This window comes from Carcharodon carcharias, chromosome 6, assembly GCF_017639515.1.
Source record: "Carcharodon carcharias isolate sCarCar2 chromosome 6, sCarCar2.pri, whole genome shotgun sequence".
NCBI lineage: Eukaryota > Metazoa > Chordata > Chondrichthyes > Lamniformes > Lamnidae > Carcharodon > Carcharodon carcharias.
The window spans coordinates 14,308,047-14,452,225 of NC_054472.1; the positions used below are offsets into that span (position 1 = coordinate 14,308,047).

The 144,179-nt window shown below is 43.1% G+C and overlaps 3 protein-coding genes across 7 annotated transcripts; 1 reads left to right on the plus strand and 2 right to left on the minus strand.

Moving 5' to 3' along the window:
• Positions 1–406: 406 nt before the first annotated feature.
• On the plus strand, positions 407–22,461 carry kcng2 (potassium voltage-gated channel, subfamily G, member 2). Its single transcript, XM_041190260.1, has 2 exons — positions 407–1,217; positions 21,655–22,461. The coding sequence occupies exons 1-2, from the start codon at positions 480–482 to the stop codon at positions 22,459–22,461; spliced, it is 1,545 nt and encodes a 514-aa protein (XP_041046194.1). The 5' UTR covers positions 407–479.
• A 16,366-nt stretch (positions 22,462–38,827) lies between these two features.
• LOC121278778 (solute carrier family 66 member 2) lies at positions 38,828–102,483 on the minus strand. Of its 5 annotated transcripts, none has more exons than XM_041189223.1 (6): positions 102,443–102,483; positions 81,335–81,800; positions 68,378–68,511; positions 65,496–65,540; positions 52,772–52,988; positions 38,828–42,366 (listed from the first exon to the last, which is right to left on the minus strand). In XM_041189223.1, exons 2-6 carry the CDS (start codon positions 81,541–81,543, stop codon positions 42,159–42,161), a joined length of 813 nt encoding a protein of 270 aa, XP_041045157.1. In that variant the 5' UTR covers positions 81,544–81,800; positions 102,443–102,483; the 3' UTR covers positions 38,828–42,158. The 5 variants fall into 5 exon arrangements, with proteins under 5 accessions (XP_041045157.1, XP_041045156.1, XP_041045155.1 ...); XM_041189222.1 differs by having other exon boundaries at positions 81,335–81,823; positions 102,443–102,482; XM_041189221.1 differs by lacking the exon at positions 102,443–102,483 and adding an exon at positions 85,429–85,534 and having other exon boundaries at positions 81,335–81,823.
• A 6,372-nt stretch (positions 102,484–108,855) lies between these two features.
• Positions 108,856–118,863, minus strand: txnl4a (thioredoxin-like 4A). Its single transcript, XM_041189227.1, has 4 exons — positions 118,688–118,863; positions 114,636–114,827; positions 113,398–113,501; positions 108,856–110,084 (listed from the first exon to the last, which is right to left on the minus strand). The coding sequence occupies exons 2-4, from the start codon at positions 114,786–114,788 to the stop codon at positions 109,913–109,915; spliced, it is 429 nt and encodes a 142-aa protein (XP_041045161.1). The 5' UTR covers positions 114,789–114,827; positions 118,688–118,863; the 3' UTR covers positions 108,856–109,912.
• Between the last annotated feature and the right edge of the window lie 25,316 nt (positions 118,864–144,179).

Here is a 144,179-nt window from a genome sequence, read left to right on the forward strand (position 1 = left end):
TGTCTATATTTTCTCCCTAAGTAAGTCCTGTGGAAGCCGTGGGTCGAGTCCCTGCCTCTGACCAGGACATTGGGTTCGAGTCCCATCCCAGGATGGTCAAGGAAGGTGTGTTCATAATGCAGCTGAACAGGTTGAATATCAACCTGCAAATCCTTCCAACTACACCAATGGTAGGTGGTAAGAAAGTGGGAGAGATTCCTGGTCTGCTCTGTGATGGGAAAGAATGTTGGAGCCTCTCCCATCACTATCCAAATCTCCAAACTACAACATGCATGTTGCCACAGCAACTCGGACTTCCTGAGCGAACTGCGACACAGTACCGCCATAATTGTTTCTGACTAATTAGATATGATATGATTAGATATTTAGCTTTAAGATCAATCTTTTCTCATTACAGATGCAACAACTTTATTTCAGTGGATCGTTTTCCGTGAGGCAGAATGACTGAGTAGCTCTGCAAAGCATTAGATGAAGTTACGATGGCTCTGCTGGCTGAAGGCAGATCTGAGCGGGAGCTCAAGTCCTTCACTTGCAATGTGGGGAGTGCGGAGACCTGCGCCAAGAAGGGAATTTATTACCATAAAGTCAAGCTGCTTCAACCAGATGAGGATGTCTGCTGCGTCACTCAACTCAACGAGAGAATTCGGTATGCAATCATTAATGTTGGAGGCATTAAGTATAGGATTCCATGGATTACACTTGATCAGATCCCATTAACACGTCTAGGCAAACTGAAAACATGCAGCGGCTATGATGAAATCATGGACGTCTGTGATGATTACGATGTAACTCGCAATGAATTTTTCTTTGACCGCAACCCGTGTGCCTTCAGGACCATTATGACTTTCCTAACGGCTGGGAAGCTAAGGCTCCTCAGAGAAATGTGTGCTCTCTCCTTTCAGGAGGAGCTGATTTACTGGGGCATTGAGGATGAAAACCTGGAATGGTGTTGTCGCCGTAAACTGTATCGGAAAGTGGAGGATCTGGAAGAACTCAAGAGGGATTATGAAGTGCTACTTACTGAAGAATCACAGGGTGCCTTCGATGACACAACTCGCCTGGGTCGCTGCATGAAGAACCTCAGGGACATGGTGGAAAATCCCGATTCAGGCATCCCAGGAAAGCTCTTTGCTTGCCTTTCTGTTATATTTGTGACGATCACTACAGTAAGTCTCTGTATCAGCACCATGCCTGATCTGAGGGAAGAAGAGGAGCGGGTGAGTCTCTTAAGCTTCAAACAGCCTTATCAGTGCAGCAAACTGAGTATTTTAGGTTACTTGGTATTTTATAAATATTGCAAATGTCTCTATAGGTAAAAGTTCAGTTCTTTCATTTTTGTTTTGTAACAAAAGTTAAGCCACATTGCCTGTTCTGAACAATTTATTGACCTTCACCGCGCCACCGTTGGCAGAAGAATGTTCAGCTGCCTGGGATCTAAGCTTTCAACAACAATCTGTATTTGTATGGCATCTTTAATGTAATAATATGCCACAGGGGATTTATAAAACACAAATGTGACACCGCGCCGCGTAAGGGGTTATTATGTCAGGTGGCCAAAAGTTTGGTCAAAGGGGTAGGTTTTAAGGAGTCTATTAAAGGAAGAAAGCAGTGCAGAGAGGCGGAGAGGTGTAGGGAAGGTATTCTTGATCTTAGGGCCCAGGCAACTGAAGGCACAGTCACCAATGGTGGAGTGATTAAAAGTTGGGATGCTCCAGTGGTTAGAGTTGGAGGAATACAGGAGGAGATTATAATGATAGGAAGGGGTGAGGCCATTGAGGGGTTTGCCTACATTACAATGGTGAATACACTTCATAAAGCAATTAATTGACTGAAAAACTCTTTTGGACATTCTAAAGTTGTGAAAGGTGCTCCCTCCGCCTTTAAAAGATTCCTTAATCAACCTTTGGTCACCTGTCCTAATATCTCTTTACATAGTGCAATTTTGTCTGATAACACTTCAGTGTAACAGGTTAGGATGGTTTACTACACTGAAAGTGCTATATAAATACAATTATTGTTGTTGTTTCTTTCTTACTGGTCCCAGAACCTGGAGGGTTAATAATTGATTATTGATAATGGTTTTTCAGGGTTAGTGAACATACATGCCAGACTAATATACCTGGAGACAAGGCTCTAACATGCATAGTAAAGCATAAAAGAACAATCAAAGACCTTGCAGCATTTGCGGAGAGGAGCACAGTTAACGTTTCGAGTCCGTATGACTCTTCAACTTCTGCCGAAGAGTCATACGGACTCGAAATGTTAACTGTGCTCCTCTCCACAGATGCTGCCAGACCTGCTGAGTTTTTCCAGGTATTTTTGTTTTTGTTTTGGATTTCCAGCATCCGCAGTTTTTTGCTTTTATCAAAGACCTTGCCCTTTGTTTTCCCCCACCCACTCCCTTCTCTGCCTTTGTAGTTGCATAAAACCTATGACACGTCTAATTGTTCTCCAGTTCTGAGGTAGCTCATCGACCTGAAACATGAACTCTGGGGGTTCGGGATTTTTCTGGTCCCAGCAGCGTGAGCATCCTGTGACAGGTGGGAAGGGAAAATTTGGAGAGTGCCCAAATTGACTTTTGGCCGCTCTCCAAATTTTCCTGCCCTGCCCGCAGTGATACACACGCTGCTAGGACCGGAAAACCCTGCCCTCTGTTTCTCTCTTCACATATGCTGCCAGACCTGCTGAGTATTTCCAGCATTTTCTGTTTTTGTTTCAGAGTTTCAGCATTTGCAGTACTTTACTTCTGCCTTAACCTGTAGGTTGGTTGCTGCCGTTGTCCTTGGATGGGAAACTATCTTATGAGTGTTTACAAACTGATCAAACGATTCAAAACATCCCATTAAATCCATGCCCTTGGGTGGTTGACATCCTGGAAGTCTTTTTAAAGTCATAGGCAGCTGTATCTCTGTTGAAGACTTGCATCAGTTCTGGGGAGGAATTGGGCTATGATTCTTAACAGACCTGGGCCAGGATTTTGCCGCCTCTCCCACTTGGCAGGATACTACTGTCCTGCCGAACTGAATGGAGATTTAAATGGCTCGCTGCATCCGCGGGGGGGAGACATGCCACGGTGGGATCATAAAATCCTGGCCCTGGATCGATAGCCAAGTGACATAAGTTGCAAGTTTCTACTTAGCTGCCGGTGCCCTAGAACACTAACCATTCTGAAGCAATGAGGAGTCTAGAACTAATCAAAAAGCTCCTTGGTAACATACAGCCATGTAACAAAATGTTTCCACAGCCAATTTTATGTCAATGATTAACGCAGGTGAAGTGTTTTGACGTTTTGAGAATAGTAATGATTTTAATTACAGTAAAAGCTCTATTTATGTTAAACATTTTGAATTTATCCGCTTAACGTTCGATAGATTTGTCTGTTGGTTTAAAGTCTGTGCTGTAGTTTGGTAGAGTCTATGGCTGGGATTTTCCGGCCTCGCTGTGGTGGGACGCCCCGTTGGGGGATGCAAAGGCCCAGCCTAAAAGTTCATTGACTTTCGGTGAGGCTGGACGATCCCAGCGACAAGTGGGGCCAGAAAGTCTCGCCCTATATTCATCAACTTACCAAAGACAGGGAGAACACAATGCGGTAATATATTCCAGTCAATCAGGGTGCAATGATAACAACAACTTGCATTTAGATAGCACCACTAACACCATAAAATGTTCCAAAGAGCTTAGCAAGACAAAATTCAGGCAACAATTGACAATGAGTCACAAAATGGGACATTTGAGCAGGTCAGGTAGGTTTTAGGGAGAGTCCAGGTAGAGCTTTAAGAAGGGAATTCCAGAGCTCAAGGCCTTGGCAGCTAAAGACACAGCAATAAAAATTAGGAATGCACAAGAGGCCAGAGTCGGAGGAGTGCAGAGACCTTGGAGGGTTGTGGGTCTATCCTGGTCAGGGAGGGGTTAGACCACGGAAGGATTTGAACATAATGATTAGGGTTCTCAGTTTGCCCTCCCAGACTTCCTACATTTATCTAGATATTGGCCAGTTAAGGGTACACACTTGTTTGTAAGGTGAGGCACATCTATGGGAATGGTGAGTATTCTACTGAACCAATAAAAATATCCACCCCCAACCCCCATAGCCCCTTCCCCACCCCCGCCAAAGAATCATAGATAAACTCAGGAAATGCATGTTGCTGCTGTCCTGGCTTTTTAATCTTGGGTTGCTTAACATGATTATTAAAGATCCCATTTTCCAGCCAAGGAATCATGTCTTGGCTCTGTGAATTAAGGAAGCCCAAGTTATTTTTGAAAAAAAAAAAATTTAATAGGATAACTGATTTAGAATATTCTATTGAATTATTCTGCACAACTTTCTCACCAAACTTGCTTCAGGAAAGTTCATAATGAGGCTATTCACTAGTTTCGGTTCCTTTCTCAGATTAGTTTTGTTGATTTAAATTGACTGCAGCTGTAGAATCAATTGTAACACATTTAAATCTTAGAATTACTAAGTGTCTTCTGACTTAATGAAAGTTCCCATCAGTACTACATGACTTCTAAAGGCAATCAAGCAAAACTCCAGGGGGTAGCCAACACTCCATATGTAAATGTAAAGAAAAATTATTGTGCTGATTTGTTATTTAAAACTCCAAAGTTTAACAAAATATTTTTCTTAACTATATACTTAGACTAAAACACATCTCCAGAGTGTTTCGTATCTCTATTCAGCTTTGACAGGCTAGTCTCCATAAAAGCTAGTGGACACATCTCCTCTGGATCTAAAACAAGTTGAGTCAATTGCTTCATCTCTGGATAAAATTAACAGACGAGGAAGTTATTCTCTGTGGAGAAAAAGAAAACAGGCAAGCAAGTGTTGAACTGCTGGCTATGCAACAACTACAGCTTTTTAAAAATTCATTCATGGGATGTGGGTATTGCTGGGAAGGTCAGTGATTATTTTCGATCCCTAATTTCTCTCAAGAAGCTAGTGGTGAGCTGCCTTCTGGAGCTGTTGCAGTCCACGTGATGAACACAGCCACAGTGTTGTCAGGTAGGTGTGTACCCTTACCTGGCCAATAGCTAGATAAATGTAGGGAGACTGGGAGGGCACACTGAGGACCCTAATCATTATATGCAAATCCCTCCATGGTCTAACCCCTCCTTAACCAGGATAGCCCACAACCCTCCAAGATCTCTGCACTCTTCCAGAATTTTGACCCAGTGATGCTGAAGGAACATCAAGACATTTCCAAGTCAGATGGTTTGTGACTTTGAGGTCTTGGGCTTACTGCCTGTGTTTGTAGCACTGGTAGTGATCGCAGGCATGGGAGATGCTGTCAAAGAAGCCTTGATGAGTTGCTGCAGTGCATCTTGCAGTTGGTACATACTGCAGCTCTAAGCACCAGTGTGGAGAGAATAAATGTTTAAGGTAGTGGATGGGGTGCCAATCAAGCTGGCTACTTTGTCCTAGATGGTATCAAACTTGGGTGTTGTTGGAACAGCACTCATCCAGCCAACTGGAGGGTATCCCACTATACTCCTGACATGTCCCTAGTAGATAGTGGAAAGTGTTTGGAGAGTCAGGAGGTGAGTTACTCACAGCTGAATTCCCAGCATCTCTCTTGTTCTTGCTGACATGGTGATTATGTGGCTGGAGGTCAATGGTAACTGCTAGAATGTTGATAGTGGGGATCTTAGCAAATGGAAATGCCATTGAAAATCATGAGGTGGTGGATAGACTTTCTCTTGTTGGAGATGGACATTGCCTGGTCGTTAGGTAGCTTGAATATTACTTTCCCACTTTGCAATCCAAGCCTAAATGCTCTCTGGATCTTGTTTAATATGGACTTGAATTGCTTCATTATCTGAGGAGTTGTGAATGGAACTACTATGCTATCATCAGCAAACATCCCAACTTCTGACTTTATGATGGAGGGAAGGTCATTGATGAAGCAACTGAGGATAGTTGGACCTAGGACACTGAGGAACTCCTGCAGTGATGTCCTGGAGTAGCAATTATTTATTTATTTTTTTCATGCCAGCACAACACAGCTCGATCACACTGTTTATTGGAATTTCTATTGAAGGGAAAGTAAATATCTGGGTTCAGGGCATGGCATCAACTAATCAAATTCCATCTCAATGTTTCTTCATTCGCTTCAGCGTCGGTCCGATTTTGTCGCACGGATGGGCAGGAATGTCGGGCATATTCCCATCATCCTGGATGGGAACTGGATAATTAAATGGAACTGCCTGGTTCAGCCTGGCTTGTGTGTCAGCCATTGGGCTGTCTGCAGAGGTGATTAAAGCAATCGAACCAATGCTAATGGATGTGACTATGACAGGCTCCTTGGCTTAGGTATTCTTCACATAAGACTCGATTTTCCACCAACAGTTACAACCATCATCCTTTGTGTTCAGTATGGCTTTAGCCTGTGGAGATTTTACTCCCTGATTTTCTTCTTTATTCGTTCATGGGACTTGGGCGTCGCTGGCTGGGCCAGCATTTGTTGCCCATCCCTAAATTTCCCTTGAGAAGTTGGTGGTGAGCTGCCTTCTTGAACCGCTGCTGGTGTAGGTACAGCCACAGTGCTGTTAGGAAGGGAGTTCCAGGATTTTGACCCAGCAACAGTGAAGAAACGACGATATATTTCCAAGTCAGGATGGTGTGTGGCTTTGGTGAACAGGTATCTGTTGAGTAAGTGCTGCTTGATACCACTTTGGATGGTGCCTTCCATCACTTTTGCTTATGATTGAGAATAGGTTGATGGGGTGATAATTAGCCTGCTTTGTGAAGACGAGGCATACCTCAGTAATTTTCCACTTTGTCAGGTAGTTGCCAATCTTAGAATAGTGTTGGAGCAGCTTGACTCCAGGCATGTCTCATTCTGGAGCACAAGTCTCCAGTGCTACAGCTGGAATGTTATCGGGGCCTGAAGTCTTTGCTGTATCCAGTGTGCTCATCCATCTTTTGATGTCACATGGAATGAATCAAAATGGCTGAAGACTGGCTTCTGTGATGGTAGGGACCTCAAGGAGGCTGGGACAGGACATGCATGTGGCACTTCTGTCTTAAGATTGTCGTAAAAACCCATCTAGTTCACTGATGTCCTTTAGGGAAGGAAATCTGCTGTCCTTAACTGGTCTGGCCTACATGTGACTCCAGAACCACGGATTAACTGTTAAATGCCCTCTAAACAAGGGCAATTAGGGATGGGCAATAAATACTGGCCTAGCCAGTGATGCCCATATCCCATGAATGAATAAAAAAAATGATTACATTTGTCTTCTGCACTAATGTGTTGGGCCCTAAGGATGCAGCCACCTCTTCCCATTAATTGTTTAATCATTTACCACTATTCATGATTGGATGTGGCAGGACTGCAGACCTTTTAATCTGCTCCTTTGGTTATGGGAGTATTTAGCTTTGTCTATCGAATGGCGCTTCCACGTTTAGTATATATGTAGTTCTGCATTGTAGCTTCATCAGGTTGACACTTCATTTTTAGATATGCATAATGCTGCTCCTGACATGCTCTTTTATACCCTCATTGAACCAGAGTTGATCCCCAGCTTGATGGTAATGGTAGAATCAGGGATATGCTAGGCCATAAGGTTACTGCTTGTGATTGAATACAACTCTGCTGCAGTTCATGGATGTTCAGTTTTGAGCTACTAATACTGTCATAAACCAATGCATCTACAACAAGTAGACTGGCGGGGACAAAGTCAAGTAGGTTCTTTCCTCTTGTTGGTTTCCTCACCACCTTCTGCAGGTTCATTAGCAGATATGCCCTTCAGGACTCATCCAGTTCAGTTGGTAGAGGTGCTACCATGCCATTCTTGATGATGGACATTGAGGTCCCCTACCCAGAGTATGTTCTTTGCCCTTGCTACACTCAGTATTTCTGTTCTAGTTCTTTATCCCTGGAATCATTCTTGTGAATCTCCTGTGTACTCTGTTGAATGCCTTCACATCCTTCCTCAAGTCTGGCATCCAGAACTGGATACGGTACTCCAGATGAGGCTTAACTAGTGTCTTATGCAAGTTCAACATGACCTCCTCACTCTTGCACTCAATGCCCCATTAATGAAGCCTAAGATATTATATGTTTTATTAAGTGTTCTCTCAACATGCCCTGCCATTTTCAATGACTAATGTGCATACACACTGAGGTAGCTCTGTTCTTGCATCTCCTTTATAGTTTCTTCTTTTATTTTATACTGTATCTCCATATTTTTCCTGCCAAAATGAATCACCTCACACTTCCCTGCATTGAACTTCATCTGCCACTTGTCTGTCTAATCCACCAACACATCTATGTCCTTTTGAAGTTCAAGATTATCCTCACCATAGTTAACAATGTTTCTAATCTTTGTATCACCTGCAAATTTTGAAATCATGCCCTGAACACCAGGAAGAGCAAGGGTCCCAAACTGACCCCTGAGGAACTCCACTACAAACCTTCCTCCAATCGAAAAACAACCATTTATCACTGCTCTCTGTTTCTGGACACTCAGCCATTTTTAATCCAAGTGCCTATGTTCCCTTTTATTTCATGTGCTAGAATTTTGCTCACAATTCTGTTGAGTGGCACTGTATCAAATGCCTTTTGAAAATCCATACACTCCACATCAACAAAGTTTCCTTTATTAGCCTTCTCTGTTACCTCCTCAAAAAACTGCTGCAAGTTTGTTAGACATAATTTTCCCTTAATGAATCCATGCTGGCTTTCTTTAATTATTCTGCATTTGTCTAAGTGACGTTTAATGTTTGTCCCGAACTATAATTTCCAGAAGTTTCCCTACCACTGAAGTCAAACTAACTGGCCTGTACAGTTGCCAGCTTTATCCTTGCACCCCTTTTTGAACAAGGGTAGAAAATTTGCAATTCTTCAGTCCTCTGGCACCTCTCTTGTGTCTAAGGAAGACTGGAAGATTATCACTCATGCCTCTGCAATTTCCACTCTCACTTCCCTCAGTACCCTATGGATGCATCTCATCTGGTCCTGGTACCTTATCTATTTTAAGTACAGATAGCCATTCTAACACCTCCTCCTTCTCAATTGTAAATTCTTCATGTGTACCAGTTACCTCCTCTCCCACCTGAGCCTGGGTAGCATCTTTATTTTTGTTTTTTATTTTTGTTCAGGTACTTCTGTTTTTGTTTTGGATTTCCAGCACCTGCAGTTTTTTTGTTTTTATCTGGGTAGCGTCTTCTTCTTTTGTAAAGACAGATGCAAAGTACTTGTTTAATACCTTTGCTATTTCTCCTACCTACACATGCAAGTTTCCATTTTTATCCCTAATTGGTCCTACTCTTTCTTTCATCACTCTTTTACTATTTATATGCTTATAGAAGACGTTGGGATTCGCTTTTATGTTCGCTGCCAGTCTCTTTTCATGCTCTCTCCTTGATTTTCTTATTAGTTTTTTCACTTCTGCTCTGGTCCTTCTATAGTCAGTCTGATTCTCCATTGTATTTTCTATCTGACATCTGTCGCATGCGCAATTCTTCCTTTTCAGCTTCACCTCTATCTCTCTTGTCAGCCAGGGCACTCTGGATTTTTTTGACCTACCTTTCCCCTTCAAGGGACTATACCTTGACATCGCCTGCAATACTTTTCCTTTGAAGGTGATCTATTGTTCAGCCACTGTCTTTTCTGGCAACATTTGATTCCAACTCACTCGACTCAGATGTATTCTCGTCCCGTCAAAAATGGCCTTCCCCCGATTAATTATCCCTGTCCTTGTTTGTTCCTTGTCCCTTTCCATGGCCAGCCTAAACCCAGTGATACAAAGATCAAGGTCCTCTAAATGCTCTCCCATTGATATTTGATCCACTTGGGCCAACTCATTCCCCAGAACCAGGTCCAACAGTGCCTACCCTCTCATTGGTCGGAAACATACTGCTGCAGAAAATTATCTTGAATAAATTCCAGGGACTCAAGCCCCCTTGACCCTTTGCACCATTTGGATAATTGAAGTCCCCCATTTTAATTTCTCTGTAATTCTTGCACCTCTTTGTAATTTCTTTGCAAATTTGTATCTCTACATCCCTTCCACTAGTTGGTGGTCTATGTACTATACCAATCAATGTTATTGCACCTTTTTCATTTCTTACCTTTAGCCAGAGAGATTCCGTCCTTGACCCCTCTGGAATATCCTCTCTCTCCAGTACTGTAATGCCATCTTTAATCAATACTGCCATTCTGTACCCCCCCCCCCCCACCCCCACCCCCCCCCCCCCCCGCGCCCCCCCCCCCCCCCCCCCCCCCGCCCCGCAAAGCCTCATTTTCTTCCTTTCCTGTCTCTCCTAGGAATATTTAATGCCCAGTTCAGCCCTTCTTTGAGCCAGGTCTCTGTTATAGCAATATTATTATAATTCCATTTGTCAACCTGTACCTGTAGTTCATCAATCTTACTAACCACACTCCGTGCATTCACATACATGCACATTAGCCCTAATTTAGGCTTTTCTTTACTTTCCCCTTTACTCTGACCCCATCTAATGAATTACCATTGCCTACTCCAATTTTGTCAAACTCTCCAAGTATTCTATTTACTTTGATACTACTCTCTGATATATCCTCCTTATCAGTTACTACTTCTCTACTTCCCACTGCTAGTTTTTCTCCTCTCTGCTCTGAATTTCCCTTCAGGTTCCCATCCCCCTGCTAATCTAGTTTAAACCCTCCCCAACAGCCCTAGCAAACCTCCCCGTGAGGACATTCGTCCCAGTCCTGTTAAGGCGTAACCTGTCCTTCTTGTATAGGTCCCACCTGCCCCAGAACTGATCCCAAGACCTCAGAAATCTAATGCCCTCTCTCCTATTCCATTTCTCCAGTCATGTGTTGAACTGCTCAATCTTCCTATTCTTATGCTCACTAGCATGTGGCAAAGGGAGTAATCCTGAGATTACTGCTCCTAGGTGTTCTGCTTTTTAATTCCCTTCCTAACTCCCTAAAATCTGCTTTCCGGACCTCATCGCTTTTCCTACCGATGTCATTGGTCCCAATGTAGACCACGCCTCCTGGCTATTTACCCTCCCCTAAAAGAATGTCCTGCAGCCACTCTGTGACATCCTTGGTCCTGGCACGAGTGAGGCAACATACCATCCTGGAGTCAGCGCTATGGTCATAGAAACGCCTGTCTGCTCCCCTAACTATGGAATCCCCTACCACTATAGCACTTACACTCTCCATCCTCCCTTACTGTGCAGATGAGCCGCCTGCGGTACCACAAACTTGGCTCTTGCTACAGTCCTCTGAGGAACCATCTCCCTTACCAGTGTCCAAAATGGAAAAACGGTTAGAGAACAAGATAGCCTCGGGATTCCTGCACTACCTGCCAATTTCTCTTAGATAGTCTGGTGGTCACCCATTCCCTCTCTGCCTGTGTACTTCTTAGCTGCAGTGTGACCACCTCTCTAAACCTGCTATCCACGTAGTCCTCAGCCTTGCAGATGCACCACAGTGACTCTAGCCACTGTTCAAGTTCCGCAACCTGGAGCTCAAGTTTCTGCAGCTGGTGTCACTTCCTGCAGATGAAGTCATCGGGGGCATTTTGTGCCTGCATGACTTCCCACATCCCCAGGGTGCACATTTCACATGGCTGAGCTATGCTGACATACCTTAAACTTTATATAAAGTATGGTATAATATAATAACTTACCTGTCACTCACCAATTGTCTCCTCTGTGCTGAGCCTAGCGGTCCAGAGACAATATTGAGGACTTCCAGGGCCGTATCCTCATGATTGTATACCATTGTGTTGCTACCACTGGTGAGTTGGTCCTGCTGATGGGCCGGGATATAACCAGTGATGGTGATGGAGGTGTCTGGGACATTTTCTGTAAGGTATGGTTTGGTGAGCATGACAACATCAGGCTGCTGCTTGACGAGTCTGTGGGGGCTGCTCTCTCCACTTTAGCACAAGGCCGAGTGAGTAAGGATGACTTATCTTAGTGTTAGTGAGGAGGACCTTTCAGGATCGACTGGACTGATTGTGTCTTTGTCAAGTCTGAATCAGTGCCCAGGCTTTGCCGGGTGGTCCAACCGGTTTTATTTTTATTGCAGTTTTAACTTAAGTTTATATAGTGTCTTCAAGATACTGAAATATAAGGTGCTTCACAGGACTATTATTAAACAAAATTTAATATTGAACCACATAAGGAGATATTAGGATAGGTCAAAAACTTATCAAAGAGCTCAGTTTTAAGAAGCATCTTAAATGAGGTGAGAGAAGTAGAGAGGTGAAATGATTTCATAAGGGATTTTCAGAGCTGAGGGCTCAGGCAGCTGAAGGTACAGCCATCAGTGCTAAATCAGTGATAATCAAGAACGTGCAAGAGGCCAGAATTGGAGAAGTGCAGAGATCACAGAGGGTTGTAGGGCTTAAGAAGACTGAAGAGATAGGATGGGACAAGGCAATAGAGGGATTTGAGAGCACGGATGAGAATTTTGTTTTGACACAGCAGTTGGTAAAGGCTGAGTTGTTTAAATTCCAGAGGGAAACTTGAATAACTATAACCTATATTTTCAATTGGTGCATTTGAGATGTAGCTCTGAATTCAGAAGACCACTGAGCCTCAAGAGGTTTTTTTAAAATAAAACTAAGTTAAACATTTATTAATTTAACAATAAATTAAACACATACACATGTTTACAAATTACTACCATAATAACTTTTAAACAAATCCCCAAATTAATCACTCCCAGGTAAATCTTCACCATAGACTTTAAACAGACATCAGGCAAAGCACATTTGAACTTATGAATTCAAAATTAGGTCTCTTGCAATTTGGTTCCTTTGCAGACACAGCTGTTGGCTTACAGGCTGGTTAGGTCTTAAAAACCTCTGCCTTACGCACACAAATTCCTTTCTGTTTATACCTAGCTTTTCCTTTGAATGTAAATTTTCCACTGTATTACCAGATTTTTAATTTTACCTCTTCAAACAATAACATCCTTTGATTCCACCAATTTTATTAGTAATATAAACACATTGATTGGCATCTCGCAGCTAGGTGGAAGATTTTACCCATTCTTGTGAATGATTTATTCAACAAGTGCAAATTATACTTTATCTTTTAACTTCCTTATATTTATCTAATTGACATCTCAAAACTACTATCCATCAAAGCACCCAAACACTAGCTGGCTTTAATCCAATTAACACACACACAGTCAAATGCATAGACACGGACCCCATTACAATTCCACTGAAAAAATAATTTCCAGTAACATTATAGACACTAATATCTCTTCACGACAATTTGTAAATGAGGCATTGCTGGACTGGGAGCTAATGTAGGTCAGCAAGCTCTGCGATTTTGGGGAATATGTTAGGATATGGGCAGCAAAGTTCTGGATGAGCTGAAGTTTGCAGAGAGTGGAAGATGGGAGGCTGACCGGGAGGGCATTCATCAACTCTTGAAGTAACAAAGGCATAGATGCAAGTTTCGGCAGCAGGTGCACTGAGGCAATGATGGGTGACTAGCAATATTACATGGGGCTAAATTATACAAGGCACCAGATTCCACACCCATGCCCATATCGGCTAAAGAGTCGGGGGAAGCCCGCTGAATGGAACATGGTCTGCTTCACAGTCATTTAAATGGCTGGAGATGGATTTTCCGCCCCTCAGGGAACAGGAAGTCCTGCATCAGAGATCTGCAGGCCAATCAGATGTTGGCAGCTCTCCAGCACTTTGGGATAGAGGCATGTGGCATTGGACCTGGATTTGGGTAACAGTATGGGTGCCAAGTTAGCAGACCTCAGCAAGGGGAGTAAGGGGGGTGGGGTCTGCGGTTTGAGAAGCCATGGGGGGGGCGGAGGGCAACCTCGGGGAGGCATAAAAGCTGGTGAGGGGATGGGGTCCTCGATGGGTCCGGTGGGGCCTGTTAAGGATGGATTCATTCCCCCCACCCACCATTAGCGTGCACAGGGAAGCCTGCCTGGCTGGACACTTGGCATGGGCCTCTCCCATCCTGCTTAAACCCCAGCAGCAGAGGGATGAGACCTTTCAGTGGACATTAAATGCACGTTTAAGGACTTCAGTGGTGGGCGAGCTGCCTGATGCTACCCCTGCCACTGGTATAATTGTGGTGGGGGCAGAGCTGGGTGGTAGGCAGCAGACTGGCCGCCTGCTGGATTTAACAAGCCCCTCACCTTGAAAACTGCCGGCAGGGGAGCATACAATTCAGCCCAAGGAATACTGAAGGGAAGTAGGCAGTCTTGGCAATGGAGAAGCTATTTTGTCTAAATACCGCTAGTGTAGTGTGTGTGATATATTCCATAGGAAAGGCAACAATTCCATGTGGCTGTTCCTTTGCTGATTCTGAAGCATAGAAGACCTTCATCATTTTAAACTTAGGTATGATACACAAATAATTCAGACGAAACTAGCATTGTGAGGACTGTGAAATACTTACATTTTGGAGATAATTGTTATCCATTACTAAATACTCATGGATCCTGGGGCTGTGATCATCACTAACTATATATAATGATAACGTCTTGGGATCCATCTCTCCAGGATCAAACTGTTAGGTAGTGAAATCCAGGTGGATAATCTACAAAAGGAAACCAGCTTTCTTCTTGTCTGAAATTGTTCCTTCATCACAGATCCTTGAAATTTAAATAATTGACTGGTCTTGTTAGCAGAAGAAAGTGGTTTAATCCTGCTGATGTCACAGCTTGCCCTAACAAAACAAATTTTGATTAGGACGACCCCCATGGTAAAGAATGTGATAAACAAGCTTGCTAATTATCTGAACCTCTTTTGCAGTTACATGCTGGAAAATCATCCTCAGTCAATGAGCTCTAACAAGGATCTTGTTAGAATACTGATTGGTGAATATTATTTTTAAATCTGACAAGGACAACGCATGAAGGCAAATATAACGCAGCGTAATTTCTTAGTTTATAGATTGCCTGAAATGGTAAAGAAAGCAGATTCAATGGGCTGGATTTAGTTGGTATCCCCATAGGTTCCATGATGGGGGGAGGCCTGATGGTATTAAGTTCCCTTCAGGCACTTTGGTGGCCACTTCCCCCGGGGACCTCAGCAGCAGAAATCCTGCCTCCCATCAGAGGCCGGCAGCTCATCTCATTGCTTGTCAGAGCAACCAGGAGTGGTGGGGGCTGCCAGCAATGCAACCACTAAAGGCCCAGAATCACCAAGGGTCTCCAGGTCAAAGGTGACTGAAGGTGGGATGGGGATCATGGGGTAGGGGGTCACGGGCGAGGAGGGACGGGGGGTGGGTCAGAGGCTTTCAGCGCCTGCCCCCGTACCCTACTTTCCTTGATCGGGCACTGAGTATCATGATAACGACATACCCCACCCCGGGGGCAAACTCGACAGCCACTGCTGAATTGCAAAGCCTCAGGGATAATGGTGTGAATTGGCTTATTAATGAGTCTAAATTGAGATCTCGCCGCAGGCAGCTGGGACTCCCGCATCAGCCCCTTCTGACCTCTGACTGAATTGGGGGAGGTTTGGCCGCCATTGGGAGACTGATGGCCATGTCTCTCCCGCAATGACGGAGGTCCAGCTGCCATGGTTGCTCCTGCGATGGCCTGCATTAAATCCAGCTCAATAATAAAGGGAATTGGATAATTACTTGAAAAGGAAAGGATTGCAGGGCTGTGGGGAAAGAGCAGGGAATTGGGACTAATTGGATAGGCCTTTCAAAGAGCTGGTAAAGGCATGATAGACCAAATGGCCTCCTTTTATGTTGTAAGGTTCAAACAGTCTATGAAACAATGATTCTGAAAAGGGATTGATTCAGTAAACAACAACAAATTACCCTTAAAAGGTATCTGTGCACTCGAGGGCCTGTATATAGTACTATTTTTCTGACGTATCCTCTGACCGCTATCTATCATAACTCAGTAGAATTATTCTACCACCGGTTTGAGGCAGTGTGGAACACTTAGCTAATCCTTTGCTCTGTTAGTTTTACCCTTTTTGTTGTAATCCCAGATAACATGCAGCCAGCAGTTAAGACTTGCACAGGTCTCTTCCAGCATAGCTGTATTTCCTACTCGTAGTGCATAATTAATGGCTGTTAACTGGAATTCTGTGATGAAAGTTAAATCATTCCAATTGTCAGGTCATCTCCTGATGGGATAATCGTTTATTTCTATTCCCAAATCTGATTTTTTTTTTCCGCTGTCAGACCATGCTTCCTTTATTTATGATTGCCGATGCTTAATCTTGTGTGACTATAAAAGTAAAACCTTGCTCAGTATAAAAATAACTACATTGTTCTGATGATTTGCAAACTGTTTAGTGACATGAATTATATGAATATTTAATTGCATTCATTAATAGTGTTGTGCAGTGAATGTACAAGTCCCAGAAAAGGGACTGCATTGAAAATTGGTACATGTTGACTAGATGTGTCACTATCAACACTGCACAAATCCTATGTGATTTGCATAAGGAAATCACATTTTTAAAAATGTTGCAGCTAGTTAATATGCTATTAAATAGACAATCTCTCATATTTCTGTAGATGGCTGGTCTTGCTTATTTTTCCGCTATTTATGGCATGAATAATTTCTATTCCTGTTAAAAAAAACAAATAGAACTTGACTGATTTTGGTACCAAGGAGCCCTAGTGAAATTGAAGGCAAGGCAGATCGAGGGGAAAAATTCTCCAGTGGATGGAGTCATACTTGGCTCAAAGGAAGATGGCTGTGATTGTTGGCAGCCCAACATCTCAGCATATCAATGCAAGTCGTTCTTCTGGGCTGTGTCCCAGACCCAACCACCTATAGCCATTTCACCAATGACCTTCCCTCTATCATAAAGTCAGAAATGAGGATGCTCGCTGATGATCACACAGTGTTCTGTTTTATTTGCAATTTCTCAAGAAACTGCAAATAAAACAGAACACTGCTTCTCATGCTCAGATGTAGAAAGACCTGGAAAACATCAAGGCTTGGGCTAATAAGTAGCAAATAATATTTGGGCCACACAATTGCCAGGCAATTACCATCTCCAATAAGAGAGAGAGTAGGCACGTCTCCTTGACATTCAACGGTATTGTAGTATTGCTGAAAAAAGAGACACATCTAAGCTTTTCATCTTGGACTCAACAGGGCACTCGTAAGAATACCAATACTTGGAAGTTAACTGTCAGTCACCATCAGTGGTGCATTCTCCATGGCAATGCTACTTGCCAACCAATCACATCTCTCTCTTCACATACAGTATAAATTATTGTCTTCCCTTTATGTTGGTATTCTTAAGAGTGTCCTGATGAGTGCAAGATGAAAAGCTTAGACATGTCTCTTTGATCAGCAATACACATGTTCCGTACTACCAAATGACTATTAGTATTGTCGTAGTGATCTGCCTAAGGAGTGGTCCTCTGCTCATTTCTCCACACCTCGCAGTCTTGCATTCTTCTCTCCATTTGCTCGCAGGAGCCTCCCATTTTTAATTTCAAGTTGTCTAACATCAGTGTCCATTCTAACATCATCAACATCATTATCATTGGTGAATCCTCCACCAGCAGGCTTACCATTGACTAAAATTTTAACTGGACCAGCCACATTTTTACTGCGGTTTGTTTTTGTCTCATTATCACACCCTACCTCCACCTCGCCACACAAAAAAACTTTAAAAAACTTGCCAAGCCGAATTTGGAAATGGAATTTTTCAATGTTAAGGTAAACACCTGTATCATTAATTATGCTGTAAAATTGGAATGATATTAAGAGCTTTTACAGTAGATCTTGCAGAATCTTCTTCAATGAAGCTACATGATGAGCCACACTCAATTATTAGGAATCTTTGCAATCATGTTAGCAGCTTGCTGCACTCGTGATTTATAACTGAGTAGGTTAAGCATTAACAACAAATGCTGAAATTTGTGTAGCGCCTTAAATGTAGTAAGATGCCCCAAGGTGCTTCACAGGAGTACCATCAGCCAAAGTTTGACACCGAGCGCATAAGATATTAGAACAGTTGACCATAAGCATGGTTGAAGAGGTAGGTTTTAAGGCACATCTTAAAGGAGGAAAGTGTTCAAGAACCTGAGAAATTTAAGGAAGAAATTCCCCAATATAGGGCCTAGACAGCTGTCGGCATGGCCACCAATGATGGAGAGGAAATCAGACATGTAAAAGTCTTGTCCCCTCATCTGGATCTAAATTTAATCCACATAAATTAGTTGCTAAGCCTGTTTCAGATTCCTCCACTTGTTAATGAAAGAGGACTACATCCATCAAACTTTGATGGTTCACTACACTGGGTAGTAGCTGATGCCATAAAATGGACAACTCCAGGTGCCGAGTTTATTCTTCACAACCTTTACAACTTTATAACCTTTCCTTCTTAAAAAAAAAAATAAACTTCCTCATTTGGATGTAATTCCACGGATAGCTTTCCTAACTATTGTCATTTAACACTGACAGGATCTGTACAAGTAGCACACCCAAATATTTTAATAATTATTCAGTCAGGTTTGCTTCCTTAGTACTGATTTACATAATTGTTCCTTTTTCAGGATTATTAATATTTTCTATCCACTTTCATAGTTGCTACATGTGGGTAGATTTCTAACTGATTTACCTGGTTGTCTCACAGCAGCCTTGTTATAACAATGGACATGTATGGAATGAGAAAATGGAGTGCCAGGGATTGAAAATTGATGGATGGACAGGAAACAAAGGGTAGTGATTAATGGATGTTTTTCAGATTGGAAGCGGTGTACGCCAGGGCTCAGTCTTGGATCCACTTTTGTTCTTGGTATCTACAGATGTTTTGAACTTGCGAACACAATCTTAAAATTTGCTGAAAGGAGAAATGTAGGGGGCTGCAAACCTCAGAGGACATAAACAAATTTAGACCCAAATGAGGGGACAACGCTTTTGCACCCCTAATTTCCTCTCCATCATTGGTGGCCATGCCGACAGCTGTCTAGGCCCTAAATTGGGGAATTTCTTCCTTAAACCCCTCAGACTCTCGAACTCACTCCTCCTTTAAGACGTGCCTTAAAACCTACCTCTTTGACCATGTTTTTGGTCACCTGTTCCAATATCTTAGGTGTTTGGTGTCAAATTTTGGCTGATGGTACTCCTGTGAAGCACCTTGGGATGTCTTACTACAATAAAAGGGGTCACACAAAAGATGTCAGGAAGACATAAGCAAATTAAGGGAACGGGCAGACAGATGGCAAATACAATTTAATATGGAGACTGTGCATAATAGACCTTGGATGGAAAACAAAGGAATTGGAGTCTGCACTCAAAGAAAAGATGCCAAAGGCTATTGGTAATATAGAAAATAAATAGAAAAATAGAAAAACTACAGTTGCTAATTCCCTGTAAGTGCAAGTGCAGGTAGATAAAGCCACAAGAAAGGTTAACAGCTTCTAGACTTTCATTACTAGTGGAATAAAACCTATGTGTCTGACCAGGTTTTAGATGCCCTATCCTAAAATCCCCTGATGTGGTTCAGCATCAAAGTTTGTTTGCTCCTGTGAAACACTTTGGGACGTTTTAATACATTAAAAGTTCTATGTAACAATAGATTGCATTTATATAGAGTGCAAAGGAAGTATTAATAAAGTTATATAAGGCATTGGTTTGGCCACTGTTGAAGTTCTGGGCAGTTTCTTATCAAAGTGGTAATCGAATCATTGGGAGAATACAATGTAGATTCAACAGGATGATGCCAGACATATGAGCCTGCAGTAACAAGGGGAGATTTTGAAATACTGGACTATTTCCACTGGAAAAGAGAAGGGTGAGTGAAAGTTTAACACAAGCTTTTAGAATTATTCAGAGTTTTGATAGGCTAATTGTGATAAGCTATTTCCCCAGGTTTGGGAGGCAGTGATGAGGAATCATCAACTAAATACTGTCACTGAGAGGTGGCAGAGAAGCTAAGGATAAAAATTAAGGGCAAATTGAATAAACATTTGAATCAGGGCAGTGTGGTTGGTCTTGAATTGCTCTAGTGCACAGAAGCACAAACTCAATGGGCCAAATGCCCTTTTTTCTATGCTGTAAACCTATGTGACTCCTCTCCTTAGAGGAGAAAGCTTTCCTTCTGGGTTGGAAAATGTGCTGTCTAGTGTGGAACAGAGCCAGAAATGTCTTAGGTTTGTGTTGGGTTAACTGGCACCAGCCGGTGTTATAACTGGCCTAGGTACTAATGAAAGAAAGAGGAGAAAATTCATTTTGTGTTCCTGCTTCTGACCTTTGCTGCCAAGAGATTGACTGGGAATTTCCTCCATGCTTGCTGCTCCCGCTCCACTATTGCAACTTTGCTGAATATGTAGCATGGGCAAGAGTTTTGTTTCATGTCCTGCCAAGGTAAGAACATTGGGAGCAGGAGCAGCCCTGGGGATGGCTCTGGCCATTGTTGGGTTTGGGTCGGGGTCTGATGCTCCCTCTGATTGGGGAGCCTGCTTGACTCTTTCACTTGACTCATCAAAAGAAGGATCATACCTTGGGATGAGGGAATCAGTGGATGCGAAAGAAACCTCATCTTGAGACAACGTGCTGGAGAAAATGGATTGTAAGACTCCCTGAAGCAAGGATTCCAATAAGTTTGTTTGATATGAGTTTACTTTTCATAAACTATTGTTGGTTTGGATTTACTGCCTAGATTTTTATTATGTGCTTTTGATAGTTAGTTCCAACAGTAAATGTCAGCCTCACGGATGTATAATTACCAGGTACATGCTTGTAACTTGACCTTTTAAAGTATGGAATCACACTAGCTGTTTTCTAGTCCTCTGGTATAAGCCCAGCACAGATTTCTAACGCTCGTGTGTATATTTCCACCCTAATTTCTCTCAGTTCTCCCAGTTGTATTTCATACTGACTTGTTGATTTATGAACCTTCGAGCTCTTCCAATATCAGAACCATCAGGTCATAGCTAATTATTTTCTTCATAACTTATGTTGCCTGATCCACTACTGTAATGCCTGCAAGGGGATCTGACCAGCATCCTCTGTAATCAAAAATGCTGTGCAAAAAATCACAACTTCCTTCAATAGCAGTCCTTTACCAGCTCTGAAAGGATATTAATAACTGCTTATAATGCTGCATCTCTAAATGAGCAGCAACCTGAGAGCACAGTTCTCAGTTTACGACCAATAAGGAAAAGAATTGTTAATGAAAAAGTCTCCTGTAATAGGTCCCACACTCTCCTCATTGTTTTATTTATCTCTTCTTTTCCCTGACTTTTCTCAAGTGACTGAGCCTTTCTGGAAGCGGTTCCACGAATTGTAGCTACCCTTGGATATGAGGGCATTCATTACATGCATGTTGGACAGGGAGTGCTGGAAGGCTGCTCCACCATCACAAAGGACATCACAGTCAAGCATGATTCAATACTCATCAGACATCCCTGCAAATGTTGTAGATATTCTCCAACACTGATTACTGGATTGGCCAATTTCTCCCCCCCTCATCCCCACCACCCCAATTATAGTGCCCTATCTAACTACTGACTCAGCTGAGTTCAGCAAGCTTCAATACTGAACAAGAATCAAACTTAGGACCTTCCTTGTTATGTAAGGGTTCAGTACAATACATGAGGCACTTTCACCCATCAAGTCATAGCGGGAATATAGTAATCAGCTTATCAATCTAAAATCATTAAGTAATAGAAAGTTTAATATCTTCACCACGTACATAACTATTTTGATTTTCTTTTTTCTCTTTCTCTAGGGTGAATGCTCCCAGAAGTGCTACAACATCTTTGTCCTAGAAACAATCTGTGTGGCCTGGTTTTCATTGGAGTTCCTGCTGCGATTTATCCAAGCACAGAGCAAATGTGCGTTTCTGAGGACTCCCTTGAACGTCATCGACATAATGGCCCTTTTGCCTTATTACATCAGCCTGATCATAGATGCCCTTTCAGTTGATGGGAAACCAAGTGGTCCTGGAAACCTGGATTTGGAAAAAATAGGACTAGTCCTCCGGGTTCTGCGTGCTTTGAGAATTTTGTATGTGATGAGGCTTGTTCGTCATTCTCTCGGGCTTCAGACTCTGGGGCTCACAGTCCAACGATGCACAAGAGAATTTGGCCTCCTCCTCCTCTTTCTGTGTGTGGCCATGGCACTCTTCTCACCTCTGGTATTTTTAGCAGAGAGTGAATTGGGTGCCAAACATGATTTCACCAGCATCCCAAGCAGCTACTGGTGGGCAGTGATCTCGATGACGACTGTGGGTTACGGAGACATGGTCCCCCGCAGTATCCCTGGGCAGGTGGTAGCTTTGAGCAGCATCCTGAGTGGCATTCTCCTCATGGCCTTCCCGGTTACCTCGATCTTTCACACCTTCTCGCGCTCCTACATGGAACTGAAAGATCAGCAGCAACGCATTTCAAGCAACAAAGCCCAGCTTAAAGGAAACTCTAAATCCCAAAACAGTGACAGCTCTCAGGAAACAGACATCTCATTTCCTACAGACTTTGGAGACTCTTCGCTTCAGAAGAAGAGAAGAATAATTACACAGAGGGTTGAAGAGCATTAATCAAGGACCTCCAGCTCTTTTCAAATAAGGGAGCGAACACCAGCTCCAAACAAAATAGTTGCTGAAACAGATGTTTATCTGACCATATTATTATTTGTGATTGATGTGCTAATATGGCTGGGCTAATGTTAATTTAAAACACAAGGAAAAGAGAATAGGGTTAACCATTTGTAATGCTGAATGTTGCATATAGAGTAACCCTACTGAGAAACTCATTTTTATATGTTAGTTTTGTAGAGTTTCAAGTGGAAAATCAAATTATGCTCAAGTGCTTGGCAATTAACGATTCCGATAGACTGTGATATTGCTGGCACAGTGCATGTTCTGATATTCTACCTTTGTTTAATTATAGTTGGTGCATTCTGTAACTCATTTAATTAACCGGGACCTACACTTCCCAACATATTGACGTTATATTTGAAGGGAGAGATGACTTTGAATTCATGGTATATTAAAATTCCCATTTTAAAAAAAAAAACTATGGATTGAAGCAGCCTGCTTACTTCTTGATGAAAGTTCCATCACGTGGAAGAATTGACCCAAATATTGAGAATTAACAATGATCAAATCAGCGGTTAAATTGTTTATTTCAGGAAGGTACATTAAAATTGGAAATTCAAAGCTTGGATAAACACATTCATCTAAGTTAGCGCTAAGCTTCATTGAAACCAATTAGAAGTAAGCACTCTGCTTGTGAGAGGATATTTGGCAACCTCAAATAAATGCTAGCAGCTGGCCTCTGGGTGATGGAATAAATTAGCACTTTCGAGTAAATTTTCAAAGGATTCACTCTCAATGCAATTGGGAGAATCAGATGCACAAGTAATATGCTGACTTCGTGGCATTCCAAATTTTTTAATCATTAAAGTAACAGCCTGGAAAATCAGGAACATTGAACTTCTGGCCCAGTTCTCCAATCTGTAACCAGATGACAATGCTATTAAGCCTTTTGAGTCTGCTCCACTGTTCAGTTAGATCATGGCTGATCTATAGCTCAACTCTGCTTATCCCCCTTTCTTCCAGGGTCCCCCAATTACCAACCACAGGGCATGGCTATCTGTCAATCACAGTCATCAAAACTTTAAATGAACCAGCATCCACAGCCTTTTTAAAAATATTCGTTCACTGGGTGTGGAAGTTGCTGGCTAGGCCAACATCTATTGCCCATCCCTAATTGCCCTGGTTCAGAGGGCACTTAAGAGTCAACCACACTGCTGTGGGTCTGGAGCCACATGTAGGTAAGGACAGCAGATTTCCTTCTCTCAAGGGCATTAGTGAACCAGATGGGTTTTTACGACAATCGGCAATGGCTTCGTGGTCATCATCAGACATCTAATTCCACCATCTGCCGTGGTGGGATATAATCTGGGTCTCTGGAATACTAGCCTAGTGACAATAACACCATGCCACTGCCTACCCCATTTCTCCATCGCTCGTGGCACGAGAATGCTTCCTGAGTTCACTCCTAAAGGGCTAGCCTCTAAATTTAAGAGATTATTCCTTCTTATCCTGGATTCCTCCACCAGAGAGAAAAAATATCCCTTTACCATTTCAAACATCTTGATTAGATTAGCCCTCAACCTTATAAACGCAAGGGAATAAAGGTTTTGTATTACACCCTCATAATTTAACCATTTATCCCTGGTAGTATCCTGGTGAATCTGTGCTGTGCAACCTCTCAGGTCCAAATATATTTTCTGAGGGTTGGTGTCTAAAACTGAATGTAGTACTCATGAAGGAGTCAGATCAAGGTTCTGTACAACTGAAGCATTACTTCCTCACTGATGTGTTCCAATCGTCTTGAGATAATTTTTGATTACTTGTATCTGGCTCCTCGTTTTTAGTGGCCTGTGTACACAGGCCCCTAACTCTCTTTGCTCCCCCACAGCTCCTAATCTCTTGCAACTAAGAAAATATTCTGGCCTCTCAGCCCCCTACAACAAACTCATTTGCCACCTGAGTTCTGATGAAATGTCACAACCTGAAATGTTGGGCTGTGGTCCCTGACCCTGCTGTGGCTAAAAGGTCGGTGGGGAACCCCCTACCAAGGCAAGAATAGCTGCCCCGCTGTCGTTTAATGGTCAGTTGGCCATTAATAGGCTGGAGGATCTCCGTCCCTCAAAGACAGCAAGTCCCACCTCAGAGAGCTACCAACCAATCAGGATGGCTGGTAGCTCTGTAGTGCCAGCAGCACTGGGCAGGAGCAGTGGCAACCGCTGGAACAACAGGAAGTCCCCAGTGGAGATTGTTGCTGGATCTAGACACCAAGGTAAGTGGGGGGGAATTTCACTGGTGACAGGGGCTGAGGATGGTGGGGGGGGGGGGGGGGGGGGGGGGGGGGGGGGGGTGGGTTTAAGAGACCAGGGCTTGGTAAAGGGAAAGTGTGATCTTTGTGGGAGCAGGGGGGTAGGTGGGTGCCTTCAATGGGCACAGGGGGGGCCGACAAAGGAGGTAGCCAAACCCCCTCGCCCGACACCAGCCCAGACAGCTAAAGCTACTGGGCTACTTGCTTGGTGTGTGCCTCCCCCTGCTGTGGGTAAAATAAGGTTAATTGGCCACTTAATGGCCTCAATAGGCCCAAAGGCAGGTAGGCGGGCAGGCCATCTGACTCCTACAGCACTCCCTGTTAAATTTCACACAGATGAGGGGAGGACAGCTAGGCAGCAGCAAGGCCACACGCTGGATTCTACGCGCCTCCCTGCCTTCAAACACGCCGACAGGGGGTGCATAAAATCCAGCCCATTTAAACTGTTTTTCTCTCCATCGAGATACTGTCAGGCCTGTTGAGTGTTTCCAGCTTGTTCCGCTTTTATTCCATCTGTCCACACAGGTCCTAGGCCTCTGTGCTTTTGTAAAATTTTCCTCCCACTCACAAAATTTACTGTGCCTCCTAACTTAGTGGCAGCTGCAAACCTGGATATAAAACGACTTTTTCATGCAAGTCATTGTTATATATGGTGAAAGTTAAAGGGGCCAGCATGATGAGTGTCCGAGCCATCTCTGTAAACTTACTCTCTTGTCCTTTTTACCCCTGAGACTTCAATTAGAATATCCAGCCCAAGCTGATGGGTGAAAGTCTCCTTTCTCTCTCATCTAAACAGATTGAGTCTGTGTCAATTCTAATCCAATTTTCTAAGCCCAAAAACTGCCCTTTACGTGACACAAAGTAACAATTTTGGCCAGATATTTATTGTAAGTGTTATTAAATGTAAGGAAATTTAGTCCAAATAAACTTTTTGTTGCAGATACTTATGCTTATCTAAGTTTTATTCTTCATTGAAATATATTTTTTAAAAAGCTGCTAAAGTCCTGACCTGCAAAGCAATTTCTGCAGTTGCAAACACCTGTCATCAACTGCGTTTAGGAATTGTTTTAAGTAGCTCCTGAAGATTGCCACGTCTGCCAAGGTCATATTGTCACGTGAAAGGAAAATCCAAAAGATGACGGAGAACTGAATTCCTTTGTACCCTGGTCCCAGCTTTGATCTTCAGTTATTTTCAAAATTTTGTTCTTGAGGTGTGGACAATGCAGGGAAGTCTACATTTATTACCCACCTTTAGTTCCCCTGTAATGGTGATGGGCCTTCTTGAAATTTCATTTCTGATGGCCCACCAGAAGCCATCAATCCCCAATTTTAAGTTGCTATCTTTGTCCTAGCATGGTGGTAATGCCACACTGCATTAGCTTTGGGATGAAGACATGACTTTGTCTTCTGAGAGAAGTGTTGTTGATGGTCAGGTAGAATGAGTTGGGGCCTTTCCTTGTTGAAGGTGGCCATTGATTGACAGGCATGTTAACATGGCATTTGGCCATGTTTTGGATGTTCTCCAGTTCCTGATGAAGGCTGGGAAGGGCTGCCTTGTTATTGAAGAAATTGTGAATCAATCAAAACTTTGTAGAATTGCCAGTAAATAGTTCCACTGCTGGCTTTCAGCTTGGCTCAGTGAAAGCATTCTCACTTCTGAATCACAGTGTCATGGATTCCACAGGACTTGGGCCTCAGCACAGCCAAAATCAGAACTTTTGTCATGTGAGAAACATCCCTGCAGTGCCAATTATAGAAATGCTTCTTAGTACAGAGAAATCATACCGATTATCCTTTAAAATTGAATCCATGCATGGGCACATGTTTCCTGAAGAACAGCTTCTTCTTTTGGCCTCTCCCATTTTACTTGGGACCACCACAATGCTGGTGGATCACCCTCCTCCATCTCCTCCTGTCAGTCACCCCATCCTCTTCTGATCCTGCTGCATTTAAGTCTCTCGCCGTTGCATCTTCCCATCTGGTCGGAGTCCTTCCTCTTCTCCTCCTTCGTGGCAGCCCATCTCCATCACTCATCCAACCACATGTCGTTGTCGTCATTGTCTCTCTCTCTCTCTCTCTCCACAACAGATGACTACACCATTTCAAACCCTTTTCAGCTAATTTCTCCGATGCTCCCACAATCTTCGCTGACCCCCTCACAGGATCACAGAATCTTAATGGCACAGAAGGAGGCCACTCAGCCCTTCATGCCTGCACCAGCTTCCCAAATGAGCATTAAGACCTAGTGCCATTGCCCTGCCTTTTCCTTGTACCCTTGCACATTATTTCTATTCAAATCGTCATCTAATGTCCTCTTGAATGCCTCATGAACCCCCTAATGTGCTGGTTTCTGATTCCGTCCTTTCTGATCAATGCACACATCATCTCACCATCTGTATCTCATTAGTATCCAGTCACTGGTTCTTCTCTTCTTGATCTTGCCCAGGTTTCTGCACCATATAGCATACAATTCCTCAAGAACATTCCTATTAAAATGTTTCCATTTCAGTAAGGGAGAGAAATTTTATTCCAGATTGCACATAATGGAAAATTAGTAATATGAAACTGTGATGAGCAGTCGGCCTGCTAAAATATAACTCTTAAGGTAAAGAGTAATCAAAGTAGCCGAATGTGTAATTCTACACCATGAATAGTTGAAAGAACTTGAAGCAATTAATCTTAGTCAGTCTGAGATATCACTGCCACTTATGGTTGGCCTGACCCTTAATTAAATTAAATCACTTTTCTTAATTAAAATTCATACTAAAAAACAACTTGAATTTATATAGCATGTTTAACATAATAAAACATCCCAAGGTGCTTCACAGGACTGATTATAAAACAAATCTTGATATCAAGCCTACAATGAGATCATTGGGCAGGTGACCAACAGCTTGGTCGATGAGATAGGTTTTAATGAGTGTCTTAAAGGAGGAAAGAGAGTCAGAGAGGGATAAGGAGGGAATTTCAGAGCTTAGGGCTGAGGTAACTGAAGGCACAACCAACAATGTAGAGCGAAGAAAATATGCAAGATGCCAGAACTAGAGGAGCACAGAGATCTGAGGGTTGTAGGGCTTGGGGATGTTCTATGGATAGAGACGGTTGAGGCATGGAGAGGCTGGGGGGGTGGGGGGGGGTAAAAAAGGATGAATATTTTAAAATTGAGGTATTGCCGGGCTGGAAGTCAACATAAGTCACCGAGCTCTGACAGGGATGAAGGGAATTTGAGGCAAGTTGGGATATGGGCAGCTGAGCTCAAATTTATGGAGGGTGGCAGATGGAAGCCAGCCAAGAGAGCATTGGAATCATTGAGTATAGACGTAACAAAGGCATGAATGATACCAGAGTAAGCGTTTGCTTTTTAAGTTTCCTTTCTTTGAATTGTGACCTGTAACTTCAGGCCAGTGAAAAATTATTTTAAAATGTGGTAGGGCAAAAGTCTTAGTTGGATGAGATGAGCATCCTACATGTGAGTTTAAAAAGAACTGATTGATGTTCCTTTTGGTAAAATTATGTAGGATTCAAAGCTACTAACCTTTAACATTCAAAATGCCATTGTTCTAGGTTAATGGATTTTCTTCTTCACAAGTTTTTCAAATACAAGACTTGGTAAGTACCAACTCTCGAGGAATATTATTGCATAACTGGCTTTTATCAAAGTTAGTGGATAGAGTAGTGCAATTAGGCCATTTGATTTGCTGCTGAACTGATCTTTATTGTTTTAAATGCCTACATTCTTTTGAAGGTTGATTTAATTTTAATTATGGCAACATGTTTGTGACATCTTTGGGAGCTGGTCGTTATCTAGGTACTGATGGATACAATGCAGAAACATGTGGGTCTACTGAAATAGAGGACTTGCAGTGAATTAAATCTCTCTTTAATCATCTAGCATTCCTTCATGAAATCTGCACGTTCTGTCACAAATGATGGCTTGTTTCATTACAAGAGCTGTCTGTTAACCAAAGGAGTGTTATGCAACAGATACAAGACTTTAGCCTAAAATGTGAGCCTGCAGTTTACACAGAGCCAGTACTAACTTAGACTCCCATGCACCAGCCTTATAATAAAGCTTCTCCACTGTGTATGGTACTAGAGATTGTGAGATAATGTTTCAGTAATCTAATACATACTAGATGACTCAAGTAATATAAAAAGTGACCAAACATTGAATAAATAAAGGAGATTAGATTAGATAAAAACAAAAACAAAAAACTGCGGATGCTGGAAATCCAAAACAAAAACAGAATTACGTGGAAAAACTCAGCAGGTCTGGCAGTATCGGCAGAGAAGAAAAGAGTTGATGTTTCGAGTCCTCATTTGTTGAAGGGTCATGAGGACTTGAAATGTCAACTCTTTTCTTCTCCGCCGATGCTGCCAGACCTGCTGAGATTAGATTAGAGTTGTGGCATAAAGAAGTAACTTGGTAACAAGTCCATTTAACATAATAAGCAGAGAGAGAAAAGCTGCATCAACATTATAGAATTATACAGCGAAGGACAAGGCTTGGCTCGTCGTGCCTGTGCTGACTCTTTAAAGATGGTTCTTTGTCCCACATCCTACTTTATGATTGGAACCCTGAGAGTCAAGTACCATCCAACTTTCAACTTATTTATGGAATCAGCTTCCACCACCTTTTCAGGTAAAGAGATCCAGATCTTAACTACTCTCTGAAAGAATTTCTCCTAATCTCCCCTTTAGACCCTTCCCAATGACTTTAAATCTGCAACCTCTGGTTATTGCCCCACTTGCCAAGAGGAACTACTCCATCATAGCTTCTCATCATCTTGAAAACCTCTATTCGGTCACTTCTTAACCTTTTCCGTTCCAAGGAGAACTGTCCTAACTTTTCCCAACCTTTCCCCATTACTGAAGCCCCTCGTCCTTGGCAACATCCTGGTAAACCTCGGCTGCACCCTTCCTAAGGACTTTACATTTTTCCTGGATGGTGGTACCCAGAATTGGGCCCAAAACCCCAGCTGAGGCCTAGCCAGTGACTCACGTTAGAATTTTATATTAGGTACAAAAGCAAGGAAAGCAATGAGAAGTTTTTTTTATAAAACACTGGTTAAGCCTCAGCTGGAATATTCTGTTCATTTCTGGGCTCTGCACTTTATGAAGGATGTTATGGCCTTAGAAAGGGTGCAGAGGAGATTTACTAGAACGGTGTCAGGGATTTGTCCAACTCCCTCCCCCTCTTTCCTCATAGCCCTGTTTTCCCCCTTTAAGTATATACATCCAATTTCATTTTGAAAGTTATTATTGAATCTGCTTCCACCAACCTTTCAGACAGTGCATTTCACATCACAACAATTTGTTGTGGAAAGAAATGCTTCCTCATGTCACCTCCAGCTCTTTTGCCAATCACCTTAAATCTGTCTCATTTGGTTATTGACCTTCCTGGCACTGAAAACAGCCTCTCCTTATTTACTCATGATTTTGAACAACTCTAGTAAATCTCGTCCTAACCTTCCCTGCTCTATTGAGAAGAACCCCAGCTTCTCGAATCTCTCTACATCACCCTTAGTGTATCTATTAAATGGCTTCTGCACTCTAAGAACTTGACATCCTTCCTACAGTGCAGTGCCCTGTATGGAACAAAATATTGCAGCTCAGGCCTAACCAGTGACTTATTAAGGTTTAGCATAACTTCCTTACTTTGTACTCTATGCCTGTCTTAATAAAGCCAAGTGTGCCAAAATACTTCTTCTAAATAGATTAGAAGGGCTGATTTATGGACCAAAAAGGGGATTTATGCATGGAGGCAGGGGGTATAGCTGAGGTATTAAGTGACTACCTTACATCTGTCTTTACCAAGGAAGAAGCTGCTGCCCAGGTCATGATGGAAGAGGAAGTAATTCAGACACTTGAAGGGATAAGGAGGTGGTATTGGATAGGATGTCTGCACTTTAAGTTAAGTCACCAGGACCAGATGAGATACATCCAAGGATACTGAGGGAAGTGAGAGTGAAAATTGCAGAGGCACTGGCCACAACTTTCCAAACTTCCTTAGACTAAGAGGTGGTGCCAGAGGACTGGAGAATTGCAAGTGTTCCACCCTTGTTCAAAACAGGGGGTAAAGATAAGTCCAGCCACTACAAGCCAGTCAGTTTAACCTCAGTGATGGGGAAACTTCTAGAAATGAAAATTCAGGACACGATCAACAGTCAACATTGGGCAAATGTGGAGTTAATTATGGGCAAATTGTGTTTAACTAACTCGCTGGAGTTTTTTGATGAGGTAACAGAGAGGGTTGATGAGGGTAATGCTACTGATGTGATGTACATGGACTTCCAAAAGGCATCTGATAAACTGCCGCACGACAGACCTGTGGGCAAATGGAATAAAAAAGATGGTAGCGACATGAATATGTAATTGGCTGAGCAGCAGGAAACAGAGAGTAGTGGTTAATGGATGCTTTTCTGACTGGAAGAAAATTTATATTGAAGTTCCTCAGGGGTTGGTGTGAGGAGTCCTACTCTTTCTGATATGTATCAATAATCTGGACCCTAGTATCCAAGGCAAAATTTCAAAATTTGTGGACGATACAAAACTTGGAAGTACCAGGATAATGATGAGGATAGTGTAGAACTTCAAAAGGGTATGGACAGGTTGGTGGAATACGCAGAAAAATGGCAGATGAAATTTAATGCAGAGAAGTGTGAAGTGATTCACTTTGGTAGGAAGATCACATAATATAAAATAAAGGATACAATTCTAAAGGGGCTGAGGGACCTGGGTGTATGTGTGCATAAATCATTTAAGGTGGTAAGACAGGTTGAAAGAGTATTTTTATTTATTCACTCCTAGGTTTGGAGTCACTGGCTAGGTCAGTATTTGTTGCCCATCCCTTCCTGCCCTTGAGAAGGTAGTGGAGAGTTGCTCCTTGAATCACTGCAGTCCATGTGGTGTAGGTACACCCTCAGTGCTGTTAGGGAGGGAGTTCCAGGATTTTGACCCAACGACAGTAAAGGAACGGCGATATATTTTGAAGTCAGGATGGTGAATGACTTGGAGGGGAACTTGAATGTGGCGGTGTTCTCATGGGTCTGTTGCCCTAGTCTTTCTAGATGGTGGAAGTTGCAGGTTTCGAAGGTGCTGTTGAAGGAACCTTGGAGTTCATCTTGTGGATGGTACACACTACTGCCACTGTGCATCAATGGTGGAGGGAGTGAATGTTGAAGGTAGTGGATGGGATGCCGATCAAGCATGCCAGTAAATAAAGTATACAGCGGCCTAGGCTTTATTAATAAGGGCATAGAGTACAATAACAAGGAAGTAATGTTAAACTTTTATACAACACTATTTCAGCCTCAGCTGGAGTATTGCATTTAGTTCTGGGTACCACACTTTAGGAAGGATGTGAAGGCACTGCCTGATAGTATGGTTCAAGAGGGAATTGGATGGTTATCTGAAAAGAAAGAATGTGCAAGAAGGCGGGGAATGGCACTAGGTAAATTGCTCCGTTCGAAAGGCAGCACAGACACAATGGGCCAAATGGCCTCCGGTTGTGCTGTAACCATTCTGTGATTCATTCTGAGATTCAAATAGCCTTCTCAACTTGGCCTGCCGCCTAAAAAGATTTGTTTGTATACACCCCCAAGTCTCTCTGTTCTGCACCCCTTTAAAGTCATACCATTTCCTTATATTGCCTGTCCTCCTTCTTCCTACAAAAATGTATCATTTCACACATCTCTGGGTTTAATTTCACATGCCATGTGATTTGTCCATTTCACTAGTCTGTCTATGTCTCCCTGTTACAATCCTCCTCATTGTTTACTACATTTCTGAGCTTTGTGTCATCTGTAAATTTTGAAATTAACCCTTGTATACCCAAGTCCAGGTTATTAAATATATATATCAAAAAGAGCAAAGGTCTCAACATTGACCCCTAGGAAACATCACTGTATACCCTCCAGTCTGAAACACCACTGCTTTCTGCTTCCTGTCCCTGGACAGCCACTGTCCCTTTAATCCCATGGGCTTCAATTTTTCTAACAAGTCAATAAAGTGGTATTTGGTCAAACATCTTTTGAAAGTCCCTATACACATCAACAATGCTATCTTTATCAAACCTTTCCATTACTTCATCGAAGAACTCAATCAAGTTAGCTAAACACAATTTGCCTTTAACAAATCCTTATCTTATTAAATGTATTTGAATGATTGCTATTATGCCCCATGTGTTTATACAAACCCATGAGCATAATTCACTATTTAGTTCTACTTCAGTCTGAGCCAGTGCATTCATTCTCACACACTAATCGATAATATATGAACAATTCCACCTGAAGCCTTTAAAATAAAAATAAACGGCACATCTCCCAATTTCCAAAAATAGCAATACTTCTAGGTACAACATTTCTTTTTGTGGGGGAGGGGGTACTTATTGACCTGGTTAATAACTGCGAGGCATGAAGCAAGCAGGAAAGAGAGGTAGAGGCTGGGAACCTCAGAATTATGAATTTCCAATTATAATTCAGCAAATAATTTCTGGCAAACTCAAGGATGTGCGTATCAAACTAAGGAGCAAATTGTATCTGGCTGAGATGTTCCTTTCAAAGAGCCCACTGACATTTGGTGATTTGCTTTGCACATGAAGAACGACCACATTAGGAAGGTACCGTGGGGCTGCCCAGTTGCATGGAAACCATACCACACATGGCACATGGCTCATTAAGTTAGAGAGGGGGAAATACAGCAGCCTGCATGATGCTAAGCAGAATTAATATCATTAATCATAGCAGTAAAAGTACATGGCAGCAGCGCAATTAAATAAAATCTAGCCAAGAGTAGGAACATTATTTCCTTCCATGCTGTTTCCTGTTTTTGTGTTTTCCCCCAAAGCTCAAGGTCACATCCATTTGTAGGATTTTCAGGTTTTCCTGGCCCGAACATCATTCATAGAATTTTACAGCACAGAAGGAGGCCATTCGGCCTGTTGTGCCTGTCCTACACCATTGAAAGAGCTGTCCAATTTATTTCTATACCCCAACTTTTCCCGCGTTATTCAGAAAACCAATCCTCTTCAAATACATGCCCAATTTCCTTTTGGAAGTTCCTAGAGTGTCTGCTTTCACCAACCTTCCTTTCCAAATCTTGACAACCCTCTGTGTGAAAAGAAATCTCCTGATTCCACCTCTCGTCCTTTTGCCAATCATTTTAAATATACAACTCACTAGCTAGAGGAAATCATCTCTCCCTTCCTGCTCTGTCAAAACACCTCAATTTTGAATTCCTCTATTAGGTCCCTGCTTTACCTTCTCTGGTCTAATTTGAATAATTCCAGCTTCTCCAATCTTTCCACAAAACTGGAGTCCCTCATCCTTGGTGTCACCCAAACCCTTTTCATCCTCTCCAAGACTTTGACAACTCCTCTAAATTGAGGTGCCGAGACTCCTGCTGAGACCTGACCAATGATTTGATCCCGCATGAGAAGACAGGCTGTTGGCCTGCTCCTGGGCATCTGCCATTTTATAACAGTCTAATAGAAAACCAGCCCAGAGTAACTCAGTCAACTGAACTTCTCCCAATTTAGAGACTTGACTTCTGCTCGCTATCGGTTTCCGATGGCATGGCTGAGATCACATTTTGCACATCCATGACTTTCAATAAAAATAAAATGACACTTAAAGCCTATCTCTGAATTTTATTTCATCTCATATCCGATAATGACTTTGCTAAGTTTTAATTTCCTCAGTCTTATTTTTACGTAAATTACTTACATCTATTTCCAAATATATTACATTAAAATGGCAACAATGTGATAATTTCAATGGATCAATAAGCAAAGTTTAAAACACAATCCATAACCAAAATCTCTTACAAGGCATGTTACAGTATGTAAGGCATATTTCACATCCAACCAAATTGTGAAAAATCAGTGAAGACAACTTGAAATTGCAGCTGAACTGCGACATCAATTTTTTGTAAGTGCCACTTATGCCAACTTTATTGCGTGAGTACTTACAGGAACTGAATTTACCTACAAATTTCTCTAAATAATGACACTAATTCTCAAAAAGCACGTATTATCTCTGTTAAGTATGGTGGGAGATGCATCAGGATTATTTGCACAAAAATGAAAAATCTAAACTTCTCGTTACCTGTCGGTGTTCAGTGGTGTCACAAAAGGTAAGGCAAAGATTATGGTCATTCTCTTATCCACCTCTGTAGTTTTCATTTTATTGATTCCCTCTCTTCTGTTTGTTGTTTTCTTTTCTCTTTAATTTCTCCCAGCTTGGAGATGGTGGGTGAAATGGCAAGGTAAGACAGGGAAAGGAGTACCAACAGATGTATGTTGTAGTTGGAGTGGAGGGGGGTGGTGGGGGGAGGGTTATTGGGAAAATATGGCCCTCACAGTGGTGCCTTCAATTTCCCTCAGCTCCCATTATGTCCCTTTAACCATCCCATTATTTACCACTTCCACTCCAATCACTGTCTCTACCTCTTTGAATGACCCACTCGACCCCTCTCCAACTTGCTCCACTGTCACTCATCTCAAACTCTGTAACTACTACTCTCCTGTCTCCCACTTGCCCTCCCTCACCAATGGGTGGCAAGAGATAACCCTTTCGCCATCAGTTTGCAGCCTACTCTTCCTTTGTATCAACTTCCCTCAAAGAGACTTAATTCAACCTGTTTTCTTTGAAAAATAAATCAGACTACAGTGGGAAAAATGACCTCGCTTCCTTCCTTTGTACTTTTGCATTGCTATCTCTCACAGGTGTACACGATTAGCATTGATCGTTTGTCATGGGCAGATAATCTGTTGCCTTCAAAATTCAATTTTCATTTTAAATTGACCATTTTACTTAAAGCACTTTCATTTTTTCAACTTTTTTCTCAATAACAATTTCTTTTCCCCACTTTTAAAAATGAATGCGTTCCAACAGATGGGTAATCAGAACATAAATTTTTTTAAATCACTTTCATGACTTTTTTGTTAGAAAAATCTATAACTTTTGCCTCAGTACAGCTTTTAGAGCTTGTCCAAAATTATTTGAAGAAAAGTTTTTGCTGGAAGCGTTTGGAACTAAGGAAACATATCCCATCAGTAGAAATGACCACACGCAGCACTGGTGTACTCTGAGAAATTAGGTTGATGTTCAATGTGAACAGAGTCATTGGTCTGGGCAAAATTATCAAATCTAAGCCAAAACCTTTTCAGCCTTCAAGTAAAAACTTAATTTAAGTCGTCTATTTTTTAATGCTTTAATTAAACAACCATAGTCATGTTATTATAAAGTGTATATTTTTTTCTGTTTAAAGTATCATTTCATTTCATTTTAATTGTTGAGAAAAATATTGACTGAAAATAGTTCTCATGAAGCATTTTGAGCAACATGAGAATCTGGTCAGTTTAAACAATGGCACAGTGATAAAGTTATGAATAGCAACTACTGCATGTTACAGTGTGCAACCTTGAAAATACCTACCATAGCACAGTCTGCAGGAGAAGTGGATAATTATAAGTTTTCAATCAAATCATGCTCCAACTTGCCAAATTTAATATACACCGGTTGACCTCCTTAGTCTAGATTCTGTATGCAATACCTAAGTGCAATCTTCTGCAAGGTTAGAGTGTTTGACATAATTCAGGCCAAGCCATGCAGGAAATGTGGGAGAATTGGAGATGTGGTTGTAGTGTTGGGAGGTAGAAATAGTTAGGGAGATGAAGGCAGGAGAGGAAAGGGATCAGAGGAAGAAGAGGCAAAGGGAGCGGCTAAATATATGCATTTCCCAGACCCAGGAACTTCTAACTGTAGTAGGTAGAGGATGTCCTCCGTCACAAAATTCTATTCATTGGAGGTGGGGGGGGGGGGGGTGGGCGGGTGTGGAGGGGCAAATCCAAGTTTGCAGTTGCCATTCAAATGTCGATCCGCAATTAGCGGGAAACAAGTTGTGAAACTAGAAGATATTTCATGGATAAACTTATCGTTGACGAGTTCCCAGATAGCCAGTTGAGGTCATTCATCGAATGCAGAAATATCACATTCCAAGGCTATGAAGAAGAAAAACTTGCATTTATATAGCACCTTTCAAGATCTCAGGTTGACCCAAAGCAGCAGGGGATTTTCTTGCATTTGAATAAATGATTCCAGTAATTATGATAGGCTTTAATCATCAGTCTTTGTTTAATCCATTTAAGATGTATTGATACAATAAAGTTGGCCCTGTAACTGGCCAGTGAGATAATTTTGACTCAAAAAACTCCCATTGCACTGCCACCTGGAGGCATAACTGGTATTACAGGATACACAATGGTTTGGGCCAAAGTAACCTTGAAATTTTTCAATGAAATACACTTTGCTTGTAGGGAATTTGCTACAGAATAGATTATCTTACTATTCCACAGTGTTTCTTCATGTTCAGCATTACTTTGGCCAGTCATATCCTATAGAACCTAGCCAAATTTAATACTTGATCAAATTGTTTCACCTGACGCTCATCTTCACTGGACCAAATTTAAATTTACTGCTATGATTCGCTTTCCACCCTCCTTCCTTCCAGACTCAATGTTAGATGTTGCAGTCCCAGTGAGGGATTTGAACTTGGGCTTCCTCAGAGAGTAATATTGCTTGATCCTGCTTCAGCTCATTTGTGCCTTTATTGCCTCCAAACTTGACCAATTCCAATGATCTCCTGCCTGGCCTCCCATCTTCTATGTTCCATGAACTTGAGTTCATCCAAAACTCTGCTTGCCTATATCCTAACTTGCACTCAAGTCTCATTCATCCAATCACTGACTTATATAGGCTCCCAAACCAGGAACAACCCAGTTTTAAAATTTGCATCCTTGTTTTCAAATCCTTCCATGGTCTTGCCCTTCCCTGGCTTTATAATGTCCTCTAGCCTTACAACCCTCTGAGATCTCAGTCTTCCTCCAATTCGAACTATTGCTCATCCCTATTTTAATTACTCCATCATTGGCAGTGGTGCTTTCAGCTATATAGGTCTTAAACTCTGGTATTTCCTTCCTAAATCTCCCCACCTATCTATTTCCCTCTCCGCAAATAAGATGCTCCTTAAATCCTACCTCTGACCAAGCTTTTGGTTATCTGCTTCCCCACGTGATTCGGTGTCAAAATTTCATTTGATAATGCTATGAAGTGCCTTAGACGTTGCTCTATGTTAAAGGTGTTGCATAAATCCAAGAGGTTATTGTTGAATGTCCCACAGCAAATACTGTGGCTGGCAAAAGTGCTGTGACAGTGAAGTATGATTCCCTTTGCTAGAACAAAGTCATAAAGAACAAATGTACAATTCCATTAAATCCAGTACATAGAAACACCTTTCCCGATGTGGCTATTAATACCAAATACAATGATTTTGTGCTGATGACAGCAAAACAGCCAGTGTTCTCCATCATTACTCCATTGAACTGACAACATGTGTAGAATAACATGGAAATCCATAAGTTGCTGTTGGTGATTGTACACTTTTCCAAAGGGTGCGCTGTTGAGACTGCAATCAATGGAAATCAATTAAATTGACAAACACTTCCACTCTTACACACTTAGTCTTGCTGTAACAACCCTTGAAATGTTGTGCGTCATGGAATGTGTAACTACAGTTTTAATGGTGTACTCATTATTACTGTTAAACACTCTCATTGGACTTGAAGACTAATTTCATATTTGTGGGAGGTCAAATTTCTCCATAATGAGAAAACAAAATCCACATTTAAAAAAAATATTTATTTTAGTTTCCATTTTAATACAATCATATTCATTTATTCTGCCATTTGAAAATTTCAGTTAAAAGTAAAGGATGTTAAGTGCTTTTACGTTCCTGTATATGAATTTCAGTGTGATTGGCTGCTTACCTGCTTGCTGAGATCACTGCTGTTGCATGCCAAGACACTGCCATTGACTTAGCACTGAATTTAAACTTCCATCAGAAAAGGGAAACATCACAGCAAAGATCACCAGATCTTTGTGGACAACTTTGCCGTAGACCGCAAAATCTGGACCTTCACTAGAAACATATTATTCCAGTTTATGATTTATAAAGGGAAGAAGATATAAACATTAAAGAAATTTACAAGAGTCCAAATTGCACAGTTCCAACTGTTTATTATTCTTTAGATTTTAGTTTAATACATCGATACACATGACAGACCGAGTATGTATTTACATTTTTAACATTTCCTCTTATGCAAACTTCTTTTGACTCTCTTTTATTTCGCATCCAGATATGATGTTGAATGGCAGCACATACTTAAAAGATTTAGGGAAGGCTGATTATAGTATTGTGCAACATTGCTTTGCTGGTTAGGCATGTTCACCTGCCTTCTTTTGGCAACGAAGAGTCTTTTTTTTTGGTACAGTTGACAGAAGAATACAAACAGTAGTAATCTTCAACACTTATAAATAAATGTTCACAAATGTAAATCCTAATCAAAATAGTGTAAACAAGTATTTCCTACACATCCCAAGTAATCCTTAAAATAAAACACCTCCAACAGTTCCAAGGCAAGCTGTGAAGTGTGAAATTCCAATATACCCTTTTGACTATATTCCCATGGTAAACGTTTCTGAAACCAATTAACTGAACACCAAGTGGGCACGAGAGAATTGTGCAAACATTATGGAATCAAAGATCATTATACCTGTGGACTGATAAGACAACACACAGTGACTAATTTTTATCTGCTCTTTGAAAGCAGCAAGCAACATAACATACTGCTGCCTACTAGTACCACAAACACATGGTCCACAGCCTGTGGAAAACAGATCAGAAAAGGCCAATTTTTAGTTTTAAAGTGTGTTCAACAAATGCTGACTGCAGAGCTCGGGCCAGCAAGATACAGAAGGCTTATCCAGATCACAAAAAAGTGACGGACTTGCTCAGCAGAAAGAAATTGATAGCTATTTTATTACTAGAGCTCTCTATTGCAGTCAACTAATGTATAATCATTCTTATGTCTTGATTTTGAAAAGTATATCCTTAGAAAATATTTAAGAAAATTGAGATTGTTTGATAACCAACAAAGTAGAAAGGTCAGTATTTAGCAGCCCCCTGGTTTTGAATACATACATTTTGCTGTCTGAACACAAAAACAGAGACAGACAGATAACTTGGCTTAAAATGTTCACGCTTAAATGGCATACACTAAAATTGTAAGGTCACTTAGGCCCAAAGCAAAATATGGCAACCAGCTATGGGTCAGAAAGACCAAACCTGTTGTAGAACAAATGTCACTCAGTGACAAAATTTTTAGTAACAATCCAGTGAATAGTTCCTGAGTGAATAAGGAGAATGAAAGTTGAAAATTAGGAAGACCTATTCACTTCACCAGGTATGGTTCTCATTAATAGATGTACAGAGGCCAAGGCTTGTCACCTAAACTAATAGTTGGCTTAATATTCCATTTCAGCTATACTAAACTTATTATTTACAGGTTTCAGTCGAATTCTTCCTAGCCATTGTAAATTAGCGTGATGTTGCCCCATTAACTTCAGTGAGATAAAGACAATTTCACAGATTGCTGGCAACCTGCGAATGCAAAATAAATAACCAATTCAACAAAAATGCATAAAAGCAAAACAAAAGGTTCAGTTAAATATAATTGTACAATGATCAGGACTATTTCTACATAAATACAGTAAATTAGATGGGCTTGGTTAAATGATTATTAAAAACACAGGACCATAATTGATCAACATCGCATATTTATACTTGGATTCGGCAGCATAAGCAGGTTTAGTGGTGGATTCATGATTCACAGATAACAAGCCCTCCTTCATCGGCAACAAGAAAGAATATCAACCAAATTCAGTGATCTGGATTGATCACGCTGGATTTTCCGACAACAAATAGATCAGATTATTAAACTAAATTCAGGTTGTAAAACCCAGCTGCGGCTCTACGTGCTGTACCACAGAATGCTGGGCAACAAGTCTACACTTCCAATTCCCGTGTAACCTGGCTGAGAACAAGAACTCACAGGGTGTGGAGGAAATACCCAATAGTAACAAGATGCTTTCCAAATGGAAGAGCAACAGGAGGGAAGTGAGAAAGGGAGGAAACAAAACACTGTCTGTGGTCACAAAGAGCTGGTGGGTGATGTACGGCAGAGTAAGTATCAAAGCAGACTTTTCCTTTTAGCTTCCTCCCTAATATATAAATATATAATAAATAAACAGTGCTGTTTATTTAACCATGACAACTGTTCTTTAAATGTAGGCACATTTGAACTGTGCTGATTCAAACCAGCAGATGTCGGGCAAGTGAGAGGTGCACTGGGTCACCTGTGATTAAGAACAATTTCTACTCCAAAATTACTGAGTGATCAGCATACTTGGAGAAAATAAATGTTGCAAAGGAAGGAGGCAGTGTCAATATCATTATGAACATTTTCATTAGGCACTATTTCACTAAAAGTCGATTCTCACTTTACTTAAGTCAAAAGTGATTATAATTAACTTTTTTCATTCAATCTGTACCTTTTCAAATGCTATTCCCTTCTTGGCATCTCCTCTTAAAAACTGAGCAGACAGCTAAGCTACCCTCAAACTTGTACCAGTGTTACTCTGAAGCTGCTTGTTCTGTGGGTATTGTGGCATTTCTCCCCGCTTCCAATTCCCCCTCCTTGTGGGGAAGTACCTGGTTTCAGTACAGTTGCGATCAGGAGCTTTGCATGCGGAGGATTCCCAGCACAAATTTATGTCCCACCACTCTAGACCGTCGCACACTACACCCAATTCCAATGTAAGTTATCACCACATAGACTAACTGTAATTAAACTAAACAGCCTTGTGCTGCCTCCCAGTCCTTCTCCACTCTGTTGCTGTGGGTTAACAAATAACTTCTGTGGATTTAATTTTAAATGCATGCTGATGTGGTTAACAATTTGGCTTACTTGGACGCTCAAGTGTGTGAATGTTATATCATCTCCTTCCCAGTATAAATTACAGCTTCTTCAAAGTTCATCACATTAAAACAGAAATGTTGTTAACGGTAACATGGTCCTTGAAGGCAAAACACTCTTTCTTTGGATAGACCCAAGGATTTACATTTCAAACTCACAATACTGCCATGAAACAAAGCTGTATTAGTGAGGATGATACAGCAAGTGATAAAAAAACAAATTAAACAATGTTAGGAAGAAAAAGGAAAAGTTCTAGAAACAGTAACATGTAAGGCATTTATGTAAACTGGTCCAAAAACATTGGTTTGAGTTATGCAAAATAGAAAAATATATAAATAATCATGAACATTCAACTAATAGTTCAAATGCTTAAACTCTTATACTAGAAAATGACTTTGAAATCCTTCCAACGTGCTGAGAACCGATATAAAAGTTATTGGCTTGGGTTCAACAACATGGGTTTCGAAGTTCTTTCCAGCAGTTGACCATTTGGTGCACTTGTTGAATAGGCCGTAGTTAAAGTGCCTTGGTACTTGTGGAAGGAACAGTGTGGGAAGATGGTTTTTGAGGGTAACGGTCATAGTAGTAAGCTTGAAAGAGAATAGTGATATCGACACACACTTGTAACAACCCACATATCCAGAACTGGAAAGGAGCCTGGTTCAGAATGAAGTATGCAGTCTTGAAAGTGTCACCGCTTGCCCACATCAGCACCATTGTAATACTTTTTGGGGAGAAAAGATTGCAAAATGAATCAAAAGCTTTACTTACAGTGAACCAATAGATGTCCAATATAACACTATATATAGCATTACTGTAATAGATCCATAGAACTCACCTCTAGTAACTCCCACAACAGTCCTGTAAAACTGCTGTTGCCATTAGTCTCTTCCTACCATTTGCATTGCAGTCGAACTCTACAAGTACGGATTCAAATACATGCACTTCACCATCCTCTTACTCTGATCAGCATCGACCAGTTTGAGGACAACTCATGAGGCAGTTGGCTCTACTTTAAAATTGTAGGAAACCATAAGCCAGCCTGCAATACCACCAAAGGCGTTTTCCTTTTCAATAGTGTGAAGATGGATTTTTACAAATATTTTTGGGAATATGGTGGTATTCCGTGAGGGAGGAAAGGAGGGTGTGTAATTAAGCTGGGGGAAGGTTAGTAAAGACAGATTGTCTGTGTGTCAGGAAGATATAATTTTCAAATGTTTTTGGAATTTATTGTAAAGTACAGTAATGGTGGGGTCTGTGCCTATGTATGTGTGTGTGTGTGTGTGTGTGTGTGTGTGTGTGTGTGTGTGTGTGTGTGTGTGTGTGTGTGACTTAATTGAATTTAAGGCAGCTGGTCTGAAGGCTTTGATGTATCAGAAGATAAGCTAGATTTGAAATAAAAAGTAAGTTAAACCTGGGGGAAGTTTTAGAATGTAAAATGTTAAGGGAACATCTGCATTTTTAAATAAACCAGACTGGCTTGAATTCAAACGAGGGGGTGAAATGTTTCACCTAGCCAGGAAAAGTTAAGAAACAGTGTGTTTATTTTTCCCAAAGATTACTGGTAAAATTAGTACTAAGATAGATTTTATTAGTAGAGAGGTGAAGTGCAAAGACATAGTGTAACAATGGGAACTTGCATTCAAAGGGGAAAATATGTATAAAGAAAGGGAAGGCTGTGTGTAAGGGCAAGCATTCTAAAATCTAACACAAGTGTGAAAAGCCTCCAGCACCTAAGCCTTAAGCTGCTGTCTACAAGGAACTGAAGCTGAGAAAAATTCACTTTGAATTCAACTGTTCAGGGTATTGTCTGTTACTTTGCCTGGATCTTTTAAAAGCTGTGTGTTTCGCTGTTGCCTTAATGGAGGTGTAACTGGGGTTTAGATTAATTCAGGGGTTTAGAAGTTTTCATAGTAGTAATTTGTAGATCTACGTACGTGCTTAAAATCATTTCTTCTATTAATAAAGGTTTAATTTAGTTTTAAGAAACCTATAAGACTTGGTGGTCTTTTTACTGAGTTCAAAGCCGGCATCTCGAAATAAGTACAAATTGCAAAATAGCTGTGGCAGCTACTTCAAGTTTCCCTCTGGGATTTGGGTAGCTTGGCATTTACCATCCTCCTGCCATAACACTGTGGGAGCAGAGATGCATGCATTTGTAATGAGAAGTTATGGTGAAGTTGAATAAATGAGTAAATAGGTTGGATTTTAAAATTTGCATTAGATGATATTTAAGGGCTTGACTCTTCAGCTGTTAAATTTCAAAGAGAGTTTAGAAGTGACAAGGGACTTTTATAATTGACAAAGGTTTTGTAAGTAAACGAGAAGGTTATTGAATTTTATTTGACCAGAAAGTGGGGGCAATAGGAAAACATGAAAGATTTTTATATTTTGGAAAAAGTGAGTTCAAAGAGGTGCTTAGAACAATGGACTATTGATCTAAGGAGAAAAAGATATTTAAGGAAAGATGTTTAGTTGAGTTGTGTTGGCTGATTTGAGGGGAAATGTCCTAAGACTAATTCTGTGCTGAGAAATGCTCTAAATTTGTAGCAGCCATCTAGTTTCAAGCCAGATAAGTCTTTGTTTTCAGTCTGTTTCTGAACCTTTCTTTCTGGGATTTTCACAGCAGAGTGGAAGAGAGTGAGAAATAGTGTGGCATACTTTACTAAAGTGAAAGCAGTTTTGCCTTGGGTAATTTTACTGGATTTTTATGGTTAAAAATCTAAGGGAGCTGTTGCTAAGTAGTTTACTTGTGCGTTTTGACTTTTTTTTATGGGAATGTTTTGTAAGACTGTTTAACTGTGTAATTTAACTCGTGTGCTTAAGTTTTTTTATTGTTAATAAATCATTTAATTTTAGTATCCTAAAAGAGTTACTGGGATTCTATGTTTTTGGGATTAGTAGTTTTTCCCCTCTTTTTCAAAATACAAAAAAAGCTTAGATCAGTAAGACAAGTTTCCCTCTGGGCTTGCTCAGCAAATAACATCGGCTGTGGTCTTAAAAATAGATAGAAGGTGGGTCTTGTGCCTTTTGGCAGTTGGGCTGTCACTCAAAGGAACTGAGATCATGCAAGGAAGTTGGTAGTCTTGGTGAGAGGATGTGAGGTTGGAAGCTCAGCTCAGGGTCAAATATAGCAAGGATTTACTTGGAACCGAGTGACAACTGCCTGCTCTCAATGATCAAATAGTTGCCTGAGGAAACACTGGCTCACTATTTAAAGAAAGAAACAATGGCTGGGATTTTGCTAATAAATGGCAAACCTATGCTGAGATCATGGTTAAGGAGGGAATAGTAGACAATAGTTATCCACCATATCGCACTGAAGACCAATGAAACATTCAAGTCTTGTTCAATCAGGAGTAACTTCGTTTTTAATAGCATGGGAAGTCATAATTACTGCTGAACAATCTTACTGGCCCTGAAAATGAATTTCACAAGTGTAAAAGAAGAAAATTCATCTTGCCGATTCTTAAATAAATCTTTTTAAAGCGTTTGAGTTTTCCTATTTAAGTTTCATCCTTAATCCCATAAGCAAGTCACAACCTTTATTTCTCTTTCTATAAGATGATTTAAATGTAATTTATATTTTCTGCTTTTAATTTCCTGTTTTGCCATCTGTGAGGATCCTGCAACACGATTGGTTGACCAGCCTCCTTGCCGCCTGTCCTATTTAAAGAGGCCACATTTCCCTTGTAGAAGGACACTGAATTCAAACTGACACTGGAAGAGAGGAAATCTGCACTCTACAGTGCACTAGAACTTTGTGGGAAGCTTTTTCCTTCACTGCTGACACCAAACTCCAGGCCAATGTTCCTGTACTAGACTAGATTTTTCCAGTTCATTTCTGCTTACTCAGAAAGCGCCACACAATATCTAGCTAGGTGGCAGAAAAATAACAGACCTCATTTCAACTCACTGGAACCCAACAGTAATATAGTAAAGGACTCCCATGATTACCAAATAGTCAATTGCTGACAAAGAATGCACATGCACACAAATTCCATGGCACTACTACACAACTGGAGACACGGTGAGGCAGAATTTCTGCTAGTGCTTGGGCCTGGTTGTGACTTTTACCCAAATACTGCAAACAGGGCCACTGTAAAAACTGGGGGAAATACACTTGAGCACACTGAGGAGCAGCAGAAGAACCCCTCCCCCAAGTCACTACACAAAGCCAGAGGTTCCTCCCACTGAAAGAAAGTGGTGGGCGGACCAGACAAAGGACTGAGGTTAAAATTCTTGGTCTGAAACAGTAGACTGCAAATTCATCTCATCATCTGGAGTTGTAAATTTTTTAAAAGAGCTATAAACATCGAAATTAGTTACTTTCCTTTGTGCTCCCCATTAAAGGCGTGGGTTTGTAATGGTGTATTGTTCTATTGGAGCCAGTCAGCCTCCACTCTTCTCCCCAGTAGCTCGTTTTTGTGTGTATACAATAAATGTCAGTAGACTATTTAATCACAATGGTCTGAATCACTAACTCTTTTCCCATAACATTTCCCATAAAGTTTTCTTTTTCAAGTGCTTATCCAATACCCTTTTGAAAGTTACTGTTAAATTTGCTTCCACCATCCTGTCAGGCAGTGCATCCAGATGATAACTAGGCGCGAAGAGAAAAAAAATCCTCAAAGTTCCTCTGGTTCTTTTGTCAATTTTCTTATATTTACTCAAACCCCCCCATATTTTTAAGCGCCTCTATTAAATCACCCATTAACCATGTCTGCTCTAATAAGAACAATTCCAGCTTCCCTAGTCTCGCCACATAACTGATGTCCCTCATATAATCACAGAATTGTTTACAGTGCATGATGCGGTCATTTGGCCCATCATGTCTGCACCACTCTCCGAATGAGCATTTTACTTACTGCCTTTCTCCTGCCTTCTCCCTCTAACCCTGCAGATTGTTTCTTTTAAAATAATCGTTTAATTCCCTCTTGAATGCCTCGATTGAACCTGCCATCACCACCATATTCCCAGGCAGTGCATTCCAGACCCTAACCACTCGCTGTGTGAAAAAGCTCTCTCTCATATCACTTTTGCTTCTTTTGCCAATTATTTTAAATCTGTGCCCTCTTGTTCTCAATCCTTTTATGAGTGGGAAGCTTCCCCCCATCACCCCTCGTCTATTCTGTCCAGACTCTGCATGATTTTGAGCATCTCTATCAAATCTCCTTTCAGCCTTCTCTTCTCCAAGGAAAACAGTCCCAAATTCCCCAATCTATCTTCATAACTGGAATTTCTCATCCCTGGCACCATTCTTGTAAACATCTTCTGCACTCTCTCCAATGCCGTCATATCCTTCATTGCTGGTATCATCTAGGTTTAGAATGTCAGTCCTCATTTTGTTTCCTAAAATGCATTATTTTACACTTTTCTACATCAAATTTAATGTGTTTCTGCCTATTTCACCAGTCTAAGTCCTCCTTAAAATGGATAATATCCTTGCAAATACTTGTTTGCAAGTTTTGTCTCATCTGCAAGTCTTCAACTTATGCCTCCTTATACCCTAGTCCAGGAATGATATAAATATATCATAAATCAAAAAGAGTAGTCCTAAAACCAACCCCTGGGGACTACCTCCAGTCCGAAAAACAATTGTTTTGGCTCAACTCGCTTTCTACTTTCATTTCCCTTCCAGATCTAGGCAGTCTGTAGTACAATCCCATTAACGTGACAATCCTTTTTAATCTTTAAAACAATGCTTAGCCTCATCTACGTCGAGTGCATTTCAGATTCAATTAAGGATTTAAACTGAGGTGTTCGATGTCTCAAGCTCAACTGAGGGGCAACTGATGGATTTTTGACTTTTAAAGAAAACTAAAAAGGATGGGCCAGAAACCCTGGATTACTCAAAGAACAGAATCTAAGTGAAAGCGTTGATTTGTAGTCTTAATTCAAAATATTCCTTGCTTTTGAAGGACAAGAGATAAGCAAGCCACGTAAAAGACAGCTGCCTAGCTAGGCCTCAGAAGGAAACTGTCAAACGTGAGCTATCTCTGTATTAGTGAGAACAATAAACCCAGCCACCATAAAGTGAAATGTAGTTGCAGTCTACAAAACAGAAGAATGTCAGTGAAGAATTCACTCATTTTCCTTTCACAGAAGAATTTGGCCATTCTGACTTCTGAGCTGTATTACTGAGTGACCACCCCTCTACCTACTGAATTTATTACTCGCGAGTCTCTAACTGAATTCCCTATCTTGAGTCATCTTTTTACCCATGTGCAGTAATTTACACTTGTCTATGTTATGTTTCATCTGCTGTTCTGCTCATTTCTATACTGTATTGTCTGGATCGTTCCATAATAACCAAGCTGCCTCTTCTGATTCTACCGTCCCTCCTAGTTCAGGATGAACTGAGGATGTGGCGACTGTTCTTTTGAGTTTCTGAATTCAACTCACTGATGTGAATTAGAAAAAATTCTGAGCATCGGGAGCCCCCACTCAGACATACCTCCTCTAACAAGTACTTGGATTTTCTTGGCCTTCAGGTGATTTCTTAACCGTCCCCAGAGATTGCCCTGAATTTACACAACTTTCAATTTAACAGATGGCCTTTTTAGTGGAACTTTGCCAAATTCTTTTTGAATGCCATGGTCTAATTGAATGGCAGAACAGGCTCAAGGGGCTGATTGGTCCCATGATTTGATACTCCATGTTTTAGGGCTTTTCACAACCCTGATTGATTTGACACTTGTGTAAGGAACATATCCTTTTATTTCTGTTGGACTGTGGATTCGAATTACAATGGCTGCAGGTTGAAAGATATGTCCATTTGAACAGGATGAGAGATATATACAATGTTGCAGTCCTGGGACATAGCATGCCATGAAAGACAGGATGGTGCCAGTAAGGAGTCCTGGACCAAGGGAGCTGCCTACAACAGCATTTTAATTGGCTCCTGATCAGGTGACCAGGGCTTGTGTGAAGAGCAGTTCAGCTGAATAGCTCCTAGCCTGAAAGGGAAAAGACCTAAAAACTCTCTCTCCTGTGTGTGCAAGATTCCAGTAATCCTACAGGAATAGCTAGCTGGCTTTTTCTTCTCATATCTCTATAACCTGCTCTCGCTGAAAACCCCTGTCAAGAGGCAAAGGGGAAAAATCACTGTTACAGACATTGAAAGGCAAGTGCTCAACCAGTGAACTGAAAGTGCTGGAAGACCACCTCACGTCATCAACAAGAACTGAAAGGAATTTGGAAGATATCAAAATTAACCCATCGAATCCTGTACTCTGGAATTGGTGCTATTGAACTATTTTGTCCCACCCTTAAAATCCATGATTTGTATGTCTTCTGTGTTGTGTGCATGTGTGTGTATAGGGATTTAAGAAGGGTGTAGAGTTTAAGTTACGGTGTTAAAAGTTAGCAATTCATATTTCTTTCTTTTGCCACTGGTTAACAACAGTTTGTTCAATAACCAGTTATTTACTTATTAAGTTTACAAACCTCGTGCTTGTATTCTGTTAACCTAAATTAAAGAGTCCGCTAGAATTGGGGGCAATCTGGTAGTTTGGTCAAACTTTTCACATTTGTCACGACTTGGGGAACAGTGGGGCTGGTATTACAGCACACTATCCCCAGTGAGTCGTGACACTTCTGCAAAGTAAAGGCTGGTCAGACAGGTACTTCTCCTCTGAATCCATGTTGACTGGGTTATCATTGTACAAATTTGTACATTGTACATTGCCAAATTTACTATTGGCAACAGAATTCAAGTTTCTATTTCTTGAAAGCATTCTGTGTGACTTTAAACTGGCGGCTACTGCTGGGGATGGTGGGGGGGTGGTGGGGTGGGATGGGGTGGTGTGGTGGGGGCTCTAAATTTCTGCACTCCTCGCCAAGTTATGTAACTTGCTGGTAAAGATTCCCTCAGTGAATTGGAAAGAAAATAGTCTCGTTCTCATTTCAGCAATGTGTGCTACTCTCTTTAAAATGTCTAATTGGAGGCACCAAAAGCAGCAGCAGCTTACATGTGGTAGTGGACTTGACTGCAAGGACCCAAAACTACAGCTGATAAGGTTAAGATTTAGTAACCGTAAACCCAAAAATCAGGTAACGGCAGTGACTTTATGGGGAAAAAAAATCAAACAGGGAGATATATTGTTAATCTATTAAAATAAATAAGTATATTTTAAATGAAATGCCGAGTTTTTTTTTGGCAAGAAACAATAATTATGACTGGAAGAGTCAAATCACTTGACAGTTGAGAGTATTTTGATGGTCTCTGCAGTCAGGCCTGTCAACTCTCAATCACTTGGATTTAAAAACACAGCCTATTTCAATGTCTTTCACCATGAAAAATAAAGACATCTCCATACATTTATGTTTGCAACCTGTCTCATTCTTTTTGACTGCAAATCTCATCCTTACCTTATGTTAACAGCTCTGGGCATGACAGTTGATGAACCTGGAGGGAGAGTTTGTCCTGACTAGTTAGTGAAAATGTCATAACTAGAATTTGCCCAGCTTGAGTTATTTTTAGTTATTGTGAAGTCCCTCATAATTCACTCATCTCTTCCTTTGTGTCACTCATGAATTCCAAGGTATTCACATATAAACTAAGCCCTGTTAATGCATTGCTGCAATTCTCCTAATGAGTGAGGACTAGCTCCTTGCCTTTTTGGCCTACTTACTCATTCACTGGTTATAACGCTGAAAGACAAAACAGAATATTTTCTCAATGGTGAGGTGCTAGGGGATATGAAGGAGCAAGGGAATCTAGGTGTCTGTAAATAGCAAATGCAAAGGTAGAAAAGGCAATTAAAAAGCTACAGGAATGTTGGTTTTAATCTCTTATGATTGTGAAAAAGTGAGGGAGTGATGCTTCAGTTGTACAGAACTTTGATTAGACCCCACCTGGAGAACTAAATTCAGTTTTGGGTACAGAATCTGAGGGAAGGTATATTGGCCCTAGAGTGGGTACAGTTGAGATTCATCAGAACCTCAGAGCTTAAATAATTAAATTATGAGGACAAGTTGCATAAACTTTGTTTGTATTCCCTTTAGTTTAGAAAGTTGATCAGTTATCCAATTGAGATGTTGAAAATGAAAAAAAGAATTCATAGGGTAGATACAGAGGAATTATTTCCTCTAGTAAGGGAATCCAGAACAAAGATATTTAAGAGTATACTATTTGTAACTATCATCTGGAGTCTTCCATTCCTAATTGATACTCAACATTGCATTCAACAGGAACTTCAAACTTCAGTAATTTCATATTTCTCATTTTAGCAGTTTAATAACTTACTGGAGACGAGGGGGTGGGCAAGTGGAAGAGAATGTGAGTGAGTGAAAGAACATGAGAATGCTAACAAAAAGCAAGTGCCAGAGTGAAACTGTAAGAAAAACAGAGACAAAGAGAGAGTGAGAGACCAGACGTCTAGGCTTGGTTCACAAGCGTTGCCTACATTTGAGTACTGCAAAGGGCAGTTGATTTAAAGTAGCTATGACGAATACAGTTCTAAAAAAAATGTTCTCTTGTTTTAGTATATCTTCAAAGGATTCTAAATGATACATCAATGCCTGACTCAATACCAGTTAGCAGTCAGTCTGAGGTCATCATGTTCAAGCACCAATTTTATGTTGACAGGCAGCTCAGGAGAAGTGTCTCGGTTTGACATTTCAAGGATAACAAAATGGCTAAATTATCATAAATATGCTGCTTACACTGAACATTTACTAGCTTAATTTAAATAAATCTGTCTGGTAGATGGATGGATTACCATCCGGCAGGCTGCAGCTCAACCTATAAACCAACAAGGGCAAAGATATGGTGTGGCAGCCCATATTCTAATAAGTAAGAATAAAGTGGCAAAAATTCATGGTTTGATCTCAAGGTCTTGCTAATTTACTTTGCGCAGATAAAGCATATTCTGGTTCATAGGGGAGGTGAGGTCTGTTCATGAACTCATCACTGACATTGAATCCAAGTAGCAACTAATGTAAAATCCCAAAATATAACCACAGTCTTGATTCACTATGAAGTCAATTCAGGCCTTGACACTCAATTCCATTCCGAAGTTTATCACTGTTTAGAGGTGAAACAAATGCGAAACTTGTTCCATGAATGCACTGTTATGAGTACCGTGTTCACTACTACTCACAGCATTAAATTTCTATGTTTCTAAATATGTTGACTCAGCAGAAAAGAGCACAGAGAATGAAATAAGGACAGGTTATGAGAAAATATTAAAAGACATTCTAGCTTTACAATCCAGACTGAAAATATATAAGAGGCTATCTGCTAAAGTACATCAATTATGAAATGGTATAAGCAAGATAATGGTACTTTGAGGTTAGCCAGTAAAGAGGATAGAAATGGAAATAAGTAAAAACAAATTACATTAAAAACCCTATCTAAAAGAAAGCAAAAAATGACAAATATTTGTAACAATTTGCAAAGCACAATACCACAGAGAAAAACACTGGGGAATTTCAAAAATAAAATTGAATGGAAGAGCATAGTGATAATAGAGTAATGGGTTCTGATTAGCTAAATCACCTTTCTTCATTTTTGATTTTTGTTCTTGTGTGCTGAAAACTCGATTAGATTGGTTGGAAATGCAGAAGTTAGTGAGATACTCCTCAAAACAGATGATGGTGGACATTGGGATCTGACAGGACCTGCCCCCTACTTAATCCATTAGAAACCCTAGTCAAGCAGTAAATACTGTTTTGCATTCTGGTCTTAGCTAAAACTTTAAAGTCGCTTTGTTCTGTTGGTAGCACTCACACCATTGACTTGTGAATATTGTGTCTTCAAACCTGACTTTAGGACTTGAATTATATTATGTAGGTTAACACTTCAATGCAGTGCTGAGGGAGTACTGCATTGTTAGAAGTACCATATTCCACACAAGGCGGTAAATTGAGGCCCTGACTGCTGGTGAGGTGGATGCAAAAGAGGAGCAGGGAATTCTTCTGGTGTCCTGTCACCAACATTGACCACTCAACAACCTATACTAAAAGCAAAAGTTGTCATTCATCACTGTTGCTACGTGGAAACTGGCTGCTGCTTTACCCTATAGTGATGGCACCTCAAAGTGCAATGAACTAGCTGAGGACATGGTAAATACAAGTTATTTTTTCCATAAGATCTTATTACAGCACTACATGGGCCCTCTTACCTCATGCCTTCTGTTGATTTGTTCTCGTAATTGCGATACAGTTGTGGTGTGCCGAGCATTGCCTCGGTAAAGACAGCGAAGAAGCCAAGCGTTTCCACAAAGAGTGAAGAATCAATAAGGAGGTAGGTTATGTATGCAGCGACAAAAGTGAAAGCCAACACACACTGTATGTAATCAATAAATCTGCTCCATAGCCAGAAGTACTGCAGATCAAAGTCTAAAAATAGAAACAAAATATTAAGAAAAATATCTAGGCAAATTTTTAGAATTTTATGAGTGCTAAATTATCATTTTTAAATTATGATCATACAACACATTTATCATAGGCCAGTTGCTAAAAAAGGCAAAAAGCATCAGGATTTCAAATGTGCACCTCACTTTATTTTGCCTGCTTACTCAATTGCCACTGTCTTTGCTACTAAGACAAGGGTTTCCCTGCTCCTTATTTTTCCTCTTCTCCTTTTACCAATTCAGATGCAGGTCACTAAAAATAGTATCAATTTTGTTAGCTTCTCTAAAGGGAGTTCAGTCACAAATCTGGGTACCATTCGATGACTTATCACCACACTAAAGTCTTATCTTCACACTGAATTTGTACTCTCGACATCTTGCAGTTAAACGGCATCTTTAACCTAGAACCAATGACCCAGCTGCTTCACAGAAGCGCAATCTGGCAGTAATTGATGCCGAGTCAAAGGAGGAGATATTAAAACGTTGACAGAAATGAGGCAGGTTTTAAGGAGGCTCTTAAGAGGATTAAAAGGGTTGGGAAGCCAGGGAGGTTTAGGGAAGAGAAATTCAGAGAATAAATGGCTGATGGCAAAGCCACCAATAATGGAACAAAGATTGAGGATGTACAAGATGCCAGATTTGGAAGGACGGAGAGGGTTGCAACCTCCTGTTTCCATCTACACAACTAACATCTCCCATACTAAGTGCCATCTGCAAACTTAGATATACACTTTTCTATTCCTTCATCCAAGTCATAAATGTATGTGAATGTATCTGATGAAAAGCTGAAGACCCAGTAGAGAACCCTAAAGGACACTTTTCATATCCTACCAATCTGAGGACGTTCTCTTCATCCTTTTTCTGTCTCCGACCTCCCAACCAATCACCAACACATCACATGGTTACCTCCAATTATGTGGACTTCCATTATTGCTAATAATCTTGTGTAAAATCTCATCAAATATCTTTTGGAAATCTATATAGAAACATCCAGAGGCACTCCTCTATTCAGCATTCCTCAAAAAATTCAACTGGATTAGTCAGACATGACCCGACACATACTCATCAGCTCATATTTGTCAAATGCTCACTCAATCTTTCTCTGATGATTGATTCTGGTATATACCCACAACAAATGTTAAACTGACAGGTTTATAGTTACTTGGTTTCTTCCTCCTTCCTTAAATAATAGTGACATTTACAATTTTCTAGTCCAGAAGCATAACTCCTGAATCTAGAGGGGAAAATTATGATGAATACATTTGCTATTTCCTTACTTTTAATACTCAAGAGTTCGAACCAGCAGTTCGTTTTGTCTATCTTGTGTCATTACTTTCTCCACCAGCATATGTTACTAGTATTAAATCAAAGTTCCTCCATTTTGTATTTAGTTTCCTTGTATGACTAGTATTTTGTCCTCTTTACCTACTGTGAAAATGGATACAAAGTACTTATTTCACAAGCCTGCCATTTCCTCAGTCAATTATAGTCTCACACGCATCTGACTTAATGGGCTCACATTTCCATTTACCGCACTCTCAATATATTTATAAATGCTTTTTGTTAACTTTGATATCCCTTGCAAGCTTTTTTTTCCATATTCTCTTTGCATCTCATTGGTTCATTTGAACCCCTGTTGCTTTACTAGTTCTCTTAGTCTACTGGATTTCCCATTGTCCTTGCATATGTCTCTTACCTTTTAGCTTGATGCTTGCTTTCTGCACTGAAATAATCTTAGGCATCAAACTGTTCTGATTAAAAAAAAATACACAATTTGGGATGGTTGATTGTTTGAATTTTCCCCTAATGATTGGAGTTGCTAAATTTTCATTTTGCCATGATTTTGCATAAAGCATCCCCACGAGCTAGCAGTTATGTTTATGGAGGATGGAGAACGGCAGGTCAGGAGTGCATTGAAATAGTCTAATCTGTGGGCAAAGATATGGAAAAGGGTTTCAGCAATTGATGAGATGAATCATGGGTGGAGGTGGAAAGAGTTAAGAGGATGGAAGGCAGTGGTTGTGATGAAGCGGATTCCGGTTGGGAGCTCAGCTTGGGGTCAAACAGAATGCCAAGGCTGTGAAGAGTTTGGTTCATGAGGCAGCGGCCAGGAGGTAGGGGGTGAAATCATGGGCAGGGTTTTATGTCCCATGGGTGGGCACATAGCCAACCCAATCGGGCAAGCATCCAGATGTCATTGCACGTTCAAGCAATATTTCGGTTGGCAGCACGCCCGCCGACAGTTAAGAGGCTTATTAAGGCCCCTAATCAAATGGTTAAATGATATTTTTTGCTGCCCGTCCAACATTATGATTGGCGGGCAGGTGAATCGGCCAGGCGGCCTTTGGATTTTTTTTAAAGAAATCTCATCCACGAGCTGGATGAGGTTTCCAGCGGTAATTAAAACAAAATTTCAAAATCATTTTTAAAATGCCCCCCTTCCTGTGACTGCGTCACATGCGGGGGGGGGGGGGGGGGGGGGGGGAGAGAACATGTTTATATCATTTGTAAAATCTTTTTGGTCAGTGTCCAATTTTTCAGCTCCCCAAGGCAGCTCTGTGCCCGCGCAAGCGCAGACTTCCACGCTGGCCCTCCTCCCGTCCTCACCCCGGCAGCGCTGAGCATTTCAGCCCGCCTTTCACACTGGCTGGCCATTAATTGGCCAGCCAGGGTCAAATTGTGGTTGGGGCCCAATCTCAGGTATTGGCCCATTTCACGGCTGCTCCCGGACCCACCCGACGAAGGGGAAATCCGGCCCCATGAGTTTGTGGAAGGAACTAAAGACGATGGATTGGTTTTCATAATGATTAAGTGGAGGAATTTGCAGCTCATCGGGAGGTCTGGATGTCACATGGATAGGGCAGAATTTTAACCACGGCACGCCGTTCCCAACCGTGGAATGGGAATTGGGTGCCACTTCTGGTGCCTCGTTTTTTCTGATTCCCACGTAATTACAATTAAAATTTAATGTGCTGACAGGATACACGGGAGACATGCGCGACCACTTGGGGTGTGAAGCATTTCAGCAGTGAAACTTGCCATCAGCTGAGAATGCAGCAGGTACAGGCAGGCTATAAAAATGCCTCCTAGACAAACAGGGTGGCTCAACATCATGGCCACAGCTTTTTTGCCCAACTCCATTGCCAATACTATAAGACTTATTGAGAGCACAAAGGTGGCAAGGGTGCTTTCCAAAATTAAATTTCACTTGTGAAAATTTCATATTACATTGGTTTTACTTTATTCACGTGCACATCGTTGTTATTTATTGAGACCAGTTAAAGTCAGGAAGCTAAACATACTGACAGACCTCATGGTTGGCACGTATTCATGGTTACAGGGGAGTTAGGCACATTTCTTTATTGTGGAAGAAACAATGTTGTGTTTTTGCATTCACTCTTTATTGAACATCCATGCTAGTATCCAGTGTTGTATTCGCCACTTTGTGAGACATGGCTGAACCTGTAGGCTCAGTTGACCCTCCCTTCTATGCATTGTCCGAGATCACTCTCAGTGGGGATAACTGAAATGTTGGATATGAATTTAAAGCCCTGTAATGACTCTGCCAGTCAACATCCTAAGATGGACCACACGTGGACAGTACTAACACTGCCCTTTAGGCCCCTCATTTTCTTACATTGACTGACTGTTCCCACCACCCCCAGAATGCCAGACCGTTCTCATTTCACTCCTCCATTCCCCGCACCCAACCCTCCGTCCTCCCTTACATCCCTCCTCCATGCCCCTGACCCCACTCCACAATGCCCCGCCCACACCAGACTCACCTGTGCCAGTCCCAAGCCTCCCTGCGAGCTGCCAGTCTCCTGCTCCCCCGACCTTGTGCCACAGTGTTCAACAAGAAAAACTGCTGACCTCAGGCACAAAGCCAACTGTTGCACGCCATCTTTAAAATGAACGTGAACCAGTGCCACCGAGATTCTCGTGAGCCGATGACTTATCATGAAGGTAGGACATAATTAGAAACAGTTTTAATATAATGAATATTGATAGCATGCAAATGTTTCGCAAGTAGGAAACCACCACGGGATGGTGTGAGGCTCAACACGGCACAAACATGCCACTGGCTTAATCTCCAAATTTGAACCCACTGTCAGGAGAGTGAAATTTCAGCTCCTGCCTAATTGAGTCATCCCACCCACCTCATTTCCCACTCTTGCAGGCCCCACAAAATCCCCACCCCCACCTCAGTGGCCTTACAACACAGAAGCTGTGGAATACAGGTGATGGTGAGGTACAGCTGGATGTCAACGTGCATGTGGGTGTTGATCCCATGTCTTTGGGTGACAATTCCAAAGCGCAGCATGTGACTATATGTGGCACTACACTGTTAACTTAGGTAGCAAGATCACTTCTCTAGTTGCACAAAATCATCAGAAGATGGGAAGAAAGAGGAGTAGGCCATTCAGCAGATCTAGCCTGCTCTGCCAAGTGGCTGATCTGATTGTGGCCTTAACTCCACTTTCCTGCCTGTCCTCCCATAACCTTAGTGCCCTTGTCAATCAAAGGTCTGTCTCTGATTCAGACCTGACCTCCACTGCTCTCTGTGGAAGCGAATTCCAAAGACTAATAAGCATACAAGAAATTCCTCATCTGTCTTAAATAGGAAACCCCTCATTTTGAAACTGTGTTCCCACCAGTTCTCATTTCCCCCAAGAGGGGAGACATCCTCTCAGCATTTGCCCTGTCAAGCACTCCTCAGAATCCAATGTGTTTGAATAAGATCACCTCTCATTCTTCTCAACTTAAATGAGTATAACCTGGTAAGCTTTCCTCATAGACAATCCCTTTATCCCAGGAATCAGTCTAGTGAACCTTCTCTGAACTGTTTCCAATGCAAGTACATCCCTCCTTAAGTAAGGAGATCAAAACTGTACACAGTACTCCATGTGTGGTCTCACCAATGCCATACAGCTTTAGCAACACTCACCTACTTTTATACTCTGCACCCCTTGCAACAAGGACCAATGTTCCACTTGCCGTCCTAATTACATGCTGTACCTGCATGCTGACTTTTTGTGGTTGATGTACAAGGACACTCAGGTCCCTCTGTGTTGTAGCATTTTGCTGTCTCTTCCCATTGGAAAAATATTCTGTTTTGCTATTCTTCCTGTGAGTGGACTACTTCACATTTTGCCACATCATACTGCATCTACCACTTTTTTTGCCCACTCATTTAACCTATCTATACCTCTTTGCATCTTCCTCACAACTTGCTACCTATTAGCAAACTTGGCTACAATACCGTCTATCCCTTCATCCAAGTCATTAATACAGATTGTAAATAGTTAACGCACCAGCACTGATCCCATTGGCACTCCACCAGTTAGTTTGCCAAACTGAAAACACCCCAATTATCCCGATTCTCTGTTTCTTGTTAGTTAGCTAATCGTCTATCCATGCTAACATATCACCCAACACCATGAGCTCTTATCTTGTGCAATAACCTTTTATGTGGCACCTTATCAAATGCCTTTTAGAAATCCAAATATGCTACACCAACTGGTTTCCTTTTATGTACTCTGCTTGTCACATCCTCAAAGAACTCTAATAAATTTGTCAAACATGATTTCCCTTTCACAAAACCATGTTGACTCTGCCTGATTGTAATGTGATTTTCTAAATGCCCTGCTATATAGTACAATGTTGCAAATCCAGCTATTCAAAAACCGGAGTTACCTGAAATTTATTTATTTTTTTTTAGAGTGTGCCATGCGTCAAGTTTAATTGCGTAAAATAAAACCTTACCTAGGCAATTAGGTGACAGTGCTGCATAGGCGCAGTGTGGGACTGGACTAGTTATCCCCTTTGCTATTTGTATGCTGGTCTATTCCTGCACACCAAACGACCCTTGGCCCTGCCCAACCCAGCTTGACCTGACCCAGCTTGACCCGACCTGTCCATGGCCCGACCTAAGATCCAGCAAGATCTGAAATCCAGCATGGCCTCGGTCCCAAGGTTGCCAGTTTTGAGACACTGTATCTGTACCTCCTTAATAGTGGATTCTAGAATTTTTCCAATGACATACGTTAGACTAACTGGCCTATAGTTTCCTGCTTTCTGTCTCCATTCTTTCTTGAATAGTGGTGTTACATGTGTGATTTCCCAATCCTCTGGGACCTTTCCAGAATCTAGGAAATTTTGGAAGGTTACAACCAATGCATTCATCATGACACCATGCAAGGCAAGAAAACAGGCAAAACTAGTGTAGAGTTCTAAAATGGCAAGCTCTTGACTCACTTGGATGAGTCCCCCTTGAATGATCATTAAGAGCACTGAGGGAGTAAGATCAGGTGAAGTTTCATAGCTCCAAGTTATGATCAATGTCATCCAGTTTTCATTATGTAATCTCATTCGCTCAGGTATGCACACAACCAGCCCATGCCGTTTGTGCCTTATAATATGAGCTCTATCGAAAGATGTTCTTGAAAACTGCTACATAACATGAACCACTTTTCTGTAATAGTAGACATGGCACTGCTATTTGACACATCTTGTTCTGGCATGCTCGGCATCGCTCTCATTAATATTTTAAGCACCCACACAGCTGTACTTGTACTGGAAGATACAGTTAGTGAGTTAAAGGAGCTGTCTAGAATGATTGATACATCAGTGATTCATGTGATGCATGTGAGTGGTGATTTGGCTGAGTCTACAAGTGATTAGTTTGCTCGTCTCGAAGGTGAAGCACAAAAGTTCAATACGCAAGTGAGCTTGACTACCACCAATAGTGCCAATTCTGTGGTGCAGCTTGATAGCAGATATCCTTACAGCAGACAGCATAGCTTTGCAACGGCTATCCTGCTGACCTACAGTCTACAAGTCAGTTACTTATGCTAATCACCAGGTAGGTGGTCTAGGGTCTGAAGATTTGATTGATGACATTAAGGCAGATGCCAGACTTGGAGGCCTAATCAAGTCTTCTGTCATGCATCGCTTTAAGAATGTAAAGAAGTGTGATGGCGTGCTTTGAAAGTCTTTAAGAATCTTCCCGTAATGCAGAACCCATGGAAAGAGTTTCTGTGATATTAACAATGATTCTGCTGCTTCTCTTAATAATTAAAAAGATCCATTGTGGTCAATTCTTAAACGCAATAATGCAGAAATTAATGAAAATAATACACTCAACAGCTGCAAAATAAACATACACTAAACATTGCTAAGTAGAAAACTACCTGAAGCATTAGTTAAATAAAATGTTTCCTTCTGCCTATTAAATAGGCTGAGATTTTAAACAGCTTTCCTTGAATGCCTGGCTTTTGTCAGTGGAAGTTCCATTAGAAGGGATTTATGCTCAAACAGCAGCAAAAGCACAAAAGTGACTAGGCTGTTCTTGCCATGTTGTTTAATTAGGCTGACAATAAAAACAAGTGGGAGTGAACTGCACGAGTGCACAGCTCAGAAGAAACTGCTACATGCTGCATTTTCAGTGGGGACCAGGTGGAATCACCAGCCACCCAGTTTCGTGCAGCAATCTGCTGGTTTTTAAAAAAAAAAAGTCAATTGTAATAAATGGGAACTTCCCTACATAAGCGTTCATCGCTTTTGTAAATAATCCACTATTTTGCAGTTCAGGCTCTGTACAGTTTATTGCTTACAAGCAAAAATAAGTCCCAATATCACAAAATTGAGTGATATAGAGCCAAGGAAATCCCAGATTCGATCCTGGTCTGCGCCTAGTTAGCTAACATAAGCCACGGTTAAAGCCATCCCCAATATTCTCCAGCTGGAGATGGAGATCATACTCCATATTATGTGCAAATGTAAATGTTGGACAGGACAGAACGGAGAGTGATACCCCTGGTCAAATAGGCTACTGACTTTTGAGATGCTGACAAGAATGATAATTTAGAAAAGAAAATATTTTTCTATTGTGCAATGAACATGTCATTAAGTTTTATATGGCTGCTTTATAGGCTTCTTTTAAAGCGAGAGGTGGAAAAAGATATAGCTGCTCCTGGATCTCTGAAGGCTATTAAAATTTATTATGTACGTTCGATGTGTATGCTTGGACATTTCTGGATTCTGTACTAATCGAGTATATTCAAATATGCAAACCCCATTTGCTGGTTCAGCTTTGCATCTGCTTATAAGATGAAGCAGTTATCATCAAAAGTGTTGCAAAAACCTGAAGGTTAGGTTAACAGATACAAAATGACCATCCAACCATACTCAATTGCTTAGCTATTTTTTAAAATTTGTGCAATATTTAGGGAAGGTTTTCCCCAATGCAGGCTCGCTCAAGGCTAACCAATGTTGTAGTGGGTCCTCAAGCAGCTGTATTGCCCTTTACTTGTTTATGCACTGGAGCCAACTCCTGCTACAAGAGTGAATGCCTCATGGTTGCTGCAGTGCTTTCTGCCTGCAATTTGGGAACTTCGGAGGCCATGAGGTGCTTGGAAAACAGAGGCTGTACAGGCCAATTTAACTCTCATAGTCTATACTCATTATCTAGCTGATGGTTACTTTTTAAACCAATTTACAATTTTGCTAGAACTAGGAAGGGTGGTAATTGCACTTCCAGTGTAGTCCATTTGCCAATCTGCCAATGACTTGGTTCTGTCTGTAAAGTTACATGACAAATCTCCTGTAGCTAGCAATGACTAATTTCTCAATAGATTTTTTTTTATTAAAAAGCTACTCAAGTGAATGGAGTACTTGAAATTTGGAAGCGCATTCACCAAGTTCAGTTTCCCCCAATTTTTTCCCCATACTCTGCAGTAATTGAAAGGATGTTATTCACTCTGAATCATGGTTTAGGCACAAGCGAGACTAATATACAGAACTGCAAAAGGCCTATTGCTGAACAGTTTTACAGTTGTCTATTTCCATTTGGTAAGCACTGTCACTTAAAATTATGCTTAAAGGCAATATGCCTTTAAAGTCAAAACCATTTTAGTTCCATTTCAAGTTAAGTATTGTTTTAAGCAATATTGCACCCATGTTTTGATAAATTGGTCCAAATCATGATGAATCAGATCTTCATTATATATCTCCAATGAAAATGCATTGGTTATGACCACAACATCGGCTTGGATAAAAATAATCTATTAAATTTATAGCAATCGCTATCAAATGCTGACCCCTAGAGGACCAAGATGGCATTACATTCTCTTGACAAACTTCCATTAGTTAATACAGACTGAAGTTTCTATGACTCCCATTAATTATAATTTTTCATTAATATAGATGAGAGAAATATATTTCTGCTAAATAAACTTTTGTGCCATAAAACATAAAACCCACATGTTTGAAAGACAAGTTGATTTTATAGCCCAATATTAAATCATCTTATAAGTTACTCCTCTAACTTGATAATTTTTTAAATACCTATGCTGTGCAATTTGTCATGATTTAAGAAAGATAATCTTGTGCTTTTTTGTGGTATGAATCAGACATAGGCTAAAGGTATCATGCAACTCAGCATATCTACAGAAAGTACATTTAAGTTAAAAACGTTGGTGTTCCACATGTTATGTTAACTGCTTGAATTGTCTTCAAGTTTCAGTGTTATGTAAACTCTACTGAAGAAGCCTTGTTTAGTAGAGGATTATTTAAATCCTCATTTAATCCCACTGCATAGATTTGAGCATAAAATCTAGGCTGACCACTGCATTACTGAGGGAGTCAGAGGTGCCACCCTTTGGATGAGGTGTTTAACTGAGGCCGTGTCTACACTCTTAGGCGGACCTAAAAGATCAGTGACACTATTGCAAAGAAAATTGGGGCCCATATTTATTCCTCAACCAACTTCACTAAATCAACTTATCTGGTCATTATCACAGTGTTGTTTGTGAGAGCTTGCTGTGTGCTAATTGGCTGTCACATTCCCTATGTCATAACTGTTGTTATGACTTAACTTCCTTTCCTCAGGAAATTAAACAGGTTGAATATACGCACCCAAAACTGGTTCCATCAACATACATTGCACATTTGATCCATTCCACACAATCCTAAGACAGACAAGTTTTTTTTTGAGGGACCCAATGTTTGCCGTTAGACCACAAGGTGGAAAACCTGAACCGGGAAACATTCCATGTCAAGAATAAAATCAGTTTTTGAAGATATTGAAAAGGGCAGCTTCTAACTAGTTCCAAACACCACACAAAAAAAATCATGCTGAATCAATATATGGATCCATTTCTAAATTCTAGCCGTAAACAGGGATTTGAAACAAAAATAAATCACGTAGTTATTTTACAACTACCACAGAACGAAATACTGAAGTAAGGACTAATTAGAATTGAAAAATACAAAATAAGCTTTCATTATACCCTTGGTAGTACGAACAACAGTAAATTTATCCTGGGCTGCAAAAAGAAAGGAGTCCTGCACACAAACTGTAGAAGAATTATGTCTCTTATTACCTGGAATATCTCAGGATAACTATTTCATACCCGTTTATTTAAAGTGTAGATTTTCAGATTGGGGTCTCCAATTCTACTGGAGTCATCATAGAATCCCAGGGATTACCAAATCATTAGATTTCCCTAATCATTGGCTCACTAATATGTAGTTTCTGTTGCTGTACAATAATGAAAGACATTATGTAACAGTAGCACTGTTTTGCCCTTGGAAGTCATGAGGGCCAATGAATTTGCGTCAATATTTGCAAGGTTTGAATACGATTGGTTTTAACAGCTAGTTATATCAGAGAAAGCAGGTTTGATGTTAAAGGCCCAATCTTAAGCAATAATAATGATCATTAATGCAGTGCTCCTGATACCATTTATTGAATATGGCTAGGGTTTACAGACTTAGTGCATGGTTTCAGTGAACAGTCTTTCATACAATACTGCACAACTCTGTATTCAACCTGAAAATCTTGAATAAGTTAATGTGAAAATTTCCACTGATTCACTTCATCAGGTCACTGGAATGAATTGGGTTCTCCCACTGCAACATTCCAAAAACAAAGAGAAAACATAAATGTAAACCTTATTCGACTATTGCAGTACCACCAATGCAGCAGGGTCAACGAAGACTGCTACTCACTGTAACCTTGCTGTATCAAAACACTTGGAAGAGTCAACAGATTGGAACAGCACAAAATAAGTCTTACTACTGGCTTTCTGCCAGTTTGTCATGTTCTGAGTAGCAAATGATCTCCTATAGGTGACAAGTGAAAATGACACAACACAGATTTTAGTTGAAGGGGATACATAAGACGTCCCAAGATGTAACATGAAAAGCTCCAAGAATTATTGCATTAACAAGGCTACACTATAGGATGTGGGGTGGTAACAGCATCAGCCAAGACAAACAAATGTAAGCAAGTTTTTCAAAATACTTTATCCCAATATTAGTCTTTGCAGAACAATCTGAAACACCAAGAAGAGACCTATGGTGTACACTAGCTTGCATCTCTCAACTTACTGAGTTTGGTTAACTCTTTATAAATTTCAATAATCTTTAATAACAGTTAAGATACTGGAAAATTATGTAATCTTTAAAGTTGTGATTTTAAGTGTCATTTTTAAAGGCTACAAATTATGCTGTTACTATCGATATTTAACATGCATATGTAATTACTTTGTTGCCTCAATCAACATATTGCAAACTGGATAACTACTCCATGAAAATAACAATGGTAATTTTTTTCCACCATATTAAACATTCGTACACTCATTTCTACACTTTGGTCATTTTGTTCTCCACCAATTAATATGTTATTCTCCACCAAATTGCAGACTTTTACAGGGGATCGACTTATTAGAAAAGATAGTAATTTGCATCTGCATAATGAATTCCCATTCTTAGCCCTGCCAATGTCAGCTGGCACTGACAGAGGTCATATGCTGGCCACAGGGAAGAAACAAAAGTCTTTCAAGCCCTTCTTAAATTGAAAACTCTGTCACTTGGTTACAATAGAGAGAGCTTGCTGAATAATGTTACAAGCTGCCATTCTTTGTAACTGGGCCTGCAAATGTTTAATTAATAAAGCTCTCAAAATAAATAATCATAACAGCCATATGATTAATTCTGCATATTCTACACCATAACATTGACCTAAAAGGTGTTCTAAATTGATGCTAATACTCAGATGCAATACAATTAAATTTAGTATTACATCTTCAACACTTATCAGTTTCGGCTGAGGCTGCATAGGTATAGATTTTAAAAAATCAGAATTTGTTAAAAAACAAACATTGCTATGAATTAAGAGCTTGGAATGCGCAAGCCTTTCACATAGAATAGAGGAAGAGGGATTAAGCCGTGCATCCACATGCTCAATATTCCCTTATCAATATATTCAAGACCTTGAATGTTCAGAATGACCCAACCGCACCCATTTTATTTCAACATGTGCTGACACTCCCCTCTAATGAAAAGAGGCTGCGCACACCAAGTCTTTCTACACAAAAGCATTCATGCATTCGACAGCAAAAAACAACTGTAAAAAGAAATGCAGGCTCAGGTAAATGCTATGGGATAAATCTTGGGATGTTTACATGCTACATGGGTGTATACATACCCAGAAAGAACTTCCTAGGAGTTTTGATTTCTTCATCTTTACTGTCTATTAACACATACCAAAAGCCAGAAAGAAGAGAAGACAAGAAGCAAGTTGAATTTGATTCAACCCAGTATTTTCCAGCAACCATTGCACACTGATATATTTACTGGACAGCAGGGATGTTAGTAAAGAATTTTCGCAAGTTAATAATGTTTAACCATTGCTTTTATCCATTCACACCCAAGACCAGGATTGATTATTTTCCCCTTTAAATCTGAAACAGCCTTTAGTTGTCCACCTCTTCATAATAAAGTTCTAAATTATCTCATTATCTGAAAATTGAGAATTGAATAGTTTAAAATAAGCACACAGCAGGTTTGTATTAGACTGGATGAAACAAACATGTTTTGTTGGGAAAATTACACTTCAATTTATTTAAAAAAAATTTGTTTAGCAAGAGCATGAAATAGCACTGAATCTGGAGCATTAAACTCAGAAGTGTAGACCTGTGACAGCAGCAGCCTGAATTCAGACCTTGCCAGGCTGATCAAGTTTAGTTATGTGTGTGTTTTTTTTTAAATCTTACCTCCTGGCTGAGATTAAGAATTTTCTCATCTCACAGAAAATTTCCATTGAGCATCACCACTAGTCCAAGTGAACAGGTACCTGACATCCATTCTTTAATGGCCAGTGATTACTGCAGAGTGTATTCAGAGACTTTAAAGTCTCTCTCCCCAAGGCTACGCTAGGGTGCTTCAACAGGTCAATGATCACAATGTGATACTGAACCGTACAGATCAAGATAATATGTACTGAGCAAACTGATCACATGCATCTGAGATTCGGGATGCCACAAATGGACTTACCACCCTTGAGTTGGGGAGGTGGAAAGAGCAGAATTCACAGAGGGGTTTCTCGATCCTTATTACCATTCGGCCATGCCCATGTGAAAGTGAAAGTGCACATACTTGCATCATTAAGAACAAGATCAGACTTGGCTGAGATATTCCCAATGGTGAGAAATCATAAAGAGGCTCATCATCTAGGTGCAAGTAAGAGACTCTTGGGTGAAGTACGAGAGGACACCCATTATACAGGGAAGCATACTGCAGTCCAATTCAATGAGCTGTCAGAAACCAGAATATTAGGGGTAAAATGTCATTATTTAATTTAGATCTCTTTACCCTCCCTTTTGGTTTTACACCATTCTCTTTAATAGGCAAACACTTGTGTTGTGGTCAACCTCACCCAATAAACATACCACATTCTAAAACAAAACTAATTTAATAAAAGTCTAATTTCTTGGGCAAATTCACTTGACTGCTGTATCTGAACTGAGACTGAAGTAAGTGACTGCACTGTTCAACCCTCAGCTCCTCCCAACCGCGCAACATTTGTTTAATTTGTGCCTTCTTATAAGCTAAGTACTAAATTTTCTAGATGTTTATGTGCAATGGATAAAATCCAAATCAAGGAATTAAATTTGATGCTGCAGAACTATATATTTACAGTTCTTAATATCTGGTACAAAGATGTGCTAGAGTCTTGGATCAAAGCATGCCCTGGGAAACAACTACTATTCAGTTAGGCACAGTGCAATGGACACTGGTGTAAAGGGCAGCATGATTTATCCAGAATCGCTATTACATGCCACATTTTACTGTTGCCCACCACTTAATGTTATCGCCCCAAATAGGGAAGGACAAGGCCAAGGGTGCAGAGCACAAACCTAGATGAGTGATGATTTATAGTAATGTTCAATATAATCTTCTAAAATTACAGGGTATATATTTTGTACATGGCTCTCTGGATAGTGCTCTGGTGTTTAGTTTATGATATAAACTACATGTTTTGTTTAATTTAAAACTTACCAGGAGGTGATGCCCTTCAGTCAGTGTTGCCAGCTTTGCAGTATTTAAAGCAACACCACAATCTTGTCTTTTGTTTAGCATCAAAGGTCAGCATTTCCCTCCTTCTCCTCCCACCTCTACTGCCAACATCCCACTGGAATACTTAGCTTAGAAATGTGGAAAAGTTGGCAAACTATTTGGCACCAGTCAAGGTGGGGCTGAAATTCCTCCTATGGTGGCTTCCAAAAAAAGAATGTAATGCATATACTGAGCGAAACAATTACACATGGTCGGGAATAGGGGACAAGGAATGGGAATAGGACACGGGGGTGTTGGGGGGGGTGGGGAAGGAATAGTTTCAATGAGCAGTGGGAATTGCTGACAGGCATGTTTAACAGAGCCTCTTACTTTCACACCCTAGCCTTGACAGTCTAGTAAATATAGCTCCACTGGATTAAAAGGCACACCATCACAGTGAGTTTGTTCAAATTTAGAATTAATATTTAGGAGTACATTTTGCATAAGGATAGGTCATTGCAACTCCTTTACTTGGACCATTCCTTTAAAAATCATTTCTTCCCTACAATCCCCGTTAATTGTATCAATTGAGGTTAAGTACATACAGGTGGAGGGCGTTGATTGGTTACTTGAACACATATAAAGAGACACTTCCTGACACATGAGTGGAGTGGAGTCAGGAGATATATACCTGTAATATTTCATTCTGTGAATAAGTCTATTTCAAATAAAGACTGGCTCTGGTTTCTTCCTTCACCAACTGGATATCAGAGGTATAATACTCAGCACCCACCGCTGCAACGATGAATATACGACAGTAGCAAAGTGTGACTGAATCATAGAATTAAGCAGCTCAGGAAAATAATTCCAAAGTTACCGTAATTTTTAAAATCATGAAATTTAAAAACAGAATTCTTTCCGGTAATAATGTTTCTTTACCCCTGTGGGTCTTATTAAAAATGGTTTACTTGTATTGCAATTGTATAAACAATCTGCTGGTGTTCTGGTTACCTTTATTGCATTGCCACTAACCTGTAAAGGCACGGCGTCGTGTCGTGAGTTCACTGGCTACACGAACAGCAGTACATAACTTCAACATCACTAGCATGGTAATGATCATGATTATACTTTGTAGCAAGAGGGGTGGTTCAAAGTACCTTCCAAACCTTAAGAAAAGAGGGAACATATTAGATTCACACTTCAAGCTGCACAAGTTCTTTTAAACAGTCATAACATTAAAAGGAATTAAGAATATTTATCAGTAAACTAGAAACACTTAAAGAATTATACAGTATCTAGGCACAGAAAAAGGTCATATGGCCCAACTAGTTTTTAGGATCTGGATGCACAGCCTGAAAAAAAGTGGTGGAAGCAGATTCAATCATAACTTCCAAATGCGAATTGGATAAATACTTGAATGGGAAAAGTTTACAGGATACGAACATACGAATTAGCAGGAGTAGGCCACTCGGCCCCTCCAGCCTGCTCCGTCATTCAATAAGATCAAGGCTGATCCAATTTCTCAACATTCCCGTCTACCCCTTCTAACCTTCAACCCCCTTACTTAGCAAGAATCTATCTACCTCTACTTTAAAAATATTCAAAGGTTCTGCTCCCACTGCCTTACGAGCGAGAGTTCTGAAGAGTTATGACCTCAAGAGAAAAAATTTCTCCTCATTTCTGTCTTAAATGGGCAACCCCTCATTTTAAACAGTGACCCCTGATTCTAGATTCTCCCACAATAGGTAATATCCTTTCCACATCCACCCTGTCAAGGCCCCTCAGGATCTTATATGTTTCAATCAAGTCACCTCTTACTCTAACTCCAGCAGATACAACCTAGCCTATCCAATCTTCCCTCAAAAGACAACCAACCCGTCCCAGGTTATTAGTATAGTAAACCTTCTCTGAACTGCTTCCAATGTATTTTCATCCTTTTAAAAAAAGGACCAATACTGTACACAGTACTCCAGATGTAATCTCACCTAAGCCCTGTATAACTGAAGCATAACCTCCCTAGCATTATATTCAATTCCCCTCGCAATAAATGATAACACCCTATTAGCCTTTTTAATTACTTGCTGTACCTGCACACTAACCTTTTGCAATTCATGCACCAGGACACCCAGATCCCTCTGCATCTCAGAGCTCTGCAGTCTCTCACCATTTAGATAATATGCTTCTTTTTATAATAAACGATTTCACATTTTCCCACACTATACTCCATTTGCCAGATCGTTGCCAACTCAGTTAACCTATCCATAGCCCTTTGTAGTCTCCTTATGTCCTCTTCAAAACTAATTTTCCTACCTATCTTTGTGTCATCAGCAAATTTTGAACCATAGCTTTCCCTTCATCTCAGTCATTTATATAAAAATTATAAAAAGTTGAGGGTCCAGCACTGATTCCTGTGGCACACCACTCATTACATCTTATCAAATAGAAAATGATCCATTTATGCCTACTCTCTGTTTCCTATTAGATAGTCAATCATCTATCCATGCCAATATGTTACCCCCACACCATGAACTTTTATTTTTCGCAATAACCTTTGACATGGCACCTTATCAAATGCCTTAATCGACCAGCTCCCCTTTATCCACAGCACATGTTCCTTCCTCAAACAACTCCAATAAATTGGTTAAACATGATTTCCCCTGCACAAAATGATGTTGACTCTGCCTGATTACCCTGAATTTTTGTAAGTGCCCTGATACAACGTCTTTAACAATAGCTTCTAACATTTTCCCTATGACAGATTTTAAGCTAACTAGTCTGTAGTTCCCTACTTTGTCTCCCTTTTTGAATAGAGGCATTACATTTGCTATTTTCTAATCTAATGGAACCTTCCCGAATCTGGGGAATTTTGGAAAATTAAAACCAATGCATCAACTATCTCACTCGCCACTTCTTTTAAGACCTTAGGATGAAATCCATCAGAACCCAGACTTGTCAGCCTGCAGCTCCAATTTGCTCAGTACCACTTCCCTGGTGACTGTAATATTCCTGAGTTCCTTCCTCCCTTCCATTTCCTGATTTACAGCTATTTCAAATATGTTACTTTTATCTTCTATATTGAAGACCAATGCAAAATACCAGTTCAATTCCTCTGCCATCTCCTTTTTTTTCCCATTAATTACCCAGCCTCACTTTCTGTAGGACCAATACTCACTTTGTTAACTCTTTTTTAAATATCTATAGAAACTCTTATTGTTTTTATATTTCTAGCTAGCTTTCTCTCATATTCTAATTTCTCCTTCCTTATTAATCTTTTAGTCATTCTTTGCTTTTTTTAAAAAAAAGAGCAATGTGAGGAAAGAGTAGAGGGGCTGAGCTTATTGGATAGGTCTTTCAAAAGCCAGCACTAGTATGATGGGTCAAATGGCCTACACCTGCACTATATGATTCTATGATTCTAACAATTCTGATAACATCCTTATGAATCTTTTGTACACCTTCTCCACTGTTTCAATGCCCTTTTGTAGCATGGAAACTAAAACTACACAAGATACTCCATACAACCATAGTTTTATATAAATTCAACACTACCTTCCAGCTTTTCTTTTCTAGTTCTCTTGAAGCTCAGTATTTTATTTGCTCTCTTTATGCAGTTATCAACTTGCATTTTGACTTTCAGTAATTTATTTTATACAAATTTATGAAGGAAATGTCTTTTGACCTAAATTTAAGTTGAACAAGATAAAAGCATTTAATTTTAAAATCCCTGTTAATTAGATTCAAGGCATTTTATGTTCTGTACCTACTCTCACTTCCACCTGAGGAGCCAGCTAGGTTACACAACCTCCCTGACCACCCACTCAACAGCTCACTCCATTACCACCTAGGGCTCTGTTCTACTTTCTCATGAAAATATTTTCAGCATTTTAACTTTATTTAAGAACATATTCAAATATGCTAAAAGGTTACACAGCAGGTTTAAGGAATATGGGACAGGCAAGAGTAAGTCTTAAATTCAATTTTAACCACAGCATCATGAAAACAGAAGGTATTATAATATTAACAGCACTGAAATAAGCAATTCGGCCCGTATGCTCCACAACAGTGATTATGCTCCACACGAACCTCCTCCTCTTTTTCATATAATCCCAATGTATTCCCCCGTTCTATTTTCCTTTGTGTTTATCTAGCTTCTCTCAAATACATTATGTTGTCCGACTCACCAACTCCTTCTGGTAGCGAGATCCACATTCTAACCACACTCAGGGTTAATAAGTTTCTCCTGAATTCCCTATTGGATTATTAGCAACTATCATATTCATCACCCCATGTTCTAGTTTAGCCCACAATTAGAAACATTTTCTCTACTTCTACCCTGTTAAACTCTTTCAGAATCTTAAAGCCTTCTACCACGTTTTGTTCATGAAAAGCAGAGTTACAAAATCCCCCTAAATAACTCGGTGGATAATGTAATGTGCGAAGTGATACTCAGTTGAAGCAGCCAGGAAGATACCTGGATGATTATTGATCTGGTCGATTTTAGGCAGGACATCAGTGAACGTGCTACAATAGGCCTCATCAACAAGGGCTATTGATATCTCAAGTAAGTAATCAAATGTTTTTACAGACAGGCATAGTCTAATTTATTTTTAAAAAATATTATGATTTATTATGCTTGCGTGCTAAGTGTGGATTGCAGCAATAATTAAACCTATATTTTCAACTATGTTTGAGATGCAGCTATGAATTCAGTAGTAAGACCACTGAGCCGCGAGAGGATTTTTATATAAAACAAAATTAAACATTTATTAATTTAACAACAAATTAAACACATACACGTGTCTACAAATTACTACCATAATAACTTTTAAACAAATCTCCAAATTAATCACTCCCAGGTAAATCTTCACAAAGGCAACAGTAACCCATAGACTTTAAGCAGACACCAGGCAAAGCACATTTGACCTTACAAATTCAAAATGAGGTTCCTTTCAATTTGTTTCCTTTGCAGGCAAAGTTGTAGGCTTACAGGCTGGTTAAATCTTAAATGCCTCTGACTGACACACACAGAACTCCTTTCTGTTTATGGGGGAGGCAAATAAAATTCCAGTTACCTGTTGGGATGTTCCATAGCTGACTAAGGGCTGAAAGTAAGTTTCATTTAGTTTTGAGTGTCAGCATTCAATAAAGATTACTCCAGTGTAAATGGTGGTAATAATAGACTCCACTTGAAAAGTCTTGCACTTTCGTCTTGAAATTAGTCCAAAAACTTCAAAGGATTGTGGTCTGTATAAACAATTGTTTCTGATGAATAGTTTGCAACATAAATTTCAAAATGCTGCAAGCTAACACCAAACCCAAGGCCTCTTATTCAATCATTGAATATCTTCTCTGTTGTGCATTTAACTTCCGTGACAAATACCCTATAGGTTTTTCAATTCCAGTGTCATCTTCTTGTAACATTACAGTTCCAATGCCTATATCACTTGCATCAACGGCCAACTTAAATCGCTTGGTATAATTGGGTACTGCCACAACTGGTGTCGTAGTTAATACAGTTTTCAAACTATCAAATGCCTTCTGACACTCCAATGTCCATTGAAACTTCTTGTTCGTCTTTAATAGTTCAGTCAGTGGAGCAACCATTTGGCTAAACTTTGGTACAAATTTCATCACCAAATTAGCTTCTTGTAATTGAGAAAATAATTCTTCCAGATGCTGTAAATGCTCCTCGCACATCTGACTGAAAACTATCAGATCATCAATATAAACAGCACAATTGCTTAGACCTGCGATTACTTTGTTGTCAGTCTTTGAAATGTCGCAGATGCATTCTTCATACCAAATGGTCTGAATTTAAACTGATATATAGTCCATTTGGTGTCACAAAAGCCAATATCTCCTGTGCTCTCTCTGACAATGGTGCCTGCCAATTTTAGAAAGTCAATCTTTGTGATAAATTTCAATTGTCACACTTTCTCAAGACAATCCTCCAACCGTGTATAAGATATGAATCCGCTTTTGTCACCGCATTCACCTTTCGATAGTCCACACACAGTCTTTGTGTTCCATCTGGTTTTGGTACCAGTATAATAGGTGAACTCCAGTTACTGCAACTAGACTCAATGATATTATTTTGAAGCAAGAAGTCAATTTCTTTTTGTACTTGTGATAACTTTGCCGGATTTTATCTATAAGGATGTTGCCTTATTAAAGATGAAACCTGTACAGACACATCATGTATAGCTAAATCTGTCTTCCCCAATTTATTCCCACAAATAGGTCTGTGAGACTGCAAATCAGTTTCCAAATCAGTTTGACATTTGTTTGGAAGGTAACTCAATATTTCATTTAAATTTTCATGTACCCCCTCGTTATCCAATTTGATTAGAGGAAAATCAACTTCAGAGTCCTGCACTTCTACCTCTTTCTCATCATCCACCATCACTAATACCTTTTTTTGTTCCTTTTTCTTGTCAAAGTACTTTTTAAGCATATTTACATGACATATCATCTGCTTCTTTCTACAACATGGAATATTTATTAAATAATTTACTTCACTCAATTTCTTTTCAATCCTGTAAGGCCCACTAAATCTTGCCTTTAATGAATCACCTTCAACTGGTAACAGAACTAGCACTTTCTCTCCAGAATCAAAACTGCAAGCTGTAGCTTTCTTGTCTGCCTTCATTTTCATTATTTGCTGTGATATCTTTAAAAGTTCGCTAGCCAACTCACGTGCTCTGTTCAATCTTTCCCTGAAATTTGATACGTAATCCAGGAGAATAGTTTCTGAATTTTGACCCATCAATTTCTCATGAATCAATGTCAGTGGTCCCCTTACCTCATGACCATAAACTAGGTCAAAAGGGCTAAAACCAGTCGATACATTATGAGCATCTCTAATAGCAAATAACAAGAATTCTATCCCAATCCTGTGGATAATCCTGACAGTGTGCTCTTATCACAGTTTTTAAAAGTTTGATTTCAACTTTCCAAAGCCCCTTGTGACTCCAGATGTTAAGCTGTTGACATAAATTGTTTTATCCCCAAACTGGTCATTACTTCCTTAAACAGCTCTAACATAAAATCTAAATCCTGATATAATTGTATTTCCATACTGTAAATCATATCTTGAAAAAAATTTAGTTAACTCCTCCACAATCTTCTTGGTTGTAGTATTTCTTAAAGGTATTGTTTCAGGAAACCTGGTAGACACATCCATTATTGTAAGTACTGATTTCCACTTTTAGTCTTAGGGAGGGGTCCTACACAATTAATCATGACCCTAGTAAAAGGTTTCTCAAATGCTGGTATTGGCATTAAAGGCGCAGCTTAATCGTTGCTTGTAGTTTCCCTGTTACCTGACATGTGTGATATGTTCTACAGAATTTGGCTACATCCCTATGCAATACTGGCCAATAAAAATACCTCTGCATCTTTTCCTGTGTTTTCCTAATTCCTAAATGCCCCCCCCCCCCCCCCATTGGAATTTTATGGGCAATTTTCAGAATCTCACTTCTATACTCTAATGGGATAACAAATCTGATGCACCTCTCTCCAGCTTTGATTTGCTGAGATATGATCCAGCCAGTATTTTCTGATTAAAGTATCTCCCTTAAGATAATAACATACTGCAATATATTTTGCTTCTGCTTCTGAGTAAGCCACCTGATATAACTCTTTTAATTGCAAATCATTTTTCTGTAACTCCACCAATGTCCTTGAGTTAAACACTTCAGCTGAATTGTCCTGTAGTCTTTCCTCCTGAATGATGTTATTAAACACCATGTCAGCTAATTGGATTTCGACACCTTCTTCCTGCCTTTGAACTGCCTGCCTGCCCTTGATTTCCTTGTTTCAACCTGTGTGCTTGTGATCGTGTTATCACGCAATCTAGAAACAATCCAGGATGCTCCTTCTGTAATACCTGTTGAAAACACCTCTACAGGCTGCTCAGCCACCATGGGCATCACCCAAATCTGTGATCCAGCTATATCATTACCCAAAATAAATTGAACCCCTGCAATGGGCAATTTTTCCACTACTCCAACAATAGCTTCACCTGCCTTCCATTTGCTCTTTAAGTTTTTCTTCAAGGGGATATGTTTAGCATCTCCATGAACCTCATTATCACCTGCTCCTGCAATACTCCCTCTGAACAACAAATGTCACAGTCCCACAACATTAAGGATTGACTAGCCCGTGTCTCTTAAAATTTTAACACCTTTACCTACTCCACCCTGTACACATGGAAAGACTTTCCCTTCACAAGTAAAATCTCTAAACATTTCTGCAACTTGCCCCTCAGAGTTCTCTTGGATAAACTGTGAACGCATTCCCATTTCTTTACCTACGACGGATTCTCCCTGCTTTACCTGTATACAAACCACTGGTATTTCCTGTGCCTGAACCTCAGAGCCCACAATACTTTAATTTCCAGAACTTTTCTGCACCCCAATAATTCCAACTGATTTTCCCTGCAATTTCCAACACATTAACTTCGTATGCCCCACTTTATCACAGTGAAAACACCTCAATTTTCAAATGTCAGTCCTACCCTCAGCACCTTCCTTTTTATTCTCAGAAAAATCTTCCTGGGAATTTCCAGCTACTCCTTCTGTTCCATGATTACCCACCTTCCTTTCACCTTCCCACTTACTATCCTTTTTGAATTTAAAAGGGTGACGGAAAAAAGGTCTAGCGCTATGCACTAACTCATATCATCAGTTATCTCTTCCACTTGCCTTACAGTTTGAACTCTCTGTTCCTCCACATGAGTTTTCACTACTGAAGGGATAAATGTTTAAATTCTTCCAAAGGAATTACCTCTCTAAGAGCTGCATATATTGTCTCTATTTTTAACGCCTGTATCCACTGAACAAAATTACTTTGTTTTACTCTCTCAAACTCAATATAAGTTTGCCCAGGCTGTTTTCTCATATTCATAAATTTCTGCCTGTATTCTTCAGGAAACAACTCATATGTATTCAAATTAGCCTTTTGCACCACATCATAAATAACCGATACTTCTTCAGATAGCAAAGCATATGCCTCTGGCTTCCACCCCACCAACCTAGACTGTAACAATAATGTCCAGTTTTCCTGTGGCCATTTCATCTGTTTAGTTATCTTCTCAAATGAAATAAAGAATGTTTCAATATCTTTTTCCTCAAACTCTGGAAGAGCTTGTACAAATTTAAACACCTCCCTACTGGGTTCTACTCTGGAGGTAAGTGCTTCCTCACCTCCTGGGGCTCTTTTTTAACGTCCAACACTTTCAGTTGAAATTCTCTCTCTCTCTCGTTCCCTCTTTCCGCCTTCCCTATCTTCACAATTTCTAACTCCCTTTTCTGTTTTCTTTCTCTCTCCTGCCTTTCTGCCTGTTCTCTTTAGAATGTTCTGTCTCTTTCCTTTGCTTCTAATTCAAGTTTTTTTTTCAGTTCCTTTGCTTGTTCAAGTTCAAGCATCTTCATTTATAACTGAAGCCTCACTACCTCAGCTGTAACTCACTAGTGTCAGGTAGCACTTCCAACTGTAGATGCTATGCTACCTTTAATTATATCTGATTTCCTAGCCCCCGCAGGTAACCTCCATTGTAATTTATCCACCAACTCTGTTAACTTACTCTTGGTTACTTTTCATAACCCAATCAGACAGGTCTTCGCAATCGCCAAAGCCATCTTGCAGTCTCACCACTTATTAAAAACCTCATCAACTCCTGAATTCAAAGTGCTTTTCATACTCGTAACCTTAAGATTCACCAATCCCAAACCAATCATGGAATTATAAATATTATCCTACCAAGAGCCTCCAATTGTTATGACAGAGCAGTTGGTAAAAGATGAGTTGTTTAAATCCCAGAGGGAAACTTGAACAACTAACATAACCTATATTTTCAACTGGTATGTTTGAGTTGCAACTCTGAATTCAGGAATAAGACCACTGAGCCTCGAAGGGCTTTTTATATAAAACTAAATTAAACATTTATTAATTTAACAACAAATTAAACACATACACATGTCTACAAATTACTACCATAATAACTTATAAACAAATCCCCAAATTAACCACTCCCAGGTAAATCCTCACCAAGGCAACAGTAACCCATAGACTTTAAACAGACACCAGGAAAAGCACATTTGACCATCCGAATTCAAAATGAGGCTTCTTTCAATTTGTTTCCTTTGCAGACAGTTGTAGGCTCTCCAGCACTTAGATCTTAAATACCTCTGACTGACACACACAAACTGATTTCTGTTTATACCTAGCTTCCCCTTTGAAAGTAAATTTTCCATTGTATTACTAGGTTTTTAAAAATTTAACCTCTTCTAACAATAATCCTTTCATTCCACCAATTTTATTAGTAATATAAACACATTGCTTGGTATCTCCCAGCCAGGTGCAAGATTTTACCCATTCTTTTGAATGGTTCATTCAACAAATGCAAATTGCACTTTACCTTATAACTTTCTTGCGTTTATCTAATTAACATCTCAAAACTACTACACATCAAAGCACCCAGACTAGCTGGCTTTAATCCAATTAAGACACACACATAGACTCATACCCTACTACAATTCCAATTTTAAAATAATTTCCAATAACATTATAGTCATTAATATCTCACGACAGCACATAAAGCGCACCAGCACTATTAAATTGATTTATTGCGAAATTTTTGGCTGGGAGTGAAATCAACACTAAATTCATTTCAGTATTTTGCCAAAGGATGCAGGTCCCCTAATTTGCAAGTAACCAAGAACCACCATACAAATTCCACAAATAAGACGTGCTTTGAATTTTTGTAAAATATATTGCTTTGGCATGGCAGCAGCAAGTTGGCTTTACTTCCTGAATTTCATGAACTATAAAACAATCTGAACTCTGGGCGAGAAGCAGTCCGATTTATATGCCATGGTCTATGAAGGCACATGTTCTAGGCCCCAAGATGTGGAATACCTTCCCTTCGCCTCTCTCTCTCTCCTCCTTTGAGGCAGTCCTTAAAACCTACCTCTTCGAACACAGTTTTGGTCATCTGAACTAACATCTCCTTATGTGGCTCAGTGTCATACTTTGTTTAATAATACCCGTGAAGTGTCTGGGATGTCTTATTACATTAAAGTTGCTATATAAGTTACTGCTTTGATGTCGAAGCTGCCAATTCAGGGCCTTGCTAACCATTCAAATCCTTAAATTTTATTAGCTGAGGAGGTAGACTACTGGTTCCCTCACTCACTAGCTCCCCCTTACCCTTGCCGCACCATTACCAATTAGTTTTTCCAGCAGTTTATGACACAAAATTAATTGCAGCTGAAGCAAAAGAAAAAAAAATCCAACTCACTGAGGTTTCCTGCTCCTGCAATCTCTAGGCCATTACTTTTTCAGCAAACTGTGACATGAATTCACCACTTGAGGGTTCACAGCAGTGTAGCTTATGGTCCTTGTAGCCAATGGAGCAAATTGTGTATCATTGTTCATCTTGCCCAACTTTATATTCAGCTGAATAGACATCTTACGCTGTCAGTGGTACTAAGCTGATTGTAGGTACTGGTGCACCTAGGGGATTAAACTCAGTGGTCGCCCCTTGCACAAAAAAAGTTCTGACACTCACTGTCCACGCCCACATATACATATGAACACACAAACTAGGAACAGGAGTAGGCCACTCGGCCCTTCAAGCCTGCTCCACCATTCAATAAGATCTGGCAGATCTGATTGTAACCTCCTCCCTACCCCCGATAACCTTTCACCCCCTTGTTAATCAAGAATCTATCTATCTATCTAGCTCTGCCTTAAAAATATTCAAAGACCCCGCTTCCATTCCCTTTTGAGAAAGAAAGTTCCAAAGACTCACGACCCTCAGAGAAAAAAATTCTCCTCATCTGTCTTAAATGAGCAACCTCTTTTTTTAAACAGTGACCCCTAGTTCTAGATTCTCCCATAAGAGGAAACATACTCTCCACGTCCACTCTGTCAAGACCCCTCAGGATCTTAAAGGTTTCGATCAAGTCACTTCTTAACTACCAAATTCCAATGGATACAAGCCTAACCTGTCCAACCTTTCATCATAAGACAACTGCCCTTTCCGGGTATTAGCCTAGTAAACCTTCTATGAACAGCTTCTAATACATTTACATCTTTTCTTAAATAAGGCAGTCAATACTGTACACAGCTTTTGATAAAGTCCCGCATGGGAGACTGATAAAGGTAAGAGCCCATGGGATCCAAGGCAATTTGGCAAATTGGATCCAGAATTGGCTGAGTGGCAGGAAGCAGAGGGTGATGGTCGAGGGGTGTTTTTGTGACTGGATGCCTGTGTCCAGTGGGGTTCCACAGGGATCGGTGCTGGGTCTCTTGCTGTTTTTGGTATGTATAAATGATTTAGACTTGAATGTAGGAGGGTTGATCAGTAAGTCCGAGGATGACACAAAAATTGATGGGGTGGTAAATAGTGAGGAGGATAGCCTTAGATTAAAGGAGGATATAAACGGGCTGATCAGATGGGCTGATCAGTGGCAAATGGAATTTAAGCTGGATAAGTGTGAGGTGATGCACTTGGGCAGGACAAACAAGGCATTGGAATACATGATGAATGGTAGGTCCCTGGGAAGTACCAAGAATCACAGGGACCTTGGTGTGCATGTCCACAGGTTCCTTAAGGTAGCGGAAAAGTCAGATAAGGTGGTTAAGAAGGCATACGGGATACTTGCCTTTATTAGCCAGGGCATGGAATAAAAGAGCAGGGAGGTTATGCTCGTTAGGCCACAGCTAGAGTATTGCGTGCAGTTCTGGAATCCACATTATAGGAGGGATGTGATTGCACTAGAGAGGGTGCAGAGGAGATTGACCAGGATGTTGTCTGTGCTGGAGAGTTTTAGTTATGAGGAGAGATTGGATAGACTAGGGTTATTTACCCTGGAGCAGAGGAGATTGAGGGGAGACATGGTTGAGGTGTATAAAATTATGAGGGGCATAGATAGGGTAGACAGGAAGGAACTTTTACCCTTCGGGGAGGGATCAATAACCAGGGGGCATAGATTTAAGGTAAGGGGTAGGAGGTTTAGAGGGGATGTGAGGAAGAATTTTTTCACCCAGAGGGTGGTGGGAATCTGGAACTCACTGCCTGAAAGGGTGGTAGAGGCAGAAGCCCCCACAATATTAAATGAGTATTTGGATGTGCACTTGCAATGCCATGGCATACAAGGCTATGGGCCTAGTGGGGAAAATGGAATCAGAATAGTTAGGTACTTGTTTGACCGGTGCAAACTTGATGGGCCGAAGGACCTTTTTCTGAGCTGTAGGCCTCCATGACTATGACTAAGTACTCCAGATGTTATCTCACCAATGCCCTGTATAACTAAAGCATAACCTCCTAACTTTTGTAGTCAATTCCCATCGCAATAAACAATAACATTCTATTAGCTTTCCTAATCACTTGCTGTACCTGCATACTAGCCTTTAAGTGGCAACTTCAAATGCAGGAATGTACCCACAACTATTGAACCATATCCTCACTCCAAAGGCGCCAAGACTGTGCTCATTAAAGTTTGCCAAACCCGCTGTGTGAATACAAATCAGAACCAGGGCTTGGCCTAACTAGCCAAGTGGTTATGGTACTGGGCTGTAACCCCAAGATCAAGAGTTCAAATCTCACAATGGCAAACTATGAAACAATGTAACTTCATCTGAATAGGAACAGATGGAAACGTGTTTGTACTCGAAAGAGTTACAAATCAGGACCAGTCATAATCAGGTCACTTGCACAGGGCATTGTTAAACATAGATCTTCTCACTTCCCGAAGACTGGCCACTGCTTCTTCAAAAACGAAAACAAAACTATTTCTCCATTGGGTTAAACCACAATGCAATCCAGCGCTTGCCAATGGATAGAGAAATACTGCTAAAGTCGTCAAACTGACAGTTGGGAAGTACTTGCTGAAACAACTCGCCCGGTTAATGACAGCATGCTAGGAAGTTTGTGCGAAGTGGGGCTCCTGTATAAAAGTGCGAGACAGTGAGTGGACTTACCAAAAGAGTATTCTCAATATGTTGGCCACGAGCAACACCAGGCAAACGTAGATGGAGAATCCTTCTGCGTTCTGCGTGCGTTTAATGTCCCTGTACTGGGGGACGTAGGGCACGACTCCGCCAAACACCATTGCCCCCGCTGCGATCCAAGAAGCCAGCTCGCTGACAGGTAGGGCGAACTGCTTGAGGAAGCTCAGACCCTCTTCCATTTTCGCACCCCCCCAGAAAAAACAAAATTAAATCCAGCGAGAGGCGGCCAGGAGGAACGGGTGGCCCTCTCTTCAGTCACCGAACCCCGCGATCTTCAGCCGTCTGGTGCATCGCCGTGCAGAGGCTCCTCGTGGCTGCTTGAAACTGCTGTGTAATTGTGGGGGCCGGAGTGTGAGCGGCGGAGAACCCGACACGTCCTGAGCTGCTCTGCTGATGTCACTGAAACATCCGGATCTCCTCCATGCCACGCCGGCAACTGAAATGAAAACAAAAAGATCGCTGGGGAGGGGAGGGAGGGAGGGAGGGAGAGGGAAGGGGAGGGGGGAGAATGTTTTTAAAAAAAATGCACAGTAATATTTTTTCTAAAAAAATAACTGCACCATTTAATCCCACCGCGAGGGGAAGGGCACGTCCAAAGAAACTTCCCTTTTTTTTAAAAAACAAAAAAATTTGATGGCAAGTGGTCCCACGTGATGCACCGAAAGTTGCACCAAAGTTTCAAGGCGATTTCACTTCATTAAAGTCTGGGGCTCAAATGGCAAGTTGCATTTCGACATCTGAGCCAGGGAAACGATTTGAGAAGATGTTAAAACTTATCAGCCCTTCCCTTCCGTGAAGTCCTAAAACACCAGTGTCTGCCACAAAAGTATATAGACTGCGAGATATGACCATTATAGGAAATCATAAAGTCCTGATATTGTACAGTACTTATCTCTCTCCCTGCCGTGCAATGCCCTATCATTATCTTTTACTGATACACGATGAAAACATTGCAACTTTATAGCCAACACTGATTCAGTAAGACAGGCAGCATTAGTGAAACGGCTCAGAGATTCTAAAATGTAAACAGTACAGCAATTTCCAAGGATTCATTTCCGCCCCCCCCCCCGCCCCCCCACATCTGGTGAACTTCCATCTTAAGCAGGGCTAATATCCGAATTCGAAGCATGATCGTTATCCCCGATTTTGTATTTAACAAACATGCTGCCCCCACACCACTCAAAGGTGACGTTTCTGAGCTGCAGATTCAATGCACAGTCGCTGAATCCATCATAACTGGGGCAACAGTAGGGACATTACCTCCTCTCTGCGGGAGAGCAAACAGAAAACCGGGCAGGGTTTCAGATTCCAATTCAGCAACTCTTGCCGAATGCGTGTGTGTGTGGACCTTGGATGAGGATAGGATTAGACTCTGTAACACAAGTCAGGAGTGTGATGGAATACTCTCCACTTGCCTGGCTGAGTGCAGCTCCAACAACACTCAAGAAATTTGATACCATCCAGGACAAAGCAGCCAGCCCACTTGATTGGCACCCCATCCATAAACATTCACTCCTTCCACCACCTACGCACAGTAGCAGCAGCGTGTATCATCTACAAGATGCACTGCAGGAACTCTCCAAGGTTCATTCAACAGCACCTTCCAAACCCACAACCATCTAGAAGGACAGGGGCAGCAGACACGTGGGAACACCACCACCTGGAAGTTCCCCTCCAAGTCACTCACCATCCTGAATTGGAAATATATCGCTGTTCCTTCACTGCTGCTGGGTCAAAATCTTGGAACTCCCTCCCTAACAGCATTTTAGCTGTACCTACACCACATGGACTGCAGCGGTTCAGGCAGCAGCTCACCACCACCTTCTCAAGGGCAATTAGGGATGGGCAACAAATGCTGGCCTAGCCAGTGGTTCCCACATCCCATGAACAAATAAAAAAAATCCCTTACAGCTGGACAAATCCACTGGCACGCATTGGGACTGTTTCCAGTGAAGGAATTAACGTCAGGAAGATACAAAGGGAGAAAAGTATAGCAACCTTCAAAACAAATCTCGGAGGAGAAGAACTTATATGATTGTAAGTTTACTCATTTCCAACACAATGTTCTGGCTGTGTAATTTTATATTGAAAACATTTGTCACTTCAATGCTCTTTGTACATATTTTCTCATGCGTCCAATCTGCTTTTAGGCAAGCAATGAGTTGGCAAAATCAATTACTTCCACAACAGGCCTACAGATAGATCAATTGTACCAGTTTATGCAAGGGACTAGGTTCTGATTTAATGACTAATTCTCCTCACAATCAAAACATTGGTTTAAATGAACTGATAACCGTAATCCCTGATCTTTATTTTCATATTTAAGGGCATTCTGTAAAAGGGAAGAGGGCCAGACAAAGTGCTGTACAAATGCTGTCCAGGAGTGCACCAAGTATAAAAAGCAGGGTGCCAAGGTAAGCTAGTTAAGGCATCAAATGAGTTTAGCACTGTTAATCAATTTTTATACTTGTAATTGTTCAATTTGTTTTTTTTGAAGGCAGATGCGATGTGTCAGGTACCCAAGTTTGCATTATTAAATATAGCTGTCATATGCCAGCGGCAGAATTGTTGACTCACTTTTAATGATAGCTAATCCAAAAGACAAAATTTTATACAATGCCAAAATCATTAAAGTTCAATCAGGATCAGCTGCCTTCATGCGATCAATCTCACTTACATCTCAAATGTACCTTTGGTACAGGGCTGGTGTACCCTGCTTTGTGCACATGTTTTATATATACTATCAGACATTTCACGCACAGCAAACAATAGCTGAGGAGCATTATACAATCCATAACGTACTTTATCCAAAATTCTGCCGCCTTTATCCTAACTCACACCAAGTCCCGTTTCCCCATTGCCACTGTGCTCACTGACCTATACTGGCTCCCTGTCTGGCAAGGCCACTAATTTAAACTTCTCATCCTTGTGTTCAAATCACTCCAGGGCTAGCCCCTCCCTCTCTCCAATCTCCAGCCCTGCAACTCTTCCAAAGTCTGTGTTCCTCCAATCCTGGCCTCTTGTGCATCAACAATTTTTATCACTATCACTGGTTGTTGTGCCTTCAGCTGCCTGGGCCCTAAACTCAGCAATTCCCTCCCTGAACTCTCCAACTTGTTATCTCTCTCCTCCTTGAAGATGTGTCTTAAAAATTATTTATGTGACTGAGGTTTTGGCCACTTGTCCTAATACCTCATGTGGCTTGTGGTCAAATTTTGTTTGATAATGCCCCTGTCAAGCACCATGGGACATTTTACCACATTAATGGCACTATATGAAGGCAAGATGTTGTTGCCAGTGGGCTTATCTTTTCACCTTAATTGTAATGAAAGTTTAGTGAAAAAAATGTTTTTACTTTAATAGAGGAGAAAATATTCTCCATTCAACACACAAGAATATAAACAAAACACAATGTAATTTGCTGTATTAGAATTATGAAAACTCAGCATCAAATTTTGCTTGATAATTGTTCCTGTGAAGCCCTTCAGGTGTTTTATTAAGTTAATAACACTATTGTTATAGTGTTCTGCTGTTAAAAATGCAGCTGTGGTAACTTAGTCTATCATATCAAGGCCATGAGGTGCAGCTGCTGTGCCTTCGTGGAACATTTGAAGGCCAGTTGCTCTCAAACAGGATTGCAAGTCAGTTAATGATTAGACAAGTATATAATATTTTTAAGTGATTCCTGAAACGAATTAGAAGATATTTTCCATTGGCAAAAAAAGTTTCTCTCTCTTCCACTCAACGCACCTCCCCCCTCCTCTTTCCCTCTCTCCTGAGCTGTAGCCTCTTCTCTCTCTCTCCTCAGCCCTAGCCTTTTCCCTCTCTCCTGAGCCCTAGCCTCTTCCCTCTTCTGTCCCCGCTCAACACAATGTCCCCCCTCGCCCATTATCCTCCAGCCCTTCCCAGGATCCTCCTCCACCCTCCCAATACCCAGGGCTGAATTTTCAATGTGGCTGTGGGACTGGAGGTGAGGAGACCGAAAATGAAAGACAGAAATCCCGTTGGGGGTAGCTCCGCGCTCTGATCCCGCCTCCACCACAGTATGGAAGAATCAAACTTACAGCAGGAATGGTCGCCTGCTCGGCCTTACGGGCTTCATCCCAGGCAGCCTCCCGAGGCCCACACGATTCTCAAACCGGCGCATGGGATGCCCATTGTGTCAGGAGGTCGTCCATGAAACTGTGATGGCCTCCCAATGCCAGGGCAGGGCAGGCAGACATCAGAGTCACAGAGCCTCCACTACGAAAATCGGCTGCAAATGTGACAGTGTCTGTTAGTGTGGGGGGGGGGGGTGGGGGGGGGGGCTTTCCTTCTGATCTCTGAAGGTCCTCACCCATCTACCCTCTTCTTTACGCGAATAATGACCAGTGAAATGGATGGAGGTGCTCTCGCCCCTCCATACATATTTCAGCAACTTCCACCTCTGACAGCGGAACAACCAATTTGGCAGTGCCAGAGAATATCCCATTGGCCCTCTAGACACAGGAGGCTTTCCAGCATCCTTAATTGGATGGGGTCCCGCAGGCAGCCGTTCACTTGACCGCTTCTTTCAAATCACCCTCTGGGTCCCTCTGCTGGTATTTGTCGGCCCATTTCATCCTGATGACATGATGCGGACCCCAGAATGAAAATGCAGCCCTCAGTCTCCCCCCATCCCCCCTCCTCCTTTCTCGCTTCCACCCCTGCCGGGATCCCCACTTTGCTCTGTCCTCGCCCCCAAGCCCCTCCCAAGACACTGCCCTCTCTTTGCCCATTTACCTTCTGTCTCCCCACCACCCCGTTCCCGCTCCCTCTCCACCTCCTTCCTCACATCCTTTTCCCTTTCTCTCCTCTCCGTCTATCCTTCAATCTATCTCTTCCTACTCACCCTTCCGCGCCTCTCTAACTCACCCTTTGCCTTTATTCCCCTCCCTCGCACTTTCTCTTCCTCCACCTCTATTTCTCCCTCTCTCCCCTCACATCTCTCTCCCTTTATCACTCTCCCCGTCTCTAACCTTCACTCTCCCTCCTCTATGTATCCTCTTCTCTCACACTCACCCTTTCCCCTCTCTATTTCCTCTCACACTCATGCATTCCCCCTCTCTCTCTCTTTTTCTCTCACACTCGCCCTTTCCCCCATCTCTCTTTCACACTCATCCTTTCCCCCTCAACTTTTCTCTCTCACTCATCCTTTCTCCTCTCTCACACTCATGCTTTCCCTTCTATCTATTTCTCTCTATCACACACACCCTTTCACCTCTCTATTTCTCTCTGTCACACTGACCATTCCCCCTCTCTATTTCTCTCTCCCACACTCACCCTTTCTCTTCTCTATTTCTCTCACATTCACCGTCCCCTTCTCTCAATTTCTCTCTCCCATAGTCACCCTTTCCCTTCTCTATTTCTCTCTCCCACACTCATCCTTTCCCTTTTTTCTGTCACACTCACTCTTTCCCCTCTCTCTCACACTCACCCTTTCCCCCTCTTTCTATTTCCCTCTCACGCTCACCCTTTTTCTCTATTTCTTTCACCCTTTCCCCTCTCTCTATTCCTCACTCACCCTTTCCGCTCTCTCTTCGTCTCTCACACACTCACCCTTTCCCCTCTCTATTCCTCTCTCTCTCACACACACTCATCCTTTCCGCTCTTTTTCTTTCTCACACTCATGCCTTCCCCTCTCTATTTCTCCACATTCACCCTTTCCCCCCTCTATTTCTCTCACACATACTCATCCTTGTCCCTATCTACTTCTCTCTCACACACCTTTCCATCCTCAATCTTTCTCTCTTTCAGACTCACCCTTTCCCCTCTTTCACACTCATGCTTTCCCCTCTATCTATTTCTCTATATCACTTACCCCCTTTCCCTCCTCTATTTCTCTCTCTTACTCACCCTTTCCCTTCTCTATTTCTCTCTCTCACACTCACCCTTTCCCCTCTCTCTATACCTCTCTCTCTCTGACACTCACCCTTCCCCTCTCTCTATTCCTCTCTGACACTCACCCTTTCCCCATCTCTCTCGCTCTCACTCACCCTTTCCCCTCTCTATATTCCGTTCTCTCTCTCTCACTCACCCTTTCCCCTCTCTCTGTTCCTCTCACTCACTTACCCTTTCCCTTCGCTCTATTCCTCTCTCTCACATACGCTCACCCTTTCCCTCTATCTCTTTATTTCTTTCTCACTCATGCTTTCTCCCCTCTCCCCCCTCTACTCCTCTCTCCCCCCTCTACTCCTCTCTCCCCCCTACTCTCTCCTCCCTCTACTCCTCTCTCCCCTCTACTCCTCTACTCCTCTACTCCTCTCTCCCTTTCTCTCCTCTACTCCTCTCTCCCTTTCTCCCCTCTACTCCTCTCTCCCTTTCTCCCCTCTACTCCTCTCTCCCTTTCTCCCCTCTACTCCTCTCTCCCTTTCTCCCCTCTACGCCTCTCTCCCTTTCTCCCCTCTACGCCTCTCTCCCTTTCTCCCCTCTACGCCTCTCTCCCTTTCTCCCCTCTACGCCTCTCTCCCTTTCTCCCCTCTACGCCTCTCTCCCTTTCTCCCCTCTACGCCTCTCTCCCTTTCTCCCCTCTACGCCTCTCTCCCTTTCTCCCCTCTACGCCTCTCTCCCTTTCTCCCCTCTACGCCTCTCTCCCTTTCTCCCCTCTACGCCTCTCTCCCTTTCTCCCCTCTACGCCTCTCTCCCTTTCTCCCCTCTACGCCTCTCTCCCTTTCTCCCCTCTACGCCTCTCTCCCTTTCTCCCCTCTACGCCTCTCTCCCTTTCTCCCCTCTACTCCTCTCTCCCTTTCTCCCCTCTACTCCTCTCTCCCTTTCTCCCCTCTACTCCTCTCTCCCTTTCTCCCCTCTACTCCTCTCTCCCTTTCTCCCCTCTACTCCTCTCTCCCTTTCTCCCCTCTACTCCTCTCTCCCTTTCTCCCCTCTACTCCTCTCTCCCTTTCTCCCCTCTACTCCTCTCTCCCTTTCTCCCCTCTACTCCTCTCTCCCTTTCTCCCCTCTACTCCTCTCTCCCTTTCTCCCCTCTACTCCTCTCTCTCCCCCCTCTACTCCTCTCTCACACTCACCCATTCCCCTCCCTCTATTCCTCGCTCTCGTACTCACATTTTCCTCGCTCTCGTACTTACATTTTCCTCGCTCTCGTACTCACATTTTCCTCGCTCTCGTACTCACATTTTCCTCGCTCTCGTACTCACATTTTCCTCGCTCTCGTACTCACATTTTCCTCGCTCTCGTACTCACATTTTCCTCGCTCTCGTACTCACATTTTCCTCGCTCTCGTACTCACATTTTCCTCGCTCTCTATTCCTGTCTCTCTCACACTCATCCTTTCCCCTCTCTCTAATCCTCTCTCTCACACTCACCCATTCCACTCTCTCTCTCACACTCACCCTTTCCCCTCTATCTATTCCTCTCTCTCACACACTCACCCTTTCCCCTCTATCTATTCCTCTCTCTCTCACACACTCATCCTTTTTCCCTCTATTTCTTTCACACTCACCCTTTCCCCTCTCTCTCTCACACTCACCCTTTCCCCTCTCTCTCTCACACTCACCCTTTCCCCTCTCTCTCTCACACTCACCCTTTCCCCTCTCTCTCTCACACTCACCCTTTCCCCTCTCTCTCTCACACTCACCCTTTCCCCTCTCTCTCTCACACTCACCCTTTCCCCTCTCTCTCTCACACTCACCCTTTCCCCTCTCTCTCTCACACTCACCCTTTCCCCTCTCTCTCTCACACTCACCCTTTCCCCTCTCTCTCTCACACTCACCCTTTCCCCTCTCTCTCTCACACTCACCCTTTCCCCTCTCTCTCTCACACTCACCCTTTCCCCTCTCTCTCTCACACTCACCCTTTCCCTCTCTCTCTCACACTCACCCTTTCCCCTCTCTCTCACACTCACCCTTTCCCCTCTCTCTCACACTCACCCTTTCCCCCCTCTCTCTCACACTCACCCTTTCCCCCCTCTCTCTCACACTCACCCTTTCCCCCCTCTCTCTCACACTCACCCTTTCCCCCCTCTCTCTCACACTCACCCTTTCCCCCCTCTCTCTCACACTCACCCTTTCCCCCCTCTCTCTCACACTCACCCTTTCCCCCCTCTCTCTCACACTCACCCTTTTCCCCCTCTCTCTCCCACCCACCCCCTTTCCCCCCTCTCTCTCACACTCACCCTTTCCCCCCTCTCTCTCACACTCACCCTTTCCCCCTCTCTCTCACCCACCCCCTTTCCCCTCTCTCTCACACTCACCCTTTCCCCTCTCTCTCACACTCACCCTTTCCCCTCTCTCTCACACTCACCCTTTCCCCTCTCTCTCACACTCACCCTTTCCCCTCTCTCTCACACTCACCCTTTCCCCTCTCTCTCACACTCACCCTTTCCCCTCTCTCTCACACTCACCCTTTCCCCTCTCTCTCACACTCACCCTTTCCCCTCTCTCTCACACTCACCCTTTCCCCTCTCTCTCACACTCACCCTTTCCCCTCTCTCTCACACTCACCCTTTCCCCTCTCTCTCACACTCACCCTTTCCCCTCTCTCTCACACTCACCCTTTCCCCTCTCTCTCACACTCACCCTTTCCCCTCTCTCTCACACTCACCCTTTCCCCTCTCTCACACACTCACCCTTTCCTCTCTCTCTCACACACTCACCCTTTCCCCTCTCTCCCTCTCTCTCACACTCACCCTTTCCCCTCTCTCTCTCTCACACTCACCCTTTCCCCTCTCTCTCTCTCACACTCACCCTTTCCCCTCTCTCTCTCTCACACTCACCCTTTCCCCTCTCTCTCTCTCACACTCACCCTTTCCCCTCTCTCTCTCTCACACTCACCCTTTCCCCTCTCTCTCTCACACTCACCCTTTCCCCTCTCTCTCTCACACTCACCCTTTCCCCTCTCTCTCACACTCACCCTTTCCCCTCTCTCTCTCACACACTCACCCTTTCCCCTCTCTCTCACACTCACCCTTTCCCCTCTCTCTCACACTCACCCTTTCCCCTCTCTCTCACACTCACCCTTTCCCCTCTCTCTCACACTCACCCTTTCCCCTCTCTCTCACACTCACCCTTTCCCCTCTCTCTCACACTCACCCTTTCCCCTCTCTCTCACACTCACCCTTTCCCCTCTCTCTCACACTCACCCTTTCCCCTCTCTCTCACACTCACCCTTTCCCCTCTCTCTCACACTCACCCTTTCCCCTCTCTCTCACACTCACCCTTTCCCCTCTCTCTCACACTCACCCTTTCCCCTCTCTCTCACACTCACCCTTTCCCCTCTCTCTCACACTCACCCTTTCCCCTCTCTCTCACACTCACCCTTTCCCCTCTCTCTCACACTCACCCTTTCCCCTCTCTCTCACACTCACCCTTTCCCCTCTCTCACACACTCACCCTTTCCCCTCTCTCTCTCACACACTCACCCTTTCCCCTCTCTCCCTCTCTCTCACACTCACCCTTTCCCCTCTCTCTCTCACACTCACCCTTTCCCCTCTCTCTCTCACACTCACCCTTTCCCCTCTCTCTCTCACCCTTTCCCCTCTCTCTCTCACACACTCACCCTTTCCCCACTCTCTCTCTCTCACACACTCACCCTTTCCCCTCTCTCTCTCACACTCACCCTTTCCCCTCTCTCTCTCTCACACACTCACCCTTTCCCCTCTCTCTCTCACACTCACCCTTTCCTCTCTCTCTCACACTCACCCTTTCCCGTCTCTCTATTCTTCTCTCACACTCACCCTTTCCCGTCTCTCTATTCTTCTCTCACACTCACCCTTTCCCGTCTCTCTATTCTTCTCTCACACTCACCCTTTCCCGTCTCTCTGTTCCTCTCTCTCACTCACCCTTTGCCGTCTCTCTGTTCCTCTCTCTCTCACCCTTTCCCGTCTCTCTCTTTCTCTCTCTCACTCACCCTTTCCCGTCTTTCTCTTTCTCTCTCTCACTCACATTTTCCCGTCTCTCTCTTTCTCTCTCTCACTCACCTTTTCCCCTCTCTCTCTTTCTCTCTCTCACTCGCCCTTTCCCCTCTCTCTCTTTCTCTCTCTGACTCGCCCTTTCCCCTCTCTCTCTTTCTCTCTCTCACTCACGCTTTCCCCTCTCTCTCTTTCTCTCTCACTCACCCTTTCCTCTCTATCTCTTTCTCTCTCACTCACCCTTTCCCCCTCTCTCTTTCTCTCTCACTCACCCTTTCCCCTCTCTCACTCTCTCTCTCTCTCACCCTTTCTCCTCTCGCTCTTTCTCTCTCTCTCACCCTTTCCCCTCTCTCTCTTTCTCTCTCTCTCACCCTTTCCCCTCTCTCTCTTTCTCTCTCTCTCACCCTTTCCCCTCTCTCTCTCTCTCTCTCACCCTTTCCCCTCTCTCTCTTTCTCTCTCTCACTCACCCTTTCCCCTCTCTCTCTTTCTCTCTCCCACTCACCCTTTCCCCTCTCTTTCTCTCTCTCACTCACCCTTTCCCCTCTCTCTCTTTCTCTCTCACACTCACCCTTTTCTCTCTCTTTCTCTCTCACACTCACCCTTTTCTCTCTCTTTCTCTCTCACACTCACCCTTTTCTCTCTCTTTCTCTCTCACACTCACCCTTTCCTCTCTCTCTCTTTCTCTCTCACACTCACCCTTTCCCCTCTCTCTCTTTCTCTCTCACACTCACCCTTACCCCTCTCTCTCTTTCTCTCTCACACTCACCCTTTCCCCTCTCTCTCTCTCACACTCACCCTTTCCCCTCTCTCTCTCTCTCCCTCACACTCACCCTTTCCCCTCTCTCTCTCTCCCTCACACTCACCATTTCCCCTCTCTCTCTCTCTCTTTCTCTTTCACACTCACCCTTTCCCCTCTCTCTTTCTCTTTCACACTCACCCTTTCCCCTCTCTCTTTCTCTTTCACACTCACCCTTTCCCCTCTCTCTTTCTCTTTCACACTCACCCTTTCCCCTCTCTCTTTCTCTTTCACACTCACCCTTTCCCCTCTCTCTTTCTCTTTCACACTCACCCTTTCCCCTCTCTCTTTCTATTTCACACTCACCCTTTCCCCTCTCTCTCTCTTTCTCTCTCACACTCACCCTTTCCCCTCTCTCTCTCTTTCTCTCTCACACTCACCCTTTCCCCTCTCTCTCTCTTTCTCTCTCATACTCACCCTTTCCCCTCTCTCTTTCTTTCTCTCTCACACACTCACCCTTTCCCCTCTCTCTTTCTCTCTCTCACTCACCCTTTCCCCTCTCTCTCTCTCTCTCTCACTCACCCTTTCCTCTCTATCTCTTTCTCTCTCTCACTCACCCTTTCCCCCTCTCTCTTTCTCTCTCACTCACCCTTTCCCCTCTCTCACTCTCTCTCTCTCTCACCCTTTCCCCTCTCTCTCTTTCTCTCTCTCTCTCACCCTTTCCCCTCTCTCTCTTTCTCTCTCTCTCACCCTTTCCCCTCTCTCTCTTTCTCTCTCACACTCACCCTTTCCCCTCTCTCTCTTTCTCTCTCACACTCACCCTTTCCCCTCTCTCTCTTTCTCTCTCTCACTCACCCTTTCCCCTCTCTCTCTTTCTCTCTCTCACTCACCCTTTCCCCCCCTCTCTCTTTCTCTCTCTCACCTTTTGCCCTCTCTCTCTTTCTCTCTCACACACCCTTTCCCCTCTCTCTCTTTCTCTCTCTCACTCACCTTTTCCCCTCTCTCTCACCTTTTCCCCTCTCTCACTCACCTTTTCCCCTCTCTCTCTTTCTCTCTCTCACTCACCCTTTCCCCTCTCTCTCTTTCTCTCTCTCACTCACCCTTTCCCCTCTCTCTCTTTCTCTCTCACACTCCTTTCCTCTCTCTCTCTTTCTCTCTCACACTCCTTTCCTCTCTCTCTTTATCTCTCACACTCCTTTCCTCTCTCTCTTTCTCTCTCACACTCCTTTCCTCTCTCTCTCTTTCTCTCTCTCTCTTTCTCTCTCTCACTCACCCTTTCCCCTCTCTCTCTTTCTCTCTCTCACTCACCCTTTCCCCTCTCTCTCTTTCTCTCTCTCACTCACCCTTTCCCCTCTCTCTCTTTCTCTCTCTCACTCACCCTTTCCCCCTCTCTCTCTTTCTCTCTCTCACTCACCCTTTCCCCTCTCTCTCTTTCTCTCTCACTCACCCTTTCCCCTCTCTCTCTTTCTCTCTCTCACTCACCCTTTCCCCTCTCTCTCTTTCTCTCTCTCACTCACCCTTTCCCCTCTCTCTCTTTCTCTCTCTCACTCACCCTTTCCCCTCTCTCTCTTTCTCTCTCTCACTCACCCTTTCCCCTCTCTCTCTTTCTCTCTCTCACTCACCCTTTCCCCTCTCTCTCTTTCTCTCTCTCACTCACCCTTTCCCCTCTCTCTCTTTCTCTCTCTCACTCACCCTTTCCCCTCTCTCTCTTTCTCTCTCTCACTCACCCTTTCCCCTCTCTCTCTTTCTCTCTCTCACTCACCCTTTCCCCTCTCTCTCTTTCTCTCTCTCACTCACCCTTTCCCCTCTCTCTCTTTCTCTCTCTCACTCACCCTTTCCCCTCTCTCTCTTTCTCTCTCTCACTCACCCTTTCCCCTCTCTCTCTTTCTCTCTCTCACTCACCCTTTCCCCTCTCTCTCTTTCTCTCTCTCACTCACCCTTTCCCCTCTCTCTCTTTCTCTCTCTCACTCACCCTTTCCCCTCTCTCTCTTTCTCTCTCTCACTCACCCTTTCCCCTCTCTCTCTTTCTCTCTCTCACTCACCCTTTCCCCTCTCTCTCTTTCTCTCTCTCACTCACCCTTTCCCCTCTCTCTCTTTCTCTCTCTCACTCACCCTTTCCCCTCTCTCTCTTTCTCTCTCTCACTCACCCTTTCCCCTCTCTCTCTTTCTCTCTCTCACTCACCCTTTCCCCTCTCTCTCTTTCTCTCTCTCACTCACCCTTTCCCCTCTCTCTCTTTCTCTCTCTCACTCACCCTTTCCCCTCTCTCTCTTTCTCTCTCTCACTCACCCTTTCCCCTCTCTCTCTTTCTCTCTCTCACTCACCCTTTCCCCTCTCTCTCTTTCTCTCTCTCACTCACCCTTTCCCCTCTCTCTTTCTCTCTCTCACTCACCCTTTCCCCTCTCTCTCTTTCTCTCTCTCACTCACCCTTTCCCCTCTCTCTCTTTCTCTCTCTCACTCACCCTTTTCTCTCTCTCTCTCTCTCACACTCACCCTTTCCTCTCTCTCTCTCTCTCACTCACCCTTTCCTCTCTCTGTCTCTCTCACACTCACCATTTCCCCTCTCTCTCTTTCTCTCTCACACTCACCCTTTCCCCTCTCTCTCTCTCTTTCTCTTTCACACTCACCATTTCCCCTCTCTCTCTCTTTCTCTCTCACACTCACCCTTTCCCCTCTCTCTCTCTTTCTCTCTCACACTCACCCTTTCCCCTCTCTCTCTCTTTCTCTCTCACACTCACCCTTCCCCTCTCTCTCTCTTTCACACTCACCCTTCACCTCTCTCTTTCTCTCTCTCACTCACCCTTTCCTTTCTCTCTTTCTCTTTCACACTCACCCTTTCCTCTCTCTCTCACACTCACTCTTTCCCCCCTCTCTCACACACTCACCCTTTCCCGTCTCTCTATTCTTCTCTCACACTCACCCTTTCCCGTCTCTCTATTCTTCTCTCACACTCACCCTTTCCCGTCTCTCTATTCTTCTCTCACACTCACCCTTTCCCGTCTCTCTGTTCCTCTCTCTCACTCACCCTTTGCCGTCTCTCTGTTCCTCTCTCTCTCACCCTTTCCCGTCTCTCTCTTTCTCTCTCTCACTCACCCTTTCCCGTCTTTCTCTTTCTCTCTCTCACTCACATTTTCCCGTCTCTCTCTTTCTCTCTCTCACTCACCTTTTCCCCTCTCTCTCTTTCTCTCTCTCACTCGCCCTTTCCCCTCTCTCTCTTTCTCTCTCTGACTCGCCCTTTCCCCTCTCTCTCTTTCTCTCTCTCACTCACGCTTTCCCCTCTCTCTCTTTCTCTCTCACTCACATTTTCCTCTCTATCTCTTTCTCTCTCACTCACCCTTTCCCCCTCTCTCTTTCTCTCTCACTCACCCTTTCCCCTCTCTCACTCTCTCTCTCTCTCACCCTTTCTCCTCTCTCTCTTTCTCTCTCTCTCACCCTTTCCCCTCTCTCTCTTTCTCTCTCTCTCACCCTTTCCCCTCTCTCTCTTTCTCTCTCTCTCACCCTTTCCCTCTCTCTCTCTCTCTCTCACCCTTTCCCCTCTCTCTCTTTCTCTCTCTCACTCACCCTTTCCCCTCTCTCTCTTTCTCTCTCCCACTCACCCTTTCCCCTCTCTTTCTCTCTCTCACTCACCCTTTCCCCTCTCTCTCTTTCTCTCTCACACTCACCCTTTTCTCTCTCTTTCTCTCTCACACTCACCCTTTTCTCTCTCTTTCTCTCTCACACTCACCCTTTTCTCTCTCTTTCTCTCTCACACTCACCCTTTCCTCTCTCTCTCTTTCTCTCTCACACTCACCCTTTCCCCTCTCTCTCTTTCTCTCTCACACTCACCCTTTCCCCTCTCTCTCTTTCTCTCTCACACTCACCCTTTCCCCTCTCTCTCTCTCACACTCACCCTTTCCCCTCTCTCTCTCTCTCCCTCACACTCACCTCTCTCTCTCTCCCTCACACTCACCTCTCTCTCTCTCCCTCACACTCACCATTTCCCCTCTCTTCTCTCTCTCTTTCTCTTTCACACTCACCCTTTCCCCTCTCTCTTTCTCTTTCACACTCACCCTTTCCCCTCTCTCTCTCTCTTTCACACTCACCCTTTCCCCTCTCTCTTTCTCTTTCACACTCACCCTTTCCCCTCTCTCTTTCTATTTCACACTCACCCTTTCCCCTCTCTCTCTCTTTCTCTCTCACACTCACCCTTTCCCCTCTCTCTCTCTTTCTCTCTCACACTCACCCTTTCCCCTCTCTCTCTCTTTCTCTCTCATACTCACCCTTTCCCCTCTCTCTCTCTTTCTCTCTCACACACTCACCCTTTCCCCTCTCTCTTTCTCTCTCTCACTCACCCTTTCCCCTCTCTCTCTCTCTCTCTCACTCACCCTTTCCTCTCTATCTCTTTCTCTCTCTCACTCACCCTTTCCCCCTCTCTCTTTCTCTCTCACTCACCCTTTCCCCTCTCTCACTCTCTCTCTCTCTCACCCTTTCCCCTCTCTCTCTTTCTCTCTCTCTCTCACCCTTTCCCCTCTCTCTCTTTCTCTCTCTCTCTCACCCTTTCCCCTCTCTCTCTTTCTCTCTCTCTCACCCTTTCCCCTCTCTCTCTTTCTCTCTCACACTCACCCTTTCCCCTCTCTCTCTTTCTCTCTCTCACTCACCCTTTCCCCTCTCTCTCTTTCTCTCTCTCACTCACCCTTTCCCCTCTCTCTCTTTCTCTCTCTCACTCACCCTTTCCCCCCCTCTCTCTTTCTCTCTCTCACCTTTTGCCCTCCTCTCTCTTTCTCTCTCACACACCCTTTCCCCTCTCTCTCTTTCTCTCTCTCACTCACCTTTTCCCCTCTCTCTCACCTTTTCCCCTCTCTCACTCACCTTTTCCCCTCTCTCTCTTTCTCTCTCTCACTCACCTTTTCCCCTCTCTTTCTCTCTCTCACTCACCCTTTCCCCTCTCTCTCTTTCTCTCTCACACTCCTTTCCTCTCTCTCTCTTTCTCTCTCACACTCCTTTCCTCTCTCTCTTTCTCTCTCACACTCCTTTCCTCTCTCTCTCTTTCTCTCTCTCTCTTTCTCTCTCTCACTCACCCTTTCCCCTCTCTCTCTTTCTCTCTCTCACTCACCCTTTCCCCTCTCTCTCTTTCTCTCTCTCACTCACCCTTTCCCCTCTCTCTCTTTCTCTCTCTCACTCACCCTTTCCCCTCTCTCTCTTTCTCTCTCTCACTCACCCTTTCCCCTCTCTCTCTTTCTCTCTCTCACTCACCCTTTCCCCTCTCTCTCTTTCTCTCTCTCACTCACCCTTTCCCCCTCTCTCTCTTTCTCTCTCTCACTCACCCTTTCCCCTCTCTCTCTTTCTCTCTCTCACTCACCCTTTCCCCTCTCTCTCTTCTCTCTCTCACTCACCCTTTCCCCTCTCTCTCTTTCTCTCTCTCACTCACCCTTTCCCCTCTCTCTCTTTCTCTCTCTCACTCACCCTTTCCCCTCTCTCTCTTTCTCTCTCTCACTCACCCTTTCCCCTCTCTCTCTTTCTCTCTCTCACTCACCCTTTCCCCTCTCTCTCTTTCTCTCTCTCACTCACCCTTTCCCCTCTCTCTCTTTCTCTCTCTCACTCACCCTTTCCCCTCTCTCTCTTTCTCTCTCTCACTCACCCTTTCCCCTCTCTCTCTTTCTCTCTCTCACTCACCCTTTCCCCTCTCTCTCTTTCTCTCTCTCACTCACCCTTTCCCCTCTCTCTCTTTCTCTCTCTCACTCACCCTTTCCCCTCTCTCTCTTTCTCTCTCTCACTCACCCTTTCCCCTCTCTCTCTTTCTCTCTCTCACTCACCCTTTCCCCTCTCTCTCTTTCTCTCTCTCACTCACCCTTTCCCCTCTCTCTCTTTCTCTCTCTCACTCACCCTTTCCCCTCTCTCTCTTTCTCTCTCTCACTCACCCTTTCCCCCTCTCTCTCTTCTCTCTCTCACTCACCCTTTCCCCTCTCTCTCTTTCTCTCTCTCACTCACCCTTTCCCCTCTCTCTCTTTCTCTCTCTCACTCACCCTTTCCCCTCTCTCTCTTTCTCTCTCTCACTCACCCTTTCCCCTCTCTCTTTCTCTCTCTCACTCACCCTTTCCCCTCTCTCTCTTTCTCTCTCTCACTCACCCTTTCCCCTCTCTCTCTTTCTCTCTCTCACTCACCCTTTTCTCTCTCTCTCTCTCTCACACTCACCCTTTCCTCTCTCTCTCTCTCACTCACCCTTTCCTCTCTCTGTCTCTCTCACACTCACCATTTCCCCTCTCTCTCTTTCTCTCTCACACTCACCCTTTCCCCTCTCTCTCTCTCTTTCTCTTTCACACTCACCATTTCCCCTCTCTCTCTCTTTCTCTCTCACACTCACCCTTTCCCCTCTCTCTCTCTTTCTCTCTCACACTCACCCTTTCCCCTCTCTCTCTCTTTCTCTCTCACACTCACCCTTCCCCTCTCTCTCTCTTTCACACTCACCCTTCACCTCTCTCTTTCTCTCTCTCACTCACCCTTTCCTTTCTCTCTTTCTCTTTCACACTCACCCTTTCCTCTCTCTCTCACACTCACTCTTTCCCCCCTCTCTCACACACTCACCCTTTCCCGTCTCTCTATTCTTCTCTCACACTCACCCTTTCCCGTCTCTCTATTCTTCTCTCACACTCACCCTTTCCCGTCTCTCTATTCTTCTCTCACACTCACCCTTTCCCGTCTCTCTGTTCCTCTCTCTCACTCACCCTTTGCCGTCTCTCTGTTCCTCTCTCTCTCACCCTTTCCCGTCTCTCTCTTTCTCTCTCTCACTCACCCTTTCCCGTCTTTCTCTTTCTCTCTCTCACTCACATTTTCCCGTCTCTCTCTTTCTCTCTCTCACTCACCTTTTCCCCTCTCTCTCTTTCTCTCTCTCACTCGCCCTTTCCCCTCTCTCTCTTTCTCTCTCTGACTCACCCTTTCCCCTCTCTCTCTTTCTCTCTCACACTCACCCTTTCCCCTCTCTCTCTTTCTCTCTCACACTCACCCTTTCCCCTCTCTCTCTCTCACACTCACCCTTTCCCCTCTCTCTCTCTCTCCCTCACACTCACCCTTTCCCCTCTCTCTCTCTCCCTCACACTCACCATTTCCCCTCTCTCTCTCTCTCTTTCTCTTTCACACTCACCCTTTCCCCTCTCTCTTTCTCTTTCACACTCACCCTTTCCCCTCTCTCTTTCTCTTTCACACTCACCCTCTCCCCTCTCTCTTTCTCTTTCACACTCACCCTTTCCCCTCTCTCTTTCTCTTTCACACTCACCCTTTCCCCTCTCTCTTTCTCTTTCACACTCACCCTTTCCCCTCTCTCTTTCTCTTTCACACTCACCCCTTTCCCCTCTCTCTCTCTTTCTCTCTCACACTCACCCTTTCCCCTCTCTCTCTCTTTCTCTCTCACACTCACCCTTTCCCCTCTCTCTCTCTTTCTCTCTCATACTCACCCTTTCCCCTCTCTCTTTCTTTCTCTCTCACACACTCACCCTTTCCCCTCTCTCTTTCTCTCTCTCACTCACCCTTTCCCCTCTCTCTCTCTCTCTCTCACTCACCCTTTCCTCTCTATCTCTTTCTCTCTCTCACTCACCCTTTCCCCCTCTCTCTTTCTCTCTCACTCACCCTTTCCCCTCTCTCACTCTCTCTCTCTCTCTCACCCTTTCCCCTCTCTCTCTTTCTCTCTCTCTCTCACCCTTTCCCCTCTCTCTCTTTCTCTCTCTCTCACCCTTTCCCCTCTCTCTCTCTCTCTCTCACCCTTTCCCCTCTCTCTCTTTCTCTCTCTCTCACCCTTTCCCCTCTCTCTCTTTCTCTCTCTCTCACCCTTTCCCCTCTCTCTCTTTCTCTCTCACACTCACCCTTTCCCCTCTCTCTCTTTCTCTCTCACACTCACCCTTTCCCCTCTCTCTCTTTCTCTCTCTCACTCACCCTTTCCCCTCTCTCTCTTTCTCTCTCTCACTCACCCTTTCCCCCCCTCTCTCTTTCTCTCTCTCACCTTTTGCCCTCTCTCTCTTTCTCTCTCACACACCCTTTCCCCTCTCTCTCTTTCTCTCTCTCACTCACCTTTTCCCCTCTCTCACTCACCTTTTCCCCTCTCTCACTCACCTTTTCCCCTCTCTCTCTTTCTCTCTCTCACTCACCTTTTCCCCTCTCTCTCTTTCTCTCTCTCACTCACCCTTTCCCCTCTCTCTCTTTCTCTCTCACACTCCTTTCCTCTCTCTCTCTTTCTCTCTCACACTCCTTTCCTCTCTCTCTCTTTCTCTCTCACACTCCTTTCCTCTCTCTCTTTCTCTCTCACACTCCTTTCCTCTCTCTCTTTCTCTCTCACACTCCTTTCCTCTCTCTCTCTTTCTCTCTCTCTCTTTCTCTCTCTCTCTTTCTCTCTCTCTTTCTCTCTCTCTCTTTCTCTCTCTCTCTTTCTCTCTCTCTCTTTCTCTCACACTCCTTTCCCCTCTCTCTCTTTCTCTCTCTCACTCACCCTTTCCCCTCTCTCTCTTTCTCTCTCTCACTCACCCTTTCCCCTCTCTCTCTTTCTCTCTCTCACTCACCCTTTCCCCTCTCTCTCTTTCTCTCTCTCACTCACCCTTTCCCCTCTCTCTCTTTCTCTCTCTCACTCACCCTTTCCCCTCTCTCTCTTTCTCTCTCTCACTCACCCTTTCCCCTCTCTCTCTTTCTCTCTCTCACTCACCCTTTCCCCTCTCTCTCTTTCTCTCTCTCACTCACCCTTTCCCCTCTCTCTCTTTCTCTCTCTCACTCACCCTTTCCCCTCTCTCTCTTTCTCTCTCTCACTCACCCTTTCCCCTCTCTCTCTTTCTCTCTCTCACTCACCCTTTCCCCTCTCTCTCTTTCTCTCTCTCACTCACCCTTTCCCCTCTCTCTCTTTCTCTCTCTCACTCACCCTTTCCCCTCTCTCTCTTTCTCTCTCTCACTCACCCTTTCCCCTCTCTCTCTTTCTCTCTCTCACTCACCCTTTCCCCTCTCTCTCTTTCTCTCTCTCACTCACCCTTTCCCCTCTCTCTCTTTCTCTCTCTCACTCACCCTTTCCCCTCTCTCTCTTTCTCTCTCTCACTCACCCTTTCCCCTCTCTCTCTTTCTCTCTCTCACTCACCCTTTCCCCTCTCTCTCTTTCTCTCTCTCACTCACCCTTTCCCCTCTCTCTCTTTCTCTCTCTCACTCACCCTTTCCCCTCTCTCTCTTTCTCTCTCTCACTCACCCTTTCCCCTCTCTCTCTTTCTCTCTCTCACTCACCCTTTCCCCTCTCTCTCTTTCTCTCTCTCACTCACCCTTTCCCCTCTCTCTCTTTCTCTCTCTCACTCACCCTTTCCCCTCTCTCTCTTTCTCTCTCTCACTCACCCTTTCCCCTCTCTCTCTTTCTCTCTCTCACTCACCCTTTCCCCTCTCTCTCTTTCTCTCTCTCACTCACCCTTTCCCCTCTCTCTCTTTCTCTCTCTCACTCACCCTTTCCCCTCTCTCTCTTTCTCTCTCTCACTCACCCTTTCCCCTCTCTCTCTTTCTCTCTCTCACTCACCCTTTCCCCTCTCTCTCTTTCTCTCTCTCACTCACCCTTTCCCCTCTCTCTCTTTCTCTCTCTCACTCACCCTTTCCCCTCTCTCTCTTTCTCTCTCTCACTCACCCTTTCCCCTCTCTCTTTCTCTCTCTCACTCACCCTTTCCCCTCTCTCTCTTTCTCTCTCTCACTCACCCTTTCCCCTCTCTCTCTTTCTCTCTCTCACTCACCCTTTCCCCTCTCTCTCTTTCTCTCTCTCACTCACCCTTTTCTCTCTCTCTCTCTCTCTCACTCACCCTTTCCTCTCTCTGTCTCTCTCACACTCACCATTTCCCCTCTCTCTTTCTCTTTCACACTCACCCTTTCCCCTCTCTCTCTCTTTCTCTCTCACACTCACCCTTCCCCTCTCTCTCTCTTTCACACTCACCCTTCCCCTCTCTCTTTCTCTCTCTCACTCACCCTTTCCTTTCTCTCTTTCTCTTTCACACTCACCCTTTCCTCTCTCTCTTTTTCTCTCTCACCCTTTCCTCTCTCTCTTTCTCTCACACTCACCCTTTCCTTTCTCTCTTTCTCTTTCACACTCACCCTTTCCTCTCTCTCTTTTTCTCTCTCACCCTTTCCTCTCTCTCTTTCTCTCACACTCACCCTTTCCTTTCTCTCTTTCTCTTTCACACTCACCCTTTCCTCTCTCTCTTTTTCTCTCTCACCCTTTCCTCTCTCTCTTTCTCTCTCACACTCACCCTTCCCCTCTCTCTTTCTCTCTCTCACTCACCCTTTCCTTTCTCTCTTTTTCTCTCTCACCCTTTCCCCTCTCTCTTTCTCTCTCACACTCACCCTTCCCCTCTCTCTCTTTCTCTCTCTCACTCACCCTTTCCCCTCTCTCTCTCTTTCTCTCTCTCACTCACCCTTTCCCCTCTCTCCAATTCTCTCTCACACTCATCCGTTCCCCCCTCTCTCTCTCTGTTTCTCTCTTTCACACTCACCCTTTCCCATTTCCGCTCCTTCAACCGACGCCAGGCCGGCCCTCCTACTGCGCATGCGCCCTCAGATCCTGCACAGATGCCGTTGGGTCTTAGCGCCCGCAGAATGTTTGAGAGAGAGGCTGCGGACTGAGGGAGAGCGGGTGGCCGGACCTGCTTATGAGCTCCGCATGTATCTCTGTGATGATTGCGTCTATATGGAGATAAAATTAGTCTAAAACAAAGGAAAACATTTTATTAAAGACTTTTCTCCTTTCACTCAATTAACTTAGGTGGATTTAATTCTTCTACAAAACTTTTAGCAATCAGTTCAGAAACTTAGTGAATAGCAGATCCTTATTGTAAGCTGCAGTAGCTTACAACCATCAGTGGTGAAACAGGAACGCTCACTGCTGCTCACTTTGTTGAGAGCTGTCCAAAACAAATTCTGGAAATTTTGAACAAAAACTTGTTCTAACCTGGTATTTGATCCTGTGTATGTGATGCACTTCACAGAGGATTAGCGAGATCTATGAGCAGGGCAAGAAACGGCAAAGCTCCTCTAGCAATCATACCGGGAATCGGCACTGAGACATAGAGAGTCTAAAGGAGGAAGTGTAGATTAGATTTAAATCAAGTACAGGAAGTGAAATAAAGACTGAGAAAGACAGATAGGATAAAGACATACAAATAAAAGAATCAGACAGAATAAAGTAAAAAATTAAATACTTTTTAAATTTTTCAACGCTAATTAACCTTTGAAGGAATGAGACTCCACATTTGCTAAATTAAATTTTCAGGGCCAGCGTGGTTGTTTGATAGCAATTATCCCTTACCACACCATCAAATAAAATCACTTTTCCCTGGATATGCTGGCCTTTTTCCTTGTATCTTCAGTGGGGAATAAGTGGGCGGGTACTAAAGTAATTTCAGTGCCAAGTCTATTGATGAATCATGTTACAGGGCACACTGTGGCAGAGCAGGGGTATCCCTGATAACTTTCAGATTGTCTCATTTTGCTGCATATGTGCGGATGCCAGAAGTTGCTGTCAGAATTTTCTCTATTATAATGGTGAGTGTTGTTATCCTCATTGTTATTATCTATGTAAAATCCAGACCATTTTATTCCAGCAAAGCAATATAGTCACCTATTGTTCTTGTTAAAAGCAAAAGTTAGGAATTCTTCATTTTTCCCCCCTGGAAATAGTAGGGGCTAGATTTTCCCCTGTGCTAGCAAGACCATCAGATCTACACATTTGTCCCTAGTCATGAACTAAGATTGTCAACCCTGCAAGATTGTCCTGTAGTCTTTAGGAATTAAAGAATCTTCTCTAAGACACTGCTACAAACAACTGAGTTGAAAATCATAGGAACCATTCAAAAGAAATTGAGTGAGATTATTTTCAGTTTCTTTGGGGACTTTCACTTATGATTTATAAAAAATAAAGGAAACAGAAAAGAAAGACTTGCATTTATATAGCACTTTTCATTATCAGATGTCTCAGAGTGCTTTGCAACTAATGAAATACATTTTGAAATGTAATGTCAGAAACACAACAGTCAATTTGCACACAGCAAACTCCCATAGTCAGCCATGTGATAATGACCAGATAATCTGGGTTTGTGATGTTGATTGAAGGGTAAGATAAATATTGACCAGGACATCAGAGATAAAACCCCCAATCTTCTTTGAAATAGTGTCAGGGGATCTTTATATTCCACCTGAATAGGCATATGGAGCCTCAGTTTAACATCTCATCTGAAAGACAGCACCTCCAGAAGTACAGCAATCCCTCAACACTGCACTGGAATATCAGTCTTGACTTTGTGCTCAAGCTCTGGAGTGGGACTTGAATTTAGAACTGTGTGATTTATAGAGGCAAGAGTGCTACCAACTCAGCCACAGATGACAGTCAGGATAAAAAATTCTGTTTGACTTACAATCAAGAATCATCCAATTGGGAAACAAGAGTCTGATAACTTTCTAATTGGCCATGGATTGTGATGCATCACAAGAATGGAAAGGTCTGGATGTAAGTGGTCTCCTATGTTCCTGGAAAGTCACTGCCCCCATGTTATCTCTTCTGGTTCCCATAAGTTTATAGTCACACTTTTAGTCTCAAAATGTTGGAGCTTCGCCGATGTATTTCTTTCACATTTCCATGTGGCTGCTGGATTGACACATTGGTGCTTGACACCTGACTGCAGTTCAGCTGTAAACTGTGCCACCTTGTATGTACATCCGCATAACAATTAGTTTCTAGGTTTTGACAAATAATACAATAACAACAAGCTTCAGAACAGTTCTTCCACAGACCAGACAAGCATCCGCAGGCTATTGTTCCTAGCTGAGGTTATCTGCAAAATAAGATCATTTTCTGTGCTCCACTTATGTTAATTATAGTGAGTTTAGTGTTTAAACAGAACATTGACTAAAGTACAATAATAGTTGCTTCTAATAAGGTATTGGCTTTGGCAAGTGTGCCTGGTTCTTCAAATCAAATTAGGTTTATCTACTGACATGGCTTCCCCTCTGGCAGGGAGCTCCCTGACTTGGGATGGTCAAAGAGCACCCCTTCCACTTGCCCCCAGCAGAGGCAATAATGGTTGTGGGATGGGGGTGGCTGGTTTGGGGTGTGGGTTGCAGGAGAAGGTGGGGAGTGGGGGGTCAAAATGGGTTAATTTTAAGGAGCGCCTTAAACAGAGGGAGAAGTTGAGGGAGGGAATTCCAGAGCTTAGCACCTAAAAACCAGTGTGAATACAATGGCTGAATGGCCTCTTTCTGTGCTGTAAGCATCTTTGAGTCTATGAAGCTTTAGTTGGGGTGCTCATCACAGGACTCCCCACTAACCCCTGTTATTTCCGTCTTGAGTTGCCAAATCCTTTGCCACAGTGTTACAATTTTGATTGTATGGTTACATTCAAAACGCTTGCCAATTATTCCTCTAAACAATTTAGATCCATTTCATCTATTAGATCCATATCAATTACTAAGTTTAGAGCAAAATGAACATTGAGCAAATATCTCAACACAACGCACATTAATGTAAAAAGAATATGTCCAGACACTTCGCAGTGCCATATCAGGATTCGTTTTGCACAGAAAATGGGTTTCAGTGAAACACTTCCACTCAACAGTTGAAATTTAAATCGGAACAATTAAGATTCAAAACGATGGGATCCAGGTTTTCCCCTCTGCCCCACCGCCCCCCCCCCCCCCCCCCCGCCACTCTAAAGCGTTTGTACTAGATGTATCAACGCTTATACCTTAAATGTTACGATGTCTGATTGACCAACCGTCAAATTTCAGTCTCCAATTGCTTGTTTTCAACAAACATGAATCTTCTGTTTTATGGAACAAGGTTTTAACCATTTCAACAGAAACTTGTTCTTTGTGGTTAACAGGTAAAAGCTTCACCCGTAAGGGAATTAATTCAAACAAAGCTTCAGAGTCTCTTTAAAGCATTTTCTGTGTCCTTCCCTGGAACGTTGTTCATTTGAGAGTTGGGAAAACAGGAGTTGGTGGGGGAGCCGGATTTTGACCATCCAGACAGTGTCCAACCCCGAAAATCTGCAGTGAGCAGCCCTGCAGTAAAATCACAGCGGCATTAAAAAGAACCATTTCCTTTGAACATTTTTGTTTACTAGAAAATTAGTAAATTGTATTAATTAGTAAATTAGAACAATCTTGCAGATTGACAAACGTCAAATAAACAGCTTTAAATGACTGAAAGCAAAATCGATAAGATTGCCCAAGTCCCTGATCTCCCAGTCTCTTCCCCACTGACTAAAGTTATTCTGGTTGAGGCGTCAATTATGTAAAGGCATTAGCACAGTAAAGGATGTTTTTGTTAAGGGACTAAACCAGTTTACAAAGTATGTGTTCAGGTCCCTACCCTCCCCTGAAAGTTCAAAGCACGGTTATGCTGCATGTAGGACAGAAAGTATTAAATAAAAACCAGTAACAATGATACAGGTCAAACAGTGGAACAACATTTGACAGGACACCTTCCGTCTGTGTTTGTGTCTGTGTCTCTCCGTAAACACTTCCGGAATTTGACTTAAAACCCCAACAATCCTGATTGCGCTAAGAATTACACTGAAAACCAATTTAAGATCGTCAGTCAGGATTGCAGGGTGGCTCACTTACACACACTAGAAGCCATATATATTCACACACACTAGAAGCCACATATATTCATACACACAGCCCTGTCCTTTGCAAACATAAGGAAGACATCCACACTTTGTACCATTTTCAATGCAACAAAAGCTTAGGGAGGTCAATCCCTGGTCCATTCGCCTTGACCAATGCCTTGACCAATGACACTTTCTGTGTGCAAGGCAAAAATATGGGAGTTTGATGATCTAGGTAATCTCTATTGATGTTAGATACAGGTAGGATAAAAAAAGGACACAAGAAGCATACAAGAGATTTTATTTTGGTAAAAAAAATGGCACATAACCATTTGTTTCAATTAGCCTGCTCTGTTGAGGCGTCCTCTCTCCCATAACTGCATTAGCAGGTGGCAGCTCCTTCTTGCCTTCCAGCTTCCACAGCTTGCCTGCTATCAATTGATCTTTCATTCAAAAATCACAGCATGCATCTCACACTGATACCATGTGGGTTGGCACCCAGAAATTATCCAGACATTGGGGTCCCAACCTAAAAATGAAAACCTGCCCTAAATGTCTCTCATCATTTTTCACTTGCAAACCCAGTAAAGTCCAGCAGTTTGTTCAATCCTTGTCCTGTAAAAATTAAAATCTACACTTACAATCTGATCCCTTCCCAGTCCCAGATTACCAAGGTCAGTTGTAGCACCCCCAATTACTACCTGGTAGATGTCAAACCCAGCGTGGACTAAGAAGTGTTCCTTGCATCTTCTGGTCTGTACGATTTACTATTATATGAAGCAATGTACTTGCCCACCACTTCAACAAAGAATCTTTGCAAAGTTCAATTTAAAAAATTGGGATTACAGAAATCAAAACATGCTTTTTGAACTTCAGTATGGATTGACTTGAAGCCTAAAGAAAACGGAAATTCTGTAAAATTAGTTCCTAAAATGCAATTATATCATTTAAAAATTAAACTCTCGTCTGTCAATTTAAGAATTGTCAGTTTTGCCACACTGAATCAATTTCATGGAATATATATTCTTAAATGTTCAGCTAGATTACATTCAACTGTCTGCTCCTTTAAAGCATTTAAGACCATAAGACGTAGGAGCAGTAGGCCATTCGACCCATCAAGTGTGCTCCGCCATTCAATGAGATCATGGCTGATCTGATAATCCTCAACTCCACTTCCCTGCCTTTTCCTCAAAATCCCTTGATTCCCTTCCTGATTAATGTCTATCTTCGCCTTGAATGTACTTAATGACCCAGCCTCTGCAGCAAAGAATTCCACAGATTCACTACCCTCAGAGAAGAAATTCCTCATCTCCATCTTAAATGGGTGACCCCTTGCTCTTACATTATGCACTCTGGTTGGAGAACGTAAGGAGATCATCACGAACACATGAAACATTATTTTGGGCAGGGGAAAGGAAGATGTCAGACTGGAAATTATTTAATTTACAGTGTGAGACATAATTAGCCAATTTGTCACAAAGGGCTTAATATCAAGCTTAGGCACATCATTCGAGGAAGCATACAAGTTTTACATCACCAAATTAATAAATTGGCATCTTTTTCTTACTGAATCCAACTGGATTTTTTTTTAGTGTTGCTATACAATGCCTAGATAGGTAACAAGAGGCAATGTCTGAACCCGGAGATTAGATTAGGAAATGTAATAGGGAGGTACTGACTCATTATTTCACCTCCATCTGTTTCCATCTTTAAACTCTTTGCCCAGACTTGCTCCTGTGGAGGTGCTATGAAAATACAAGTTGTTCTTCTATACCACGTTAACTTTCATGTCTCTTGGGAGTCTGGTGAATTATTACACCTGCTGCTCTAACTAATTTGCAGACTTCAGTTACGCTGAACTTGTTCTGTACACAACTAGTGACACTTAGACAACAGCTAAACTGAGAACCATTACCTAAGTTACAAGACACCATTGTAGATCAGAACTATCAGGCAATAGGATAGATAATTGTAATGGACATTCCTTGAGATGTGCAGTGCATTTTTAAGTAAAGGTATTAATTAGCAGTCTCACATTTGACTGCTAAATTATATTTTGGTTCCAGTAGTGTTATTGCTATTGCTTTCATTTTCTATGAAGAAACTAAAGAAGTTTTTGTCTAAATAGACATGGAATTATCTATTAATACTTAATGTGATTAGCACAGAAAGTTCACCCACTTAACGTCAGAGGAAAATTCAGTGCTATTTGTTTCTAAGTGGTGACCATGAAGTTAAGCAAGCTTGCTTCTCGGTGATATATACATAATACATCAATAAGTAAGTGACATGAGATGGTATTACTTTTATATTAAGACACGTTTATAGTTTTAGCCTTTGAAAAGGCATAATGGCATCAAAAAAAATTGTAAACAGGATTTGAGGCTCACAGATGCAAGAATCAATTCACTTAATCAAGAAATTGTACCCGTGTTTACATTTCAAAGACAATAATCGCTTTGATCAAATCTAAGCAACTGTTTGCCAAGTTAACTGGTAAGCAAGTAGCTTATAGTGTGCTCAGGTCATACGAGAATAAATCTGAACTGTTCTCATGTCATCCTTTTTTTTATAAAAAGACAACACACATTAATGTTATTAAATGCATAGTAACAAACCAACTATAAGAGTTTGAAGACTGTGGAGCCTGAGCCCAAATCCACAACACAGACAAACAAGCACATAATTGTGTGTGTTTGGGGGCAGGGGAGGAAACAACAATAAATATTATGTAAAAGTTAGATATGTGGCCAAGAATAAATGCAGTAAACATTGATGCCTGTCAACATTTAAAATAATTACATTTTATATTTTCTTCCCAATGCTGGCTGAAAATTTAGCCCAGTACATAGTTGGTTAAAAAAATACAGTACATAACCACTGTTAAAAAGAAAACAGTAGCTTACATCTTTCCAATCAAAATGACAACAAAAACTATTTTAAATGGATTTCCATCAGCATCACGATCAGAGAACCCAAATCCAATGATGTGTTATTCTTCAGTTTTTATTTGGATGTCAACAAAGCATGAACTAAAGTGATTCAAATATTCAAAGTATTGTATCAAAAATTACCAGACTCAGTGCACAGTTACAGAAGAGTCCTTTTTATAAAAATAATAAATGGTTAAAAAAAAAAACAATTTCTATTTAGCTCAACAGAAAATATGGATTTAAGAAAAAACAAGACTTTGCAATCATGTATAGTTTATAAATCGTATGGTAGATAAAATAAGGACATCCAATGCAAACATAGAATCATAGATGCGCAATCTGAAGGTTGGTGGTTTATGTACACTGGTGATAGCTTTCAAGATGGAGCTTATAGAAAACTGTTCAGCTGATCATACACGACACCTCAATATCTATACTTAGTGGAGTAGTCCTTTGGAGATACTACAAGACCCCTTCCCTTGCGGGCTCCTCTGTAAACTGTCTCAACAATGTCTATCATCTCCTGTTTGTCTTCCATAGGCCAATTAATTTTATTGTTGTTGCCGGTGCCTAAATCAATCATGATGTGCTTATTTCTGGAAAGAAAAGAAACATTATGCAAGGAAACATTAAAGCACACGAAAACTTTCTGCTGTTCACCATTTTTGACTGGAAAACAAATGCTTGATAATGTAATTTCTTTGAATTCTCCAATAATTAAAACTTCATAGATGAGTGCTGACAACCCTTTGCTGTCGCTGGATCAAAATCCTGGAACTCCCTCCCTAATAGCACTGTGGATGTACCTACATCACACAGGACTGCAGGGATTCAAGGAAGTGGCTCACCATCACCTTAACGGCAATTAGGGATGGGCAATAAATGCATAAACAAATTTTTAAAAGTGAAAAATTCTTGGGGAGGTGGAGTAAAAAAGTCAGCAAGTGAAACAAAATTACAAAAAACTTATATTAATACCCTTTCCCAATAATTAGTCTGTTCAAAATTGGTAAAGAGGGGTCAATTTATTTTAACTTGTTCAACAAGTCAGTGCATATGTTTTAAAATTCAATCTATTGATCATTAATAGAACGACAGTAATGTTTAGGAAAGAGTGAAAGACCACTTTAGCTAACAATGCAGTAATGCTGCTTAGCTCTAAATATAAACAACTAACTTGGAACAGGAAGAAATGAATGGAGAAATAAATCCATACTAGTTCACAGAATGTCTCTGAAGCGAACATGGCATTGTGTCAAAAAGAATCAGACACAATATCCCTTCATACGGAATATTGACCAGCTCAGCCATATAATTTAAGCATTTAACCAATGCTACATGCTTCTTTCATAGAGAATGGAAAGCAAAATCAGAGGTCCAGCCACTCCACCCTACAAGCAGCATTAGCAGAAGCCAGGGAGCTAGTTTCATGCCTGCCCTCGACTGGCTTTGTTTTCAAAGTCCGAAGTAAAGGCGCAAAATAATCAAAAATATATATTTGGTTTAGAATCAGTATATACTGTGCATTCACCATACACATTATATACTAATGGATTTGGTGGAGAGGCTTTACATCATGTGAGGTAAAACTGGAGTTACATTACAATTTTTAAAGATTGCTGCTGACCTATAATATTTTCTTTCTCAACAAACTGAAGTGCCCTTAAGGGTCACAATGGCTGATTTAGTAGAAATTCCCCAATGTATTTTGGTGCTGAAGAGCCCATTTGTAACTTTTGAGTGGTGTGTCCAGAATTCAAGGTAACAGATTAAACATGCTGCAAGATGGCTTTAGTACAACACCACTCAGTAGCAAGAATTGAGCACTACAGTGTACAATTTCAATCTTATTACAGTCAAAAGTAACTGGCAAGGAAGTAATTTTATTAATCATAAAATTTTATTAATCATAAAATTACATGACAAGAGGCCTTTTACCCCATCGTGCCTGTGCTGGATCTCTGCAAGAGTAACTCAGCTAGTCCCTGTTCCATGGCCCTGCAATATTTTTATCTTCTGATAATTATCAAATTTTCTTTTCATAGCCATAACTAGATCTGCCTTCACCACACACACAGGCACAGTTCCAGATCCTAACCATTCGCTGTGTGAAAAGGATTTTCCTCATATTGCAGTTGGTTCTTTCACCAATCAAATTAACTTGTCTTCTGGTTCTCGACCCTTCCACTAAAGGGAAGAGTTTCTCGCTATCCACTTTGTCCAGGCCCCTCATGATTTTGACTACCTCTTCTCTCAACCTTCTCTTCCTTACAGAGAATAGCCCCAGCTTCTCTAATCTAATCCACATAACTGAAGTCCCTCATCCTTGAATCGTATAACAAAGAGTGAAATCAACATAGGTGATTAAAAAAAATTGTGGTTTAGACTGTCAGATGAAGCTATACAAACCAGACAGTTTGTTAATGAAGACGCTGAGAATTCTTCTTCAGTTAACACCATCCGGAATTGGATAATTATCTACCCTCCCACATTCTTTGCCAAAGGACAAGATGAACTGCTCACAGCCAACATCCTTCAGTATTCGAACCAGGTTGAAGTGGAGCAAGCAATTTAGTATGGTACAACATCCTGTGATAGATCACAGCATGTTCACCTTAGACTGCAGTTTCCCTGTCAGTTTCTTTCCTAATCTTTAATCTTAGATCAATATGCTCTAAAGTACTGGCATTCTGTTAAGGCAAAGGACACTTACACCTTTTGCAACAACTGGCCTTAGTGAACACCTGAATTGTTTACAATTAATCTGAATGAAGCACTAACCTGAGAGTGCTGACTGTAACTGATGGTCTGGTCTTACGGAATTAACATGTTCTCTTTCCCTGGGGTAATCCCCTAAACGGCAAGAAACTTTTCAAAGCTGCCACGAGGTTCCTTTTAGGATTCAGCTCGCAAACCGGTGAAAATAGTGATCAAGATATCCCTGAAGTTATCTTGCATCTAAACTGGCACAGACCGACAGGAATTAGCAATGCAGCGGCACAAATTGATTTACTGGGGAAATCACTCCCACCCAAGGTGAAATATCACAAATGTCTAACTGGTCACATGTCTGAAATCTATCAACCAGTAAGTAGCAGGATCTGGAGAAAGTATGTGCATAGAGTTAGGTCAGCTAATTGCTACCAAGCACTCACTCATGTACCTCATGCATTACTCAGATTAAGTACAAACAATGTAGGCGGCCACTGGAAGACTGATTGTTGCAAAATGGGAGGAACCTTCAGATCCTGCAGAAATAGCAAAGGAAATGGAAATCCTATACTGAGGTGGCAGGGGGTACACATTAGCCAGGGCATACAACAGATCTTCAGTGCTAAGGACAACAAAAGTATCCAGTGCATCCAAAACTGTAACCATACTGTAATGACCAATCTCAGATTGGTTTCTTCCATACTGATTTGCAGTTGGCTGCAAGTTATTCATGATGTTCAACAACAAAGTAAGCTTGTCAAACTGTAAATGAGTATGCCGAGAAATATCCACACACTCAAAACAGTGAAGTAACCTTTGTGTAAGTTTAGTGTCCAGGGGTGGCAAAGTGCCTCAAGGGTACCTTTTAAACTCAGCTTGACGTTACACTGAAGTTACATCATGCACAGTGTCAAAAAAAGGTGGTAGGAAACTGCTTTCGCTGGGAGTATTCATTTAGGAAGTGCATTACTCTGCTATACATCAAAGACTATTGAGGAGTTAAACAATGATAATATAGTATTATAGTGACATGGCAACTTATGACGAATGAAGCAGGTAACACTACCTCCTATGCATTTTGTAGAACTTAGATCTTATCCATTCAATTACTAAAAATACAAAATCGTAACAAAATTTTATAAGAGTTGTTATTTCTTCCTGTTACAATAATTGTCGAAGAACTGTGATTACACATACCTGAAGAAAAACATAACTGTGCACGGATCGTACAACTCGTACATTTTGTTGAAGTCTGGTACCTCTGTGATATCCACAAGATAAATAACAGCAAAGTTTTTCACCTTATAAAAAAAATGGTTTGATTATTATAGGAATAAACTGTAGCCAAGAACTAAAAACTGGACTCCTTAAAAGGTCATAAAATTAAGAATTAAGAATTTCATACATCTAAGAAGTTTATAAAGGGGCCATAAACAACACGCATATTAGGAATCATGGTATAATAGTACTTTTTCTTAAAAAAGAGACCTATGTATTTATACACAAAATATTTTATTTTACATTCTCTAACATTTAAATTTTACATATCTTTGAATGTTGCAGTATGGGAGGTGGGGATGGTGGCATAGCAGTAATGTCACTGGATTAATAATCCAGAGGTCCAGGCTAATACTCTGGGGACATGGGTTCAAATCCCACCATAGCAGCTGGTGGGATTTAAATTCAACTAATAAACCTGGAATTGAAAGCTAGTCTCAGTAATGGTGACCATGAAACTATCATCCACTATCGCAAAAACCCATCTGGTTCACTACTGCTACCCTTACCTGGTCTGGCCTACATCTGACTCCAGGCCCACAGCAATGTGGTTGACTCTTAACTGCCCTCTGAAATGGCCTAGCAAGCTACTCAGTTCAAGGGCAATTAGGAATGGGCAACAAATACTGACCCTGCCAACGACGTCTACATCCAAAGAATGAAGGAAAAAAAGGTAGTAAAGAAATGATAGTTTGATAATAGTTTCAACAAAACTAGTGCTCAAAGGCAGTATATGGTGATGTAATGATCAGAAATGGCGCATTAATGCTCAGGGCCACCCTATTTAGTGCCTGATATGAGCCTGAATAAGTGGAGGAATGCCAAATGGAGATTATAGCATTTCCCTGATGGATTGAGAGAAAACAGAGTAAAGTATTATCGAAGATGCACCACCCTTGGCCTGGAGCAAAGGGGAGCACTGTGAAAGGTCTGGGTGTAGACCCCACCGCCCCCATTCATTGAGTCCAGACAAAGTGAAGAGATGGATAATTTACTTACCTTGAAAAAAAAACTGATTCATAAATAAACTTGTCAAACTGTGCACATGGTAAAGGACTTACAGATTGAACCCATTTATATATTTCAGACATTCCACTTTAACTGAGTATATCTTTACTAAACCTTGCTGCAATTCACTGATGCTTTGAAAGGCTTACTTTTTCAGCAATACTGTACAACACCTCATCCATCTTCATACAAGTTGGATCCCAGTCATGACCAAAGCGAATGACGACAACACGATCCTCCTCTGACAAAATGGCCTGGTCCACTTGCCAGCCATTGTGGAGATGTGGCAACATGTACGACATCTTGACAAAGAGTTGTATAACTTCTAACGCCTGTTATCACTGCAAACAAATAAAGGAGTTAAATAACTTCTGAACTAGAAAGGAATTTCATCTTGTGCATAAAGGCTCTGTATTGATAGAGCTATTAGACGGAATAAAGAAATCAATTCTAAAGACATGGGCAGACTAAATAAAGAGGAAGCAACTTTAAAGAGCAGAATCATGACTGTTATTGCTAGTAGTCATGTAATTAACAACTTATATTTATATAGGCTTTAACTTAATAAAATGGTCCAAGGTGCTTCACATGAGTGCTATAAAGAAAATATTGATACTGAACCACATATGGAGACATTCAGGAATATGACCAAAAGCTTGTTCAAAGGGGTAAGTTCTAAGGAGTGTCTTAAAGGATGAAAGAGGTGGAGAGGTTTAAAGATCTTCTGATTTGAGGCCTGAAGGTAGATGCAGACTGAGCACTGATTATGTTACCAGTGAGGAGGTGTTCTCAATAGCACTTATGACAACTCTTTCCATCCCTTTGCTAATGATTGAGAGCAAGGCGATAGGTCAGCAACTGCTTGGGCTGGATTGGTCCTGCCTTTTGTGGACAAAACATACATAGGGAACATTCCACATTGCTGGATGGGTGCCAGTATTGTAGTTGTTCTGGAACAGCTTGGCTGGGAGTGTGGCTAAAGCACCAGCAATACAGCCAAAAATGTTGTCACGGCCCATGGCATTTCTTAATGTCATATGGAATGAGTCAAATTGGCTTAAGACTTGAACCTGTGACGCTGCAAACCTCAAGGAGATTCAGCACTTCTGGCTGAAGATGTTTGCAAATGCTTCAGCCTTGTCTTATTGCTCATGTGTTGGCATCTACCATTGTTGAGAATGGGAATGTTCTTGGAATTCTACTGAATACAAAAGCTATCTTGAACAACTATTTTCCATTTCCTTGCCAAGCTCCCTGTTCTCAGAATATTAACTTCAATATCATCTTCAAATCCCTTCTTGACCTCACCTGTACAATCTTCAGCAGACACAATACCCCATTACACACCTGCTCTCTAAGCCTGCTGTGTATCTCCCTTTTCTCCCCACTCACCAAGTGAAGAGGGCATTCAATCAACACACCTCTGCAATCTGGCACAGCCTTCCTAAACCCTTCCACCCTTGTTATCCTTCTCCCCAGTCTTCAAAAGGATATCCATTGCATCTGTGGGGAGACAGTGGCACAGTGGTAATGTCACTGGAGTAAGCAATCCAGAGGTAATCCAGCGGTGGGGGGGGGGCACAGATTCAAAATCCACAGCAATTGGTGGAACTTCAATTCAATTAAAGAAATTTGGAATGGGAAGCTAGTCTCCTGTTGGTGACCATGACAACCATCAATGATTATGGCAAAAATCAACTGGATTCACTGATGTCCTTTGGGGAACAAGACCTGCCATCTTTACCCTGTCTGTGATTCTTAACTGCCCCCTGAAATAGTAAACTGCATGGTTGTACTAAGTCCACCAGCATTGGGAGCACATGGACTGCAGCGGCTCGAGGCGCTGGCTCACCACTACCTTCTCAAGGGCAATTAGGAATGGGCAACAAATGTTGGCCTTGCCATTGCTGCCTACATCCCATGAAAGTTTTTTTTTAAAAAAAGTTCTCTAATTCAGTTATCTCAACTTCTTTTCTAATCCTAGTTCATTATCCATTGTTCCTTCTGTAAAGCAACTTGGAACTTTTGAGAAAGAGATGACGTAAAAGAAAAAAAAACTTGGGCATTTATACAAGCACTTTTCACAACTTCATCACATGTCAATGCACTTCACAGGCAAGTAAAAGCTGTTGAAGTGGTTACTGTTGTAACATGGGAAAACATAGCAGCCAATTTCCAGAAACAGCACTGAGGTAAGTGACCAGATAATTTATTTTCGATGTTGGTTGAGGATAAGCTACATCACTGGCATCTACCCAGCTATGTGGAAAATTCCCCAGGTATGTCCTGTACACAAAAATCAGGACAAATCCAACCCTGCCAATTACCCCCACATCAGCCTACTCTCCATCATCAGGAAAGTAATGGAAGGGGTCACCAACAGTGCTATCAAGACACACTTGGTTAGCAATAACCTGCTCACTGATGCCCAGTTTGGGTTCCACCAATGCCACTCAGCTCCGGATCTCATTATAGCCTTGGTTCAGACATGGACAAAAGAGCTGAACTCTAGAGGTGAGGTGAGAGTGGACTGTCCTTGACATCAAGGCAGCATTTGACTGAGTGTGGCATCAAGGAGCCCTAGCAAAACTGGAGTCAATGAGAATCAGGGGGAAAACGCTCCACTAGTTGGAGTCATACATAGCACAAAGGAAGATGATTGTGGTTGTTGGAGGTCAGTCTTCTCAGTTCCAGGACATCACTGCAGGAGTTCCTCAGGATAGTGTCTTAGGCCCAACCATCTTCAGTTGTTTCATCAATGATCTTCTTTCCATCATAAGGTCAGAAGTGGGGATATTTGCTGATGATTGCAAAATATTCAGCATCATACGTGACTCTTCAGATACTGAAGCAATGCCCATATGCAGCAAGACCTAGACAACATTCAGCCTTGGGCCTATTAGTGGCAAATAACATTCACACCACACAAGCGCCAAGCATTGACCATCTCCAATGGCAGAAAATCTAACTACCCACTCTTGAAATTCAGTGGCATTACCATCACTGAATCCCCCACTATCAACATCGTGGGGGTTACCATTGACCAGAAACTGAACTGGAGAAGCCATATAAATAAATATATCATCGCTCCTTCGCTGTTGCTGGGTCAAAATCCTGGAACTCCCTCCGTAACAGCACTGCGGGTGTATCTACACTACATGGACTGCAGTGATTCAAGGAGACAGCCAACCACCAACCAGGACCATCAATGCCAATTAGGGCTGGGCAATAAATGCTGGCCTAGCCAGCGATGGCAACATCGCATAAATACATTTTAAAAACAGCATTGAGGTGAGTGACCAGATAATTTATTTTAGATGCTGGTTGAGGATAAATGCTGGTTAGGGACACAGAAATCCTCTGCTCTTCAAATGGTGCCATGGGGCATTTTACATGACTGGCTTCAGTTTAATAGCTCATGAAAAGACAGCACCACCGACAGTGCAGTACCCCCTCCTTACTGCACCAAAGTGTCTTTCTGGGGTGGGACTCAAACCCACGACCTTGACTTGAAAAGCCTCAGTAGTATCACTAAAAAGGGAGGGGGGGGTGGTGGTTGGCAGTCACTGCAACTGTCTGGTGCTCTCCCGTGGTTTTAACTGTGTTTTCTGGAGGCGCATAGAGTGTCCAATACCTTCCATCACGGGCTGAGCACTAAGACTGGAATGGACAGTCGACTCAGGTGATAGCATCAGCTTGATAAATGCTTCCTTCGTTTCATGGTTCCAATTAGTTACAAACCTCTTTAAAAAGGTGGTGGTGGTCTGGGTGGCCAATTCTGTTTGATGACACTAGGGGCGGGGGGGGGGGGGGGGGGGGGGGGTGGGGGGTGTTGCTGCTGCGTCTTCTTATTCCAAAAGATGATCCACTGAGTCAAGGCTGATACTGAAGTATATAAATTGTTGTTTGAGATCTCAGTGCCCCTGAGCCACTGAATAAGCTCATGTTTTGTTGGGAATTGCCTCCAGGCTTTAAAGCATGCTGCTTAGAGTAGATAAAAGAGTGGGGGGGGGAGCTCTTCAACAAGCAATCATTGTAAAAAGGTTAAGTGTTGAAGTATTTAATAGTATGTGTAGGGGGGTGGGGGGATGGGCAGAGACAGGGAGCAGTAAACATGCTGCAAATGCATCACCGTAAGAAGGGAGATAAGCTGCTGCAGGTACTCGAATAAAGAGGAGGTCGTGTTTTCTGCCGGGCTCACCTGGCTCCTCTCGGACCCGGAATGGCCGGGGGTTCACGCCGTCCCTGCGGCTCCTTGACGCAGACCGAGCACCGGCAACAGCGCTCTCTCTCTCTCTCTCTCTCTCTCCCTCCAGCCGCCGCCGCCGCCCCCTGGCTCCCGCTCCAGGGGCTCCGGCAACCAAGATGGCGGCCACAGGTCAGCGGCGCAGGCGCGGGATCTGCAGCCAGCCGGGGTTGGGGGTTGGTGGAAGTGAAATCTCGCGATGCCTCACTGAGGCCCTCTGCTGGCGCGGTGACAGGTTTGCATCGTTGGCGCTTCTTCCACCTCAACCTCAGGCTGTTGCCAACACTCCTGGATTGGCCTGGAGCCTCCAGGCATTGAAGATCAGTCTCCAGGGGCGCTGCTGTGTGCAACCCTGGAGAAAAATCATAGTGACGTCAAAGAATATTGTTTTTTTTTAACTTTTGTTTGAACATTTTTCTCTACCGGACATTGAAAATTGGGGGGTGGGGGGGTAAATAGGGTTGTTTGGCTGACTGACAAGCATCATCCAGATTGGTTAATGAGTCAAAAAAAGAAAATGCTGGAAAAACTCAGCAGGTTTGGCAGCATCTCTAAAGAGAAAAACAGATTTAACGTTCGGAGTCCGTGTGACCCGATAGAGGCACCCCTTCCCCTTCCCCTTCTCAAGGAAAATTAGGGATGGGCAACAGGTGTGGGCTTTGTCAGTGACAGTCACATCCAATGAAAGGATTAAATACGTTCCTCAATAACTGCAGACTCTTTCCCTCTACACCCCCCGGGCAGAATTTTCAGTTTGGTGGGTGGGTGGGCGCAATTGGTGGCTCTCGGAGCGGCCGGAGAAATGGACCGCTGACCACGATCGCCCCCCCCCCGACTGCGATTTCACGCTGGTTGGCCAACTAACGGCCAGCGTGAAACGCGCGGTGAACAGCTCAGCGCTGCTGGGGTGGGGCGGGAGGAGGGTGGGATCTGATGTAAGCGCAGAGTGGCGGGGGGGAGCGTGGAATGAAAGCTCCCGGAAGGCAGAGAGCGCTGCCTCAGGGAGCTGAAGACTTTCAAAACTACTAAATAAAGGTTCTAAAATCAGAACAAAAATGCCCATTCATCACAAACAGTCACCTGAACGTAACGTTGTAAAAATTCTGTTCCACGGATTTTTACTTTTTAAATTTAATGGCGGAAGCCTCATCCCGCCCTTGGACGAGGTTTCATGCAAAATGCAAAGTCCGCCTGACCCGTCCGCCAACCGTGAGGTTGGACGGACGGACCTCGAAAAGATAGGCACAATCGCAACTCTAATGGGCTTAATGCCCTTTCCATTGTCGGCGGGCACACTTCCGAATTTTGCAATGCGCCTGCCGACCGAAATATCACGGCCAGTGCGGGATGACGCTGGGCTGCTCGCCCGACATCGTCGTGTGCTATTTCACGTCACGTGCTATTTCACGTCACGTGCTATTTCACGCTCGAGCGGGTCAGGTGCGCACCCACCCACCGACCTGGACACTCTGCCCTTTCTTATCACTGCTACAGGACAGCTGCACTCTAAATCCCTGCTGGCTCTCAATCCCCGCGTGAATTTTATTAAGCTTTATGCTTTGGTTTGATTGCTGCATTTATATTCATTTTAACTTAAAAATCCAACAGTTCGAGTAAAAAAATGATCTGCTGCCACATCGGCAGACATTGGGACAGACAGCCAAATGTTTGGTCAAAGAAGTAGGGTTTGAGGCATGCCTTAAATGAACAGAGAGAATCAGCGAACTTCATGTTGTTTCGTCATAGCAACAAAAACAAAACACCACAGGGGCTCTTTTAAATCTTGGCAATTAATTTATTTGCATTGTCTACGGTTCACCCATTTCCAGAACTTCCTCAACCGCAGCACAAAAACAAAATCTTGCAGATGCTGGCTACCTGAAATAGAAACAGGAAATGGGTGGAAATATAAACAAAAAAATGATGGAAAAACTCAGCGGGTCTGGCAGCTTCTGTAGAGAGAGAAACAGAGTTAACATTTTGAGTCCATATGACCCACAACCCATGTAGTGTAGGTAAGCCCACAGTGCTGTTAGGAAGGGAATTCCAGGATTTTGACTCTGCGACAATGAAGGAACAGCAATATATTCCAAGTCAGGATGGTGGTGGTGGTGTTCCCATGCATCTGTTGCCCTTGTCCTTCTAGATAGTAGAGGTCAGTGATTTGGAAGGTGCTGTCCAAGGAACCTTGGTGAGTTGCTACAGTGCATCTTGTAGATAGTGCACACTGCTGCCACTGTACGTCGGTGGTGTAGGGAGTGAATGTTGAAGGTGGTGGATGGGGTGCTGATCAAGTGGACTGCTTTGTCCTGGAAGGCGTTGAGTTTCTTCAGTGTTGTTGGAGCTGCACTCACCCAGGAAAGTGGAGAGTATTCCGCCACACTCCTGATTTGTACCTTGTAGTTGGTAGAAAGAGTTACTGTAGATACTTGTGTAAAAGTCAAGCTTGTGTAAAAGTTGACCCGACTTTTGGCGGGAAAAAATTGAACTTTTCATGTGCCTCATGTAAAACTCGACACCAGTTCCTCAAGGGTCAAACTGTATGGTGATTATTAACTACTTCATGATCATTATTATGGTTCATTAATTGAAAGGTACAAGGGAGCCTTCAGATTTTCCCTCCACCAAGTTTAGCAGCAATCTCCTAACAAGGCTAATGTGTACCACATGATCTATCACAATGTCTTCAAGAAAGAACAGCTCAATTGAAAACGAAAATTGGCGTCTTTGCCGAGGGGACAATTAATTGTGCAGCAGCAGCTCTTAATGTTTTCAGAGCAAATAATTAGAGACTGGAGATAGATACCGAATAAACTAAACAAGATGCTGCTGAGTTTAAATGTATCAGCAGAGGAAGAGCGGGCAAGTGGCTTCACCTGGAGAAAATCGTGGCAGAATGGGTGAACGATCATCAGCAGATGGTCATGTTATCATCCGGGGAGCCATCCAGCTTAATGTCCTCAGAGGAGCAAGGGGAAATGGTATTCCAGAATTCAAGGCCAGTGCCAGGTGGTGCACAAGATTCATGGGCAGGCACGATTTTATACCCTGTCAGAGAACAAGAAGTTCACAACATCTGCCACCTGAGCTTGATGATAAAGCCATCAAATCCCATTGTTTTGTCATCTGACATCGAGAGAGGAATGCAGACCAATTGACCTGCATTGGAAATCTGGTCAAAGCACCCGATGAGCTTTGACATGGCAGCAAACAAGACCATCACCAAGATTGGCGAACGAACCGTCCTCATAAAGACAACTGGCCGCAATAAGGTGTAGTTCACTGTGGTTCCACCTTGTGTGGCAGATGGTGCAAAGTTAAAGCCAATGCTGCTTGATTCAAAACTCTCCCCGAAGGGAAATTTCAGAAAGACGTGTTCACGAGAGAAGCTAGGTGGATGAAGGCGGTGCAAGAAATAGATCAAAGAAGTGTGGAATTTGACACCAGGAGGACTAGGCGGAGGGAAAGGTTTGGGACATGTTCAAATCCCACCTTGTTGACGATGTAGTCCGTGATATGAGATCAACCAACACCAATATGGCAGGTATTCCCGGCTGTCTCGAGTGCTGCTCAGCTCTTGGGTGTGCCTATCACTAAATCTCTCAAAGTGCGGAATTCCCTGCCTCTGAATGATGGAGAGCGATGAGCATTTGGCCAGGGATAAATGGAACAAGAGAGCTTGAGAGGAATGAGGAGGATTGATTCATTCCCAATCACAGGTAATGACTCTGGTGGCTTTGATCAGTACAATTTCTGTTCTGTGGCCGGGAGGAACCTGATTTGAGAGATTCGACCATGGATCTGTAGGAAAATTGAGCATGAGTTTGGGGAGGTTGGTGATCAGATGGTAGTTTCCAAGGACAATGTGGTCAACTGGAGTTGTTTTTTGAGGAGGGGTGTGTTGATGGCATCTTTAAAAGGGAAGAGAACTGTAGTCAAGGAGAGGGGACCATTTACAATAGGAGATGAGATGTCAAAAGGAAGTTAATTGGCCAGTAATTGGGAATGTGGTTGAGAGATACTTAGGGGTAAACTGCACAGAGAAAATACTTTTCCACTAGTGGTTGGCATTATAATTTTTATTTGACTCCATACTTTTAGCATCTCTCATCCATATTTCGGCAATCCTTTAGCCTTATCTTCTCTGTCTAGATTTTGTCATCTCATCGGTAAATCAACCCCACCTAATTTGGAACCTGCATTTCTTTTAAACCTTTTGTACCTCATATTTTTGTCTACATTATTATCACTACTATCCTCTTCCTTTCCTCCGCCACAAAAACATAGGATTGCATAGCACAGAAGGAGGTCATTTGGCCCATTCTACCTGTGCTGGCTCTATGTAAGACCCAGGCAATTAATCCCACTCCCCCCTGCCTTTTTCTCGTAGCTCTGCAACTTTCTCCTTTTCAAGTACAGATCCAATTCCCTTTTGGAAAGTTACCACTGAATCTGCTTCCAGCGCCCTTTCGGGCAGCGCAATCTAAATCATCATCACTTCAAGAAAATTCTCATTTCCCCCAACTGGATTTTCTTGCCTAGAATCCTGCTAATAAAATAAACCCCTCATTCCTTTTAGGTGTCAAAGCCTCATTCTCTGTGTGTTTTTTGTTTGTTTCAATGATCCTCGGTCTTCTTCCATGTGTGAACCATTCATAATTTCAGCCGTCGTGTTGATAAACTTGAATTTAGCAATAAATTTCATGAAATATTTAGTGAGAACATTAGATGGCGCTGTGTACCAAGAAATGACACATCCAACAACATAACACACATGCACACACACACACACACACACATGCACAGAGTTGACGTAGTTGTGTGTGTGAGTTGTTTAATATTCTCCCTTTCTTTTCTCAATTATTCACACAAATGTTTGAATGCAACTGGTAGCTATACCGAACACAAAGATACTGAATATTAACAGCACCTGATAGATATGGAAACAGAAAATCCTGGAGCTGCACAGCGGGTTGGATGTGCAAAGATGGGAGAATTCTCAGTTCTGCAGACCCGAGCTGAAAAATAGCGGTCTGCAGTTCTGAGTTTTGTTGGGGTGGGGGGCGGGGGTCAAGCCAGCTTAGGAGTCGGGCCCTCCAGCCCTGAAACGAGTGTAGGGGCTGCTGGGTGCTGCGGTGGGCTCTGTACTCTGGCACTTTGTTGAATTCAATAAGAAAAATAATTACAATGAAAAACAGCCCTCATCCCTCACCCACCTCCACACCACACTCACCATGCCCCCATGCCAACCCATGCCAACCCATACCCCCACCGCCCCATAGACTCTCATACCCCCTTGGCCAACTCAAGCCAACCCATACCCGCACAATTCCCATAGACACTCATACCCCCTTAGCCAACTCATGCCAACCCATACCTGCACAATTCCCATAGACACTCATACCCCCTTGGCCAACTCATGCCAACCCATACCCCCACCGTCCCATAGACCCTCATACCCCCTTGGCCAACTCAAGCCAACCCATACCCGCACAATTCCCATAGAACCTCATACAACTCATGCCAGCTCATACCCCTACCCACCACCTTTTGCCTTTACTCTCTCCGTGCCAATTCACCTCGCATCCACCAAGAGAAAGCCTCGGGAGCCATGCTGGCATAAAATTAAGCTCTGCGTCTATTGATGACATCACTATTTTAAACAAAAAAAACACTCATTTAAAAAAATTCAATACATAGAAATAAAAACAGAAAATTCTGGAAAAGCTCAGCAGTTCTGGCAGCATCTGTGAAGAGAGAAATAGGGTTAACATTTTGAGATCGTATGACTTGAAACGTTAACTCTGTTTCTCTCTCCATGGATGCTATCAGGTACGGTGAGCTTTTCCAGAATTCCAGTTTATATTTCAGATTTCCAGCATCAGAAGCATTTTGCTTTTATTTTATTCAATACCCATAGAAGTTTCTGCAACTAACCTCTTATGAAATAAACATTTCTATTCTATAACCACTTGGAACTGTCAATCAAATTGCCCACTACCATGCACCCCACTATGATAATGTTAGTTTGTAAAATCAGTCATTGGAGCACAAATCCTATAATGATAACCCTCAGGCTTATATCAACAGACACTTAAATATTAGGCTCTGATTTATTTTAAACTCCAGACTGTTTTTTAAAGTTGAAGCCCAACAGAGTTAAACCCATTGACAGCTTTGACAGTTCTGATAAGTTTTGACAGTTCTTTGACATCTTTGATAGTTTTAACAATTCCAATGGGTATCTCACTTCTCCCAAATGTATCCTGGGACCATATCCAAAGTGGTACCTTAAGTGTTCAAAGAGGTACCCTGGCTATCCAAATGAATCCACCATGTTCAGACCAGCTCTTGCCTGGTCTAATCTGCACACTACAGGTTTCACACTGCTGACCTACCAAATTCCCACGTCAGTGGGAGACAGCTGATGATTTAAATGGCCAGCTGCCTCGGTAAACCACATTTGCATGAACTCCAGCCTGACTCCAGTCCTGCCCTCGTGAAAGTAGGGAATGTCGTGTTTGGGGGACAGGACTTAGGATTTCTGGGCTTGTCCTCCACTTTTGTCACAAGCGAGAGCCTCTCTGACATGGGGAAAATCTGGGCTTGAGAAATAGAAATGATAGAACAGCATTTCGTCATGAACCCTTTGTCAGAGCTGGAAACTGTCATCATATAGAACCTGTATCAACAGTTTCCTTTATGGAAGTTTTCAATTGAACTGAAGGAAGAATGTTGCCCTAGAGGGAATGCAACAAAGGTTCACTAGGCTGGTTCCGGGGGTGAAAGAAGTCCAATGAGGAAATACTGAGTAGACCAGGCCTAAATTCCCTGGTGTTTAGAAGAATGAGAGGTGATCTAATTGAAACCTGTAACATTTTTATGGGGTTTGACAGGATAGACATTGTGAAAATGTTTGCCCCTGGCTGGGGAATCTTGGGCATGGGGAGACATTCCCAAAATAAAAGCTGACCATTTAGGGCTGAGATGTGGAGAATTTTTTTTCAGTGAAAAGCTTGTGAATCTTTGGTACTCTGAACCCCAGAGGGCTGTGAATGCTCGGTGTTTGAGGGTATTCATGGCCTTTTGGGTACCAGGGGAATTGAGGGATATGGGGAGAGTGCGGAAGGGTGGGTAGAAGATCAAACATGATCTCGTTGAAAGGCAGAGCAGGCTTGAAAGGCCAAAATGACCTACTCTAGCTCCTGTTTCTTACATGAAGTGCTTCCCCAAGGGAACGAGGTTGATGGATGCTCTTCTCACTCACTTCCTTTCAAAAGGGGCAGAAATGTCCATGCTTGCCACCGACCCACGTCTCAGTTGGAGGATGGGGCAGGACTTGGAGAATGAAAAAACAAGGGAAACTGACTAAAATAGGGAGGGAATATTTTTTATTCAAATTCGATTAACCAATAACACAATGAAGGTCAGCTCCAAAGTATAAATTCAAACTATCCTTCAATGCGTGTGAATGCTCCCTAGGGGATCTCTAGGACATCTCCAGGTGTTGCAGTAAAGGTTGAATGATGTATCAGGCTTTAGTGATAGGAGGAAGACAGCCATCACCTTCCAGTGTCTTTTACTCTCCTTCCCCTGGTAACCAATCCAAAACTAATGCTTCCCAAGGTGTTAACGCAGTCAGGAGACTAGAGCCTGAATCTTCTGGTCGGCGTGCGGGGGTGGGCCCTGCTCACTGACGCGTAAAATGACGCACGGTGACATCAGGTGTGCGTCCCAACATCTCCGTGCGTCATTCCAATCTTCACCGGAGTCAGCTGCAGGCCCGCCAAACTGTCAAAGGCCCATTAAAGTCACTTAAGCAGCAATTGAAATAATTAAACTGAGCTGCCCGTCCGACCTTAAGGTTGGCGGCCGGATGAAGAGCCCAGGCAGCCTTCGCATTTATCATGGAACCTCATTCACGGCCGGGATGGGGTTTCATGAAGGCTTTATAAATGCAGTAAGAATGTTTATTAAAATTCATTGACATGTCCCAGGTCACGTGACACTGTCACATGAGGGGACATATCTGAATAATTTTATTTTTTTCTGTCTTTCAATGTTTCATTATGAAATTAATCTCCCTGAGGCAGCTCCGCGCCTGAGGCAGATTTCTGCGCTCTTTCTCACGCATGCTCGAAAGAGCGCAGGCCCCGACTCTCCCTCCTACCCCCCCTCCTGCACTAGGTGGCCCTCAGCGCTTCTGGGTGTGCATCACGCTGGATGGGCCTTAATTGGCCCGCCCACGTAAAATGGCGGCGCAGAGCCAATCGCGGGCGGCGATCAGCTCCCTGACCACTCCCACCCAGCCTGCCTGACAGGGAGGAAATTCTCCCCTAGGATTCAAACATGAGGCTTCCAGACTCCAATGCTCAAACATTGTCCTGACCAGAGGACTGCTACCCTGCAATATTGCTTGTCTTGTTTCAAGGAAGTAAAACAATCCTATTTAAAAAGGCTTCTAATCATTCAAATAGATTTTGTGAAGCTCCCACACTGCAGCCCGGCTTTTTATGTTGTGTCTACGATGACAAAAATGATTCTATTTTACATTTCTTCGCTTGTGCCATGTCAATAATCCAGAAGCAGTGCGTTGGGATGCCAAACATATGTACGGAGATAAATTATGTTTTTCCTTCAATAGTCTCTATATAGGGCACAGCTTTGGAAATCCGTCTACAATTATGGATGGCCTGTAGATGGGCCAGGTAGCTGTCCCATTATTTGTTGCACGTAGGTGGGAACTGCATGTAAGTGTCTCAGCGTTGCTGTTGGATGTGTTCAGGGAAAAATACTACAATCCCTTAGATGCAGGACAAATCAGTTCTTAAACTCATTTGTGCCCCTCTCTTTAGGAACCTTTAACAGGATGAATGGATGAGGATGTGCACTCATGCTGGGACTCACTGACTGATTATTTCAATGTACTGGAATCGTTTTTAATATATTTTAATCAAAATTAGACTTTTATGATGGGGTAATTTTCTTCCTTTTTAGTGTTATTATTCATTTATATGTATTTGATTTAAAATGAGCAATGTACCCCAAATGAATTGCTGCATGGGCAGTGCTTTGAAATGGAATTGTATTGAGTTGAATAAAGGCTGGTTAGATGTCAGCAGTGACTCGGTGGATAGATCTCCCGCTTCTTGAGTTGGAACATCCCATTTTGAAGGCGTGCACAATATCTAGGCTGACACACCGGTGCAGAACTGAGGGAGCGCTGCACTGTCTGAGCTGCCACACTTCGAATAAGATCCTAAATTGAGGCCCCGTCTGCCTTCTCGGCTGAACATAAAAGATCTCATGACGCAGAATGTTATGACCTGCTTAAAGAAAGTACTTAATTGGCTGTAAAATACTTTGGGATACCCTGAAGCAGTTCTAATTAATAATGTGCAATATGCAGACAGCACAAGAGATGGCGCTGTTGACTAAACGATGGCAGCAATGAACGACAAAAACACTCGCGCAAGAACAAATCTGTTTAATTTGCTGCTTATAACGTGCATTTATTCCATTAAATGGGAACCAAGCAGAAAATAACAATACTGAATATACAGCATGCTATAAACCTTTTAATTCACTCACAATTTTCCTTTATCTAAGGAAAGATTTACTGGCACCGGGGGAGGCAGTCCAGAGAAGGTTCACCAGCTTGATCTTGGAGATGGAGGGATATTCTTATGAGGGGAGGTTGAGCAGGTTGGGCCTGTGCTCATTGGGCTGTATTTTAACCTCATTGGGCCTGCGTGGTGGGCGAGTGGGCCAATTAAGGTGTGCGCTGCGACGCTAAGCGCTGCCGGGAGGAGGGTGTGCGCCGAGGATTGCGCCTGTTTGAGGGTGTGCGCGTAGAAAGCTTGAGGCACAGAGCTGCCTCAGGGAGCTGAAGATTTTTAAAAACGGAAATAGAGATCTTACAAACTTTAACGACATGTCCCCCCCATGCGACTGTCACACGAGCAGGGACATGTTAGGAATGATTTTTCGGCATTTTTGTTTTATTTTTAACTCCTGCTGGAACCCTCGTCCCACCCGTGGATGAGGGCTTCATAACGAAAATCCAGAGACCCGCCCGGTCGATTCACCCGCCCTCCCACCGTGAGCTTGGGCGGGCAGCGAGAAATCGCGCTCATCGTGACTTCAGTGGCTCTAACGGGCCTATTAATCGTTGGCGGGTGAGCTGCCGACTCCCAGCGCGCCCCCGCTGAATGAAATTTCGTGCGAGTGCGCGATGGTGTCGGGACGCTCGCCTGACATCATCGCGCGGCGGTATTCACTCGAGCGGCTCGGGGGCTCAGCAAAAAATCCTGACCATTGGGGTTTGGGAGAATGAGGGGCGGCCTTATCGAAACATGTAAGATTCTTAGGGGGATTGACAGAGTCGATGCCGAGAGGTTGTTTCCCCTTGTGGGAGAGTCTAGGACCACAGGGCATAATCTCAGGGGTCGTCCCTTGAAGACAGAGATGAGGAGCAATTTCTTCTCCCAGAGGGTAGTCAATCTGTGGAGGCTGGGTCATTAACTCTATTCAAGGCTGAGATAGGCAGATTTTTAATCAGTAAGGGAATCAAGGGTTATGGGGAAAAGGCAAGAACGTGAAGTTGAGGATTATCAGATCAGCCATGATCTCATTGAATGGTGGAGCAGACTCGATGGACCGAATGGCCTACTTCTCCTACGTCTTATGATCTCATTGAATGGCGGAGCAGACTCGATGGACCGAATGGCCTACTTCTGCTCCTACATCTTATGGTCTCATGGCCTTAATTATTTCACTCCCCCCCACCTCCCTATTTTAAACAATGTTTTTAATACTTTGAAGGAAAACAAAATGCAAAAAAAAATCATAAGGGAGCTTTGCAGAATGAAGCTGCACTGAAACCCCCATGTAATTCTGGCAATAGGATCCTATCCCCTCTCTGGTACATGCATGAGCTTCCAGAACTGTAGCGTAGACACCATGAAGAAGCCATTTGTTTCAAAGGCATTTTCAAAACGAATGGCAAAGAAGGTGGAATGCGCTATAATTCAGGCCATCGATATGTGTAATTAATTGAATTGGACCACCCCAGAAAGTGTTGGGTTCACACTGATCTTAAAACCTGGTGCATAAGCTTCATCCTAAGGGTAGAATTTTACAATCCTGTTGTGGCGGGGGTGGGGCTGTAAAATTCAAACGTCCACTGACTTCAGCAGGACAGTAAAATCCTGCCGGCGTTAAATACTGCCCTGACTGTGTGATTTGCACTTGGGTCCCATGCTGAAGTGATGTTTGTTCTATTCTTTCCTGGGCCATGAGCATCACTGACAAGACCAGCATTGGTTTCCCACCCCTAATGGCCCTTGAACTGAGTGGCTTGCCACACCATTTCAGAGAGCAGGTGAGAGTCGACCACATTGCCGTGGGTCTGGAGTCACGTGTAGGCCAGACCAGGGGTAAGGACGGCAGATTTCCTTCCCTAAAGGACATTGGTGAACCAGGTGGGTCTTTATGACAGTCAGAAATGGTTTCGAGGCCATCCTTAGTGAGCCTGTAGCAGTTACTCATCTTCCCTAATATCTCTTGATGGGGTGTGTTGTTAAAGTTTTGTTTGATAATGCCCTTGTGGGACTTTCTATGATGTTAAAGGCACCACAAAAATGCAAGTGGTCATTCAGATGAAATGTCATTGCCTCCGGTGACCACACAAGTGCAATGGTTTGTAGCATTCACCGCACAGGGCAGGGGCACACAGGTAACATGTCGGGAAGCAACCTTTCCACTTATTACTTGAACTTAAATTCCACCAGTTGCTGTGGGGGGATTTGAACCCATGTCCACAGAACATCGGCCGGAGCCTCTGGATTACACCCCAGGTTACGATCGATCCACCACTGTCAGCTGTGCTGTCTAGGCCCCAAGACCTAGGGCTGGATTTTATGGCCCCCCTACAACCCACCCCCCTCACCCGCCCCCCACCCCAACACCCCCCACCCCACCCCCCCAACCCCACATCCTCACCCTCCCCCACCCCAACCCCCCCCACCCCCCAACACCCCTCCCCCCTAACCCCACCCCACCCCCCACCACTCCCCAACCCCACTCCACCCACCCCCCCCCACCACACCCAACCCCAACCTCCCCCACTCCCCAACCCCAACCTCCCCCAACCCCCAACCCCAACCCACCCAACCCCATCCCACTCCCCAACCCCACACCCCCACCCCACCACCCAACCCCACCCCCCCCACCACACCCAACCCCAACCTCCCCCAACCCCCAACCCCAACCCACCCAACCCCACCCCACTCCCCAACCCCACACCCCCACCACCCAACCCCACCCCCCCCACCACACCCAACCCCAACCTCCCCCACCCCCCAACCCCAACCCACCCAACCCCACCCCACTCCCCAACCCCACACCCCCACCACCCAACCCCACCCCCCCCCACCACACCCAACCCCAACCTCCCCCACCCCCCAACCCCAACCTCCCACCACCCCCTACCCCCACCGCCCCCACCCCCAACCCCCACCCAGTGTGTTTGCAGGTGGTGGGGGCTCGTGAGAGACAGTGCCTGGCCCTCCCTCCGCCTTCCTGCTCACCCCGACCTGTGTCCTACTTTATAGTGGGTGGGGGGGGAGGTGTCAGGCCGCCTGCCCAGCCTTGGGCCTGTTGAGGCTCTTCAGCAGCCAATTCATGGGCATGAGTGCCTCATCTCACCCCTGCTGCTATTTTACCCGTGGCAAAGGGAGGCCCAGGCTGAGTGGGTAGCCCTGTTATCTTTCACTGCGCAGGCTGGTGTTGGACAAGCTGGGGGGGGTGGTGGGGGGGGGCGGGGGGGACCTCCTTTGGGGTCGGCCTTCTTTGCCAGCCAGAGGGAACCCCCCCCACCCCCCCCCATTCCCCCATCACCTGGCCATGCCCGCCCCCTCCATTACCCCCCACCATTACCCCCATCACCTGGCCATGACCCCCCCCCAGCTAGGCCCCGCCAATACCCCAGACTGGGCAGCAAAGGCTCTGTTACCTCCTCTGCTTCAGGGCTTGCGCAGTCCCGGCTGCTGCCACTGCTCGAGCCTGGCGCTGCTGGGACCACAGGACTTCCAGACAATCGGATTGGCCGGCATCTCTCTAAGGCGGGACTTCCTCCTCAGGTGGTTTTTGGGGGGCGGGGGGGGGGAGCGGAGATCTCACCTTAAAGCAATCGAAGCCCTGCTGAGCGTAACTTGGCTGCGGGGCAACTGGTTTTTATGGTGGACGGGCCAACGGCTCACTTGCCAGATGTGGGGGTGCAGGGGTGCAGGGGTGGGCTGGGTTGTGGGGGGGTGCAGGGGTGGGGGGGTGTGCAGGGGTGGGGTGGGGAGGGTGGGTGGGGGGGTGCAGAGGTCGGGTGGGGGGTTGCAGGAATGGGGGGTGTGCAGGGGTGGGGTGGGGTGGGGGGGGTGCAGGAATGGGTTGCGGCAGGGTGGGGTGGGGTGCAGGGGTGGGTTGCAGGGGTGGGGGAGTGTGCTGGGGTGGGGTGCAGGGGTGGGTTGCAGGGGTGGGGGAGTGTGCTGGGGTGGGGTGGGTGCAGGGGTGGGGTGGGGAGGGGTGCAGGGGTGTTGTGGGGTGGGGGGTTGGGGGGGTGCAGGGGTGGGGTGGGGTGCAGGGGTGGGGCAGTGTGCAGGGGTGGGGTGGGTGCAGGGGTGGGGTGGGGTGTGTACAGGGGTGGGGAGGGGTGCAGGGGTGGGGTGGGGGGTGGGGAGGGGTGCAGGGGTGGGGTGGGGGGTGCAGGGGTGGGGTGGGGGGTGGGGAGGGGTGCAGGGGTGGGATGGGGTGGAGGGGGTGCAAGGTGAGGAATATGGTGCCCGTAAAATCCCACCCAATGACGTCCCTCCCTAAATCTCTCTGCCTCTCTCTCCTCCTTGAAACACTCCATAAACCGTACCTCTTTAAACCCAGCTTTTGCTCACCTTCCCTAATATCTCTTGATGGGGTGTATTGTTAAAGTTTTGTTTGATTATGCCCTTGCGGGGCTTTCTATGATGTTAAAGGCACTATGTAAATGCAAGTGGTCATTAAGATGAAATGTCGTTGCCTCCGGTGACCACATGAGTGCAGTGGTTTGTAGCATTCACCGCACAAGGTAGGGGCACACAGGTGACATGTCGGGAAGCAACCTTTCCACTTACCCTAAAACCAGAACCTTGACAATTTCAATGCTTATGTCATGAGCCTTGGCAGTGTGAAACTTTTCTCAAGTCCACTGAAAAAGCACCTTGCAAGGACAATTGGCGGGATACAATTAACGACATTGGTAACGTGCCTGGCATTCATCTGTTTGAAAGTGTATTGTGCTGAGAAGAGATCACAAATGGGGCTTGTATTGTGCTGAGAAGAGATCACAAATGGGGCTCACCTCCCTCCCCCCACATTCCTGTGTTATGCCTATTCTGGTCATTTAGACTTCCGAACAGCAATTATGGAGCAAACCTTTAGAAATATAGATATTTATTGCCGCGTGTTGTTCTTTAAAAAGGTGAACATTTGAATTTCCAGATTAGCTAGCTGTAGTGGGGTTGCTTGGAACGCATTTTGCTAAGCCTCCACAATGAAGCACTTTTCACAGATCTGCCACCTTTTAACAGATTTGACTGACTCCCTTTACCCACTGTCTTGATACAGCAGCATTTTCTATGATCGTTCAGTAAACATACGTGCTGATTAAGTGAAGAGTTGTTATTGGTCAAGAATGGAACATCTTAAGCAGCCCAATTTGAGTCAGGTATATCATAGTTTAGCTGCAGGACAAGCTCCTCTTGCTTTACCTCAGAACTCTGGCATGTTTACTTCAGTGACACTGGGGTTCACTATTTTGCAGCAGCTGGTGGAGAAAACTCTCCTAGGAGATCAATGCCAGTTTGAGTACCTATACTCCTATCGGAGTGGTGTTTCCATTTCCCATGCCAACTGATGTGCAGCCCACCCAACTCAGTGTGGCAGTTTAGGGTTCATTCACCCTGAAATGTTCACACTGATGCAAAATGATTTCAGCTAGGTAATACACTGGAACAGCAGAATACAAATCAGTATCGCGGCCTCTGAACTGAAAGCAGAGTGGAGTGGAGAGGGAGTCCCTGGAGGGGAATCCCACACTGCTTCAGCCAGTGTCAAGTCAAATCTGCTTTGCAAAGTGTTCAGACCTTTGTTGGAGTCCCTGAACATGTTATAAACTTCTCTGATCATAATTTAAAGGTGCCAGATTCTGGCTAACACCAACCAGGAACTGGATTAAGACTGTCCAAACTCATTTCATGTAATAAGAACCTTCTAACCAGCAAAAGGAGATTTTTAACCCACCTATCTGGATTGGATTAAATAACAGCTTCCAAAGATTAAAGGAGACCGTCAGACCACCCAATCTGTTGGTTCATTTTTAGGACTCAAAATGTCGATTGGAGTGTCAATACACCAACTGTGCATACTGGGTAGCACTGTAACCACTACAAAAACTTGCATTGATGTGGTCGCTTAACGTTGGTGTCAGTCTGTGGTGGCATGCAATTTCCTAAATCAGAAAGTCATGGGTTCAAGCTACTCCAGAGACTTGAGCACACAGTCAAGGCTGACACATGAGTACTGTGATGTTGAAGACGCTGGGCCTGATTTTAACTCTGCAATGTGACTGCGTTTTGAATGGACTAAAGTCTCGCCCACTGTCTTTCAAATGAGCTGTTAAACAGAGGCCTTTTTTTTACCCCCTCAGGCAGAAGTGAAAGATCCCATGGCATTACTTGATGAAGAAGCAGGGGAGTTTTCATGGCCAGGATTTATCACTCCACCAGCATAGAGCTGATAAACAAATTATTTATCACAATGCTGTGAGCAAATTGGCAGCCACACTTGGTTACATTAAGAGAATGCCTACACTTCCAAAAAGGTACGTTGTTGGCTGTGAAACAATTTGGAATGTCTTTGGTATGATATGGGAAGGCAGTGGTGTAGTGGTAGAGAGCCAGTGTAATGCTCTGGGGACCCAGGTTCAAATCCCACCATGGCAGAAATTTGAATGCAATAAAAATCTAGAATTAAAAGTTTGATGATGACCACAAGACCATTGTTGAATGTTGTAAAAAAAAAACCCCATCTGGTTCACTAATGGCCTTTAAGGAGGGAAATCTGCCATCCTTACCTGGTCTGGCCTGCATGTGACTCCAGACCCCAGCAATGTGGTTGACTCTTAAATGCCCTCTGATCAAAGGGATGGGCAATACATGCTGGCCTAGCTGGTGACACCCAAATCCCATTGATTATATAAATGCAGGTTCTTCCTGTGAAAACATGCTTCACAGAGTTAGAGTCAAAATAAAATTGGATGGTGAACCAGGAAAGGAGACAAAGAGGCCTCTTAATGGTCACTTTACTTTCTGTGCCCTGGAATGTTAAAATTTATAATGTTCCCCAAAGATAAATGTCAGTTTAGATTGCTACAAAATCATTCAAAGGACAGAAGATTTCTCATTAATTGTCTGGGGTTGCAAAAGTACTCTTGAATTTACAGAGGTCACAGCTAACAGGAAACTCAACTGATTTGCAGCTTTGATTAATCAGGCTGCCTGATACACAGTAACACAGTACCCTAGCACAATCAATGGGAATTGAAGTGAGCACACAGAAGGATTTTTAGTCAATCACTTCTGGCTATTTCAACCTCTCTTGTTCCATAAACACAGAGGATCCAAAAGATTTTTTTTATAATTGGTTGACAGGGCACCCTGCTTGTAACACTATAAAAGAGGCATTGGCCTAATGACTAAATATTTGGCATACCTTGTTTTTTTAGAGGAAGAGAGAGAAGAGCAAGAAGAATCTTGGGTGATTTTTGTCATGATTATGGCATCTATTAGTGATACCATGATAAATTATATTGTACTTTATATCGCTTTGTTCCGCGTGATAATTGGATCATTGTTGCCCTCAGTACATTTTTCTGTTAAAAATGAAAATGGCAGCTGTGGAATATCTTCTGACAGATCAGAGGTTAAACATCCACCCAAATTATTGAGAAGGGTTTATTTTTATTATATGTTTGCTAAGAAGCAAGTACCATTAAAGTACTGAAGAATTTTAATTTGTGGGTCTGTTTTATTGGTCGATTTGTACTAAAACGTTCCATTCCAGTGATATCATGAATAGGGCTTGCTGTTTGCAACCCACTCACATTGCATTAAACTGGATCTCTTTCACACTGCATGTGCGTGACTGTCACTGGGTGAGACTAGCTACTGTCTCGCCAGTCTTCATCATTTGTTGGATCTTTTTAGCAATATGATGAAACTCTCTGTACATGTTGTGTTTGAACATTGCTGGTGATTTTTTTTTCATTCATTCACCAGAATGCTAGGCCAGCATTTATTGCCCATCTCTAGTTGCCCCTGAGGAGGTGATGGTGAGCTGCCTTCTTGAACCACTGTAGTCCATGTGGTGTAGGCACACACACAGTGCTGTTAGGAAGGGAGTTCCAGGATTTTGACCCAGCGACAGTGAAGGAACGGTGATATATTTCCAAGTCAAGATGGTGTGTGGCTTGGAGGGGAACTTCCAGGTGGTGGTGTTCCCAGGCATCTGCTGCCCTTGTCCTTCTAGGTAGTAGAGGGCGTGGGTTTGAAAGATGCTGTTGAAGGAGCTTTGGTGAATTTCTGCAGTACATCTTGTAGATGGTACACACGGCTGCCCTATGCATCAATGGTGGAGGGAGTGAATGTTTAAGGTGGTGGATGGGGTGCCAATCAATCAGGCTGCTTTGTCCTGGATGATGTCAAGCTTCTTGAGTGTTGTTGGAGCTGATTCATCCAGCCAAGTGGAGAGTATTCCATCACACTCCTGACTTGTGCCTTGTAGATGGTGGACATGCTTTGGGGAGTCAGAAGGTGAATCATTTGCCATAGAATTCCCAGCTACAGACCTGTCCTTGTAGCCAAAGTATTTATATGGCTGGTCCAGTCCAGTTTCTGGTAAATAGTAATCCCCAGGATGTTGGAGTGGGGGATTCAATGAGAGTAAAGCCATTGAATGTCAAAGCGAGATGGTTAGATTCTCTCTTGTTGGAGATGGTCACAGACTGGCACTTGTGTGGTACGAATGTTACTTGCCATTTATTAGCCCAAGCCTGAAAGTTGTCCATCTCTTGCTTATATAGGCACAGACTGCATCAAGAGTCAGTAAACATCCCTATTTCTGAACTTATGATGGAGGGAATATCATTGATGAAGCAGCTGAAGATGGTTGGACCGAGGACACAACCCTGAGGAACTCCTGCAGTAATGTCCCGGGACCGGGGTGATTGACCTCCAACAACCACAACCATCTTCCTTTGTGCTAGATATGACTCCAACTAGCGGAGAGTTTTCCCCCTGAGTCCCAGTGACTCCAGTTTTGCTAGGGCTCCCTAATGCCACACTCGGTCAAATGATGCCTCGATATCAAGGGCAGTCACTCTCACGTCACTTCTTGAGTTCAGCTCTTTTGTCCATGTTTGGACCAAGGTTGTAATGAGGTCAGGAGCTGATTGACCCTGAAGGAACCCAAACTGAGCATCAGTGAGCAAGTTTTGCCAAGCAAGTGCCGCTTGATATCACTGTTGATGACCCCTTCCATTACTTTACTGATGATCCTGAGTAGACTGATGGGGCAGTAATTGACCGGGTTGGATTTGTCCTGCTTTTTGTAGACAGGACATACGTGGGCAATTTTCCACATTGTTGGCTAGTCACCAGTGTTGTATCTGTACTGGAACAGCTTGGCTAGGGGTGCAGATAATTCTGGACAAGTCCTCACTACATCATTGATGATGGGCGTATTTGTCCATCACCGTTCATGACTGGATGTGGCAGGTCTGTAGAGCTTAGAACTGATCCGTTATTTATGGGATTACTGAGGTCTGCCTATCACATGCTGCTTCTGCTGCTTGACATGCAAGTAGTCCTGTATTGTAGCTTCACCAGGTTGACATCTCATTCTTAGGTATGCCTGATGCTGCTTCTGGCATGCCCTCCTGCTCTCTTCATTGAACAAGGATTGATTTCCCAGCTTGGTGGTAACAGTTGAGTGAGGGATATGTCAGGCCATGCAGTTAGATTGTTTGTTGAGTACAATTCTGCTGCTGCTGATGGCGCACAGCGCCTCATGGGTGCCCAGCTTTGAATCACTAGATCTGCTCAAAATCTATCTCATTTAGCATGGCGGTAGTGCCACACAACATGATGGAGAGTATCCTCAATGCAAAGATGGGACTTGGCCTCCACAAGGATTGTGTGGTGGTATTCGTACCAATACTGTCATGGACAGATGCATCTGCAACAGATAGGTTTCTCCCTCTTGTTGGTTCTCTAACCACCTGCCACAGACCCAGTCTAGCAGCAATGTCCTTTTGGACTCGGCCAGCTTGGTCTGTTGTGGTGCTACCGAGCCACTCTTGGTGATGGACATTGAAGTCCCCCACCCAGAGTACATTCTGTGCCCTTGTCACTCTCAGTGTTTCTTCCAATTGGTGTTTGACATAGAAGGGCACTGATTCATCAGCTGAGGGAGCGCAGTAGGTGCTAACTAGCAGGAGATTTCTTTGCGCATGTTTGACCTGATGCCATGAGACTTCATGGGGTCCAGAGGGCAACTCGGTCCTGACGGTATGCCACTATGCCACCATCTCTGGTGGGTCTGTCCTGCTGGTGGGACAGGACATACTAAGGGATGGTGATGGTGGTGTTTGAGACATTGTCTTGTAAGGTATGATTCTGTGAAGATAACTAAGTCAGGCTGTTGCCGGACTAGGCTGTGGGACAGCTCTCCCAATTTTGGCACAAGCCCCTCAGATGTTAGTAAGAAAGACTTTGCAGAGTTGACACAGCTGGGGTTGCCCTTGCTGTTTCCGGTACCTAGTTCGATGCCTGGTGGTCCACCTTTTTGTTGACTTTGTACTGACTCGACAGTTAGACTCCAAAGTTAACCTTTTTAAAATCTGGCCCAGGGTATCCTATAATGTTATCTAAAGCATATGAGATGGCTATGTTTGGGTCCAATGTTTTAACTGAAGAGTTAACTCTTATGATACATCGTAATCAAATAATAACTGCAAAATCACCGCTTTAGAAAGAAGCCATTTGCTGGATCGGTGTATGAGTTCTTTTCGGGTTGTTCTCAGATCTGTTCAACCACTGCTGGGCCATCAAATGCCATTGTGGAATTATAACCAACTGCCTTCACTCTACTTGTCACGCTAGCAAACCCAATGATTTAGGCAGATGATTCATTATTTCCTCCATTGAAATAATAGTCAATGTAAAAAAAAAGAGACTAAACAGTAGGAAGGGTTGAAGACTATTGCTCAAGCTCAAATTCTGGTGATACATACACTAGTTTAAGTGTGCAGTTACACTGAGACATGGTTCCCAACACTAACTGTGTAACCCTGGACTTGGGATGTTGATCTGACTCCAGACAGCAGGAGTCCCCTCCTCCTGGGCTTGCCAACCCATGGAGTATAACTCCAGAGCTGCATCAGGATGGGTTTAAGAAGTGCTTGGAGCGTTCATTGGATCTTCTGAGCACTTGTAAACTTAAAGCAGCATTTATATAAATGTATTTGGGAAGGCAGATCCGACTGTCTGTACTTTAATAGATTTCAAATTTACTGCGTGAAAACAGAGCTCTTTCCTGGCTGTGAGAGTTAGATTCATAGCCAGGCATTATAAATAAAATGCTGCTGGCTGTGAATTGATACTGTAGATGCTGAGATCAGGAGCTACTGTATAACGACAGCCTTAGGGTTTATGACATCACCAAGTCCTCTTGATTGAATTACAGCCTTTTAATATATACACGTTACTTTATCTCTTTGCATTTTCTGAAAATTATATCCCTGTAACTTGTGCAGTCATTGGTCAGAACACATAAATTATGTTTCTGTAAATTTTCCTCCTCTGACATCAGACACCTAACATCCTCTCACACCTATGACACCGCACACCTCTTAGTTATTATCCAAATGATGATTGACATTTTTCACAAAGAAAGTGGGAAAATGATGGTGGAGGATTTTTATGGGGGGGGGTGGTGGGTGGATATGGTTGGGAGAAAGCAACTGTTGGTGATCAATTCTAAACATGCTTTGGAGTAGATCAGTGACTGGGATGCATCTAGTCAATGCTGGGTTGTAAATTCTCAAGTAAGAATAAAAAGAATGCAGCCTGTAGGAATCTGTTGAAGCAACAACCTGCTAGACAGTCTGGAGCTATTAGGGGATGTTCATTGAAGGTTGTTGGAACAAGGCTTGAGTGACAGAAATGGTGAAGCTCATTATAGCCTAGCCTTGTCCATGGGGTAAGGGGCTCTTCGGTTTAGAGCTTGTATGTGCCGAACACAGAATTTACTCCAAACCACACTGATGCATCAGCAATATGTCTGTAATTTGCTCCTTAGCATTTGTTATTTGGTTTGCATTTGTTCAGCCCCTTTCCTTATTTTGCATATAACTCCCTCTTTCCGAATCCTGGTTCTTTATGTATCTTTCAGCATTATTCTTAATGCTGCATTTATCTTTCTCTGCTCATGTATTAACTCTATATGTGTCCTGCCCCTAATTCTCTGTGTATTTTTCTGCATTATCCTGAAAGGCCTCTCTCTCTGCATTATCCTTAATTCTAAATCTTCCCCTTTGTTTCTCACCATCCCATCCCTGGGTTCTGTATCCCTCCCTCCCCTTCTTTCTGTCATATTGCTGGTTCTGTAGCTCTCTCTCCCTCCCTCTCTCTCTCTGTGTCCTATCCCCGGTTCTGCATGCTTATCCCTAATTTGACAGGTATGCCTCTGTCCTTCACTCTATTTCAACCTCTGCTGCTCTCTTTGCACTAAACCTCTCTCCAAGTTTCAATTTTTTATTCTATACCTATCCCTCCCCTTATTCTATTTATCTCTCCATCGATTTTATATCACTCTGACTTATTCCTAATTCCGTTTTTACCTCTGTCGGCCAATCCCTTTTTCAATTGTATTACAATATTTGCTGAGTTAAACAGGCAAACTACCTGGCGAATACAGGGAATGCAAAACGCCTAGTATTCCAAAGGGGTTTCAATGTGCTGGAGGATAACCAACCACCTTATTTCTTCTATGTCTGACATCTATGCATGCATTGCATTTCGCAACGTTAGCTTTTAACTCCACCGACCTGTGTTTTAAAGTGTGTGTGTGTGTCGTGTTTAACGAAACTACTCTGCCCCAATAAGGGAGAGGAGTCCCCATTATTAGAAGTAAGATATTTCTAATTGCATCCCTCGCCACCACACCGCCCCCCCCCCCCCCCCCCCCCACCACGACGGCACCTGCTTGCCTGTTTTCGGGATGAGCAGAGTCCAGTGTGCTCCGTCATTCTACGATGTTGCGCCAAAAAAAAAAAGCGGGCACATTTCACTAACGCCGCTTCATGAAGCGAAACTCGCGGGTTGAACATTCTTGTGAGAGGGCCCGGGGGAAGGGGGTGGAGGTAATGGGTTGGCAGGTACGGTGCTTGAGCCCGCCAGCTGCAGCAATGCAGATTTTAACGTGCTGACTTGTTGGCTGAAATGTACTCAAATGTGGGAGCTCTAATTTGCAGCAGTTGTCGACCTGCGCTTTCACAGCCAGTGCGCGCATTTAAAAGCCTTTTGATGTCGGGGACGCACCGAGCAATATCGCCTCCACCCTCAAACGGCTACAGCCCCCTCACACTAGGGCGCGGGTGGGGGGCAACACGGCGCTTGGGTAGACTGCGTTCCACAGGCATCCAACACCCGTCTTCCTCCATTCAATGGAGCTCGGAGCTCGTACCAAATGAGTGCCAAAGCAGATGAAAATGCTTTACCCGACCATGTGGAACTTTCTTCTCTCGATCACCGCACACCCGAAACCCGCATAACAGAACTCCGTGTAAAACCGGAGCGTCCTCTGATATCGGGTGTTCAGGGTCACAAGGAGTTTTAATAAGGGGGAACGGGCCTCCACTGTCGGTGGGGGTGGGGTGGTGATGAGACCAGAAGACACAGATTTAAGATTCCTCCCCCCACCCCCCCCCCAAAAAAAAGAGCCAGAGGAGAGATGAGGCTTCCGCGGCTGGTTTAGGTGATCCTTAAGACGCTGCCTGGAAGGGAAGCCGATTCAGTCGTAACCTTGGGATAGGAAACTGGGTAAATGCTCGGAATGGAAGCATTTGCAGGGCTGTGTGGGGGGGTGGGGTGGGGGGGGGAGCAGTGAAGTGGGACAAATTGGACAGCTCTTTCAAAGAGCCAGTACAGGCTCAATGAGCCGAAGGGCCTCCTTCTCTGCTGAAACATTCCATGATTCTCTGATCTGTCAACCCCCAGGGTCCTTATCGAGGATCCCCTGTCTTTTTTTTAAACCTCTCGGGACGGAGCCCTGGGGGTATGTGGCCTTAACCATGTTGCCGCTCGCCTGCACCTTGACCAGATGACAGCAGCTGCACGTGTTCTTCGCCGGGGCGGAGGTACAGCAAAAATGGGGCGGAAGGGCCCGTCAATGTTTAGGAAAACCTTAACTCCCCCCTCCCCCCACCCCCGCACCACTCCTAAACACAACAATCTTTTCGGAATGCTTTTAAAGGAGATTTAATGCACTCAGGTTATCGGTCAACGCGCTCCCAATCGTAATGCGCTTTCACACTACCATTATACTATATACAAAAGTATACTTACATATGGAGCTGTATGCATGTGTATCCCTATGCATTAACTAGGTGGCTAGTAGGATATAGACAGCATTATTCGCGACTCTGTGTTGCAATGTAAACAGGGAGATGGATAGTGTACACGGATGCACACAAACAAATAAGGATACATAGTTACATAATGAATAACAAGAGGTTTGTGCTCAACACGTACAGGCACGCAACTGTTATCTGTACACGTAGAAAGCTCGAGATGCATGCCTATATGCATAGACAGATTTAGGTATGTCTATTCCAATAGCTTCTGTATTTTACACTTATTTGCTTAGTCACATATGGTTAAATGGTGGGTCAGGATAGCGCCACGTAAAATATATTTGAAAAGTTAAGGCTGTTGCTGCAGAAATTGATGCGCCTACAGAAAGAATCCATGTGCTTAATTGCAAAACGTTCACACCGTTCCATGGCTCAGTCCCAATTAGACACCAGGAGTTTTCGCGATTTAATTGTTGCTGGAATGTGTTCAGAATGCGTGTATCAGCACGAGCGAGGCTATGTTAAGATCTGCATCCACACAGAGCGTTATAATGGGACAAACTGTGCAGCGTAAAATGCCAGTGCGAATTCCTTGACCACCTGTTAGAATGGTTTTGCACACATTTTACTCTGCAAAGTGCATGTGCGCTTAAAACAGTAAATGACCCGCCCTTCCAGCCTAGAGCTTTCCTTAGGCGGGGTGTGAGGCTACAGTGTAGGTGTGAGTGTGCGTTACATGGTACAATCCCTCGGACGAATATAACCAGTTACAAATAGTCGTTTGGCGGTACACAACTTGAGTATTGCCGAAAAAAGAGACATGTCCAAGCTTTTCCTCCTGCACTCATCAACATGCTTCGTAAGAATACCAACATAAGGAAGGTTTTTTTTCCCATATATTGGTATTCTTGCGAGATGTTCTGATGAGTGCAAGACGAAACGCTTCTCCATGTCTCTTTCTTCAGCAATAAACAGTTGCCAGTACTTTGTGGTTGACGGTGTGCTTATGTTTTCATAATTGTCTTCATACACAGCGAAAGAATGGCGCTTAAATTGCATTCACCCATTAATGAGGGACACTCGCTGCTGCCTGGTCAAGTGAATTCGCTGTTTGGAAACTGCACAGGGGTCACTCTTAAGAGTGTTCTCCCTCTCTCTCTCTCTCAGAACTTTTAAACTTGCCCGTTCATATTTTTTGCGTTTGCTGCATTCATTGGCCCTTTTAAGGCCCCCAGAGTATTTTACCAATTTGTGTCACAATATTTGACATCCAACATTTGGCAAGAATCTCAAAGGACATTTTAAAAGGCGCTTGACAGCGGCGCTGGCTTACCAAAGTATCGAAATATCGAAACCGCATCATCTCGGTTACATTTCTCGATATTAACGCATTTCTTTCGAATTTGTCTTCGGGGTTCATTAACAGCCTCTGAGATGGAAGCGGCTCCGCGGGGGACAGTTTTCAAGGTGCAGAACTCGCCGCGTGAACGAAAACGAGCTGCTCTGCAGACAAGTGAGAGGATGAGGAGTCCACGGCATGATATGGGACAGAGAAAACCCGCCTTGCACTTTCTTCACACCCGCATGGACCAAATGTAAAACAGACCCGGAGAAATGCTGCATTAAGATGCAACCCTCAGTTCACGGGCTGCATCCTTCCAGTGTCCAGCCGGAGCAGGATTGTCCCTCAGTCAGATTAGGAATCCGACTGACAATTTGATTTTGCAG

Coding starts and splice junctions, on each gene's coding strand:
- kcng2 (XM_041190260.1), top strand. CDS start 480: ATGGCTCTGCTGGCTGAAGGCAGATCTGAGCGGGAGCTCAAGTCCTTC. Junction 1,218..21,654: donor TGAGGGAAGAAGAGGAGCGG/GTGAGTCTCTTA, acceptor CTCTTTCTCTAG/GGTGAATGCTCCCAGAAGTG.
- LOC121278778 (XM_041189223.1), bottom strand. CDS start 81,543: ATGGAAGAGGGTCTGAGCTTCCTCAAGCAGTTCGCCCTACCTGTCAGC. Junction 68,512..81,334: donor ATATTGAGAATACTCTTTTG/GTAAGTCCACTC, acceptor TCTTTTCTTAAG/GTTTGGAAGGTACTTTGAAC. Junction 42,367..52,771: donor AAATCAACAGAAGGCATGAG/GTAAGAGGGCCC, acceptor CTCCCCAAAAAG/TATTACAATGGTGCTGATGT.
- txnl4a (XM_041189227.1), bottom strand. CDS start 114,788: ATGTCGTACATGTTGCCACATCTCCACAATGGCTGGCAAGTGGACCAG. Junction 113,502..114,635: donor TGTACAGTATTGCTGAAAAA/GTAAGCCTTTCA, acceptor TTTTTTTATAAG/GTGAAAAACTTTGCTGTTAT. Junction 110,085..113,397: donor ACAGTTATGTTTTTCTTCAG/GTATGTGTAATC, acceptor TTTTCTTTCCAG/AAATAAGCACATCATGATTG.